A 143,805-nucleotide genomic window follows, 5' to 3' on the forward strand; every position below is an offset into this window, starting at 1 on the left:
GTTCTGCCATGAGTGGTCCTGTTGAGTGAGGGCACACATCTGGGTTTTCCAGAATCCTCATTGCTGGAGGTCTTCATCTTCAGCACTTGCGATGATGATGCCTCCTCCCAGCTAGTTGCTTATTCCTTTTGCAGCCTCCTTGCACGTGGTGGTGCCCCAACTTTGTTTCTGCCAAGTTCCTCTCATCTATTCAGGTCCTCTTAGGTAAGACCTCAGGTGGCCCCATGCAGGCTCTCTCTCACACGACCCCAAGCGTGGGCCGGCTTTCTTTTCCTCTCCAAATCTGAAGAGGTATCCCAAATGTAGCTCTCTGTCATTTGTTCCTCCATGCAAGCAGCTGCCTGGCCATAAAGTCTGCCCCTATAGACTTATTAGACATGGCTACACCACTAAAGTCTCCCGATCCTCCACCCAGAAGATTTATATTAAGGTTTGCTAGTCATGTCTTTGAAGTTCTTCTCTTTTAACTTGAGGTAAAGCTAGAAGTCCCTTCCAGTTCTCTCCCTTCAGGACGCGAGGTTCAAAATGCATAGCTTTCTCTACAAAATCTCCTTCTAAACTCCAACTCAACTAATTTCCGCTTTTGTTGTGGGTGGAAGTTAAGAGTGATACAACCTGGCTTTTACATACCTTTTGAAAATCCTGCTCCGTGGCTTCTCACCTCACTTTGAAGTGTTGTGTATATTGTCTTTAGCTAAATTAAGAAAGAAGAACCAGGGGCACCTGGGTGGCTCAGTCAATAGAGCATGAGACTCTTGATCTCTGGGTCATGAGTTCAAGCCCCACATTGAGGGTAGAGTTTACTTTAAAAAAAAAAAAAGAAGAAGAAGAAAGAAAGGAAGAAGAGCCAATTTTACCATTATTTAAGTTGCACATTCTAGAGGCTGATGACTCATATGGAACAAGTGTTCTCTTGAAGGCTTAGGTTCCTGATTTTTTGTTATCCCTCTTTAAGACAGTAAAGAAGGTATGAAATGGCAACTTCTCTCCACTACAAATCCCAACCTGGAGAATCACATGATAATGTTCCTTCCCTCCCTCCCTGCCAAAGTGATGCTTCAAGATATAACAAGAAATAAGATGATGATGTTGGCAAAACAGCCTGATATAAATGAGTAAAGTAAATGTTAAACAGCACAGAAATGGTCATCAAAGAAAATATATTCCAGGAATAAGAGGATGTTCTTTACTCCATGACTGATTCATCTTTATACCTTCCTAAGCCCCCAACACAGGGTCTGGCACATAAGGGTTTATAAATGTAGCTGATTTTGTTCCAAATACAATGTCAGGCATTGACTTCTGAGTGATGGACAAGGTCAGTTAACTCCACAGTCTACTCATGTGCCTGGTGGCTATTTGTTGAATGAGGCCAAATTATCTAAAAGCATCCACTCTAAGGCTCATGTCCCCCACCTACAGTTGTCACATACTGTCTTCCAGGCCCTTCCCCTCTCCTACTGAAGATTTAGAGAGTTGATCACAATCTTTCCATTCCACAATATCAGGAGATTTTAATATCTACATAAGTCATCTATCAAACAGTATAGCTTCATACTTTCTGAGCCTCCTCGATTCCTTTTCAGGTCCACATCTTATCACATGGGACTGTTCCCTCAGAAAAGTCCCTCTCCTGCTTCCGAATTTGACCATAACTACTAATTCCTTCCAGCAATCTTATCCCCTGCTTCTCACTACACCTGCACAGACTGTCACTTGGTCCTGCCATTCTCTCCCCCACTTCCCGATCCATCAGGGATCCCACGGCTGATCATTGCAATTACTTTCTCAAAGGCATCCTCAGTTCCCTTGCCCTTTTGTTTTTCTGCCATATCTGCCTGAACAAACCTCAGCTCTAATTTCCTTCATATTCTACTTATTCATCTTCTATATGTGTATAGAGCTGATTGATGCTGGAGAAGAAGCAAATAACCATAAACTTTGGTACTCTACAAATTCATGGTCTTAACCTCACCTTTGGTTGATTTCATCTAGCATCTTCTTTAAAAGTCCCAATCTTCCTCAATCTGTAATTCTCCAAGTCAGCTTCTCCCCTACCTCCACTCCCACTCTCAGCCAGTAGCATTTTCTTGTACTTTGTCAAGACTCATCATGTGCTTGGGGCATGGACATTGGTATGTTGTAAAAGCTCCCCTGGTGACTCTGACATGCAGCCACTGTTGAGAACAAGTGATCTAAGGAAACCTGGTGAATATCTGAAATGCTGCCTAGAGAATCTGTTTCAGGCCTCTGGCTCCACATCACCTCCACTTGTTATAATCACCACCCACTCAGTATCCCGTGGTCCCAGCAGCTGGGCCCATCTTGGCTCCTTTTATCTCATTTTGTTCCATTAGTATTTCATGACCTAACTGTTGACCTGGATACTGCAGTGATGGCCCCATATGATACTTGTGATAATCTCAGCTGTGCACACATAATGGCTGGCATGGGACACCATGCTTCTGTGTCCCTGTCTATCTAGGAAGGGGTATCAGACTGGAGGGACTGAACTGTAAATGCCTTTTTTTTTAAGTTTTATTTATTTATTTTTGAGAGAGAGCAAGAGAGTGAGAGCGGGTGGGGCAGAGAGAAAGGGAGACACAGAATCCAAAGCAGGCTCCAGGCTACAAACTGTCAGCTCAGAGCCCAATCTGGGACTTGAACTCATGGACCATGAGATCGTGACCTGAGCCGAAATCAGATGCTCAACCTACTGAGCCACCCAGGTGCCACTATAAATGCCTTTTAAATGCAGAACATGACTGTGTCAGATTGGTGGTTGTCTTCTTCATAGTGCTGCCACCACGCACTTCTGAGGATGAATCTGCTTCCCTGTAGAATTTTGGGTTAGTCTGCCCATGAGAAGATGCATGGGATTTGGAAGGTGAAAATGAAGCAGTTGTTCTTCACAGGAGGTTGTGGTGGTCAGATGGCAGGCGTCCAGACCTCTTCCTAACTCTCCATGTTTGCAGTGGTTGGAGAACTCGTCTGTTTCAGTTCATCAGGCTTCATTCTGGTAAGTGTTTATCTGATCCTTGGATGGTAGCCTTCTCACTTCTCCAAACTCTTCTTACATTTGTGTGGGTCCCGTGTTAATCTTAATCTTTTTATTCTCATAATGTCATAGAAGCTCAATCTTTTTTTTTTTTTTTTTTTTTTTTTTTTTTTTTTTTTTTTTACTGAACATTGGCTGATACCAGGGCTTAATATCCTGGACAAACGATAGTTTCTGACAGTTCTAGGGTAGAAGGTCACACCATAAAAGGAATACTTAAGGCAAATTGTATATTTGGAAGCCAGAAACCTATCCAACAGTGGTGTTGGTAACTACCTCATTTTTTATGTGATCCTGCTTTGAGTGCCACCTGGGGTAGGTTTGACAAGTCTGTTGTCACGCCCTTCTCCCCTTGCTCTGGTTGAGGGCATGTCAACATGTGCCTTTGCGTGGACTGGGGGTGCCTGAGGAGAAGGTGGTATAGCTCTCTTTGTTTATACTGGTTCTGTTCTGTCACAAGCCCAGGGAAGACAGCTGATGTGAGATACAGAACACCTGGCTCCGCTCTTGTCCACCGCGTGCGCCTGAGCCTACCCCTTCCTCTGCCCATTCTGCAGTTTCCTCATCTGTTAGTTGGTCAAGAAAATCAGTTATCACAGAGGTGCCTCTCAGCCCTAACATTCTCCAAGTCCACGAATCCATTGGATGACAGTTGGAGTTCCTCGGCTCAGAATGTCTCACCAAGCTGGGCCTGCGACAAGACCAGCCAGGGCAAGGCCAGGCCTAGAAGCTGTGAGCTTTCTCCTGGGCCTGCGGGGGCTGATTTATGGACGTGACTTTGTTCTGGGACAGGATCTGACGGCAGTCAGGGAGGTGACAATGCACAGGCACTAGGCAAGCAAACAACTCTGCCTGCAGGGTTAGGGCCCAGGGCGGGCTTGGCCACAGCAGCTGCTGACAGACAGACAAATGGACAGACATGCCTCACTCCAACCTCTTGTCCCTACCCTCGCAGGGGCTCCTGCTGCCTCTCACTGTGTGATGAGTAGGTTAAGAATAAGGCTCAGCGTGCAGTTATGTTGTCTTTAGGCCTCCTGGGTTTCCTTAGGGCAGATTCTCTCACCAAGCCTCCCTTTCCCTTGTCCTGAGGCCCCAAGCTTCAATCAGACACAAATCTTGTTTGCATAAGTTCCCTGTTCCTTTAGCGGCTCTGGTTTTCCCTCTTAAGACACACACCCTTTTCTACATTTTATTGTTCCCCCCGCTGCCTCATTTTCTCACAGGTTCCTTTCTGGGGAGCTGGGACTCAGCCAGCCTCCTCTTGTGGCAAATAGACCAAGCACCCACAAGAAAGCCCCCTTTCCTCTTCAGTGTGTCTCTTCTTGTCATTAAAAAGAGAAAAAAAAGAATAAAATTCTCTTCCTCCTGCTTCTCTTTATAGGTTTTCTGCTTAAGAGAATTAAGAGCAATCCAAGCCAACTCCATAGCTACTTCTCTTCACAGAAATCATCTTGAAAGTCTTTGTTCCTCAAGTCAAAAATGAGGATTGCTGGCTGCCAATACTGAGCTCCCAGGGTCAGCTTCTCCTTGTCACCTTCTCCACAGTGCAACCAGGGGAGAGAGAAGTTAGTGGCATTTGAGGCTGCACATTTCTACCCAACAACCATTTTCTCCCAGGGTGAAAGGGAGCTCCATGCTTGGTTTCTGACTAGGCTTCTGTAATGGGTCTATAGGATTGCTCTTTCTGGAAACCATCCAGACCCATAATGGGTTGAGGTAGTGAGCTACCATTTCTGGAAATGTTTGCATGGAAGACATATGATCCTCTGTTGGAGAGGAAGGACACTGGATGGCTGCTGAAGTCTCTTTTTACTTGGTAGTCTCCTAAATCCCAAGCCCATGTGCCACCAGTCGTATCACAATAGCAGGTCCAACAAAGAAGGATCTGATGGGATGTAGGGCCTAGCTGCAGCCTCAGGAAAAGGTCCCCATGGCAGGCAAAGGGAAACTCCAGGTCAGGATATCTATAAAATTCTCTGCAGCCAAACCAGAACTTCTCAGGGCAATGGTGGGCATTGTATCATAAGACCCACACTGTGTAATGGGTACCTTGTAGGTTCCAGTACACAAGGAAAAGTAGGATATGGTGGCATTAGCTTAATGACAGCAAGACATTAAATTACATTGGAGCGTGCAATGATCTGAGAGTCAGAAGAACTTGCTTACTGTTCTCTTTCTCTGTGTGCTTTTAGGAAATTATTGTCCCTTTCTAGGTCTTGGTTTCTTCATTTGTAAAAATCCAGGATTGGTGTCTATCTCCTTTTCCCAAAGAAGTTTCCAGGGAAACTTAATCCTACTAAATAATTCACATAAAATGATTTCATGGCAAAATATGCTTGGAAACCCCATGTGAGGTCCCCCTTAGAGAATGACAATGCTGATGTGCCCATGAATGGCTCCAAAAATCCTGCAACAAAAATACCTGTGTCTCTTTGTGTAAACAGTGTTTGCAGAATGTCTTTGAACATAAAAGTCTTTTTTCCCCAGTATAGGTCTTTATCACCCAAGGTGCTAATACTGCTCAGCACACACTCAGGGAAATAGTGATCTAGATCATCTCTGTGGCTCCTTAGTCTGAGGATATTCTGTGCTTTTCTAATCAGCAGGAGGATCAACAACAAAAAGCTATTTCCTTATGTGCATGAGCAAGACCCATGCTGCCTGCCTCTCTAGGTTAGCACCTCTGATTAGTGTCTGTTACAGGCTTCTGCAGACACTCTTTCTTCTGCCTGAAACACTGTCCGTAATTTGTGATTGGCTAACAGCCTTCTCGTCTCTGCCTCACTTGTACTTCCACTGGGCTGCCTTCTCTGTGCCTTGGGTCTGCCTTAGGTACCCAATTTATATGTCTTTCATTTTCCAGATCATGTCTACACTGTAATAAAAGTTCCATGAAGCCCAGAGCCTTGCATGTTGTGTTCTCTATTATATCTCCAGTGTCTGTTAAAGGGTTTGACATATTGGAGCCCTGATAAATATTTACGGAACAATTAGATACAAATTAATCGGCTTCTGGGATTGCTCCTTTAATTGGGACAAGGAACGAGTGATTACCACCTATGGAAGGGGGAGGAGTCTTATTTTCTTATTACACTGGGAAGGTTACAGAAAGAAAGACATCAGAGTTGTTCTACTTGGGACTGGCTGCCTCTCTTAAGAGAGAGCTTCCCATGACTGAACTTGTTTATATGAACACAAAGGAGACCATCACCAGTTAGAATTTTGAATGAAATGACTCTGACATTCCCTTTGAATGCTACGAGTCTGGGACCGAATTCTTCCTTAATCAGTATTCTGTGTAATTTACACATTCCTACAAATTGTGGGCTTTTATTTATTTATTTATTTATTTATTGGTCATATATCTTTGGTTTTTAAGAACAATGACTAAATTTAAACAATAATTAGTTTACTAGCAATCTATTATATTAATAATAGCAATCTAAAGCATTAATAAAAATGCAGTTTAAATGCTGAAGTCAAGGAACAATTAAGCTATATTATGCAGCTCTCAGTGATAATAGAGACTAATTTTTTAAGTTTATTATCTAATGTTAATTGGAAATATGTAGACTTAAACAAGCATTATATGAACACTGATTGCAACCTGGTTGCAATACAGAAGAGAGAAAAGAAAAAAATGGAAAAGAAACATATAGAAATGCCAGGCATGTAGGTAAAGAAGAGGGAAAGGGTGACTAGAGATGAAGTTTGTTCATTTTATAATTTGCTTCTGCAAAATTTTTCTCCAATTCTTTTCAACGTGCTTGTCTTCTTTGTAAAATTTTTTGAAGGTAAAAATAAGATTGGAAAGAACAGCAAATATGTTTGCTGGCTCTGCAAATATGATTTTGATTTTTTTTTTCCAGCTGAGGTGTTGGGGCCTTGTTCAAAGATGACTGGACTGTAAGGGTAATCCTGGCCTCACTCTCCTTTCCCAGCCATCTTGAAATGCCCTCCAGAGCAAGACGGAATGACAGCAGTCACCCCTGACTCAGACACTTCCTCGAGTCACTGACAACTGCCAAAGACGAGAGGCTGGAAGCTAGGCTAGGATGGAAAGATGAGAGGTTTGGACTTCACCTCCCCTCATTGCCATTTGTGACTTGTGAGTTATGTTGCTTTTTTTGGAGGGGGCGGTGGGCAGTTGTCCCAGGTCAGTAACCTTTTTCCTTTGTCCCAAGATAAATCCCCAAAGCAATTACCAAGAAAAAGAAAAAAACAAAGTTTCTGTTTGGCTTTTTACTGCTCTGGCCCATAAACAGCAGTCTGGGATCAAGGGCGTTGTGGGTGCGCAGGATTTAATCTCCGCCAGGTTTTTGTCCCATAAACATCCTTTCAGCTGTCCTGGCCCCAGACATCATTCCCTTTGTGCTGCTGATGCATGGTCTGCGATGGAGTGGCCTGCTACGTTGCTCTCTGTGGACCCAACTACCACCAATTCTGACCCTTCAAGCCTGGAAAATCCCAGCTCATTCATGCTTGAGATATTTGGACCCAAGACAGTCCCTGACTTGACAGTTAAATATAATTCAATGGAACAGAGAGGCCTGGCATAGTGGAAAGAGCACGGCTTTGGGGAGTCAGGACAATTTAAGTCTGAATCCCAGTGTCATGCCTACAAACAATGTGACTTTGGTCAGACCAGTTACTTAACTTCTGGAAGCCCTCGTCTTTCCTCTGATTCCTACTATCAGGGCTGTTTTGTGGACTGAATAAAGTATCAGATGTAAAGTGATTGGTAAAGTAAAACTGAGTTCTTATCCCCTTTGGTCGCTGGTGTCACAGACTGGAGTGCTGAAACCACATTTTCAGAAGGTTTCTGGTGAAACTAAACCCAGTCCTGAAGAAACGAACGAAGATGATGGGGGGTCCAGATCCCAGGCCCTATGAGGAGCAGGTGAAGGAACTGAGCATTTGGTGTGGAGAAGATGAGGATCTTCACTAACTGCCTTCACATCTGGCAGTCACCCAAATCTGAAAGCAAGAGCAGATTTGGTCTCTCCGCCCCCCCGCCCCGCCTCTGTTACCAAAGTTACTGGATGTCTTCCATGTGCCAGACTCTGTGCTTATCACTGAGGATAGACTGGGGAACAAGAGGCCTCCAGACCTCTTGGAGCTTTTAATCTACTTGGAAAGACAAACATTGGATGAGTAATTTTAGGTGTGATTGGTCATCAAAAGGGGGGAGTAGTCAGTGGCACCTTGGGGTTTTATGAGTGGTCAGAATTAGAACCAGTGCACGGGAACTACAGCGTGATTGGGTTCAGCCTAGAAGTCAGAAGAGAGGCCTGTGACCGCGGTAGTGGGCCGGTTTGTGTACTGCACAAGGTTCTAACCGAGGTGATGAGTGAGGATTGAGACCTGTGCCTTACTTTATTGTCTCTGCCTCGAAGCAGTGCTTTTTCTGATTTGCACAGAGCCATCACATAGTCTGGTTGTGGCCCTGAACTGAGGTCACCAAAAGGTGGCCCATGACAGTATCTGGGCTACAGATACTCTTTATAGGCCAGCAAATTCTTTTTGTTTATTTGTTTGTGTGTGTGTGTGTGTTTAGTTTGAAGGAGCTGTCAGATTTTAAAGTTTGGGAGATTTTACATTAGCATCTAGATTTCCGGGATCTGTGGGAAATTTGGGAAATCTGCTAACACTGGCCCCTATGTTCCAACAAGGAGGAAATTACCTGGTGGTGAGTGATGGCTGCTCCCTTTAGAGAATTAAACTGTTCCCCACCCCAATCCTATCACTCAAATACTTTCCCACCCTGGATCCTGGGCAAAGGAGTTTGCTACCTCTGCTCTTCACACATCCAAAACTGAAAGGAATGGGCTGTCCGCTGATGGAGTGACGAACTCTATCCTTGCTGGTGTCCAAGCAACAACTGTAGACTCTGGGTCAGAGATGATGCAGGAGCCTTTCCTGCCTGGTAAGTTTGGGCCAAGCTTTAGGCTCTGCAGGTGCCTGAACCCCTATGGATGAAAACCAGTCCTTGGTCCCATGACACAGTCATTATGTACGCGGCACCAAAGTATATGGACCATAATGAGAGCTTCCCTTTCTGTGGTTTTTACATGACGAAGCCAAACACCTCAATGTATTTATATGGTGAATTCCTGGCATGGACCCAACATCACACTATGTGATATGGGAAGGATTACACATGAGTTTATTTTAGCTCTATTCAGTCTACTACATGGCAGAAGGACCAGCTAACTAGCTAACTAACGAACGAAACGAAACTAACTAGCTAAGTAACTACCTAACTAACATGGGCTGAATTGTGTCCTCCCCTGCTGAAAAACAATTCAGGTGTGACAGATTCCATCCCTGGTCCTGGACACAGAATATGGATTATTACCCCCCTACCTGGACATCAGAATGTGATTATATTTGAAGGTAAGGCCTTTAAAGAGGTAATTAAGTTACAATGGAGTTGTTAGGATAGGGCCTAATCCAGTATGACTGGTACCCTTAGAAAAGAGAGCTGAGTAAACAGTGAGAGGGTGACCATCCACAAGCCAACAGGAGAAACCTGAGAAGAAATGAAACCTACTGACACCTTGATCTTGAACTTCTAGTCTCCAGTGTTGTGAGAAAATAAATTTCTGTTGTTGAAGCCCCCACACTGTGGGACTTTATTATGGCAGCTGCTATAAACTGAATGTTTATGCTCACCAAAATTCATACGTTGAAACCTAATCCTCACTATGATGGTATTAGGAATCGGGGCCTTTGGGAAACAGGTAGGTTGTAAGGATGGAGCCATCATGAGTGCAATTCGCACCATTACAAAAGAGACCCCAGAGAGTTCCCTCCCCACTTCCACCATGTGAGGACACAGCAAGAAGACAGCCCTATCTATGCACCAGGAAGCAGGCTTTCACCAGTGAATCAGCTGGAGCCTCGATCATGGACCTCTGGCCTCCAGAACTGTGAGAAATAAATTTCCATTTTTTATAAGCCACCCAGTGGGTTATTTTGGTATAGGAGTCCAAAAGGAGTAAGACAGCAGCCTTAGCAAACTAATACACTAGCTAACTAACTAAATAATCACACACCCAATTTCCTTCACCCAAAGGGCTGATATTACAGGAAGAAAGGTTGAATTGTAAACATTTCCACCAATAGCCAGAGTGATGTTCTTATAGTGAGAACTGGATCACATCATTCCTCTGTTCTAAACACCCCCTCCCCCCGCCCCAATGGCTTCTCCCTGTACTTGGATCAAAACCAAGCAGTGGCCTAAAGGTCTTAGTGTGATCTAGTCCTTGAATGTTTATACTGGTAAGTATATACTGACCAGTCAGTTTATACTGGTCAGTTTGTGCCACTCTCCTTCTTGCTTATGACACGCTGCATCCTGCCACAAGCTGCCACCAATCTCTTTCCTATCTAAGGTCTTGGTATGCTTTGCTGTTTCTACCTGTAACCCTCTTCCTCCTTTCTCATTTGACCTCACTCCTGTCACCTCTCCCAGCCAGGGCTGGTGGAGGGGAATTCAAGGAAGAAAAATGGACATTTTTCTGAGCAATAATTGAGCACTGCAGCAAAGCAGTGGACTCAGTGCTCTGCATTCATTATCTGAGTATATACAAAGCTTTATGACATAAGTAAGATTATCCTTATGAGCAAGTGCGAAAACTGAGGTGCAGAGAAGTCTCAAATCCTGAGTAAGAAGAGGCAGTGTCTGTTAAGGGCTTGGTGACATGAAAGGCAACCCAATGCATAATCCGTACATATAGAAATTAAGCTGGGGTCAGTGTCCAAGGAGATCCCAGCTGGTGAACAGACCTGTACTTTCTAAGCAGTAAATTATGGCCAAACTCCAACAGGTATCAGCATTCAGGTCTGAGTGATCATCCCCCTGAGAGCATGACACCAGCCAAGGAGGCTGGACACAACTGATTCTCTCCTATTTCCCAAGGAGAGGGGTCAGGAGGAACTGGGCAGTTTTTAGGCCATAGCCAAGTAAGCTAAGGTTGAAGGTGGGTTTGGGCAGATGATACACTGAAGGGAAAAGTGAAGCTGAAGACCATTTGGGTAGAGAGTATGCTGTGTGGATGCTGTAACATGCCTCCTAAGTCACCCTTCAGAGAAGAACTTGTTGCCTCAGCCCAGAGGCCCCTGTGCCCACAGTAACACCCTTCACCAAGGCCACATTCAGTGACTGATCAGTGTAGGGGTGTAAAGGCCTAGTCTTCTCGGCCCACCCAAGAAAACTCTGCAGGGCCATTCTATATCCACATCTTCCAAGGGGATGGCCAAGCCTGTGGTTGGGCCTGCATCACAGCTAGACCTCTCCCTCCATCCTCTCCTACTTTTTCTCCTTTTCTTCCCTAAGTGTTGAACCCAAGGGCACTCCTTAGTAAACATCCTGTGTGCTTGACTGTCTCAGAGTCGACTCCCATGGGAACTCATTCTACAACATATGCCCCGTAAGATTTAAATAAATGGATAGCGTTGTGGGAAAGTAGATTCCAGGGTTCCTCTTAGGAAAATAGAATACCAGGTCTCTGATGGCATGACTCATTACAAGTACTGTAAGCTGGTCCCTTCTGTCATCGTTAGGGTTGGCTCAGGGATTGGGCAATGCGAGGTATATGGATAGAATTGTCAATAAGTGCATATGAGCAGAGATCAGAAGATTGGCAGAGGGGCAGATGCACACGGGCTCATCATCTCACACGGCTCAGAGTTTCATGCATAGAAGCCCCACACGCAGGCTCAGTGTGTTAGTTAGCAGGCTTTGATGCTGTTAGTTATCAAAGGCTGGGTCTTCCAGGCCCAGACTGTGTGTTGCAAATGTTCCTCCTGGACCGCTAGGATGCAGGTGGACAGGGCCTTGAGTTGATAGAACCAAGATACTTCCAGATGCCATTCTGGCTTCTTCTTTCTGATCAAAACTAACAGCAACAGACCTTATAATGAACCAGACACTGGGCTAAGCACATGCCATAGATGATCTCATTTAATCCTTGCAACAAGTCTATGGGGTAGATACCTCTTGTCTCCATTGTACAGTTAAAACACATGAAGTTTAGGGAAGGAAAAGAACAGATTTGCACTCCAAGTATTCTTTTGTTTGTGTAGGTTTTGTCCCAAGAGACCCTTCAAATTCAATTTCAATTTCACAAGCTGGTAAATTCGTGGGAGGTTTCCCCCTAACCTGTGCCTTGAAAGGAGCTAATGGAATTAGTTATCTGCAGGCATCAGGCCACCCTGGGCTTCCTTGGCTTTTGGACCCAAGAGCTGTCATCTTGCTTGTCCACAAAGAAGCTGCATTTGTTCCTTCCAAGTCATAGCAGCATAAATCAAAGCTCTGATCAGAAGCAATGATGTACAAAAAGAAAACAGAGACAGAATAAGATCAGTCATCAGATTAGAGGGCTTGTCTATGATGGGAAGGAAGTAAACATTTGTTGAATAAACACAAGTATTGAATGAATAGAAGAATTTACTCAAGTCTATATGAGTCTGAAGGGTTTACTATATATGTGTAGGCATGTGAATTATTGGTCAAATGCTGGTTTTTGACAAGCTGCAAGAGAAATCAAGAGAAAAGGCTGACATCAAAGCAGCATTTGGTTTGAACTGTCCCTTTGATTGCACTTATTTATTTATTCATCAATTTTATTGGCTTTTTAAGTACTGTCTAAGTCTGCTCAGGCTGCTGTAACAAGCATTATTTCTCCTAGTTCTAGGGGCAGGAAAGTCCAAGATAAAAGTGCTGGATAATTCAGCTCATGATGAGGACTCTCTTTTTGGTTCTCAGATGGCTACCTTTTTGCTATGTCCACACATGGAAGAAAGGGGGAGAGAGAGAGAGAGAGCACATGAGCCCTCTCTGGTCTTTACTTATAAGGGCACTAATTCTATCATGGGGACTCCACCCTCATGACCTCATCTACAGCTAATTGCCTCTCAAAAGCCCCATCTCCACATACCATCTCATTGGGAGTTAAGGCTTAACATGAATTTGAGGAGGACACAATTCAGTCCATCACAAGTACCCATTCTGTGCCCAACACAGTTCTAGATAATGAAATAGGTCAGTGAATAAAACAGATAGAAATCTCTGCACTCAGGAACTCGTGTGTGTGTGTGTGTGTGTGTGTGTGTGTGTGTGCGTGTGTGTGTGTGCACGCACGCGTGCAGGGGGAAGAGGGGCGATGATACAATTGGCATAATAAGATATTTTAGGAAATGAAACTGTCAAGAGAAAACAGAAATAGAGCCATGAGGGGCACCTGGGTAGCTCAGTTGGTTGAGCGTCAGACTTCGCCTCAGGTCATGAACTTGTGGCTCTGTATCAGGCTCTGTGCTGACAGCTCAGACCTGGGACCTGCTTCAGATTCTGTGTCTCCCTCTCTTCTCTCTCTGCCCCTCCCCTGTTCGCTCTCTCTCTCTCTCTCAAAATTAAATAAATGTAAAGGAAGGAAGGAAGGAAGGAAGGAAGGAAGGAAGGAAGGAAGGAAGGAAGGGAAGGAAGAAAAGAAAAGAAAAAAGAAAAGAAAAGGAAAGGAAAGGAAAGGAAAGGAAAGGAAAGGAAAGGAAAGAAAGAGAAGAAAAGAAAGAGAAAGAAAGAAATAGAGCCATGAGTAAGGGAGTTGGTGTGGGCTGTTCTGTATTTAAAAGCCTCATTGGGGAGGGCTCATTGAGAAGGTGACATTAGAGCAGAGAGTTTAGGGAGTAGAGAGTGTGTACCACACAGATATCTGGAGGAAATGTGTCCCAGGCAGAGGGGCCAGTTGTGATAAAGCAGTACGTATGGTGAGGGTCTGCCTGGTGTGTTTCAGTAAGGATGCCAGCATGGCCGTGGGGTGAGCGGCCAGGATTAAGAGAACAGTCCAAAAGGTAACAAGAGGCAGGATCACATATGCTTCATTGGTGTTTCCACTGAGTGAACCGGAGCTCATGGAGGGTTTTGTAAGAGGAGTGACGTGATCTGATGTTTTAGAAGGATCCTTCTGGCTGATGCATTGAGACAGATGGTAGGGAGTGTACACGACGTGGGCACCACTGTTCACCCTGCAGCTGCTCCCCAGTCAGAGAGGAAGGCCCCACTCATTGATGCTGCAAATGTTTGGACTCTCGTGGGATTCTGGGCTCTCCTCCAGGCTTGGGGGCTCTAGGCCCATACTGCATCTGTGGGGATGGTGTGTCCTGCTCCCCGCCTTCTGGAGGAGATCAGATCCCACCCTGTGGAGGCAAGATTGCATGGTTTGCTCTCATCCTCTATAGACTCAGATGCTGGCCTTGCTTCAGAAGCAAACAGATCCTTCTGCTGGGTCCTCACTGCCTTTATCACAGTTGTCTTTATACTAAAGTATACTTTGTGCTGAAATGACTGGCTTTTTTTGTCTGCTTTTCAAACTGACTCTGCAGAAATGGAAACTTCCTCATTTTTATTTTAATCTCAAGCACCAGCGGAATGTCTAATACAAGTAGGGATTTGTCATATGTTTAAGAACTAAAAGAATGAATGAACAGAGACTGTCTTAGTCTTCTCAAGTTGCTATAAGAAAATACCATAGACTGGGAAGCTTAAACAACAGAAATTTATACCTTGAAGTTCTGGAGGCTCAGAAGTCCAAGATCAAGGTGCCAGGAAGGTGAGTTTCATTCTGATGCCTCTGCTCCTGCCTTGTAGGTGGTGCCATCTGGCTGTGTGCTCGCATGACCTCTCCTTTGTGTGCTGAGGAAAGAGCAAGCTCTCTGGTGTCTTCTTATAAGGGCTCTAATCCCATCACTAAGGCCTCACCCTCATGACCTCATCTAATCCTAATGATCTCCCCAAAGTCCCATCTCAAATATCATCACATTGGAGGTTAAGGCTTCAACAGATGAATTTAGGGAGGACACAACTCAGTCCACAGCAGAGCCAATGGTTGGACATTATAGAAAATTTCAGCCAATTAAAAAAAAAAAAGATTTAACAGAGCTGTCCAACAATGTCCCATCACTGGGAAGTCAAGCAAGGCTAGATTAACAGCTTGGCAGGGCTACTAAAGACAATCCAGTGAGAGTGGAATAAGATCTGGAACACCATTCATTAATGATGATCTTGTGTAAGTTCCATTTGAAGGATGCAGTAAAAACTATAACATTTCATCTGTGTATTCAGAGGAGAGCCTCAGGGATTTGGAATATCCCATTTGATAGTAGAGTTTGGGGGTAATACTAATCCCACCTCTCTTCATCCTGTAGGTCAGACCATTTAAGAGAGTAGCTAGAGTCAGAAAGATGGAGCTTATTGGAGAAAATTGCTTGGATCTTTATCCAAACTGGCTCCCTAATTCCTCCGGCTCTGGACTGAACCTTTCCCTCTAGTTCTGGGTAGAGGTGGATGGACTATCACAGACCTTCCAAGTAGACTTCCACAACAGAACTCAAAAAAGGGAGAGCTACACATGCCGGTATCCTTATTCCCCATCTCATCTACTCCTTGAGGAGCACCTAGGGGCTGGACAAGGGCCCTGCTTTTCCCTCTTTGGAATAAAGTGGGAATTTGTTCCCCTCAATGAAAAGCTGGGGATGAGGAAGGAGAAATCAGTGTACTGCCCCCAAGCTGTGTGAATGCAACTAGATAGCAAATCAGGCCCTATAACGGGGGACCTTTGCTGGCATTCCTTGCCCTGAGGTGTCTGGATCCTGTGAAGGGTTAAAAGCAAGAGCTGTGGTTCTGTCTGATGGGGAGGCAGAACTCTCCTCCAATTGAAGCTTTTACTTGAAGACACAATAAAAGACGCTGACATGCTGCGTAAGCATTGTTCCTGGCTGTAGTTATTCCAATTATTTTTTATGTTTTCTCCGCAAATGAGGAACATATCAGACACTAACTCAAACACGGAGATACCTATTTATGCTTCAGAACAAACAGTTTAAGGGCATTATATACAGATGTCTAAATATTTAGAAAGTGTCTGTTTATGGGAGCAAAATGAAAAGTACCTGTTTTCATTTGAAGGATTTTATGTGACATTTGCATGTAAAAAAAAAAAAGGCAGGCCCCGTGGCAAAAGGGTGTTAGTGAGAAGTGTGTGCACAGGCATGGAGTTGGCAGGGAGGGGGAGGAGGAGGAGATGTGGGCTGGGGCTGCCCTCAGCTGCCACTGACCCTGCACTGACCCACAGTCGGAGAGAACTGGCACCAATGCGGGGGCCATGCTTCTCTTTGGGGGTGTTGTAAATAAATGCCTTGAAGACACCGGCGTGTTTCAATGACCTAACTCACAACATCCTCTGTTTATTACACACTCATTTTAGCCCCAAAGGGACATTTAAAGAAAAATAGGATTCTGATTGCTTTGGAAGAGTGTAGTCAACTGGGGGATTGTTCGATTACTTGGCGGTGCTCTGGGTGCTCCCAAACCTGAGGTATCGTGACAGCTGAGATGCAAAAGCTACGAGTTTGACACTTTATCTCACTTGAAGGCAGGTTGCAGACAAATTTGAAAGGACAATATGATATGTGAAGATACGTATGGTTTTGTTAGGTAGTGAGGTCACTGTTTGCTGAGGTAGTCTAAAACAAGATGACCTCTTGTCAGAGGTATTTTAGGGGGTTAGCCAGATGGCCATGTACCTCCGGCCCTTTTCAGTCCTCGGGACTCTGAGACTGTGTGATTCAGAGGAGTTCAGGAGGAGCTGTCCCTGATTCTATCTCTGTCCCGGGGACGTCCTCAGCACCTGACTGGATCTGGGTGTGGTGGAGAGAGCCGCAGCTGTCTCTTGAGTAAATGAGAAGTGCTCTCTGTGCTGGGTGTGCCTCAGTGCCCCCCCAGAGCCCTTGAGGGTCCCAGATGTAGAGGTTTACACTCCCTGCAAAGGGATCTTTCTCTTGCTCGACTAAGGGAATGGTCTCAGACTTCTCTCCCCTTCTCCAAATGGGGTGGGATCTTGTATCACGTGTTCTTAGCAGAACCAGAATTTGCTGCAGGGTCCTGTGAGGACGGAGACCAGAAGCCCAGGGGCAGGGCAGGATTTCTGGGCATTCTGTTTGTCTGACCCCTCAGCGAGGCAGAGCTGCTCCCGGGGCGTTAGAGAACAATGTCCAAGTGCTGAGTTCCATCAAAGCCTCATTCAGCCCCCTCCCCTCAACCATCACAGCACAGAGGTTTAGGGAAAGGCAAAGGGCATAGCTGAACCAGATGAGGGGCTAAAAAGGCAGAGGTAAAATGCCCAGTGCTACTAGAACCCTTTGTAGTCATGACTGAGAGTTGCTCCCTAAAGACACAATATGAACAACTGGGGTACATTCTTGGGGGTTCTGCCAGTGAGGGCAGGACCAAGGATGAGAGAACCTACACTCACCAGGTGGGGACATCCCTCACCATCTGCCCAAGCCTTGTGCCAGAAGGGACAGGCCAAAACAGGGGAAGCAAGAAAAGAGTTGGAGGTTGGGCATTGGGGGTGGTGTGGTGGAGAAAGAGAGCTTAGGCCGAGATGGAGATTGCAAGGATCAGCAAGAGGAACTAGTCAGAGAGAGTGGAGAGAAAGAAAGAGACAAAAATGAGATTTCCGTCTCAAATCTCAAGTGCTATGTTCCCTCTACTTCCCTTGTCCTAATGGAGGTGAGCTCTGAGGCTGAGCATTCATCTTTTGATGTATGTGTTTGACATTTTTTCAGTTGCATGTACAAGACAGGCGCTGTCTGTATTCTAGAACGAAGTCCCTGTCCTCAAAGAGCCGGGTGTTCAGTGGTGCCTGAACCTGCCAGACCATAGTGGGGATTTTATACTCAACTTGTCAAAGCCAGAGGTGGCTGGCATCTGGGAGCAGGCCCCTGAGACCAGCTGGGGATCAGGAGCAGGACTGCGGTAACTGGAGAGGATACTGGCAAACTCCTTAGAGGAGCTGGTTTCCTCCTTAGACGAAACAGGGGAGTGGAGAGGCCACCAGAACCTGGGAGCAAACAGGCCAGACTGGTACTGATAACATCTAGCAAAAAGGCCTAGCTCAAAACCTGAGTTTTGTGGAGGGGGCCTTGGCTGTGGGAGGCGTGAGGGGGGAGCCCAGAATCTGGGTGGTAACACAGAGCACCTCCCAGGTCAGCCAGTGGAGAGGCAAGTCGGGAAAAACAGTGGAGTCCCGAACTCAGTGCCGGGGAAGTGACTCACAGACGAGGCCAATAAACAGGGTGAATCAACACTAAGCCCCATTGGACTAGGTTCTGAAGATGCTTAAGGACTTCCTGTCTTCCTGGTCAGATTTGGCTTGGGGCTGGGGCTGGGGCAGGGCCAGGCCAGCAGGTGGGAGCAGGCTGAGCCCTAACTGTGAGTCACTTCGGCCTTTTCCTCTCTTAGCCAGGAAACTGGACACATACGTTGTCGGCTGCTGTTCGTAGGGAGATTGACATTTCCTTGTGCTTGTCCTCACACCCAGACAGGGATAAAAGGGACAGCCTCTGCCTTGGAAGAGACACGAGCTCATGGCTTGCACAGGACTCTTAAACAGCCAATTGCTATCCACTGTGGCAAGGGCCCTAGATGGATCTGGCTGGATTTGCTCACACAGAGGGAGAGGCACATAAATCTGCAGTGGAGTAGATACCTGACCAATGCTCATTGAACAAATTAACAATTTATTATTAGTATCACTACTATCATCTTTATTTAGTTATTTGTATTTTGATTTTTTTGGTGGAGGGAAGAATGGATTAAGAAGGGCATCATAAAATAGGAGAAATTTGATCCTTGCCTTAAATGATGAGTTGGTGAAGAAGATGGGTCCAAGCAGAGGTCCTAACACAGGGGGCTTGGGAAGCAGGGAGTCATTCAGTGTGGTTGGAGGGAGATGAGGCTTAAAGAAGGAGAGTGACGGCAGATGGAGCAAAATCCTGAAGACCGTATTAGTCAGCTTTGACCAGGTAACAAACAAGCACATAAAAAATGAGCACTGGTTTCGTGCACATGTATTTTCAGGTCGCTGGGTTGGCCCTGCTTCAGGCTTGGGGGGAAGTTCAGGTGTGCTTCCACATATCTCCCTGTGGGTCCGTGCCAGAGGGTAGCAGCTCTTGAGAGCGCATTCACGGGGAAGGTCAGAAGTTTTCAGAGGAGCAAGTAGAAACACAGGATGCTTCTCAAAACCTAGGCTCGGGAACTGGAAACTGTCACTTTTACCAAGGCAGGTCATGTGGCCATGCCCCAAGAGAATGAGGAAAATAGGTGGGGTGAGGATAATGAGTTAATAGTTGGTGAACAATCCTCTAACCTGCCATATAATATAATGTAATTTTGTTTTGATTTGGGAGAAAATGGGGGGGCTGTTGCTAGTCCTTTTTTCAGATAGGATAATTTTAATAGGAGTGTCCAGGAACATTTGCCATAATGCACAGGGACACTTTGTTTGTGCGTGGATGTAGTTAAGACACTCTACTTTGTTTACATATCAGAGTTTCTGCAGGGCAGGGGCTGCGATTCACTTATCTCTCTAACTTCAGCACCCAGTGTGGCACCCAGCACAGAGTAAGTGCTCATAGTATTTGCTGAATAGACAAATGGTCTCTCCCTGTCATCAATGTGTGGTTAAAATTTAATAGGAAATGCACATTTCTCTGCCCCCATTGACAGTTCAAGGTAAGGGTGGGATGGTGAGTGAAGAGCAGGTATGACCCGCTCAGAGGTGGGAAGAAAATTGCTAAGCAGGGAAATCAACAATGGCAGGAGGTGGGTGGCCCAAACCCCAGCTGCTATAGTCAAAGGACTGTTTGATAATGACAGCCAAGAAGGTCTTCTAAATAATGGACTTCTTCCAAGTAACTGTCAACTTGAAAGATACAGATTTCTAATGATAATGGCTAACATATATTGAATGCCTCTTATGTGCCTGACACAATCTTAATACATTTTCTATTTCATTTGATTCGGTCCTCCCTTGGACCACAGTTATTAATAGGGGGCATCACTGAAGGTAACAATAGTTTGTTCATGTCGTGCTGGAGTTGCATTTTCACATGCTGAGTCCATGGCAAATGAGGACAAAAATGCCATGTAAATACAACTGAGTGGTGTAAGCACAGCTGATAAAGTCAGCAAATAATGAAGGCAAAGTAAGGTTGAACAAGTGCAGATGAAAGACTGAGAACGCACTGCAAATACTTCAGCTCTCAAACAAAAACACGACCAGGTCGGTGGACAGCAGACGGCAAAGATTCTGTCTCAGTCACTTTTTATTCAGAAGTCCATCCATGTTCCAGCAAGGAGACACGTGGGTCCCACGACCCCCCCCCCCACCCCCCGCAGCTGCACTATGTCTGATCTTCAGACCCTGGAGGGCAGTGATGTGGTTGTCTAATTCTGATGCCCCACAGCATACTACTGTAATGGATACATAGTGCATGTCTAGGATCTGAACTCTGGGCCTTCATGGGACCCAGAGGCTTAAGAGAATCCATAAACCTCTGAACTAAGTTTCTGCAGACAATGTAGACAGCCTCTTCCTGGCCCCTGTGGTAGACATCTCAGTGATAGAAGCACCTACCACCATAAGGAGGCTTAGGTTAACTACTTTTCTGTTCTCTCTTTCAATATCAGAACACAGTGTTTCCTCCAGCCCTGTCCCTGCTCCTCACTTCCGGCCCCAGGAAGCAGCCAGATGACAAGAGGCCACTGGGTAAACGTCTCTTGTTCTCTGAAGAATGTTAGACTGTGAGGATGTACCTCTGAGGTTTTGGGAGGACGAAATGAAGAAGTACAATGGCTGGACAGCATAAGCACTCAGTCCATCGCCGGAAAGGGTATGTGTTTCTCCTAATTATCAGGAATACAAAAAATGATACAAAGTATTTTTAAACCGTTCTCCTTAAGTTTTCTTCCAGTTCATCTACCAAGTTCACCTTGAGTGGACCCTTCCCCCTCCCCCTTTGTCTCTCTTCCTCCTTCTTTATCATCCTGTCTCAGAAGGGTCTGGGCTTTATCTACTGTGCTCCAATCTGCAAGTTTTCTGTTCTGAGCTGTTCCCTCTTCAGTCTAAGTTGGAAAAGCCTACTTATTTTTAAATGAGAACACCAAGGGGATCTATTAGACTATACCAGGTAGCTCATACTTTGAATGAGGAAAATGAAGGGCAAGCAGGCTCAAGCAGGAAGCAAGAGAGGACTGGTACAGCCAAAGAACGGTTGGCTTAGAACCATGCTGGAGTCATTGTCTCAAAACAATGAAGTTGACTCTTCCCAACACTTCCGCCAGGTTGCAGCCTGGGGATGCTCCCTGCTGCCACTGGAGGTGATCTCTGAAGGCAAGCCCTTTTTCCTTTTTCATTTCCTACTTTTCGGAGAAGTTTCTATGAGGCTAAAAAACTTTTAAAATAGGGATCATCTGGTTAGCAATATCTTGATGTATTAAAATACGAAAAATACAGACACACCACAGAATCCAACTCTCTCCTAGAGGGAGATGTGGGAGGTGGTAGGAAGCAGGAGAAAAGGGATGAAGAGAGTAGAGTACTTGGTTCTCCTCCTTGCATAGAGCATCTGTCACATAGCAGGGGGCCGATACCTAAATCTCTCTGTCTTTGCAGCCTCTGCTGAATGACTTCCCTGAGGGATATTTGCCCTGTGGGTTTTAAGCTTTGACCACACTGATCCTTCCTTGGCAGATGAGGCTGGTTGCATTAAGCAAGTTGAGGACAGCCTTGCATTTACGATGTCTTTGCTCCTTGGAGCTGAATATTAAGAAATACCACGGGGGGAGGAAATCAGGCTACACCAAAGAGAGCAAGATGGAAATTGCTCCCTGACTGTTGTGATGTTGAAGTTGCTGCAAAAGCCCAGTACCCCAGTCCCAGCATTGCCCCTGATTCCTTTTTCCATTCACTCACTACATGGATTTCAATATCTATGTGCAAGATACCCTGAAAAGTCCAGGAAAGGGAAATAAGACACATGGCCCTCTAGTGGGAGAGCCAAGGGGGTAAGTCATCCATGACTGTGGGAGTTATTACAGCAGAGGCAGCCCCAGAGCATGGTGCACGCACAAAGAAAAGGGTGTGTGATTTGGGACAGTCTTCAGAGAAGAAGTGCCATTGAGCCCAGTGTAAAAACAAATGTCCACATTCAATAGTGTGACAAAAGTATGAACTGTTTTCTGGGTAGAAAGAAGGGCATTTAGAAGGGCATGGAGGAATGAAAATGTCATATTTGGGGAACTCTAAGAATTTCTATTTGGCTTAGGTGCGTGGTTTCCACATTGGAGGCGTAACAGGGGATGAGACTTGAGAGAAAAACAGGCAGAGTCGCTCTCCAATGTGGGGCAAATCATGCACCACTTAGGACTTTGAGTAAGTTCATTTATATCATGAGACTAGAGTTTCTGTTCTCCCTAATTCATAGGGCTTAGCTTTAGAATTACAGAGGAGAACAGGAGGGGGAGTTCAAGGTCATCTAGTGTAGAGATTTTTGAGGTGTCTTCGCAGCACTTCCACTGGGACGGGGGTCAGCTGCCTCAGGAAGGGGTCCTCAAGTTTGGCCACATAGGGAGAGACCCTATGTCCAGCTTTGGTCAGGGCAGCTGTGCTTTGCTTTGAGTATTGGGCTTCCAGCTATGAATCGAAGGGGAAAAGGTGAGGTTCTGCTGCTAGCAGGTGAAGTTCGAAAATCACTGGGCTAGTGCAAGCCTCCTACAAGGAAATTGACTTGTGGGATCCAGTGAGACAATCAGACTGGGTTTCACAGCACCAAAGCCACATTCCCACAAGGATTTTCTTAGGCAGGCTCCAGCCAACAAAATCTTCCACAACACTTAAAAGACAAAACATCAAAGTGGAAAAACAAATGCTAATGCCCCCAGCCTGCTGCCCCCCTGCTGGGCCCAAGAGGTTCAAAGCTTACAGACCAGGGAGGGAAAGCCCAGCCCCTCCTATCACCTGGGCTCCCTGCTGCTTTTCTGACCAGCAGCCCTGCCCCTCCTTCCACGTGGCTTTCCAGACCCACTTGGGTCTCCTGACACCCTTGGACAAGAGAGGGTCCCAGAGGACCCTGTCTCCTGAATGTCCCCCTACCACAGAGAGGTGTGTGCCTGGGGTTAACAGCGGTGGACAGATAACGCTTCCCTCTGTTCAAAACATGTTTACAAGGTGTAGGCAGAGAGAAAGCCTGACAGTACACACACTTGAAACTGCTGAAGAATTTTGTTAAGTGCTCTGTGTGTTTTTGGGCAACCCACTCCAGTTTTCTGGGTCTCGGCTTTCCGCTTTTGGAAATGAGCAGCTGGCGGAGTTATTTCCAAGGTCCTTATCGGCTGACGCATGCAGCTCAGCCCTGTTCTTTTCTCTTCTCTTAAGGCATTCTTTGCAGAGAGTTTTCCCACAAGGAAAGTGCTTCAGAGGCGAAAATATGTCAGGTATGTGTTCCCTGTGGTTATTTTAGGACAGTTTGGAGAAACAGGGATTGTGAAAGATGGAAAGGGGAAGAGGAAGAAGAAATCCCATGCCAAGTGTGGCGGGAATCCCCCGCTCCATTTCAAGAGTGGAAAGGACCCCTGTGTGGGCTCCGAGCCCCTTACAGAAACCATGGGAGCCCAGAGATGGCTTGATCTGTTCAGGGTCTTGATTTACCCAGGCTGGCCCTGGTAATGCCACTGGACCACCGTGAAATTCGAGTTGCGATGCATCTCAAGATTAAGTGGCAATGAGTACAGAGTGAAAATTAGTGAGAGGCCACCATCTATGTGCCTTGGGCTTTTGTAATTCCTGCTTTGACCGTTCTTTTAATGCTCATAAAAATTCAGGCCAGTCACTTTTACGCTCTTATTTTAAAAAGCCTCCTCCAGGCAGGGCTGATGTATACTGGTCCGCACAGATAATGCCAAATGGGTTGTTTACATCTGATTTTTGATCTGATGATCAGTGCAATTCTGTGCAATACCAGATGATTACATATTTTGAATCCCTCCCAAACCTCCTTGAGCAGGAGAGTAGCAGACAGAAACCCTCAGGAAGACTTCTCTTACTACTCTAAAACTTACTTACCGCCTACTACGTGTCGGATCTTTCCAGATGACTGTAGTTCCTAGACATCAGGTCCTCTACAGCATGGTGCTGTCAGGAAGGAACTATGATTCCCCTGTATTATCAAATCCTAGAAAGGGCTCAGTTAGAAAAAAAGGCTATAGAACTAGCCCTGACCAAATCCCAAAGTTCCTTCTGCTGGACTAATTCCCTCTCCCCGCTGACTTCTGGGCGGAGCCCACGTGGGCTGTATTCCACAAATTGTTTGCAAGTCCCTGAAAGGGAAGGGACTGGCAACAGCAGGGAACCAAGTCCTCCTAACCTTGGTTTATCCCTTTTAAAAAAAAATTTCTTAAATGTTTTATTTATTTTTGAGAGACAGAGACAGAGTGCAAGCAGGGGAGAGGCAGAGAACAGGGGAGACAGAATCCAAGGAGGCTCCAGGCTCTGAGCTGTCGGCGCAGAGCCTGACACGGCGGGGCTCGAACCCATGAACCGTCAGATCAAGACCTGAGCTGAAGTCAGATGCTCAACTAACTGAGCCACAAGGGCTCCCCTATCTTTTCTTTACTCATCTTTGGGGGAAGAGGTTACCTTCCCTTTGAAGTTTTGTTTTCAGATCTTTTTTTTTTTTTTTTTTTTAGAATTTCCTCCAATCTCTTTTGTTGCCTCTACCGCTATTTGTACGTCAGCCGTTACAGTCCCCATAACCCTTCTCTATATTACTCTCTTTAAAATGTCTGCTCCAGGGGCGCCTGGGTGGCTCGGTCGGTTAAGCATCTGACTTCGGCTCAGGTCATGATCTCGCGGTCCGTGAGTTCGAGCCCCGCGTCGGGCTCTGTGCTGACAGCTCAGAGCCTGGAGCCTGTTTCTGATTCTGTGTCTCCCTCTCTCTCTGCCCCTCCCCTGTTCACGCTCTGTCTCTCTCTGTCTCAAAAATAAATAAACGTTAAAAAAAATTTTTTTAAAAAATGTCTGCTCCAACCAGACTGGATCTCCTCTAAGAAGGGACCAAGTCTTATTTGTCTCTGCCTTCCCAGTGCCTAAGAGTGCCTAGCACATAACAGGCTTTGTAAATACTTGTAAAATAAAAAACAGAATAACTGAATAATAATTAAAAAAAGAATAAATAAACAAGCCCATCCCCAGTCCCTGCTCCATGAAGGTATTACCAAGTTATGTTGCCTGCCTGGCTTCTGGTAGCATTTGTCTTCCAGATCCCTGTGGTAGGTGATAATTCATTAGAATTAGAATTAGCTGGAGTGTCAGAAAACTCTGAAATATTGCTGGCTTAATCATAATGAAAGTTTATTCCTTTCTCATGTGACAGTTTGGAAGAAAAAGACAGGGTTTGCATAAGTGATCTATGGTGTGTTTCTATCTTACTATGCACTACCTTCATTGCCAAGGTCACTTTATGACCCAGGATGGTTACACTAGCTCCAGCCATCACATCTGTATTCCATCCTGCAGAAAGTAAGGAAGTATAATGAAGAGCCTAACACTTCCCTGTAAGGACACTGCTAAAAGTCATACATTCCATTTCTAGGTGAATCTCATTAGTTGAACGTGAGTCACGTGACCATGCCTTGCTGCCAAAGAGGTTGGGAAATGTGGCGTTTATTCAGCAGCCTCCTAGAACGTGGAGGGTTGTGTTAATAGAGAAGAACAGAGACTGAAAAACAACACACTATTTCTCTTGTAGGAACCACTTAAAGCTTCTTGGCTTTGTTTTTTAGGGTTTGGTTTTGTTTTGTTTTTTGCTTTTTTTTTTTTTGGTAAAGGAGTGACTGGGTCAAATCAGTAACTTAGACTGAAATGGCTCCTGGAAAGGAGAAGGGATTAGAGAAAGACTGGAGGCAGAGAAACTAGGAGGAGGTAGTTGTACAAATCCAAGCAGAGATGAGGGGGACATGAACTTAGTAGTAAGGGGATGGAAAGAAGGAGATGGATTTTGAAGCCATTTGGTGGTAAAGCAGGCGACGCCTGGTGACGTTGGCTGTAGAGTGAGGGGACGGGAGTTGAGAATTAGCTTCGGCTTCTGCCCTGGGGCCCTGGAAATAGGGCAGTCATATGCTGATTTGGAGAAATGCAGGCAAACCTCCGGTGAGCGCTGTTCTGCACACTGATTTTGACTTGAGACTCTTAAAGAGCTGGGCACCTCCCCAAAAGGAAACTTTAGGGGTCCCCAGAGCAATCGGTAGGGGATGGGCAGTTAATCCAGTTGGAATGAGTACAAGGGAGCAGAAAGCCCAGTCGGGGCGGGGGTTCACATCCCTGTCGTCTCCCTGGTACTGGAGTCACCGCCCTGTCAGTGGGCCCCCACTATCTTAGACGCTGCCAACCAATTCTCCCGAGTTCCAAGACAGAAGCGATTTCAAATTCCCTCTAATTAAAAGGAGCGTATCAGTGTGTGCCTGGAGTCCCGCTGCTGCTGGAGAGGGGAAGGGGCTTCCCAAATCCACCGCCAAGCCTCCAGGCCGACTCCAGAGGGAGGGAGGAGCTGGGACGGCTGGGGAGGGGCAGCCACGTGCCAGCTGGCTGTGCCAAGTGTAGGAGCAGCACGCCTGGGGTTCTGCCATGTGTTTGTTTATTTGGTTTGGCTGCTGTAAAACATACACACACAGGCTCACAGCCTCGGGGCCTGTGTACAGAGCCCACGTTCAGTTCTTAACTAAAATCAGGAACAGTGTGGGGGAAAAGGAAGCTCAAATAGGGAGATAACAGATAGCAGAGTTCATTCACTCACTCATTCATTCATTCATTCATTCATTCATTCAGCAAAAGGATGCCAGGTACTATGCAAGGCACTGGGGCAATGATAGAATTCAGTTCCCGAGAAACTCAGACAGTGAAGGGGAACAGAAACCAGGAAAGAGGCCATTTCAGCCCAAAGTGAGAGGCACTTGATTCAGATTACAGCCCGCGTCTGGTCTGGTCATTTCCTGGATTAAGATCTGACCCGTGCTCCCTTGTGTCTAACCAGACTTTCACAGGCCCAGCAATCCCCCCCTCCAGCCCCTCACCCCTGGTTCAAGCTCATGGAAGTCGAAGCAGCTTCCCTCCCTCGGGTCTCCCCTCTGCAAGCTCATTCCCCCTGTTTGCAAGGTTCTTCTTGTTCTCTGCCACTTCTTACTTAGACTTAAAGGTCCAGTTGAATCCTCTGGGGCGGCCATCACAGACCATGCTCTGGGTCCTCACCGCATTTCTTTATGGCTGACTCTTCTCAACTCCTACTGCCAGGGTTCACCTGTCCATTTCCCCCATGGCCTGTGAGCCACTCAAGCAGAGAAGAATCTTGTCCACATCTCTATTCTGGCAGTTAATCGATGCCTGGCACAGAAACACTCTTAATAAATGCCTGACCGAATGAATGGACATAATTTAGTGCCACTGTGGATTGCCTCAAATGTGCCACAATTAAAATGCACTTGGATGCTGGAGTCAAACCCCAACTCCATCACCTCTGACTAGCCATGTCCCTTCTCCCAGCCTCAGTTCGCTATTCTTAAACTGAAGCCAATACTGTTCCATGAGTGTGACTTACGTGAGAAAGCTTTCTTTCATGTGTGGTCACCTTTATTTCTCTAACATTTGTGGAGATTTTATTTATTACATTTATTATAATCAGTCATCTGAGGGATGGATGCCTGGGTAGCTCAGTCGGTTAAGCGTCTGACTTTGGCTCAGGTCATAATCTTGCGGTTGGTGGATTCCAGCCCCATGTCAGGCATTGTGCTGACAGCTCAGTGCCTAGATCCTGCTTCGGATTCTGTGTCTCCCTCTCGCTGTCTTTCCCCTACTCATGCTCTGCCCCTCTCTCTCTCTCTCTCTCTCTGTCTAAAATAAACAAAAATAAAAAATAAAAAAATAATAATCATTAGAAGACAGAGCTCTAATCAGTGAGGGCTTTTAAGATGGGCACTGTGGGACGCCCCTGAGAGGCATGTCTCAAGAATTTTCTCCTGAGTTCAAATTCTTGAGATGTGCCCCTCAGGGGTGTCCTAGAGTGCCCATCTCTAGGGAACACCTCTGTTCGTCCATGCATTTTCTACGGGCGAGGCTGTCCTGACCGCTCCCACTCTGGACATCTCCTCTGACCACTGCTCTTGGCAGGCAACAGTGCACAGTAGTTAAGAACATGGACTCTGGAACCAGACAGCATGGGTTCAAATCCGTCTTCCCCTTGACTGGCTCCTTCTTTCTCTCCTGATCGGAGCACTCTCCCATTTCTGGACTTGGATGGAATGCCACACCACAGGCATGGAACCTGGTTTTCTCAAAGTACTGTTTTCAGACCAGGGCGTCAGAGAATCCAACCCTGAGCCACACTTTAGAGGGTTCTACTGTGGCCCACCCAGGCCAGTCCCCTTAAAGAGAAGGATTTGAGGAACTAAGGGGATGTGTCAGCCTAGAGTCCTCACCCTCTTCTGGTAGACTATGGTATGGGCATCTGGGACTCCATAATTCTAGCTGAAATGCCCCTGAGTCTGCTTTAAGGCCTACAGTGGCCTATACTCCCTGGGGGAACCCCACCTTCAGTGTGAACACCTCTAGGTCTGAAGGGTGGCCAAGAGGTGGCTGTTTGTAGAGGTTGTAAGCAGAGAGGAGTTCCCACACATAATGTAGGAGTGGGGAGAATTGGGGGAGGTCATAGTCTAGGGGGTCAGAGGTGAGCTCTACTATACCTAAGCAGGAGTGACATAGACTTCTGAGAATTCTAAATTCTAATGTGGCCTCTCAGGTCTTTACAGAGGTGTATGTGACAAGATAGAAACACTTTACTCACCCAGTTTGTTTTCTTCATGTCGAATATTCAGATATTTAAGTGTATGGTATATGAGCTTCTCTATTAGTCAACTTGTGCTGCCTTGGCAAAATACCATGACTGGGTGGCTTAAGCAACAGAAATTTATTTTCTTGGGACACCTGGGCGGCTCAGTCGGTTGAGCATCTGACTTGGGCTCTGGTCATGTTCTCATGGTTTGTGAGCTCAAGTCCCATATCAGACTCACTGCTGTCAGCGTAGAGCCCGCTTCAGATCATCTGTCCTCTCTGTGCCCTTCCCCTGCTTGTACTCTCTCAAAAATAAATAAATATTTTTTTAAAAAGAAGTTTATTTTCTCACAGTTCTGGAGACTTAAACCCAAGAGTAAGATGTTGGCAGGACTGGTTTCTTCTGAGCAAGCCTGTCTGCTTGGCTTGCAGATGGCTGCCTTTTCACATGTGTGTGCACGTGTCCCTAGTGTCTTTTTGTGTCCAAATTTTCCCTTCTTCTAAGGACACCAGTCAGATTAGATTAGGACCCACCCTGAGGGCCTCATTTTAACTTGATCATCTCTTTAAAGGACTATCTCCAAGTATAATCACTTTCTGAGATACTGGTAGTTAGGGTTTCAACATATGAATTTTGGAGGGACATCATTTAGCCCACATCAGCCATTCTAGAGTGCTACCTGTTTGTAGAGTGACCAGTCTATCCAGGTTTGCTGGGACTTTCCTTGTTTTGACACTGATATTCCCACATCCCAGGATATCCCTCAGGACCAGGCAAACTGGGAAGACTCGGGATACTTTCTTGTCCAGAACCCTTACCTGAGTCTTTGGCAAAATATAAGGACTAGAAAGACCAGACAAACCCAACAGGTATCCAGAAGTGAACTTTGACATCCATTTACTTCCTCAATCCTCACTTCAGCCTTGTGAGGTAGGCGGGACAGGAAATAATATTACAGTTACACAGAGGGGGAAATAGGATCAGAAAGGTTCATTTTTTCCCTTGGTCCTATTTATCTTTCTCCTGGTTCTTTCATTACTGAGTACTTCCTAGGCCAAAAGCCAGGCAATCACAGTGTATGTTTCATGTCACCTGTGCCCAAGGGTCTGAGCGAGAGTTAAGTACCAGGATGTATCAGTGAGTGAGTACTGACGTATACCTACACTCATTTGAATTAAAGAAATTAAACAATCACACTTGCACTATGTGGGGAGAGGGGGGCCACACTCTGGGCCTTGTAGAGCACATTCCTCCGACTGGAAAGAAGGGTGGGTGGGAGGGAAGCAGGGAGAGATGCAGGCTGTGTTTGATGATCTGCTCTGAAAGGCAAGGAGGAAGCCATTGATTAGTGAGCTTTGTTTGATGTGCTCAAGGATCAAAGGGACAAACACCATGTGCAAAGATGAAAGTTGACCCGGAAACCCTGCGTCCCAGCCACTGGGATGCCAGGCTGCTCTGGGCCCATGGGTCACAAAGGACTCTTGAAGAAATCATGGGCAAGATTGCAAGCCCACCTGTTCCTCAACTTGAACCCTGACCCTCTTCCCACCACTGTCTTTCAGAAGGGCTTCCTCTTGCCCCTTGGGCCCTCTCTGGAGTAACAGAAGCCCAGGGCTATAAGGGGGCCCAAGGTTACCGCTGCAGGGATGGAGGTTTACTTGTGAGCAAGTAAGTAATAGTGTGCAATGGACGCTATCGTGAGGCTGAACTTGGGGAAATGAGGGTCTACCGCCAAGAAATCATTAAACCTATCTGAGGGGGGGTAGGGGATGAGGCACAGAAGATGACCCAGCTGAGGTCTCAAGGAATAAAGTGGTATTTGGGATAGGTTTTGTTTTTCTTTTGGGAGGTGGAGAGGAGAAGCAATGTAAAAAGCCAAGGAGGTGATAGACCCCAGAGTACACTGGGGACCAGCCAGTATTAACAACTAACCTGTGCCAGGACCTAGATCATCTCAGGAATCCTAAAGGCATCCGAGCAGGTAGGCCCTAGGATTATTCCATTTCATAAGGGTGGAAAATGAGGCTCACAAAGGTTGAGTAACACGCCTAAGGACAGTTGGCATCTAGCAGAGTCAAGATTTGAACCCAGGCCTGCCTACTTGAAAACGTGGCTTCTTTCCAGTAGAGGCACGGTCATATCCATGTTTAAGTGTCCCTCTGGTCCTCGTGTAGAGGGAAGAGCGGGAAGTAGGGACAGACAGATCAGATAGGATATTACTGAGTAGTGTTAGGCAGCCAGTAAAATCTCCCAGGCCACAATATGAGATGTGCAAAAAACCAAACTTTATTTTCTATGAACTTGAACCCAAATCCATTCTTGGCAGAAGCTTAATCTTAGTTCAGATATTTTTTCCTCTCTTTCTGCTGTACAAGGCTGTATTAAGTTCTGTGTGGAGAAGAGTTTCTATAGCCTGAAGCTGTGGGGTGAGGACAGGATGGGGATGGGGGGACAGTGGCGGTGGCTCTCATCTGTTCATGCTGGAATCTGCTGGGACACCCAGGCTCTTACCCGGCACAAGCCTCATTCACACAGGTCATTGTGCAGACTTTGCATCTAGACAGCAGGTGCTTTTGGTCCATAGCATTCAGACTATTCTGGAGGTTCATTGGGTCTGGAATAGGCCTTATGTCTAATTTCCTAAGCAGTTTTACCAACCATTCTGTTCCCATCAGGTGCGTCACCGAACTCTGGATGCTGCCATCTTGTCAGGCTAGAGATGGGAAGTGAGGCACAGGCCCTGCTTGCTCTCAGATCCAGCACTGAAGGGGAGAGCAATCACTTCCTCCACACCCTGGGCTCAGCTGGGCAGGTAGGACACGGGGACCCCTCTCAGAGACCAACACAGACATCCACTTGGTTCATTTGCTCTCTGACTCTCTGCCTGTTCTCCCAACTCAGTTAAACCTTATCCTTGCAAAAAGCATTCTAATTTCTTGTTTAGGCTTGGTTTTGGCTGTCCCAATAATTAACTTACTGACTTCTCTGTGCGTTTCTACTATAACTCCCTTACTTTGAGGCAATGGATGTTCAGGCTTGATGTTCTAGTTTTGTTTTGTTTGTAATTTTTTAAATGTTTACTTACTTTTGAGAGAGTGCATGCATGTGCACAGGAGCAGGGAAAGGGCAAAGAGAGAGGAGAACAGAGGATCACAAGCAGGCTCTGTGCTGACAGCAGAGAGCCTGATGTGGGGGCCAAACTCACAAACCTAACGGTAAGATCATGACCTGAGCAGAAGTCGGATGCCCAACTGACTGAGCCACCCAGGTGCCCCGTTGGCGTTCTAGTTTTAATGAGGGGAAGACTGAGGGATGTGTAGGAATGCAAATGGGATCAAAAAATGCTGAGGTTAAAATTTCCGATTATTATTCTGTTAATACGTACAAGATATTTGAGGTTCTGAATTATGACAGTGACATTGTGGAAAGCAGTGAGGGGTTGGCTTAGAGAGAATTTCAAGAGTCAGAAGCCAGATGTTTTGGTGACTGTTAGATGTGGAGGATGAGGGAGAGGGACGACTTCTGTGTCTCACTCAGTTGTTAATTCATCCCTCATGAGTCTTCTCAGAATGTTTGGAATCAGTCACCAGGAGCCAGGCCAGGCTCTGCTGGGCTACAGCATACACAGCCAAATCAAGGGTACTGGGTTACTGAGGTCTTGCCCCATATTTGGTTTCCTTTTGTTATTTACTTAGCCTCCTCACTTTTTCGGAGATGAATAGACACTAAAGCCTGCTGCAAACCAAAGTGGCTCAGCCTAGGGTTCATTGCAAGCCCAGGACCCAGAGAACCCCAGTAATAGGGGCGGGGCACAGATTGGCTCCCACCTAAGCCATTGCATGTTCAATTCTATAGTCAGGAATGGGCCTGATGAAGGCCCAGAAGAAGAAATGACGGCTCTAAGCATGGCGAGAAAGCTTTTATGGAAAAGATCCATTTTTAAAGGGGTGAGGTGGTAGAGACACTGACTTTGCTCAGAGGAATCTAGGTCCCCACATCTAGATCTCCACCAGAGTCCCAGAAGAACAAGTTCTAGGAGTAGGGGGAGGGGGGAGGGGGAGTGGCTTGCCATGGAGGCCAAGGGGGCAAATATGAGGGCACATCACAGATTATAAATACATAAATAATATGTTAAGTGGTGATAAGTGTGATGAAGAAATGTCAGTAAGAGAAGGGTGCAAAATATGGCAGGTGTGGGACAGTGACATTTAAAATGAAAGTTAGAAAAGGCACAGATAGCATTTTGGAGAGAATCAAATGAAGAGAAGGAAAAAGTCCCAGGAGTCCTTATTGAAGAGGGATCATCAAGTGCAAAGATCCTGTGGCAGCCCCAGGTTTGATGTGCTCAAGGTGCAGCAGGAAAGGCAGTGGGACTGGAAAGGAATGGACAAAAGAGGAGGAGGCAAAAGGTGAACTTGTAGAGCGGGAGGTCCAGGCCGTGGAAATCCTGAATGCACGGTAAGGACTTTGTATTTTTTATCTTTATTATTTTTTAGTAAGATGGGAAGCCGCTGGAGATTTTTGAGTAAAGAAACTATATGATTAAACTACATTTTGACAGATTACCCTCATTACTGTGTGGAGTGCAGGAGTATGGTGACCAGTCTGGAAACGGATCCAAATTGCAAATGGGAAAGGAAAGAGAGAAGGTGGCTTTTACCAGAGTGGTAGCCATGGAGGCAATGAGAGATGAAAAGTTTTGGGCTACGTTTTTAATCAATTTGCTGATATCTGGGTATGTGAGGGAAAGAGGAATACACAGGAACATCAGAGTACTGACGAAAGATGCTGCTATAGATCAAGTTCACTGGAAGATTCTGTGTCTCTGAGATTAGGGCACAGGGCGACATTTATTGGGGAGGGCTTTCAGGAGCAATGCCTGTGAGTGAGGGAAGGATGTTGGAGAGGGGAAGATGTTGCACCGTGATGCAGTTGCAACAGAGGCCTCAGCGGATCCCATGGAAAGTTCTGGAACTGAGATAACCCTTTATTGTCTCATTTGGGGCAAAGGAGCTAGACATGTACACCCTATGCCAATCCATTAAGAGCAGGGAGTCCCTTCCAAGATGTAATTGGATGCAGGCTGTCCCCAGGGAGGTGGCTTCCTTCTGCTGAAGGCAATTCCTGGAGACAGATTCTGCTGTGAGCCATCAGCAGCCAATATTCCAGGCAGCTGGGGAAGGGTGCCTGAGGGGAGACATGGGGAGGAACTGCACTGTCCCTATAGGTGCCCACTCCTGGTCTGGTGTGGGGAGGCTCAGGGGGATTTCTGGGAGGAGCTGATACATGGGCTGGTGCTAAAGGACCCCATGCTACTTTTCTTAGTCATGTGATTGTGACCATGAAAGAGAGGGTATTTGAACAAATCCCAGGCTTGGGCACCAAAACTGTTCTATTTACTCATTTATGAAATCTTTAACTAAATTCAAATCTGCTATCAGTTGCCTTTTAAACTAAAGTGTTTTTAGCTTCCAAAATTATAATAAATCTCTCTGATTCACATCTAGGCATATATATGTAGATAATTTATTAATTCAGAACACATATCTATTTGTTGAGGCAAAATTGATATTTCAACTGGTTCAAATTTCTGGCAACCAAGTATTCCTCATTGAACAGAAGTCTAACGTGCTGATATTTTTTTTTTTCAAAATTTTTTTTTCAATGTTTATTTATTTTTGGGACAGAGAGAGACAGAGCATGAACAGGGGAGGGGCAGAGAGAGAGGGAGACACAGAATCGGAAACAGGCTCCAGGCTCCAAGCCATCAGCCCAGAGCCTGACGCGGGGCTCGAACTCACGGACCGCGAGATCGTGACCTGGCTGAAGTCGGACGCTTAACCGACTGCGCCACCCAGGCGCCCCATAACGTGCTGATATTTTTAATAGCTCTTAGGGGCAGGGATGGCTTTCCAACAGCTGACATAAATCCTGTTTGCTACAATTTTGGACATTTCCTCTAGATTTTTCTACAGAGGAGTTGGAGAATGGCTGGCATCAGGATCTGTGTAATAAGCTATTTCTGCACTTAAAGCCTACTTATGAGGATGATTCTCACCTTTCTGGGAGTAAGACATCGGATTCAGGCCCTGGAAGCTGGCAGAATATATTATAAAGAGCGTGTGCTCCTGTATGAGTGAGCGTGCATATATGTGTGCTTATGTGCTTGCATTGTTAGGTATGTGTATGGCTCTGTGTGTGTGTGTGTGTGTGTGTGTGTGTGCACATGTGAGTGTGTTTGCAGGCAAGTATGATGAGTGGAAGGGAGCATGTTGTATGAGTATTTTTGCTTGTTTAGGTGTGTGTGTGAATCTGCATGTGGGGAGGTGTGTTTATAACACACGCACGTCCAGGTGGGTGATTCAGGTGTGTGTATATATTTAGGTGTGTGTATGTGTGTTTGCATGTATGTATATATGAATGAGAGTGGACACGTGTGGGCATGTCAACAGTTCTCTTGGCTGCATGAGGTAATCCGATTCACGGTTCCACGGCAGGAATAGAAATGCCAAGGTCAGATTTCTCGCCTGCAGCAACTTTCCTCTAGTGATCCTGCTCCAGACATTTTCCTTAGGGGCCTCTCCAGTTCTTCCCTCTCTTCCCACCAGGGGTCGATGCCCAAAGGGGCCTCAGGCAGCTTCCTGGCCTTTGGAGCTGCCTCTCTGATGTCTGCCCCAGGAGCCTTGGCTGTGGCAGTCCTGTCATGTTGGACCCTCTGCTGTCACTGCCAAAGTGACAATTGATGATCAGGACTGGAGCTGTCCAGAAACCCAACTTCTGCAGGGCCCTTTGATCTGCCCAGCCTTGGAGTGGAGCAGGGCCTGGCACAGGCGCCTTTGATGGGGCCTGGCCAATGAGGGGGCTGCAGGCTGGCCCAGCCTGTCCCCACAGCCTTTGATGCCCGCCCCACCCTGGAAGGGTCAGGCTGCAGAAGCAGGCAGGTTGGAGTCAGAGCCAGCCAAGCTACTCCCTATACTCTGGCTTCTGTGGAAAGTCACCGTCTGGGCACTTGGCCTGGTGATGCTCGAACCTCAGGATGCAGAAGCCAATTCTTAGAAACATTGCTCTTTCAACCACCCATTTATGGATTCAGCTAGTATTTATGGAGCACTTACAGAGTCGGCAGGGCAAAGTCATTACATGTACAGTTCTTCAAGCCAGAAAGCTTCAATTAAACTTGGCTAATTATTAGTTGTCCCGACTTGGGCGAGTTAAGTGAGTTGCATGTTCCCCTCTGTATCTCCATTTTCTCCTTTCTTATGGGGTTGTTGTAAGGACCACAGTGGGTAGTGCACGTAAGGTGCCTGACACCTATTAAGCCCTGACGTGTTGGCTGTTATCACTGCAAGGAGGCTGCATGGTTGAGTGGTGAAGATGCATCAGCTCTGGAGCTGTGTGATCTGGGTTCAAATCCCATGGCCCCATTCCATTCTAGTTAACTTACCTCGTAGGATTATTATGGAGATTAAATTGGTACAAGGGCCCGCCTGCACAGGGCCATGAAAGTCTTTGCTACCTGTGCAATAAATCTTCCATCTTCAATATTTTTGCCCCATCCCCACCCCTGAGAGATCATGTCCAGTCCTGTAGTTTTAACTGTACTCCCTGACTTCCAGGTCCCAAATTCTATCATCCACCCTCTGTTTAAATTCTTTTGGTGGATTCCATTATCCCGAGACTAGTCTAAACCACTTGACATGGCATTCCAGGCTCCCTCCCACCTGTCCTCTGCTTATCTCCTCAGTATCCTAACTCCTCTTCCCGCCTCCCATGTGCCCACCCTCCAGACATACTGGGCTGATTACAGGCCATGGAAATGTAGGTTCTCCTGCACCTTTATGTGTTTGACGCTGTTGTCCTTTTGCCTGGAATACCATCTTCTGCACTGATGGCCTGTGAAAACCTTCTATTTCTTCAAGACTTAAATCTCAGACCCTTCCTATAAAAAGCTTTTAATCACTCACCACATAGTTCAGTTAGCCATTACTTCTTTCATGCTCCTCTCTAGACCTGGGACACGCGTTTGTTCCTATGATATGGTAGGGTACCTACTGGTCCACTCCCCTCATAGACTGTGCAGTCTTTGAGTGAGATTCTGAGCTATTCGCTCTGGATAACCAGCTCCGAAAACAGCACATGAACACATGAGCACATGAACACTTGCCCAATGGCTTAATTCAATCCCTCTGTCCTACGTGTCAGGTCCACTGGCCTCCTGGGCATCTTCCCCTTAGAGTTGCTTGGTCCTCAAGCCATGATACTCTATGCCACGCTCCCTCAAGTTGCTGTTCCTTTCTTTTAATCTTTATTTATTTATTATTTTAAGAGAGACAGAATGAGTTGGGGGGGGGGCAGAGAAAGAGAGAGTGGTGGGGGAGAGAGAGAATCCCAAGCAGGCTCTGCACTATCAGCACAGAGCCCAACGTGGGGCTCAAACTTATGAACCACAAGATCATGACCTGAGCCAAAATCAAGAGTCAGACACTTAGCCAGCTGAGACACCCAAGCACCCCAAGTTGCTCTTCGTTAATTAAGTAAGTGCCACCATCCATCTGCCCAATCATCCAATATGGAATCTGGAGGGTCATCCTTGAAGCCCTTGCTCATAGTCACTATATATACATCCCAAACCATCATGAGGACTTACTGAGTTGACCCCTTAAATGTTTCTCCTGTTTGTCCCCTCCACTCTTTTTGTATCTCCACTTCCATTCTGTGGATGATGCACAGGTAAATCTTACCACATTCCTCCAGAACTTAAAATTTTTTGCATAATTTCCAAGATCGCATCCAGACTCCTTGGAATCACTCAGAGGGACCTGCGTGATCTGATTCTGACCTCACTCCTCTCTCACCTATCCTCATTTGTACCCAATCCTCTTGCCATGGCTGACCACTCATCCTTCCAGAATGTGCCAGCCTATAGCTACCACTCTCTCACTGGACAGTTGTTCCCTGGACTGCTTGGAACACCTTTCCCCCACTTCCTCCCTAAAACATGCCTCCTATCCTCTGAACTCAGCACAAATGCCACTTTGTGATACCTTTCTAGACCATTCTGCTACCCCTCCCGCCCCCCACCATCTCTTGCTGCCACCATGTAGAGTCAGTTGTTCCTTCCTGGGGGCTCTCATAGCACTTAAGAATGACCTGGCCATGATGGATTGTACCTAGTCATTTCTTTAAATGTATTTATACCCCTATTTAGACTATGAGCCCTTTGAGGACAATTGTGTAAACTTAAGTTAATAATTCTCTCTGAGATTCAGGTTCTTCATCTATAAAATGAGGATAGCCATAGCCTTATCTTCTTCACAGAGTATTGTAAGGGTGAAATGACACAATGTGTAAAAAGGGTCTGGCTCATAAGAGGCATTTGGTAAAGAAGACTATCTTTATGAATCTTGCTGGTAAGAGTGATGCCTGATGGGATAGGCTTCCAGAGATGTGAGCCCAGAGATCTCGCGATCACCCCAGTGGAGTTCTGACCAGCTTTAAGTTGCTTTCAAGGAGACTTAATAAAATGGCTCCATCAGTTTCTCCACCTCCCTGCAACTGAGTAACTTTGCTTTGTTATCTTGCCTCTTTATAGCTTCATTTCCTCATTTGAAATATGAAGATAAAATAGGAATGTACTTATTTCATAAGGTTGTGAGAATTTAATGATACAATGTGTGTAGATATTTGTATTAGCTATTGTTGTTATTTATGAGTAAACACCATGGAGTAGCTGGATCTATGTTTGGGAGACACTTCTTAAATGAGTAATTACGACCTTAATGGAGCTACTTCAAGATAAAGTTCTTTGAGGAGATAGAACTTGGAGATTCAAATCCAGTGACATCAATGACTGCAAATAGCTACAAGGTTAGTTACAGAATCCCAGCCCAGAATGGTGACTCCTACCCTACTTGCAGGCTTGGAAACACAAGGATCAGCTCAAACCTACAGAAGACTAGGGAGACTTTTGTAGTAATGCCAAAAATGGTGCTATGATCCCCCCATGATGAGCAGAAGACTCTGAGGGAATTAGTGCTTTGCTCAGAAGCTCTTGCTGACTGCCAGTCTTGCCTCACCCTCACCCCACCCTGCCAGCACAGTGGTTAAGTGCTGGGCACAGGAGCCAGTCTGCCTCAGGCACTTTAACAGCTTTGCCACTTACTAGCTGTACTTGGGGCAAGTTACTGAGCTTGTTTCTACCTGTCTTCTTGCCTGTAAAGTAGAGATAGTATCGGTACCAATCTCATTAGATTGTTGTGAGGATTACTTTGGATAATGCGAATAAAGATCAGGATTTGGCATATCGTAAGTGTTCAATAAATGTTAATTAGCTCTTTTGATTAGTTGCCTGCAGGCTACCCCACCTGCTTTCTCCTGGAACCAATAAAAATCCAGTTGGTTTGTATATCAAGATACCTCTCCCCTTCTTGCTAAGTGGCAAGAGCGTGTCCTGAATGGTCTGTCAATGCCGGCACATGCCAGGTCACTTCTCACAGAAGAACAAAGCCCAGACTCCCCTTTCTGACACCCAAGTGTCCCCAACACAATCTCTAGTGGCTTTCATCCTACATGCCTAACACCCCATCACATTTGGGCTCTTCCAAGTGACCCACCCAGCCCTGCCTTTCCCTCTTCCTGGGCCTTCGCTCACCCTGTTCCACCAACCTGGCAAGATCTTCCTCACCCCACTCTGCCCTTCTCAAATGCCACCTCTTCTGTGAAGCCCCTTTTGATTTATCCAATGAGATGGAACCGCTCTCTCCTTTGTCTCTTCCCACTTTACTTTTAAATGTTTATCTCAACCCTACTTGCTACTCTAGTCACCCAACACTTACTGAGCTGCAAGCTGCCTCGGGGATAAGGTTTTATCTTATTCATTGCTATATCCCTGGCAGAGATCCTAGCACGTAGGTTTTAACACATGGCATTTCCCCCTTTATCATATAGCCATTAAGGAGAATTTATGAGCTCCCAAACTTCCATGCTTTGAGAAAGATCAAGTTGTAGGAGACGGAAACAACCACCTAGCTGATGGTGGGTGGGACTTAGATGTTTGGTTTCTTCCCAAGCAGAGCAAAGATGGGGACTTAGTTTCAAGAGTTGTAAGGAGATGGTTCTGGTAAACAAGGATTGGGGAAAAAGTCAATAGAATATGTTATTGAGGTTGCCTCTTTGGGCATTAGGGGCCATATTCCACCGGAAGCTCTTTTTTTTTTTTAATGTTTATTTCTTTTTGAAAGGTGGGGGGAGGGGAAGAGAGAGATAGAGGGAGACACAGAATCTGAAGCAGGCTTCAAGCTCCAAGCTCTCAGCACAGAGACTGACACGGAGCTCGAACTCATGGACCATGAGATCATGACCTGAACCGAAGTCAGACACTTAACTGACTGAGCCACCCAGGTGACCCTCCACTGGAAGCTTCTGAATAGCATCCAGAACACCTCTCAGGATGATTCATCTGAAGGACAGGTGGCTGGGGAATTTACCTTCTGGCTCACATGTACCCTCAGTTAGGGTCTGCTCCCGTGAGGTCATGAGCTCCTCTGCACTTCCAGGCTCTGCATATGTAAAGGCCAAGAGGCTTCTCGTGTAGCTGGCAAGGGCCCTGGGGCAGAAAGTGAAAAGATGCACAGCACATGGTTGAGGAGGGACCTGGGTGGTTTGAGGAGAGTCTGAGTTTGCGCTAAGTGTCCACTGAAGCTGTGACTCAAGTCTGAGGTGGTCTCAGAGAGTGTGATGTGGGGCACGGTCTTGGGTGGAGATTTCTGGAAACAGAGTGGAGGCGGCAATGGGAAGTATTCGGGACAACAATAACTCTAGAAGAGTAAGGGAGGTGGGATTAGGCAGAAGCAGAAGTGAATGCTAATCACTAAAGCACCAGGGTCTTCTGCCAGTGCCAGAAGGGTCTCTGAAGCTAGGATGGCCCTTCAGAAATGTTTTGAATCAAGTCAGGGCACCTTGTCCTTGTTAGTGTCACATCAATCAGTTATTGAATGTGTGCTGCTCCAGAGAGAAGGCATAAACTGGGTTTCCCTCCAGTAGATGGCAACTCCAAGGGAGGGTCCCTGCAGAAGCCAATGGCAGGCAATGCTCTTAGCAGTTTGGGAAGGAGAACTTTGACCTTGGAGCAGGCATCCAGGTGGTGCCCCCCGCATCCACTATAAGCACCAAATGCATCTCCAGAGTCTACCCTTGGCACAGCTCAGATCAACTTCTGGCTCCCATTACCTCCTCTGTCAACTGAGCCTTTAAAGTGTTTTTTAGCTTCCCACTCTGAAAACGCTTAATGTAGGAGGCTTGCCTAAATAAACTCCAGTCACCACCGGCATTTTTAATTGACTTTTGCCATCTCCCTCCTCTCCCACCTGTTCTAGATTCCCGTCTCCTGTGATAAGCATTGCAGCTACTCAGGGCTACATGTCCTTTGCAGTGATGTAGACTTTCCTCTTGAGGGCTGTGGAGCTTCGGTAGCCTTGCTCACTGGATGTGCACTTGTTCATTTGCCATTTCCCCTGGGTACAGAAAACTGAAAGACACTCTTTGAATCCTCTGGTTTCTAGCCACATTCCTCCACATTCTTCATCGCTCCCATTTTGTAGCAGCAATACTTGTCCCTCCAAAGAACTCCTTTCTTTTTTTTTTAACACTTTTTTTAAGTCTACTTATTTATTTTGAGAGAGGGAGAGGGAGAGAGAGAGAGAGACAGAGAGAGAGAGAGAGAGCACAAGCAGGGGAAGGGAAGAGAGAAGGAAAGACAGAAGCCCAAGCAGGTTTTACATCATCAGCACAGAGCCTGATGGGAGTCTTGAACTCATGAACTGTGAGATCGTGCCCTGAACTGAGATCAAGAGTCACACTTAACTGACTGAGCCACCCAGGTGCCCCAAGAACTCCTTTCTTTACTGGCTGATCCACAAGCATGAGGAGCCCGAAGTGACAAGGTACAGGCATATCTTCAGTGGCACCCTTATTGTGCTCCCTGTTGGAAATGCTCTTTCCCTTGGAACCAGATCCTCTGACCCAGAAGAACCTAAAGTGTGGAGACAGGAAGCACAAATTCTGCAGGTTGGTCACTGGAAGTAAGAGGATTCAATTCTACTTTTGCCTCCTGGACCCTTACTTTGTGGCCCTTGGAGACCACAGCAGGCTCAATAATGGCCTGCAATGATATCAAGTCCCAATTTCTGGAACCTATAAATGCTACCTGATAAGGAAAAAGAATATTGACAGATGTAATTAAGTTAAGGATCTTAGCCAGCTGGGCCCTAAGTGCCATCACATGTGTTCTTATAAGAGAAAGGTAGAGGGGAAGAGTTACAGACAGAAGAGAGAGGCAGAGACTGGAAGATGGGGACACAAGCCAAGGACTGCTGGAGGCCACAAGAAGTTTGGAGAGGCAAGAAATAATGTACCCTAGAGTTTCTGTAGGAAGCACAACTCTGCCAACACGTTGATTTGGGCCCATTGATATTGATATCAGACTTCTGGCCTCTAGATCTGTGAGAGAATTAAAATCTGTTATTTTAAGTCATCAACTTTATTGGCAATTTGTTACAGCAGCCACAGGAAATAAATACAGGGACATGGTGCTATACGATGTTCTGGTTTATTCTTTTTTTCATGTTTATTTATTTATTTTGAGGGAAAGAGAGAAAGAGAGCACGTGCATGAGCAGGGGAGGGGTGGAAAGAGGAGAGTGAGAATCCTGAGCAGGTTCCACCCTTAGCATGCAGCCAGAGGTGAGGCTCGATCCCACGATCATGAGATCATGACCTGAGCCAAAATCAAGAGTTGGAAGCTTAACCAACTGAACCACCCAGGCGCCCCTGGTTTATTCTTATACCACATACTGGAAACAAATAGCTTAACCTCTCAGGGTTTCTCCCCAAAGTGGTACCTAGCTCGGTTTTGATGTACCATTCTATTGTTCCAATAGACATGCATTCTCTGATTCATCAACATTACTTGTCAGGAAATAGATCTTTATAGTAGTTTTGACGATAGCACTTCTGAGCTCAGCAGATCGCAAGTTATGAGAGTCAGTGTGAGTTTACATGAGAGCCTCTTCCCCTGGGTGCAGAAGGCCCTCACTAGGCTACCGGTAGACAAAGGGCAAATGAGACATTAAGTCAGAATCGATCTCCTACTTCCTTCCCTTTCTCTGCAGAATGCTCAGATCAAGCAGATTTCTGATTTTTAGCTATAAAAACATGCCTGATAGTAGCAGCTTTAGTTATAGAAGTTTATGCTTTGCATATGTTCTATTTTCTACCCAGGTGTCTTGCTGAATTTAGGAAGTATAAACATCTGAACCTCAGCAGGACCTTTTGTTTTCCCCTCTTCTTTCCTTCTTTTTCCCCCTTCAATGTGGAAGGATCATTATAGCTTAAATCTTCCTCTGCAAAGCAAAATAAGTCCATTTATTCTCCTAGCCGACAAGAGCCTGGGTCTGCCTTCCTTTCTGTAGCTCTGAGTGCATGTTCTCCTTGGCAAGGAGAGAAAGAAAGGCTATTGAGTACTTTTTTCCCCGTCTGTTTGATAAAAAAGCATGTTTGTTTTTGTTCATAGATTTAAAGCCCAAAATGGGCCAGTACTGTAAATAAAACATGCGCTCTCATTTGAAAAATTTATTACAAGGAATTTTGTTTATGATTTCATCTTCTCCAGTAATAATTAATTGGAGGTCTTCTGTGGTCCCCACAGACCAACAATCATTCAGACTGTATGAAAGGATCATCCAACACAGCCTCTCTCCTGTCTCTCATCCATAGCCAGAGGAGCAGTGTCTGGGTGTGCTACAACGTTAGCCTGCTTTGGAGAAGTTCAGTTTATGATGTGACTGGCCTGTTCCAGTGTTTGGGGCCTATTTACAAGTCTGTCTGTGACACTGAAGTCAGAGCACCTTTTCAAGGATGCCTCAGATAAGGAAACTCTTCCTTTACACTATCCCCGTAGTTTAGAACCACACCCCATTTTACTTCTCGAGTGCTCAGAATGAAATTACTCAACTGTTTGGTTTAACAAAGGAAACACACACGTATACCCCTATCCACACAATCATATAAATGATAATACCTGAAAATTGGTGAGTATATTCTCTGTACTGGACACTCTGCTAAGAGCTTTTTACATGAATGATCTCAGTTTCATAAAACAACTGTTTCAGTCAGGACAGGCTAGGTTATGACATGGTAACAAACAACCCCAAGATTTCCGTGGTTTACGATGACAAAGCTTGTTTCTCTCTCTTGCTACATGTCCATTTATGTTTGTGGGAACCCTGTTCCACGTCACCCTCACTCTGGGTCCCAGAAGCTAAGCAGCCCATGTCTGGAACATTGGCAGAGGACAGAAAAGTTCCAGAAGATCTTACATCAGCAATTAAGTGACACTTATCACTTCTGCTCACGACTTGTTGGCTAGGACTAATCTCATGACCCTTCCCATTAGGGAGTGAGGAGGTACAATCTGACTCTATGTCCCACAAGTCGCGATGTGGCAACTGGAAATGTTTACTGAAAATGGTAACCACACAACAACTTTGTAAGGTAGGTACTCAAAGTTTTTTTTTTTTCCATTTGATAGATTTGCTGATTACAGATTAGGAAACTGAGGAATAGGGAGGATTTGTAATTTATTCTAGCTCTTGCATCTAATAACTGGGGGAGCCAAGATTCAGACTCAGGCAATTTGAAAGCATACTTCCCCCACCCCAACACATGCACTCATACGTGAGCATGCACATGCTTAAATACACACACACACACACACACACACACACACACACATCCCTAGGTGCTAGTAGTTAAGTGATCCAGGAGCTGTTAGGTCACTGTATCCTGAAAATGCATCCAGGAGTGGAAATACAGTGGTGAGTGTGAGCCAAAGTCCTTAGAAAGAATCGAAGGTCAAAGCAGGGAAACTATGCTTAGTCACTATGTCCAAGAGGCAGGATCAAGGCCAAGAAGGAAAAATAAAGAAACTAAAAGCCAAGGGTCAAGAACAGGACACACTGAAATGGGAATATGGTTGGCAGCAGACAGGGGATGGTCTAGTGCTAGATGTTAACCACACAGAGGCCTTTGTATTTCTGTAGCGTGGGTGGGCTTGGCTGGGTTCAGGTCTAGGGAGGAAGCAGAGCATGACAAATACTGCCTCAAGGCTGATCCTCTCATCTAATTCCTACTGTCACTGGGGGAGTGTGTCCTCTCCAAATTGGGTGGGAAAGAACTCAAATATGGTGGATAGAATCTTCTTTGGAAGCCAGACTTGGCCATGTTACTGCTTTAGGAGTTTGTCTTAGGGATTAGCCTTTTACCTGGGACTGGTCTGATCCCTTGTCATAGGGATTTATGGCAGAGACTCGGCTCTTCCATGATTCCCTTTCTCTCTGACTTTACATCCTTGCCTGCTTGCGTCTCATTCTTGTTGCCAGCCAAGGGTTTTTTGATATGTGTTTGGCAAGGTCCTTCCTGAAAAGGATGATTGAGAGTTTAATGAAGGGACTATTGACAAAGGACCAGACAAGGTTAAGGCAACTAACAAGGATGACGAGGTGCCCTGAGTCTAGCAACTGTGGGAGGTGTTACCTAGTAGAGGGAGCAGTTTATCAGACCCAGGGAGAGCTATGGCTGTAAGAGAGACCTCCTGATAGGGGTCAGATCTTAAGTAGAAAAACATGGTAAGAAGGGAGCTGGGGAAGTAAGTGCCCCAATTTCTCCCTTATTCTACATTCTGATCTACTGATGAACCTGAATTCAACCAAAAACCAAAGGGCAAGGGAATCTAGGTAATGAGTCTGTCAACCTCATATTCCCAGGGTACAGAGGGTAAAAAGGACAGAGAGAGCAAAAAATATCCAGCACATATGCTGGATATGGTTTCTGCTCTTGATGCTTCTGATGAGTCTCATCTCCTCAGCTCCACGACCACCATCACCCACTGTGGTCACTCCAAGTGACAGCAGCTGTGTGTGGTCCTTTGGCTGCTACTCTTGGGTCTGCTGTTTGTTCATCCATTAAGTCAGCCATTTGAAAAAAAAATTTTGAACAAGCTGTTATGAGCCACGTCCTGTTTAAGATTCTCAGAATCCAGTAGTGAGCAGAACCGAGTGCCTGCCCTCGTGGAACTTACATTCTAGCAAGGAAAGCTGATGATAAAGAAACTTACACAAGGCTATGTTACAGATACACTAGCTGTGAAAATGAGGCAGGGCAAGAGAGAAAGAGTGATGTGAACCACTCTTTTAGGTAGGGTTATCAGGAAAGTACCCTCAGAAGAAACTGTCATCACACGCCATACGCATAGAAATGCAATGGTGTGTGGTTCGTACACCATCTTTATCGTTTAGGAAATTTCAGTGCCTTTAGGAACAATGCATTACATTAAAAAATTGAAAGGACAAAGCTAACTAACGATTCAAAAGGGCTATTTCACAAAGTAAGAGAACGAGGCACTCTTTGAGAGCTTAGAGCTCATAGGAAGAAGTCCCTGCCCCAGAGAAATCAAGGGAGGCTTTGTGAAGGAGGCAATGCATTCAAGTTCCATTACGGATAGAGACATTGACTAGGCAGAAAGGAGCAGGGAGGACATTGTGGGTGGGGGAAGGGAAGCCAGTGTGAGCAAAGTTGCAGAGGTGACAATGAGTTATTGACAATGGGGGAGGATGGATGCAAGCTAATGAGTTTTGCAGGCTGCAGGCAAGGTTTCTACATATGCTTTGAATTACCCTGCAGCCAACTGGCATCAAAATGTGTTAGGGTAGTAGCTGGCGTAGTGGCAGAGTCAGGGCTAGGTTGAAATTTTCTCTCTGCCCATAATGAGCTGTGTAACTCTATGCAAGTTTCTGAGCTTCCTTGAACGTCAGTTTGCTCATCACTAAAGTGGAGAGGAAGTCCTAATTGGGATGTCCATTGCTATGCTTGGATGTGAAATATTTGGCACAGTGGCACATAGTAGGCACTAAAGGACTATTCTTCTTCTTGGCCTAAGAAATGAACAATAAAATGTTCTACTTGTCTGGACAAAAAAGAGCAATTAAGGTTGAGATAGGAAGCCAGCTTTTATGGTCGTGGAAAGCACAGGCTCTGGAGTCAGATTGACTGGATTCTAAACTGGGCTTCTCCATTTTCCAACGAGTGAACTGGGGTAAAATGGTAAGTAACCTCTTTGGACCTCATTTTTTAATCTGTAAAATAGGATGCTTACAGTGACTATCATGCCTTGTTGTGAGGAGTCCATAGAATGCTAAAGAGCTTAGTGTGGTCCCTGGCACAGGGCAAGTACAGCTATCGTGTGTTTATTGTGATAACTGTCATTATTGACTCAAAACAATCCCTGCAGTGCTGGAATTCCCATCTGCACTGGATGAGAGCTTCCACCCGAGGCTGGGAGATGGTGGCTGTGGTGGGGATGGCAGATGTACCGCTCTCATTGGTGAGATGTGGAAGGATCCATTTCAATGCAGGAGAGAAGAGAGTGTGTGTGCAAGAGTGGGGAAAGCCTGTGTCCCAGCCAGTGCACCAGCAGCCCCACTCCTGCCTTAGCTCTTACCAAGCCCATGAATTACAGAGTTGGATACACTCTGGGAAACCACTTATTCACACGATTTTACCACCCTATTTAGAGAGGGACAGCTAAAGTCCAAAGATGGGTAAAGACAGATGATCTCTGATTCCATCCAATGCTTTCTCTTTGCTGGCACTGCAAGTGCATGACAAAGTCAGGATCAAAACCAGACCCACTGAGACTCGGGGCTGTTATTTTTTCCATCAGCATCTTCCCTTTGCTCCTTCAAAAACACCATGCCCTTTCAGAAGCATCCTTCCTGAAAGCAGCCACCTTAAATGTTATACTGCCTTCTCTCGCTCTCCATTCCAGTGGAGGGGACTTGACATATCAGGAGGGGTGGGGAGGAAATGGATCAAGGAGAAAGGAGGGACTGGAGTGTCCCCCAGTGGGAACCCCATTCCAAGGTCAGGCTCCAGAAAGGGCCTTGTACACTGTCACTTTGCCAACTCATTCGTTCATTCTAGAGTACTAGGAGATCTTTTCTGGTGTATTCTCATGGATTTTTAACATAGATGATAATGTCAGCTGTGAATAAAGACAGCTTTATCTTTTTCTTTTCCAAAGTCTATGCCTCTTATTTACTTTTATTGCCTTATTTCACTGGCTAGGACTTCCAACGTGTTGGACAAGGGTTATGAGAGCAGACATCCTTCCTTTGCTCCTGATCTTAGGGGGAAAATATTCAGTCTTTCACCATTAAGCATGATGGTAACTGCAGGGTTTTTTTGTTTTTGTTTTGTTTTGTTTTGTTTCTGTAAATTCCTTTTATTAGGTTGAGAGAGTTTCCATCTATTTTCAGTTTGCTGAGAGATTGTTTCTTTTTTTTTCCCCCTCTGGAGTTATTTTTTTAATCATGATTGAAAAATTTTGTCAGATTGATAAAACCATATAATCTTTCTTCTTTAGAATATTAATAAGGTGCTTATGTTGATTGATTTTTGAATATCAAACTGGTCCTACACTACCAGGATGAGCTCCATTGATCATGGCTTTACTATTTAATTGAGATTTGATTTGCTAATTATATGTTGAAGATCTGTGTGTCTATGTTCATGAGGGCTATTGGTTTCAAATTTCTCTTCTTGTAATGTCTTTGTCTGGTTTTGGTGCCAGGGTAATGTGGGCCTCATAAATGAATTGAATACTTTCTGGAAGACAGCATGTAGAATTGGTGCTATTTCTTCTTTAAATATTTGCTGGATTTGCCAGTAAAATCATGTGTAACTGAAGATTTCTTTTTCCAACTCAAGCTTTCTAATAGTTATAATAAAACTATTTATATGATGGATTTCATTTGTAGTGAATTTATGGTTTTCAAAGAATTGGTCCATTTCACCTAATGTGTCAAATTTATATGTGTAGGGTTGTTTTACAAATACTTACTAGCCTTGCCATGTCTGTGGGGTTTGTCATGATATCCTCCCATTCACTGCTGATATCAGAAATTTGTAGGGTTTTTTTTTATCTTCCTGCCTTTGTTAGTATTGCTAGAGGTGTATTAACTTTATTGATACTTTCAATGTTTATTTATTTTTGGGACAGAGAGAGACAGAGCATGAACGGGGGAGGGGCAGAGAGAGAGGCAGACACAGAATCAGAAACAGGCTCCAGGCTCTGAGCCATCAGCCCAGAGCCCGACGCGGGGCTCGAACTCACGGACCGCGAGATCGTGACCTGGCTGAAAGTCGGACGCTTAACCGACTGCGCCACCCAGGCGTCCCAACTTTATTGATACTTTCAAAGAGCAAGGTTTTTGTTTCACTGAAATTCTCTCTTTTTTTTCTGGTTTCAATTTTATATATTTCTGCTCTTTATTTTTTGTTCTTCTGCTTGTTTGGGGTTTATTTTACTCTTTTTCTAGCTGCTTCATGTGGAAGTTTAGCTTATTGATTTGAGATATTTCTTCCTTGCTTCTATAAGCATCTAGAGCTATAAATATTCCTCTAAGCAATGCCTTAGCTGCATCTCACAAATTTTCATTTGTTGTATTTTTTAATTTTTCAGTCAGCTCAAAATATTTTCTCATTTTTCTTGAGAATTCCAATTTGATCCATAGGTGATTTAGAAGTATGTGGTTTAATTTCCAAGTATTTAGAGACTTTCTTATTATCTTTTCAGTACTGATTTCAAGTGTAATTCCATTTTATTTATTTTTTAAAATTTTTTTTTTAAAGTTTATTTATTTTTGAGACACAGAGAGACAGAGCATAAACGGGGGAGGGGCAGAGAGAGAGGGAGACACAGAATCGGAAGCTGGCTCCAGGCTCTGAGCCATCAGCCCAGAGACTGACGCGGGGCTCGAACTCACGGACCGTGAGATCGTGACCGGAGCTGAAGTCGGACGCTTAACCGACTGAGCCACCCAGGCGCCCCTAATTCCATTTTAATAGAAAGGCACACTTTATACGATTCAATGCTTTCAAACTTGTGAAGGTTTGCTGTATGACCCAAGATATGGTCTATCTTGGTAACTGATCGTTGTAGATTTTGAAAATGTGGCCTCTGCTGCTGGGTGGAGCATTCTCTAAATGCCCATTAGATCCGGGCACCCAGTGGTGCTATTTACTTAGTTCTTATACACCCCTGCTGGTTTTCTCTCTACATGTCCTGTCAATTACTGAAAGAGAAGTTTTGAAATTTCTAGCTATAATTGTGGCTTTGCCTATATTTTCAGTTTGGACCATTTTTGTTTCATATGTCTTGAGGCTCTGTTGGTAGATGTATCCACATTTAAAATCATTCAATCTTCCTGGTAAATTGACTCTTATCATAATATCCTTCTATATTGCCTATCGTTTTCTTTGCACTGAAATCAACTTTATCTGATATTTTACAGCTACTGCAGCTTTTCTTTTTGATGAGTATTTGCATGGTATGTCTTTTCCCATCATTTCACTTCTAACCTTCCCATACGGCTGTATATAAAGTGAGTTCTTTGTAGACAGTTTTAGTGAGTCTTTTATAAAAACAAAAAATCCATTCTGAGAATCTCTGACTTTTAATTGGTGTGTTAAGACCTTTGGCGTTTAAATGTATTTATTGATATGTGTGGATTTAGGTCTCCCATATTATTATTTGTTTTCTCTTTGTTCCCTGTGATTTATTGCCTTTGTTTCTCCTTTTCTTTTTTTGGATTGTTTGAAAATTTTTAAAAAATTATTCCAAATTAGTTTAATTGTTGTGGTTTTGACTATATATTTTTTGTATATTTATATTTAGTGGTTATTAAGATATTAAAATATACATACTTGTATCCTCACAGTCTATTTGGAATCAACGTTTTCCACTATAAGTGTACCGTAGAAACCTTATCTCCACATAGGTTCCTTTCTCTGTGTATTTTATAGTTTTCTACATGTTATGTCTACATGTATTGGAAACCCCATCAAACAGTGTTATGATCTTTGCTTTCAGCCATCATATATTTAAATAATTCAAGAGAAGATCAATAGTTTATCGTATTTAACTACATATTTACTATTACCATTGCTCTTCCCTTATTTGTGATATTCCAAATGTCTCTGTAGTATCATTTCCCTTTGCTTAAAGATTTTCTATGTCAGTTATTTTAAGGCAAGTCTACTTGGCAACAGATTTCTTTATTTCACCTTTGTTCCTAAAGGATATTTGCATTTCTTTTTTTTTTTTTAGTTTTTAAAATGTTATTTATTTATTTATTTATTTATTTATTTATTTATTTATGAGAGAGAGAACACAAGCAGGGTAGGGGCAGAGAGAGAGGTAAACACAGAATCTGAAGCAGGCTCCAGGCTCCAAGCTGTCAGCACAGAGCCTGACCCAGGTCTTGAACTCACCAACCACGAGATCATGACTTTAGCTGAAGTCGGACACCCAACCAACTGAGGATATTTGTATTTCTAAGTTGACAGCTCCTTTCTTTCAACAATTTAGAAATGTTGTTCTACTTCCTTCTCCAATGACCCAAATGTTGACACTTTTGTTATTATATGTTATTATATTGGATCATATGGTAGTTCTATTTTTAATTTTTCGAGGAACCTCCATTCTGTTTTCCATAGCAACTGCACCAACTTACATTCTCACTAACAGTGCACACGCGTTCCTTTTTTTCTACATCTTTGCCAACACTTGATATCTGTTGTATTTCTTATTTTAGCCATTATGACAGGTATAAGATTCTATCTCATTGTGGTTTTGATTTGCATTTCCCTGATGATGAGTGATGGTGAGCATCTCATTTACTCTTGAGAACCCATTTAACCTCGTGGAGGAGGGCTGGCATATCAGCAGGTAGAATTTAAGTCCTAGGTTAGCCTGAACTGGATTTTTGATCGTTGTTGCCCTTTTCTGTTGGTATTGTTAGAAAAACAAGGGGTCTCAGTCTTTCTACTGCCCCTTCTCATCTCAGTCTGAATCATAACCAGAGCCTGGAGGCTTCTAATGTTTTTCAGGGACCAGATTTGTCATCAGATCCAAGAGGCAAACACTGCTTCGCAGACGTACAGTGGGAACTATACTGTGCACTTGCACGTGAGATGGCCCTCTACCTGTTTTGGCAACCACAAGACGGACCCTTTATATACAACCCTGGGGAGTCCTCCCTTCAGGACATCTTTCCATTGAAATACAGAGATGATGACTTCAGCCACTGTGGTGAAGTCTCAATGGAGGCCATTCAGGTAACAAAACTAAAAAATGTATGAATGACTCAGAGGTTTTCTAAGGTGAAGAACAGCAGGAGGGATAGAAGAGGGAGAAGAAAGAGATGCATGTGTGGTCCCTGTCTTGACTAATAAGTTGGCAGTGACGTAGAGAAGTAACTCGATGTGGGCTGAATTTTGTTCCTCTAGTTCCTGAGTCCTGATAACTGAACTATAGACTTAAAGAGTGTTAAAACAGGAGGGTTACTGCCCCAGAGATGGTCTGGGGAGAACCTGCCAATCAGACCAGTGTCTGCCTTCCACCACAGGACAGGAGAAAGGCCACACAGCGCCCAGCTTCTGCCCCTCTGAAGAACACCTGGATGGCTACGCCCACACTCAGGACTGGAGGGACTGTCTGGCCCCTCATCAGACTAGCTGAAGGCCAAGATGGGAATCAGCACAAGTGGGACACCTGGCCTCAAATCCCAGCTTGGCCCCCACTTACTCATCTCTAAATGAGTACTAATATGGGGGCATCTGGGTGGCTCCGTCGGTTAAGCATCCAACTCTTGCTTTTGGCTCAGGTCATGATCTCACATTTCATGAGTTCGAGCCCCATGTCAGCCCTTTGTGCTGGCAGTAGGGAGTCTGCTTGGGATTTTCTCTCTCCCTCTCTTTCTGTCTCTTCCCTGCTTGCTTTCCCTCTCTCTCAAAATAAATAAACAAAACTGAAAAAAATTAAAAAAAAAAAAGAAGGGTAAGAAACAACCTTATTCTATTACTAATCACACATGATACTCCTCCTTGTCAAGCCTGTCATAACCTCTGAATATTCAACACAGTTGCCAGAGAAGAAATGTGTCATCCTTGATCCAAACCAATATTCCAGCAAGAGAGAAGCAAAACTGGGACTAGAATCTAAATCTTCTGCTCTCCCGTCCACCGCTATTTCACTGGTAGCACCTCGTCTTTCTGCTCCAAAACTCAGAAATAGAAATGGTAACCCTACATGTTAGCAGGACTTTATATCTCCTAAAGGAATTGAGAAATTTCCAACTGTTTTTCTCAAAGACCTGTAGGGAAGACAAGAACCCTAACCCAAATGGTAAAAGAAAAAAACTGTGCTAGTTTTTGGTCTCAGGAGGGCTTTCTGGAGCATCGAAGAGGATATACACCCTGCTGAGAGATGAATCTCACATGCTGTAGTAACCCTTATTTGACTTTCACAGCCGGGACATTAGCCTGACTTAATTTTTTGTTTAATTTTTAAAATATTTTTGAGAGAGAAAGAAAAAGAGAGAGGGAGAGAGAGAGAACCAGCAGGGGAGGGGCAGAGAGAGAGGGAGACACAGAATCTGAAGCAGGCTCCAGGCTCCACACTGTCAGCACAGAGCCCAATGTGGGACTCACACTCCCGAACTCCTGAACCGTGCGATCATGACCTGAGCCGAAGTCAGATGCCAAACGACTGAGCCACCCCAGTGCCCCAGCCTGAGTTAAGTTTTAATATGTCAGTGAATGCTTTGAAATATAAGGCGTGTGAGTGCCCACGAGCATGTGCAGCCCTGTGTGCATGTTGTGCTCATGACTCCTGACAGCGTGCTATGCGCAGGGACCATGTCAACATGCATGTTTTACATGCTGACCCATGTGCATGCTTCGAGAAGTGTCTGAGGGCACATGGGTTGGTGTGTAATGCATGTATGTGTGTGGACGTATGTGGAGGTGACCTATCGTGTTTGTCTCAAAAGCCGCAGGTGTTGCGAGTAGTGGTATGGCAGGTGCCACCTCTTTGCTTCTTGGCTGACTCCCCAGCCCTCATTAACACCCACGATTGCTCCACAGCCTTCCCATCACTAAGCTGTCCCAGCATCTGGATGCCTGCCAGTTAGAAGCAGGGACTCCTGACATTATCCAAGGGATGCACCATTCTGTCCCATCAACCCTGGCTTCACCCCAGGACCGAGAATACTCCCAAGAGCCAGCAAGGAGGAATTCGCAAAGTTCAGTTACTCCCACCTGAAATGTCTCTCCTGCCAGGCCCATTATTGGTGCCCCTGCCAGCCCCAGGCTCCTGTGCCTGCTACCTCAGCCCTCCACTGAGCCCGTACTAAGGCCAGGCTGGGCCACGGACTTCAGCCCAGACTGTGCCAGACATGGGCCCTCTGGCAGACAGAGATATGACCCCGCTGAGAGGCATTCTTCGCTTTGGGGAGCAGCAAAGAAGGAATTTCATCCTCCAGGAGGAACTTTCCTCCTACTATAATTCCCAGGGCCTAACACATAATTAGTTCTCAATATATGTTGAGTAAATGACTGACTGACTTACTGACCGAGTGTGGATAATGCATGCTGAGGTAAAAGACTAGGCGCTGTTTGGGGACAGGGTTGTGTACTCTTTGGTTTGCATGTTCTACTTGAGGCTGGTATAGTTGGAGTTAAAATTATGAATGGGCTGTCCCATTGAGGTTAGCATTTAATGAGCACCTACTGTGTGTCAAGCACTAGGCCAGACCCTCAGGAAGAATGTCACAATGTTCTGGAGTGACAGCTGTATTTGTTTGCTAGGGCTGCCATAGCAAAGTACCTCAGACTGGGTGGCCTACACAACCTGTCAGCAGGTTCCCTTCTGAGGGCCACGAGGGAACGATCTCTGCTGGGCCTCGTTCCTTGGTTGGTAGATGGCCATCTTCTTGTTGTGTCTTCCCATCATCTTCTCTCTGTATGTGTCTGGGTCTAAATTTCCTCTCGTTGGGAAGTCACCAGTCATACTGGATAAGAACTCATCCTAAGGACCTCATTTTAATTTAATTACTTCCTTAAAGACCCTGTCTCCAAATCCAGTTATATTTTGAAATGCTGGAGATTAGGACCTCATGATATAAATTTTGCAGGGTACACAGTTTAGCCCACAATACACATAGATGCAGGTCGTTGAAGTGTCACGTTGTCCATGAAGATTGCTTTGGCTTTCTTCAAGAGAATTTGGTACTCCCATAATAACCGCTGTGCGAATTTTGTCATGGTCGTTATGTGTTTAAGCCGCTATCTTCCTTCTAGTCTGAGGACTCGTGAGCTGGGCTTCAAGAGTTCATACTCTGTGTCTAGTATCTGGCATAACACGTGGTGCCAAGGAGTGCAGTAAATCCTTGTTATATGGAAGCACGGATGGAACTGATGAAAATGGAATGGAAGAAAATCACTAGAAAACGCTTGTGGCAGATCCCATGGTCCTGGTAATAAGTCTAAGGGAGCAGAGAGGTGTTGGACAGGCCTCTCAGAGGGGAAGCCCTGCTCCAGGCTCCGTCCACTGGCAGTTAATCTTGCTTTGCAAAGAGGGCAACAGGAAGAAAGTGTGCCCAAACCAGGAATCTCTCCACCAGGGGAGATCGCATCGTTCCTGGCTTTTCGAGCTGATAGGGCCCATGACTCCTGAGGTCACGCTGGAAGAACAAAGAGACTCTGCACCAGGTCTTGTCCTGTTTCAGTCCTAGCCCACATCCCACTTACCCACCCCTGCCCTGGTTGCCACATTCCTTTCCTGGAATCAGTATGAGGGCAGCCAGGCAGGAGTTTTCAAATAAAAAACCCAGAATGGAGGTTGAAAATAGTGAGGGATGCTCTTCCTCCGAGGACTGAAGCCCTGAATGTACTAGGGTCTTCATCGGGTGGTAGCCCCTGTTTCCATACTGCTGGTCTAGAACACTTCACTGGTACAGCCAGGCTGCCTCCTGCCCCCACCACCAGCCCCCTGTGTTTCTGGGGTTGCTGTCTTCACCTGTCCCCTCCTCCAAGAAGGCCTGAGTCTAGGGCAGGAAAAGTCATCTTCCCGCCTTTGCCCCCCATCCTGGACCTATTTCCCTTGACTCTCCCCAGCCTTACTACCAGAAGCATAGCCCTCTTTGTGCCTGTTGCCCTACCTCTGTCTGGGATTCCCAGAAAGGCCAGGCTTGGTACACAGTGCCCTTCCATGTCCCCTGCCCTACCCTTCTGAAGCCTCACCTTCATCCCTCCCTCCTTCTCCTGGGCGGTGGGCACGCTCCTCTCTGTGCTACCTGGCCCAGAATGGAATTGGAGCTGCCTCTTTCTGGATGCGAGGTCTCATTTGATTGCTTACGCCCTGCAAAGGTCCCGTTCCTGCTCTTCCTGTTCTGGCTTCCCCTTGACCGGGGACTCTCCGGGCCTGCTGGAGCCTGGGCTCAGGAGAAGGAGAGGACTGGCCTTAGTGGAGTGTGACTTCAGATGGCCCTTAAGTGTAGGCAGCAGGCGCACCCCGGCGCCTCTCTCAGCCCTGCTGGGGGGGCCTCACTCTAGTAAACAGAACCGTGGCCCAGACAAAAGCCATTAGACATCACGACGACATCCGTGCCATGCCATGTTCCTGGCACCAAGGGCCCGGCTAAATACCTTTGCAAAGCTCTCATTGTGTTGCATCCTGCCCGCCCTCCCGGCCTTCCCCGCACTATCAAATCTTCCTGCGGCCCTTTGTTGTCAAACCAAATATAGCGCTACATTGTCTGGCCTTCCACCCATTCTGGCTGGATAAAGGGGCTCGGTCCCCAGACTGGGGGCGCGCGGCTCCGGCAGCCTCCTCAATGCTATCTCACCGCCCCAGCCCACGCCGGGGGCCCGCAGCCGCCCCGCCCGCCCACTCCGCTCCGGGGCCGGCCGCCGTGCCGCTGATACGCTGGGTATTCTTCTCCGGAGGTTCCCACGAGCATGTCACTAACCGTTTCCTGGGCCTTATCACCGGGAGGAAAAAAAGGAGCGCCTTTGAAGAGTGGAAACAAAACATCAGGCCCCATTGTTGTGTGACTTCCCCGGGCACAATCTAGGCTCTCCATCGCTCCGCACGCAGAGACTACAAACGCGGCCTAACACAGATACTCCAATCGGCAATTTGACCAGGACAGTTATTGTTCTGTATCTGCCATCTCTGCTCTGCGTTGTTTGTGGCTTTTAAATCAGCCTTTTCATTCCTCTCTCTTGGCTCGGAGCAAGTCAAAAGCCGCTGCCGGTGGTCGGCACTGTTAGAAGCAAGGGCCCAATCTGCACCCTCACGGGCGCCTTGCCGGTGGCCGCCCTCCTCGGCCTTGCCCTCCTGGCTTCTCTCTGCCCTCACTCTCATTCCTCTCCTCTGCCTCCGCCTCCTTCCTTTCCCTCCCATTTTCTTTCCCCCCTTCCTCTTTCTTCCAGCCCACACCCCCCTCTGCCTCTCCCATTCACAAGTCAGCTCAGCCCTGTACCTAAGTGATGAGCGGGAAGCCGTGCTTCTGGTCGACTTCTTGGGAATGAATGAAGGGGAGTTGGGACTTGATTAGGATCGATTGCTCGGGCATGATTCTGGAGTACTAAATCTTAGGGAGCTCCCAAGACGAGTCCATCCCCTTGCTCTTACATGGGAAGAAGCACCAGAGGCTCTGAGACTAGAATGACCTGCCCGATACCACACAGTGAGTTGGTGACCGCCAGGACCGGAAGCCAGGTCTACCCAGCTTCTGGACCCTGGGCGGCAAATGCGGTGTCCTTCCTGGCTGCGACTCAAGATTCCCTCTGAGAAGCCCAGGGACATGTCCCTGTGTTAGGTGGCTGACTGAGATGCGGGCGGGCCTAAAACTCATCTTCCATTTTAGAGAAAACCAGGAAACATTTCCTAGCCTAGCACAAGGCGGCTAAGCACAGACCATGCGTACTGAAAACCCTAGCCAGAATATTGGCTTTGCTATTTATTAGCTGTGTGACCGTGGGCAAGTCACTACACCTCTCTGTCCGATTCCTCATTTTAAATGGGCGCAAAAGCAGAACCTACCTCCTAGGTTTTTTGTGGAGATTTATAGAGAGTCCCAGATGCATAAGAAACGTTGTGTAAATATTAGCTATTTATGATTACTGAGAAGAAGCCCGTACTAACCTCCACTTTTACATCAATCACTGGCTCATTTTGCTATCTTGTAAATATGGACATCTCAGAGCTTGTCTTACAGTAGGGTGCTTGCACATGTACACTTTAGTTGGTCCCTCCCTCCACCCCGCCCCGCCTTCCAGTCAGTAAACACCTTTCCCCACCCAGCAGCAGGTACTGAGAACATACTAGGTTGCCAGACACCGTGGGTAGCTTGCCCCATGGAGCTTCTGAGGAAAACGAAAGGATTAAGAACATAAACACACAAATATCCAACTACAAACTATAAAGTGAAGGAGGAGTATACGGTGTGATGAAAAGTTGTACTGGTGGACCAAATCTAGATTGGGAGTTTAGGGAAAGCATCTCCGAGACAGAGACCTTCCGGTTGAGTTTTAAAAGAATGATGGAAGGTGGCCGGGCCAGGAGCAAGTGAACACTCCTGGCAGAAGCATGATGGGGCCCCTCTGAGGACCTGACCAGAGACTGAAAGCCCGGCATGCCTGGCACAGACAGCTGGACGGAAGGGCATGGAGTCAGCAGAGGGTACACAGGTCACTCAAGGTCACGTGTGAATTTGGAATTTTACCCCCTAAGGCATTACAAAACCTCCAGTAGGTTCTAGTAGTTCATTTGGCTGCTGGATAGAGAATGGATAGAACAGGGCAATTAAGTGCAGAGCAAAGAGGCTATTTATCTATTCCAGGTGGGAGAAGAGAGGAGCTTGGACCAGCATGGTGGATGTGGAAATGCAGACAGGAACTCGCGGGGTATTTGGAATAGAATCTGTAGAACTCGGTGATGGTTGAACTACAGGGTAAGAAGGGAGAACAATGACTGAAAGAAACGTCTGAGCTGAGCATCCAGGCTTCGTACTGAGAAGGGGAGCCTGGAGGAAGCTCCGGACATCAAGAGCTCTAGTTGTGTCTGGGATGCCCAGCAGACAGCAGGGTACTTGGATCTGGAGTTTAGAGTAGCAGTCCAAGCTAGAGATGCACATGTGGGCATTCACAGCCCTGTATTGTGGTGAATGCATGCCTGAATGAGTAAAGCGTTACTAAGATTGGAACTCAGATTTGTCTAACTGAACAGTTAATATTTTATATACTATTCAGTCACCCTCCAATGAACTAAATTCAGTAAAAGGGTGACTCTTCCAGTATCCAGAGACTAAGTCCAAGGCAAAAGGTGGTACCTCCCGGATCAAGACAATAGCCTGGATTCTCAGAAGTCTTGAGAACAGGCAGAACCCAAGAGTCTCCAGAGTCAGGGACTCTGGCATAAGATCTGGAGGTACATAGGAAGAAGAAGAATCCTGGGGAGTGTAGGATCCCATAACATCCCCACACTGCACTAGACCAAAACTCTCCAGAGTAGACTTTCATAAGTATGTACAGTACTCAGTATATTAGTAAGGCTGGGCTAAACTAGATGGCAAGAACAAACAACGCCTCCATCTCAATGACATAACTCCACCAAGTGCCATAGGGGTCAGGCACCATTGGAGACAGTTTTCCAAGAGCACTTCCTGGATCAGGACTATCTGCCCGCTCCCAACAGTGATATCCTGATGGTCTTGAAAGTGTGGAGAATTCACAGCTGCCCCTGACAACTTTGAACTGGAAGCCACACAAATGTCTGCCACTCCCAGCCTAAGGACCTGGCGTGTGGCCCCAGCCCAGCTGCAGAGGAGACCCGGTGATGGAGAGGAGCCTGTGGAGGCTTCATGAAGAGTGACTGTCCCTGCCTCGTGAGCAGGTGCACATGGTCTTTCCTTCTTCCAACGGGAGAAGTGATGAGACAGGATTGGGAGATCCAAGTGGGAGACGATTGGAGAGGGTCAAGGCTGGGGAGGATGGCATTCAACCAACCCTTGACTGAGAGCTAGGATCAGAAATCTGTGACTGGAACCATGTCTGTTTCTAGTCACAGGGATTCCATTTTCTCCCATTCTCTACATGTGCTACTCTTTGGAAAATGCTGCTACTTCTGTGACCTGGAGGAGAGGTTAAAGTGATTTACTCTGTCACAGCATGAGGTCTGTGCCCTCTCGTGCCTGCTACCACCCAGGATCCATGTGGAGGAGAGAGCTGGGAGGGTGGGACAAGACTGCCCTGACTGAGCCGAATCCTGAGAGGCCACATTCAGGGAACTCCCCACAGGCCCAAACCTTCCTAAGCCAGGATCATGGTCTCTGCCAGTGAGTTTCTGTATCCTTCCAGCATAGTGATCTTATCGGGGCAGATTAAAAATGAGACTGGGCCCATAAAACATGCATTATGGTCTCTCAAAGCCTCATAAAGCCAGATGAATGCCTTGCTCCAAAGGTCCTTACACGGAGTTTACACCTCTCTCCCTCTCCATAATGGAATTGTCAACAACAGATTATTGAAGTTAAAAAAAAAATTAGTTAACTTGTCAAGTTCAACCCACTTTGAGTCATTTGGCCTCATGGATTCCCTGGAGTAAAGTGGATCGTGCCAGAAGATACCTGTTTTTCCTTGGCCCTAAATAGCTCCTCCACATTTTCCGTGAGGCTTGGAGCAAAGGCACAGAAAGAAATCTTAGGGACAGCTCTTCCTTTCTGGGCGGTTCCATCTCCTCATCCCACCTTCCCACTGGTACCTAAGTCTGCAGCCCCAAAACAAAGTGTTTCAATTCAGGCAGATACCAGGCTTCTTATGAGTCTATTCCCAGGATTTCAGATCCTCTCCTGAGAATCAGCCTTGACAGGAAGAAGAGAGAGCTGCTAGACATTGGGCAGATTTTCTGTTCCTCTATCTCTGACCACCCCCGGCCAAGGGTAAGTTACCCACACATTGCAGCCTTGCCTTTCTGTTCTCAGGCAGGAAGGATTGAAGGTGCTGGAGTGGAGCGACGAACCCGGCTCGTGGCATGCTCTGACTCTGGTCAAGCTGCCACCTCGTGCAAGTGACTCTGTTCCCAGATCCCCTGCACCCAAGTCCTTGTCTTGCTACTGTGTCCTCTGAGAGTGGAGATTATCGAGGGGATGGGAATACTGACTGGGCTGAATCCAAGCCAGCCACGGGGACTTCCTTCCTATCCAACCTCCCCCGGAAGCTCAATTTCTTCCTCCTGTTTAAATAAATCCTTCCCTCGACTCCTTTCTCCTGGGTCCCAACCTGATCCACCCCTCAGCCTCCAGAGCTCTGAGGCCCCACTGTGGTGGGAATAGTGAGAGGATGAAGCCATGGTCTGGGAGGGGTTTGGGTCCAGGTTTATGGCTTTCCTTTGGACTGGGTGTGATAGTTCAGCCAACATAGATATCAGCCCAAATTTTCCCAACAGGCTAGACTAAAGAAGGCATGTTCTTTTGAATAAAGTATTTGGGCCTTCTTTACTACATCTCTGATGGCCTGACTCTAGAGATGGGCTGGCATCTTTTCTCACTAGAGCCTCTGTTCTCTCCTGGATCTAAAGCTCAGACCACATCTGTGCAGAAGATCCTTCATACCCAGCCATACGACCTCAACCACAATCTCCAGATTGGTCCTCAGTCCTATAACACTTCATGCTGACCATTGATTCAACCCCAATTACTCTGTATTATAATTGTTTTTTTGCATATCTGCACCCTGACTAAACTATGGGAATGTGGCAGGCAAGGGCCAACCAGCTTTGACTTACGGTTGTATCTCCAGAGCCTTACACAATGCCTGGCACATAGTACATGTTCAATAAATGTTTGCAGAATGAGTAGACCTATTTAATTGTGTCTTCTTAGTCCGATTCTAAGCAGGCAAGAACTTTTGCAGTGTGTTGAGACTGTTTGCCCGTAAACTGTGTAGGGAAGCTCACTGATTCCGTGACCTCCTGGGATGGGCTCTAAAACACAAGTGAGACAGAATAAATGTCTGGCTGTTCTGTTTTGACTGGTGACAAGAGTTGCAAGCTGATTAATACATTTAAAGTGGTGATCAATTTGTCTTATTCACATCCTCTTATCTTGATTGTAATGAGTAGATCTTTTAACATAATGAAAACTGCATATTTCACTCAAATTCACAGTTTTGCATTCCAGAGGAGATGAAATGCTGTTTTTATTTCACGTTAAAATGAGGTGTAAGCTCTTGTCTTGGGAGGCCAGGGAAGGTGACAGGCAGCATCTCTCCTTGAATGCCAGAGGTGTGGCATCTCCTAAGACCTTGAGTTTGACTATAAAGATTGTTTCCCAAACTGTGGGATGGGACTGCACCTCTTCGGTCACCTTGTCCATCTTTTCCCCATCAAATGAGTGACCTATAAATCAGCTCTGACTGGAGACGATCTAGTTTTGACTTGAATGCTCTCTAGTAATGGAAAACTCGCCACTGTCCATTATATTTTTCAAAGCCTCCAAGCATAAGATTAATTCTTATATTGGTCCAAAATAGACCTCCCTATCATTTTAGAAAAATGATATTTTTTCTATTTCTGTGGTTTTTCCTTTTTCCCTTGATCCCTCTCTCCTTTCCTCCTTTTCTTCCTTTTCTAGCTTCTTATCAGTTGTCCCTAAAAATGTCTATTACCATCATAACCTCTTAAAATTACACAAAGGCTTGGAGCTTTCATTGTGCTCTTCAAACAGCCTTGCAGAGTTGGATGAGTGAGTAGTTTCCTTTTGATTCTTTGCCAGTGCTGTTTCTCCTGGAATGGCCTATCCTCCAAGACAAGGGTGGCCTCTCTGACCCACACCCCTTTCTGCCTCTTTCACTGCCATATCTCCAGCACCCAAAAAGTGCCCGGTACACATTGGGTTCCAGTCAACAGTTCTTGAATGAATGAATGCATGCGTGAGTGACTAAATGGTGCCTGGAAGGTGTGACCTTCTGTGTGATCCTGTGCCCCTGTCCATGCTCGGTTGTATGACAGGCACCTCTCCACTAAGCAGTGAGGACCACACAGGTGCCAAGTGGAAATGGGGACAAAAAGGGACGTTCACATGCCCTTCTGTGGCTGCACTCATGTTGGGGATGCTCAGGAGCTGTGAGAAGGCTGGGCTTTTGCTGTGGAGACCAATCAAGGGACAAGAACATAAGGTGCACAGACAAGAGCAGAGGTGAGAAGCAGAGAGTGAGTTGAGAGCTTACCCAGCCTGGCTCCCATCGGTGCCTGTGGCTCAGCCATATCCTCATGCAGGGCTTCGGGAGATGACCCATGTCCTTATCCAAATCCCTCTTTATTGCTGAAGTCAACTCAAAATAATTTCCTTTACTTGCAACCAAGCATATCCATCTAAATAAAGGTAGACATAAAGATGTCTGTTTCTTGGTCTCGAAAGGGAGGCTGGGGAGGGTAGGAAATTCTCCCAAGGCCATGCGAAAAGGAATGATGGAGTCGGGACTGAGTGTTCACCCAGTGTCCCCTGATTGAGCTGTTCCTGTGCAGTCACTGAAGCTCGTCCCTGTCCCCTGCTGGAGCTCATCCCCAGCACTGCCTCTCGCTTTTAACAAAGGAAAGAGTCACTCCTGGAGCAGCCAGATGTAACTGAGCAGTGGGAACCCAAACCAAGAGGAATTCACTCTCCATAAATTATGCTTTAATAGATGTCAATTATTAATTCCTAAATAAATATTTGTTAATATTCAAAAGAGTTTGCCTACTAAGAAAAACTCAGGCTACACAGAATAATTAGTGCTTCTCACTGTGCAATGGTTGTGGCCCATAATGATTTTTTTTTCCCTTTCTTCATCTTTATTTTTCCTGAAGTGTGAATGCCTGGCTGTGTCAGGTTTCCTGGGGAGGGTTCGACTGGCCATGTGTGCTTGGGAGAACGCAAAGGGCTGGTGCTTCCAGGGAAGCTTGCACACAGGCCAGTGGATCTTTCTCTGTAGAACGGGATTCTGTGAAAAACTGGAGTTGCCCATGTCTAAGGAGAGGAATTGGAGATCCAGCCAAGACTGGGAAAATTTAACAATGAGTTTGCCAATAGCCTCATAACATGACCAGTATTGAGCACCATGCTACAGCTGGGTTAGCAGGCAAGGGTGGGGGTGGATAAGGAACAGAATAGATGAGTCTCCAGGGTTCAAGGTGTGTGCAGACTAGTAGGGCAGAGCTTCATGGTAAATTCTTAGCACAAGGGAGAGGGATAGCAGTCCACAAGAATGGGGTCCAAAAAATGCCAGGGGAGCTTGGAGAAGCCAGAAATGTATCCTATTGAGGGCAAGGGAAGGAGTCGATTTATGAAGGAAGGAGAACTTGAGACAGTCCACCCAAAACGGATAGGCTTTTGATGGGCAAAGACTGGCTTAGCATTTGAGTTTGAAAGGGCATTCAGGCATTTTCTCTCCTATTTAAGATACATTTACGTATTTGGAGCAACTGATAGGTGCCAAGTCCTGGTCTAGGTACTAGAAATATAAAGAAACATCAAACTACATCTGTGACACATATAATGACAACTCATGATATCAGATGTAATATAAAAATAGTTGCAATACAGGGAATTATGAATCCAAGAGAATGACTACCTATACTAAGGGGGAGAGAGAAGGCTTCAAGAGGTGGGAACTCTTGATCTAGATCCCCAAGGATACATTCACTCAATTCTTCATTTACAGAAAATATTTACTAAATGCCTACACATGTCAGGCACTCACTGCATGTTAAGATAGTGCAGTGAATGAAACAAACTAAGCCTTTTTATATCCTAAGAGTTCAACAAATTAAAGAAGAAGGGCATTCCTACCAGATGCTCAAGGAAGGGGATTGTCAGGAGGTGAGACTGGAGAAGTCAAAGCCACATTTGGAAGGACCTTGCAAGCTAGGCTAAACACAGAACTGTCTCTGGAGGCGATCAATGCAAAACCAAGGAAGGTTGTTAAAGCAGAATTTGAAGACGGTGACCTTGAAGGCTCTGTGGAAGCAGACTGGAGGAAGATGAAGCTGGAGGCAAAGAGGCTCCTCAGGAGGTAATTGCAATAGCCCAAGATACCCCTGACGAGGGCTTGAAGCCGGCACAGGTGGTAGGGATGGAGAAAGGATGCGTTTGAATTGGAAGAGTGGTTCTGTGTATATGTAAGTGCATGTGCCCAAGCTCTTTGAGAATCTAATCAAGGCTTCTTGCCCCAGAAAAATTCTCATACTCCCCTACATGTATTATTTTGCAAACAACTTCAAGGGGCATGAATTCCAGATTAAGAAGTGCTGAGTTATGGAAACAGTGAGGGTGCATGGGGGCCAGGAGGTGAACACATAAAATAGGAGGTTGCCATAATGATTTGGGTGTGGAACTGTCAGGACCTGCCTTCTTGAGCCCTTCCTCTGACTGCCTAGTACCCCATGCCTTTGGTGGGCCTGGGCCCACAGGACCCCGCAGCTACCCTGCAGATGTCCGTGTCCCTTATTCCCACCTGCCATTCAGACATCCACCTGAGCCACGGGCCAAGGGGGAAAGTTCCTTCCTGCCTTTTCTATTCTGAGGGAGAGTTCAAGGATTTCCCCAGTGACACTAACACCTCAGGGTCCAGACCCAAGAACACCTCCTCACAGATTCCAGAGGGCTGGACTGGGAAGGCTGGAAGACATCAACAAACCTCATTCCCTCACTGCACAGTGGGGAAAGTTAAGGATCAGAGAGGGGGAGGAGTTTTTCCAAGGCCACATGGAACAGGTGGCCAAGCTGGAACTAGAACCCCCGCCTGCTAATATCTCTCATCCTCTGCCCCTCATAGGAGGCACTGGTCCCCTTCTTCGTGCTTCAGGAGTGCAGCACGTGTCTTGCTAATGGCACCGATCATGCCCGGTCCCTGTACCAAAATCACCGGACACAAGCTCTGTGAGTATGTCCACACCCAATGCAGGGACTCCAGGAGGGCAGGATGTAGACCTGAGGGAGGAGGCGCTTCGGTTGTCCCTGAACACTCACTAGTTTGTTCTGATGTCTCACCGTCCCACACCAGGGAAACAGCAGCCCTTACGGTTAACCCACAGAGCCCTGAGATTCCCCAGCAGTAGAATAATGGTAATGATACCCAATTCCCAAGGGTGTCCTGTGTATTGAAGGGAAAGAGTATGTAAATGGACTCCCACTGCATACACTCAGGAAGTGCTCCTTCCTGCCTTTCTTCTTGGGACTTCTTCCCACACTCAAACTGAACGGGGCTGTGGGAAGAGCTGGGGATGCGGAAGGCTGAGTTTCTGGTCAGAGAAGAAGGCAGAAGCTGAGTTTTGCCTTTGTTGTGGCCTAGAGCTACATAATTTTTCCGTATATTGTATTTCCTCATAAACTGGCACAGATACCTTTGACTCAGAACCAAAGTCAAAAAAGGGCAATAAGCAGGAGAAGACGGTGCTGGGATGCCCTTGGCATAAACCATATCTCTGCTGGCTTGGGTGGGCGATCTCCAGGTGCCTGACCCCGGCCCCTTCTGAGGGATCTTTCAGGTTCATGGGTGGCCATGCATGCTGGTGGGAAGGAACAAGAATAGGGGCCAGTGAGAGAAGGTAGGGGCCAGAGAGGCAGGATCTGGACCCAAATCAAAGGGAGTTAGTTGTACCATCCTGTTGTCCCGGGTGATCCCGATTCCTTTGATTCTGGAGCATGGACAGGAAGAAAGAGGGCTTGGAGAGACAGTCCTGGGGGCAGATTCTGGCTCATCCCTTAATAGCTGTGTGAATTTGGGAGGGTTATTTAGAGTCCTTAAGCATCCGTTTCCCCAGTGTCTCCATCCATTGGGTAGGGATAATAATAGGAGCCACCTCAGTGCTGAGTCGTAGATTGAGTGAGATAAAGCATGGGAAGCAGCTGGCACAGAGCCCGTATTACCTAATGGCCAAAAAATCTACCAAGACACAAACAAGAGCAAGAGGGCAGTGCTGGCCCTCCTGGAACCAGCTGCTGTTGTCTCTGCCCCAACAGCTGCCTGAGTCCTTCTGCGGCCCTCTTTTTTTTTTTTTTCTTTTCTTTTTCTTTTTCTTTTTCCTTTTTCTTTTTCTTTTCTTTTTCTTTTTTGCTAAACTTTTTAAGAAAGGAAAACACACATACAGAAAAATATGCAACTCATAAGTTGTAACTGGATGAATTTTCTCAAAATGTACACTCACCCATGAAACCGGTGCCCAGATCAAGAAAGAGCCCCTCATGTGCCTTTTGAGTCAATACGTAGTCCCCTTTGACTAGGGTAACTCCTTTCTGACTTCTCACACTGTGGATGAATAGGGTTTGTGCTTGAATTTTATAAAAATGGAATCATACAATACGTACCTTTTTGTGTTTGGCTTCTTTCAATCAGCAATGTGTTGGGTATAGTTGTATTTTCCTTGCATGCCCTTTTCTATTATATGAACAAACCAGAGCTTACTTGTCCATTCTATGGTCGGTGGGCTTTTGCACAGTGTCCAGTATCTGATTATTATGAGCAGACCATCCTTATACATGACCTTTGATGAGCAAGTGTATGCATTTCTGTTACACATTAGGTTGAATCAAATCAAGTTGCCATTTTTGTAGGTCAAAAACAATAAAAAGTTGGCAACTTCATGTGGTTCAATCTGCTACTTTTGAGTAGAAATGTTGGGTCATAAGACGTTATGTTCAACTTTAGTAGATACTGCCAAACAGTTTTCTAAAGTGGTTGTGCCACAGCTTATATTCCCACCACTACTGTGTAAGTTTCCAATTTCCACAGCCTTTTAAACAAAGGCTACCCAGGTCCTTCGCCTGAGTCTTAGCTACTGACATCTTCTGTTCCTGTGGGCCCTTTCATATCACCAATTTACAGTATGCTATGTGTTTACTTTCCCCTTGGGAAGGTCTTTCTGACAGTTCGAACCCTAACTGAGCCATGTTTTAGTATGTGAAGAATGTGGCTCGGTAAGATGGGGGGCAGAATGAATCAAACCAAGAGGACAAGGAGCAAAGGCCATCCCCCCTTTCAATGATAAACTTGGAGAGCCTGAGTTTGATTGGTATTAAGGGCATTTTCTTACACCCCAACAATTTTTAATCTGTCCCCGGACAGGAAATGGGAAATAAGAGGACAGGAAGTAAAACTCTTCCTTCTTGTCCAGATCCAAAGAAGCTAGATATTTTCAGAGCGTTTGGGTTGATAGTTGGGGCCCATTCACCAAACGGAGGCAGAATGGGTGGCTCTCTTCTCCCTGAGCTGACGTCCCTCGGCCTGGCAGGCAGGGCCAATATATCTATTAGCCATAGTAGGCTCAGTTCCCAGGACCCACAATACCTTTAGGGACTCATGAAAACATTTTAAATTCTTTTAAAATCAGAAAAGAAAAATGAACTTTTGGGTAGAAGAAAATGTTTTATTCTATTATATTAATATATTATTATTATATTAATATTCTTTATGTCAGTAAACTCATAAATTTAATTTTGTTTTTAATTTTTTAAAAAAATTTTTAATGGAGGAAGGAACCCTTGAAGGCAAAAGTGCCCAGGGCTTATGGAAGTTATAATAAGGCCCAGCAGCCTGAATCAGAGAACCAGCTAAAAGGTGCACGATGGATATCCAGATTCATGGTGCTGTGTTTAGTTCCCCTTGGGAATGACTGATAGTTCTAGCCCGGTTTCAGTCATGCCCCAGGTTTAAGGAAGAGAGAAGCACGTCCACATTTGAGCCAAACACTAAAAGGGGTGCCCTGGGAAATTTTTTCATTGCACTTTATGGCCAAGAGTAAGGTAGAGTCTAATGGTCCTTTAGACCTGCCTTCTGGGTTGAGGTGAAATCTGAATCTTTAGACACCATGGACACAATGCCCAAGAGGCACATGGGCTGGGAGCTCTGGCAAGGACAGAATCATGTCCTCTGGCTCCCAAAAGGATCCCAACATGGGCATCCAGCCGGTCTTGATGGCTGCTTTAGTTCCTATTTGTTCCTTCTTTTTTCTTCCTCTCCACAGCATACACATACCCAGAGACTAATTTAAGGGCTGGAGTCTGAGACATCCAGATATAATTCCTTCCAAACATGTCTTTGTTGAGCTGGCCTTCAAGGAAATATCGAATGATGAATAGCTGTTTGCTGACTGGACGAATTTGGAAAGGACAAGTTATTTAAAGCTCCAGGAAGGGGCGCCTGGGTGGCGCAGTCGGTTAAGCGTCCGACTTCAGCCAGGTCACGATCTCACGGTCCATGAGTTCGAGCCCCGCGTCAGGCTCTGGGTTGATGGCTCAGAACCTGGAGCCTGTTTCTGATTCTGTGTCTCCCTCTCTCTCTGCCCCTCCCCCATTCATGCTCTGTCTCTCTCCCAAAAAATAAATAAACGTTGAAAAAAAAAAAAATTTAAAAAAAAAAAAAAAAAAGCCCCAGGAAGAACAACCAGGTTGGGAATATGTCTTGTATTATATGGGGAGGTTTAAAAAAGTCATTTTGCAAAATACTAATTATTAAAATAGGTCCAGCATGGACCTGATCTACTTTCTTTTTTTTTTTTAAGTTTATTTATTTATTTTGAGAGATGGGGGAGGGGGGTGGGCAGGGGCAGAGGAAGAGCAAGTGACAGAATCCCAATAATGCTCTGCACTGTCAGCGAGGAGCCTGATGAGGGGCTGGATTCCACAGACCTTGAGAACATGACCTGAGCTGAAATCAAGAGTCAGACGCTCAACTGACTGAGCCACCCAAGCACCCCCTGATCTATTTTACTTCTATATTTTTATCCGAGTCAAAGAAGAAAGGAGACCGAGAAACCAATTCAGGAGAGTGAAAAGAAGAGAGCAGAAGGGTGGATGCAGTCAGGAACTCAGCGTTCTCCTTGCATCTCTGCCACAAATTTGCCGTGTGTGATCCAGGAAGAATCACCCAGCCTCTCAGAACTTTGGCTCCTACATCTGCGAAAAGAGGTGACTAGATAACCCTGAAGGTCTTCTCCAGCTTTCAAATATTAGCCCATAGTAGGTGTTCCCTCAGTAATTATGAAGCAGCGAGAGAGTGAGCGGTTGTGGACCAATGTCACACATTTGGATGAAAGCCGGAAATGGAGAGGGTAAGTGCATTAACCATAAGAACGATGCCGAGAAGCTGAGCCCATCTGTAGACAGCATTTGTATTGCCATAAAAATAGCGTAACAAGATTATATTGAAATACCCCACTATTTAACTTAATAATTTAAATGTTTGCCTAATGAGGTGGACTTGATTGGATTAGGGCATTCACAATTAATTTTGATAGATCATTTTACACATTGGAGGTGCATTCTTCTGAACCAGGAGGTGGAACGGAAGTGCAAAATGTTTACGTTCAAACGAGCATGTGATTTTGCGGGAAACATTAATCCCAGATCATGCACACTAAGTCAATTTCAGAAATGGCTTCTCGATGTATTATTAGAAATTGCTCTTCAAATATAAAAAGCTTGTAATAGAGTTCTGTCCATTTTTCCTTTGGCTGATGGAAGTTGTTTTATAAATATGCCTATGATATGATGTTTTCTTCATCCAAGCCTTTTGGTACTAATTGCAACTTTTTAAACAGTGTAAGTAGTGGCTGTCATGAACGCTTTGAATCCTATTACAAATACTTTCTGAACAATTTCACATTTCGGGGTGCGTTCTTTCTTCAAATATTTTTAACTGTGTTTTTCCCCATTTTTTTTTCCTGAAAAGCACTCTAATTGGAAATGGTGGACCCCTCCCCACCTTTTTGGTTAAGGGAATGATTTTATTATGTCATAGGAAGAGGTGTCCATTCCCTGTCTCTACCCCTTCAAACATCAAAGAGCCAGGAGTGGCCACATATGCCCTTGAAGGCAGGAATGAGCAAAGGCAAATGGCTTCTGGAAAGGCGGATTGGACTCAGGCCATCAATTCTGTCCCAGAGTTCCAGGAAAACACGTTCCTCAGCACCATAGCTATCAGTTAAGAGCTGCAGCTCTGTTTTTTATCAGAAAGTTATCTGACAGAAGGTGTCCATGGGCAAAATGCTTCTTGGAGAATTCTCTGTGTCTCAGGATCCTCCTCTGAAAAATAGAGATAAATTGCCCATACCTCAAATCAGTGAAGGTTGGAGGTCCGAGATGTGACAACTTTTTGTGAGAGAGCGTGCAGTGGTGGTGGCACTGCCTTGGGACCAGCTGACTAAGCATCGAATGTGAATGCTCGTATTAGCTGTCCGTTTCTGGGACTTAAATGCATTGTTTGGTAAATGGGGACAGTGACCCCTCATTGAGAGTGCAAGCAGAATTAAATGCCACATCCCGGAAGCATGAGAGCAGCTCAGTGAACTCAGTGAGTACAGTTTCCCTCTCCTTCTCTGGGAGAACAGCAGTTTCAAGTTCAAGTCACCATCACAGTTTTTGTTTCCTGATGTGCTCCCCGGACGACCATGGCATTTAGCACACAGGGGCTCTGGGCTTCCTGGTCTCGGTGGACAGATGAGGTTCACGCTGTATAGTCTCCAGGCCCCAAGCCACCTTTGTTGGCAGAAGCACTTGAATCTGCTTTTCCCCTCTGAGGTCCATGTTCTATAATGGTATTTTATCAGACTCATCTTTTGTGAGATTTCAGTGACCTTCGTAATAAAATCCAAATGCTTTGCATGGCATTCAGGGACCTTAAAACCTGCTCTCTGCTTGCCCTTCTGGCTTTCTTTCCCTTTCTGATTATGCCATGCCCTTTATTCACCCACAAACTACTTCCCTCTGCTCACTGTATTCTGAACACACCAACTTTCTCCAACCCCAGTCCCTTTGCTTATGCTGCCTGCTCCTTTATCCCAGGATGCTCTTTCCTTTATTCTTCAACTGAAGATGATCTCCTATTTCCAGTCTAGCTAAAATATCACCTCCTCCCTTGTGTCTTCTAGGATTGCATGGCTGAATCAAGTCCACTTCAGATTTGTCATTTGTCCTTGGTGTATTATTCTGTGGACACTAAGATATGACAGGATCCCTCAGAAAACAGCTGTGCCTCCTCATCTCTGTGGCCCCAGGATATTGAGAAACCAAGCTGAATATAAAAGCCTTAAAGTCCTCCCAGCAACCTGTTGAAGTAGGTACTATTACTGATTCATTTTGCCACACAAAGACATCAGGTCTCAGAGATGCTATGTAACTTGTCTAGAGTCACACAGCTAGTGAGTCATAGAACAGAGATTTGGACCTACAGACTTCCACTCTACGTCTGTGCTCTTTCCACTCCTCTGTTCTGTAAGCCTCTCCACAACCTCCTTTAATCTTCTGAACAACTCAGTGAAATGGGCAGGGAAGGCATCATCATGGCTTCTCTACAGATGAGGAAACCGAGGCTTGAACGAGGACAGTCCCTTCCCCAGCCTATGTGACTAGACATTGGTGGAGCTGATGAGAGAGTTCCCAGCTTTGGATTCTGGATGTGAGCCTCTGCACAGCCACAGGCTGCCTGCCCCCAGTTGGTGACCGGCCGGTGTCTCACCTGCTGCAGGGGACAACCTTAATAAAGGAGAGGGTCCCCGGGCTGTTGCAACACTTGAGGAATTCGTGTGCCTCTCAGGCCCCATCTGAGCCCCTCACCACAGAGGTGAGGAGTGACAAGGGACATCTCGGCTCCCAAGGGATTCCAGTCACGCTAACTCCTCCAATTAAGGCTGGAACGATGTCATCTCCTGAAATAGCATTTTAATGAGTGATGGCTCTGGGATAAATTGTCATCTCGTGATCTCTCGTTAGAGAGCTTAATTAGACCCATCATAAAACATATTGATCGATGGCACGGAGCAGGTCCACAGGACATCCACCACCCGCTGGAACATTCCTGCCCACTGCTTGGTGGAGCCAGTGTGGGACCTGTCCCAGGCCCTGACAGCTGCTGGGGCACAGTTTCTTTTTGAGCACTTGGGCACCATTTGCCAGGTTCTTTCTTCCCTCCCTTCTTTCCTTTTACAAATATTTATTTAGCACCAACTGTATACCAGGCACTGTCATGCCCTCTTATGCTTTAACCCATTTTGTCTTCACAAAAAGCTGTTCTTTCCTTATTTTGCAAATGGTAAAACCAAGGCTTGGAACCCCGAGCTATACTAGGCGCAGCCCCAGCCTACTGAGTTCTCTTTCTAGCAATTTCTGGTGGAGTGGCTCACATAAGAAGAACAAAAGGGGAAATTGAAGGAAAAAATGGTCTTTATTAAACTCCTAATGCGTGCCTGCCACTCTACGAGGCACATTATTTTATAATCATGTCCCCTTTAACCTTTATATCAATCCCACAAGGTGAGAGAATTTTCATCATTTTATAGTTGAGGAAACTGAGTCTCAGATATGTTACTTGCTCAAAGTCACTCAGCCAGTGACTCTCAGTGCTGGGACTGGAACACAGCTTTGAGGGATTACCAGTCCAGACAGACGATCGTTCAAATCCAAGCCCTGTCGTATATTAGCTGTATAATTTGGGGCACATTACCCAAGCCTTCTGAATATCATACTGGATGTAATAACTGGACCCCTCTCAGAGTTATTGTGAGGATTAAATGAAATACTGCCTGTAAAGCATTTAGATAGTCTCTGACCCATGGAAAGTTTTCAGTAAAAATTAGTTTTCAATGAATACCCCAACTGTTTTCTCTTGGAAAGAAACTACCTGTTTCTTCATCCATAAAATGGGGGTAGAACCCCTGTCCTAAAACAATTCATAGGGAATGCTTTATACAAGATAAAGTAGCCCAACTGCCCTTATGTTTTATAATGCTTATTTATTCATTTTGAGAGAGAAAGAGAGAGAGATTGAGGGAGGGAGAGAGAGAAAATGGAAAGGACAAAGAGAGAGGGAGACAGAGTATTCCAAGCAGATTCCTCACTGTCAGCACAAAGTCCTATGTGGGGCTCACACCCATGAACCGTGAGATCATGACCTGAACCGAAGTCAGCCGCTGAGCCACCCAGGCGCCCCCAACTGCCCTTGTTGATCACTTTTCTTTATATTTGTGTGTTGGCAAAAAGCTTGAAGTGACCACCTACTTGATGGGCTTCCGGAGAGAGTAGGAAATGCTCTTGGGAAAATTTTATCTTAAGTATTATTATTATTATTATTAAAATAAGACATTAGCACAAAATGGTGGCAGGAGTGGGAGGTGGATGGATCAGATGAGACGACCTGGGGAGGTTTAATAAGATCAGAGTATTGAAACTTCAAGGGAATATGGTAGCTACCGTGGCAGCTCAGAAAGTCTCAGCAATGTGGCATGCGTGCCTGGATGCAATGGCCCGGGCTCAGCAGGGCGTGTGTGCCTTTGTGGTATGTCTGTCGTTGCATAGCTGCAGTGTGTGTGTGTGTGTGTGTGTGTGTGTGTGTGCCCACATGATGGGCCTGGTGCACATGGGGTCATAGAACTTTTCATCAGAAAGAAGTCGGTGTGTGTATGCGTGTGTATGTTTAGGTGTGGACATCTCTGTGTGTGTTTTGAGTCCTGTTTCCATGAGAGGGTGACTTCCTTCACCTGTGTGCACTTGGAGATTTTTTTTTCCTTTTTTTTTTATTCCAGTAAATGTAGCTTGAAAGCTGAGGATAGCACAGCTTTTCCCCAAACACAGATCACATCACAATTTTTCTTTCAGAGAAAAATGCTACAAAATAACCTGCAGATGGTGAGTCTCCCTCTTTTTTTTCTCTCTTTCTGTCTTGCTCTTTCTCTGTGGCTTTCTGTCTGTGTCTCTGTCTCTGTGTTGATATCTCTGCCTCTATCTCTGAGGCCCTATTTATAGCTTAAAATGCTCTCATATTTTCACACTTAGCATATGAAATGTCCCCATGTTACATAAAATAACACACATTTGAGTTTGTAATTAGATCAGTGTCTCATCCCACGTTTCACCTAGGAAAACCCTGGACATTGTTCCTTGCCCCTGCCCCTACCCACAAGCATCGCCGGGCCTGAGGATCCTGCCCTAACCCTTTTCTGGGGTCTGTTTTCCCAACTCCTGATGACAACCCTTCCATCTGCCTCCTCCCTGCTCCCTTGCTGACCCTCTCTGCCGCCTCTGACAGGGGTTCAGTGTTCCAGGGGCAGCTTGAATCATCAGAGACCTCCTCTCCCCGGAGCCAGAAAAATTGCCCCGTTCCTTGTCCTCGGAGTCTCTGAGCACAGTCACAAAATTCAGTTCCCCAAACTGCCCCAATGCAAACACTGCCCAGAGGAAAGGAAAGCTCCGACCGACTCTTTTTCGTGAAGTAAGGAGCAGCTTTTTTTTTTTTTTTTTTTTTAAAGGAGGAAAAAGCTGAGATTCATCTCTAACCAATCTGGACATGTGTTCGGGAATATTGTTGAGAACAATTAGGGATGTATGAGTGAGGGGTTTATTTCTCACTTGCTTGTCAGGTCAGAAGACAATCTGTTTATTTTCCTGCTACAATTTTATTCAATAAATTGAAAGGATGTGCGCCGGGGAAGAGGGTATGAACAGGATGTGTGCTATCAATTTGTCAAATAAATAATCGAGCTTGGAAACAACAGATTTTATTAATTAGACGGGATGGTGTATTATTACCATTAAAGTGTTATATTGCATTGATTTTTATATTTTACTCGGCTACTAATTACTGTAAAAGATTTCGGGAATGAAGGAAAATAAAATCATGCAGCATTATACATAATGTAAAGATAGCGTGAATTAATTTGTCCGCTGCTCCCCGCCTGCCTGCCGTGGGAGTGGAAGAGGCCAGAAGTGGCCTCCCCTGCGGGAGACCCGCACCCCCTGCCCTGCCTTGACTGGGGGTAGGCGGGTGGGGGGACAACTGGGAGGACTGGGGTTCCAGACCAGGCTCAGCCATGCCCTAGCTTTGCACCCTTTGGCGGATCACCTCTTCCGGAAGCCCGAGTTTTCTCTTTTGTAAATGCAAGCCCCTCTTTGCCTGCCTCCCGGAGGGGTAGTAAAGATGTAACGAATTCCCAAGAGTAAAAGCGCTTGGGAGAGCCAGTCTGCCTTAGAAGAGGAGGCAGACAGGAGGGGGCGGCCCGGGCCAGGCCCCCTCGCGGGAGACGGGCCCCTGCCGCTTGGCAGGAGAGGCCATCGCAGCCACTCCCCTCCGGGGACAGTGCCCCAGAACCGAGGCACACCAGCCCGGGGCCACAGCACCGCTGAACAGAGCCAGTCACCGGAAAGGCCACGGAGGCCAGCGGGCGCTCCTCGCGCCGGAGGCCCCGCGGGTGCTGCTCAGCAGGTGGAAGCGCGGGCTCCGGGCACGCGGAGCAGGGTTCGAATCCTGCCCGGCCACGGTCGCGCGCTGTGGCCACAGCCAGACCCCTTAACCTCTCTGAACGGCTGTTTCTCCTTCACTTAAAAAACAAAACAACAAAGCTATTCGCTCAGGAAGTAAATTCCCACGCCAGGCACTCGTTCTGGGTAAGGAGCCAGTGGGCAGGGCCCTCCCCAGGGGGCCAGGGTCCCCAGGGCGCCCCAGGACCGCGCAGCCTACGGGGGCCAGGAGTACCGGGGAGCCCTTTCAGGTCCCAGTCCCGCGCTACCTCCCAGGTCCTCGCAGACTCGGTTCGGCCGAAGCCGACGGCCCGGGGCGGCCCCCACGCCCCACCCCGGGGCGCGTTTCTCTCGGCGCCGCGGCCCAAGCCCAGCCGCGTTTTTCTCCGGGTTGGGTCTCCGCGCCCTGCCCGGCGACGACCGAGATTTCTCACGACCCACTGCCACCTACTGTCCGCATCGGGGAACTGCACGGCCGGGCCCGGCCGGCCTCGGAAGCGGCCATGGGGCGGGCCGACCGACCCCCAGACCAGCTCAGGTCCCAAAGCCTGGAACCCCGTTCCCGGGGAGTATTGCGTGGCGGTTGTGTGGGAGCAACTCAGCCAGACCACCCGAAGCCCTGGTCCTCTGGCGTGCGCCTTTATGGGGGTGACTGGGGCCCTGCCCTTACAGAGACTGGAGTAACAGGCAAGCCCCTTGCTCCCCATCCCAGACTTGAGTAGGGCTCCCGTTAGAGCTCTGAAAATCCTGCTTCTGGGCCTAAAGGGCCTCTCTGGCCGCCCAAACTGGAATGGACGTGGGTCTTCCAAGAATGGCTGCTGTCTCCGTTCTAGCTTCCTAAGGGTTAGAACTTCACTGTCCTGGAGGTCTGACCTCCTTCTGAGTCAGGCATGCTCTCAGCCTTTTCTATACGCTCTGGATCCCTTTATGTCACCCTCTCTTAGAGCATGAATCCTGAGCTCTAGTGTGGCCTTACTGGCCGTGTCATCTTAGACAAGTCTTTGTACTGTCGTGAACATTGTTTGTAGTTGTAAAGTAGGACTAATAATATGCTGGAAGCCCATCAAAGAGGGCTGCGGTCAAGTCGGACTGTGAAAGCAGCCGAACCCTTGGAGATACGTGTACAGGTTTTTCTTGGGCATTCAAAAGATTGTTCATTGTCCCTGGGCTGATGTTTGTGTCCACCCCCCCCACCCCTAACAGGCTCTCCTGTTGAAATTCTAACCCCCGAGGTGACCGTATTCAGTGGTGAGACCTTTGGGAGGTCATGGGGGTGGAACCCTCATGAATGGGATTAGTGTCCTCATAAAAGACAGACTTGCCCCTTCTGCCACTCAAGGTTACAGTGCAGAGAGACTGCCATCAGCGAGGAATCGGGTCCCCTCATGAATCTGCCAGCCCTGTGATCTTGGACTTGCCAGCCTCTAGAGATGTGAAAACTAAAGGTTTGTTGTTTATAAGTCACCTCGCTTTGGGGATTTTGTTATAATAGCAGCCTGAGCGAACTAAGATACGCACTGAATCAAGAGAATATAAACCTGTATAGGCAGAGGCCTATGATCCTTTGAAAAGCAGTTGGTGGGTGTCAGGAGATGGGGTGGTCTGGGAGGCACGGGCGGTACTAGAGGGGGGAGAATGGGGAAGATAGGGTATTGAGTCCTCCAGTGCTGTCTTTCCTCTCCTATAGAAAACATGTCACAGTTTAAAATAATGCATTTAGATGCTGTATGCATTTGTTCTGGGTCCGACTTTCAGTAGACCGTAAGCTTCATGAGGATCTGGGTTATGTCTGTTCTGTAAACCACTCCACCCCATTGTCTAGCATTGTGGCCGGCACACGGGAGATACTCAATAAATATTTATTTGAACGAATAAATGACTACAACCATCCATTTAACCAGAGACCATTTACTATCCCCTGGGCTCTTCCAAAATGATCCATCCTCTTACCCTTACCCACAGAGAGATCATCTCCAGAGCCTGCCTTCCTTTTTGGGTTCTTGGTCATCCTTATCTTAAGCTCAGGCACCCCGCAGAGTTCCCTTCTTCCTTTCTTAACAAACATCTATACAAAAAAAGCAGAGGAAGGTTGATGGCTATTTGACTTCTCTTTGGTTCTGCCTTTTGGTACGATAAACTACTTTTACCTCAGTTTACTCCTCTGATGCACACACAATCGGGTAGAATTGACTATTGTTGCCCATCTATTTTTTAGATGAGGCAAATTGGGATGAACTGACTCATCCTATGTGATAGCTAGTGAGTGGCAGAGACATAGCTAAGTTCCAGCTCTCAGGGCTCTAAACCACATGACCCACAGCCCCAAGTGCAGTGCAGTCCCCCCCCTTCATGCCCTGGGGCAAACCACGTGAGGATTATTCTCCAAAAAACAACCAAGGAGAAATATGATAAAAGACTCATGGGAACACCTGTCCCTCCTGTCCCTCCTGGAGGCATTCACCTCCAGTGGCCACCAGGCACTTGGAGGACATATCAACACAGACATCTCCGTAGGTCCTCACCGCCTTCCAACTCTCTGACCTTGGGCAATTTGTCTAAGGTTTCTGAGCCACACGTGCCTCATCTGTAAAATGGGAAGAATGATAGTGACCGCATCACAAGGTTTCTGCGTGGTTTAAATAACCTAGTACGCGTAAAATGCTTAGAGCAGTGCCTCATTAAATATTTGCTGAACCAATAAAGAGCTGAATGAAGTAAAAGAGAAGAGGAAAGCTAATAAAGGGAGAAAGATGTGAAGAAGGCAGAGTGAGAAAGATAACCTTTTTTCTTAATGTTTGTTTTTATCTTAATGTAAGAACCGTATGATGAGAGCCGAAAATCTAACATGGGGCCCAGCCCTCCCACTCTCAATGCTGTGTTACCTCGAGCAAGTCAGGCAACCTCTCTGGGCCTCCATTTTAGCATCTGTAAGACAGCAGCATTGAACTAAATCATCCGGGATGTTTTCTCTGTGTTTTCTCTGACACTGAGTGTACAAAGTCCACCAGTATGAAGCGTGATGTTGACTCTCCCTAACATCTGAGAAAGGCGAGGTGGGGGAGGGGACAAACCAAATGTGCATTTCCCTATGGGACCCCGTTTACCGGTGACACCGGAAAGAAGCTTTGCACTTGAATGCTGCCCTCATCTCCCACTGATGTTCAGTCTGTCTCCAGCTCTGCCTTTTCATGGCAGCGGGACTTTGAGCCAGATGCTCAGCATCTCTCAGGCCCCCTTTCCTCATCAGTAGGATGGGACTAAATGAAATGATAGAGGCAAAATGCTTAGCACAGTGATGGGCACAGTAAATGCCCACTACATTGTGACTGGTGTGCGTTATTAAAGTGTGTGTAATATCACAGCCCTTAACAAAACCTTCTCCGAGGCCAAATGGCAATGAGTTTCCCATTAGCTGGTATTTTGGCCACTTTCTCCAGGAGTCATTCATTGAAAATCCACTATGTATTAGAATTTGAACCGGGTATAGGGTAGAAAAATGTATGGGCCATGAGCTCTGATGCCAAGTTTCAAAGGATTTCATGCACTTTTTCAGGTCCTAATAGATTCCTGGTACTGAGCTATATTCTCCTCTTTAACTTTCCTAACAACCTACAGGAGGCTAGTTTGTTTTATGTGTATTTATTTATTTACTTATTTTTGAGAAAGAGAGACAGAGAGCACAAGCAGGGGAGGGGCAGAGAGAAAGAAGGAGACACAGAATCTGAAGCAGGTTCCAGGCTCTGAGCTGTCAGCACAGAGGCCAACACGGGGCTCGAACTCACCAACCGTGAGGTTATGACCTGAGCTGAATTCAGAAGCCTAGCCCACGGAGCCACCCAGGCGGCCCAACCCTGCAGGAGGTTTAGTTGGGGCCATGGGAATGAGTGAACTAGAAGAAGCTGCAGGTGCTGGCCGGAAGGAATGGGGAATGATGGGGAATTCACAGGGCTCAGCCTGGACCACACCAGCTCCTTCCCCTCTTCACACCTCCATCAGCCAGTGGTCATGGAGTTTCCGGTATGCAAGCAAGGTGGAGACTCTCAGCAGCCCTCCAGGGTGGAAATAAATATGAGGGCCTCCAGTAATTTCTTTCAGCCCTCTCTTCTGGCCTCCCGTCCCTTCCTTTCCAGTACTTTCTTCAGGAAAGGCTGGGGCATAAGTGATCTGTACCTGAGCATGCATGAATATGCGTGGCCCCTTCCGTCTTCCAGGGCAAGTCTTGCTTTTGCAGCTCAGTCTCTCATATCTTTTGGAACCAAACACCAAACCCCCACATTCCTACCTGTTAGAATCCAGGGGCCTTAATCCAGCACACGAGTGCCTTCACGGCCTGCCTGCCACTCCCATTTCCACTCCAGGCAGCTTCCCTGCAATTGCCCTTGCCTAATTCCAGCCCGAAGTCCCTGGACCACCTGTACACACCCATACTCCCCACCTCAGTGAGTCTACTAACACTGCTCTCTCTGCTGGAATATACTTCACACACCCAAATACTGCTTCTACTTTAGGGCCACGTTCGGAGATCACCTCCTCCAAGAAGGCCTCCTTAATCTCACGGCTGAAAATAATATTTCTCTCGGAGAAAAAATGAGAGCCACACTTCACAAACTTTATTTTGAATGCAATGTCTTCATGTGAACCAGCCCAGAGATTTTGTCATTTATTTATTTTTCTAATTTTTAAAAATTTTAAATCCAAGTTAGTTAACATATAGTGTAGTTCTAATTTCAGAAATAGAATCTAGTGATTTGTCGCTTACCTCCCAACAAGTGCTCCTCCCAACAAGTGTCCTCCTTAATGCCCCTCACCCATCTAGCCCATCCCCCTACCCAATACCCTTGCAACAACCCTCAGTTTGTTCTCTGTATTTAAGAGTCTTTTATGGTTTGTCTCCCTCTCTGTTTTTATCTTCTTTTTGTTTCCCTTCCCCTATGTGCATCTGTTTTGTTTCTTAAATTCGACATATGAGTGAAATCATACGGCATTTGTCTTTCTCTGACATTTCGCTTAGGATAATACCCTCTAGTTCCATCCACGTTGTTGCACATGGCAAGATTTCATTATTTTTCATTGCTGAGTAATATTCCATCACACACACACACACACACACACACACACACACCCCACATCTTCTTTATCCATTCATCTGTCAATGGACATTTGTCAGCCCAGAGATTTTGTAAAAATGTGAACTCAGATATAATAGGTCTTAAGTGAATCCTGAGACTCTAAATTCCTAAGACACTCACCCGTGAAGCTGATGCTTCTGGTCTGTAAATTGATTGAGTAGCAAGTGATCTCCAACCCTGGCTGTGTACCAGAATCACTTAGCAAGTTATTAAAACTCCAGATCCCGGGGCCAGATGTGGTCCAGGTTTTATGGGGCCTGAGCTCATTCTGTATGGATGGACCTTTTTAAAGAAACAAAACATTATAGAGGCATCGGGGTGGCTCAATTGGTTGAGCATCCAACTCTTGATTTCGGTCCAAGTCATGATCTCACGGTTTGTGAGATTGAGCCCTGCATCTGGCTCTGTGCTGACAGCATGGAGCCTGCTTGGGATTCTCTCTCTCCCTCTGTCTCTGCCCTTCTCCTGCCTGGGCTCTCTCTCCCTAAATAAATAAACTTTTAGAAAAATAAAAAAACAAAAAGATTATAAACAAGAAATACACCTCGCCAGGTGCTGGAATGGTGTGCAAGTGAAGGTTCCTAAAGTATAAGCTTCATTAGCTTCTAGGTAAATCCATTTTTACCTGGGTCCACACATCAGCAATCCTAGGAGGACGTAATATATGTGTGCTTTGTTTTGTTTTGTTTTCAGAATTTTTCCAGGTGAGCCTCAGTAGCCCATCCCTGGACTCACCCCCCATCTCTGGGAACCACTGTCAAAAATTTCTTGATCTTTTCCTGCCTCTCTGCTTACCTCTCTCTACCTCTTCCATCACTAAACGCCCCCATGTCAGGCACTGGGCCAGACCCCTCCATGATGGAGAGGCTGCTAAGTCAGTAAGCCCGTGGTCTACTGGAAAACCGGTCACAAAAAGAACATTGTGTCAACTGTCCAAATGCTGTGGGGACAGGAGGAGGGAACAAAATTCTGCCTGGACAGGAGGACAAGACCGGGGGTCTTCTAGAGGGGCTGCTCTTCAGCTGGGTCTTGTAAATGACTGGGGCTTTTCCAAGTAGAGGGAACAGCCTGGACAAAGGTGGAGATGCCCGAAAGAACACTGTCTCTTCAAGAGCCAGCCAAGAGAACCCACACATGGCGAAAGAGTGGGGGCTAAGGTTGGGGTTGTGAGAGATGGGTCTGGAGGGTGGCCAGGGCCTCAGGAGTTTGGGCTCCTGCGGAATGGTGTGGTAGACACGGAGGGTGTTTGAGAAGGGGCTAGCAGAATCCAGTCTGTGTTTTGCACATGCATGCAAAACATGCATGTGTTTCTTCCAACTGCTAACTATAATTAGTTCTTTCTATGGCTTATCCCACTATTATATCCAGAGATCTTTCTTTCTTTCTTTCTTTCTTTCTTTCTTTCTTTCTTTCTTTCTTTCCTTTTAATCTTCAATTCTTTACTATTTCTTTTAAAGTAATCGCTATAGGTCAGATAGTGTGCTAAGCATTTTAACCTAATTCAATCATTCTACTAACTTTGGAAGGCATGTAAAAAAGGATGTCAGTTCTCCAAATAAACTGGGGATCAGAACCTTTGAGGGACTTGCCCAAGGTCACAGAGATACAAAATAAGAAAAGCCTGGAGACCCAAGGATTAGCACAGTGCCAGGCACACAGCAGAAATTGAAAATATTCCATGAATCAATAGCTGAATGTTGAGATAAAAACCTTCACTTTTTAAGCCAATCTTGGAAAGCATGTTTCAAGGAGTTGAAGGGAGATGGGGACTTCCTGTTTCCCGGAAGTCCCAGGTTCCTTCCCCCTGGGTGTCCAAGGACGCATTCCTACGACCTTTCTAGCAGCCAGGCTCTTTCCTCTTGTTCTCTGCTTCAGTTAAGGAAAAGGTAGAGAGGTGGGGAAGACCGCAGAACTTCATGAAGACAGTTGATTTGGTGATTTTATTTTATTTGTGTGTTTGGGGGTGGGTGGGTTGTAATTAAGTTTCAACCCTATTTCCTTTAATTCAATCCAACTCTTTTATCACAATTAAGACAAATGAGCTACATTTGAAAAACATTTAGGGAGTGTCTAATATTGCCACTGGGAGGCAAGTGATTGAGTGAGAACCCCCAGGATGATATAGGCTTCTGGAAACATAGGATTTGAATCTGATATAGATCCTTGATTTTAGTTCTTCTCCTGGAAATCCATTATAATCCACAGTGAAATGTGGCTCCCCCTTCATGTTTCAAACCTCTAACCATTTCCTCCAGTGAGTTCAACCTCATCTGCCTGTTCTCACTGTCAAACAGTGATGATGGTCATGACATTTCATACAGCACGTGACAGTGCTTACTGTATTTTGGGAGATCCTCACAACCATGCAAAGAGAAAAGCAGAGTGAGACCATTATGACTCTTCCCTGACAGAAGCTCAGAGAGGCTCAAACACTTGCCTGGGGGCACCTGGGTGGCTCACTCAGTTGAGCACCTGACACTGACTCTTGATTTCAGCTCAGGTCATGATCTCATGGTTCGTGAGATGGGGCCCTGTGTTGGACTCTGTGCTGACAGTGCAGAGCCTGCTTGGGATTCTCTCTCTCCCTCTCTCTCCCTACCTCCCTCTCTCTGTAGAGAATCTAAAGCAGGCTCCAGGTTCCAAGCTGTCAGCACAGAGCCCGACACGGGGCTCGAACTCACAAACTGCGAGATCATGACCTGAGCCGAAGTCGGACGCTTAACCGACTGAGCCACCCAGGCGCCCCACCAGAACCCAATTTCTAATACATGGCAAGGTACGCTTCCAATATGACATTATTGATGAGCCTAGTCAATATTCTCATAACAGAATGTTCACTGGAGTGGGTCTCTCCTCTGCTTACGTGGAGTAGTCTTCTTTTCCCAAATATGCCACAAACAATTTATAGGAAGGACACTTCTCTTATTTTTTTTTTACTTCCCATGCATTAATGACTAGTATATGGCCAACACTCTAAGAGCTACTATGTGGAAGGTCTGAGGGATGCAACTATGAATAAAATAGATACCTTCCTGCTCTCCGAGAGTGTATAGTCTAATGGAATAATAATCTTTCATGACTTTTTGAGTTATTCCTATGTCCTAAGGCTTGCATTCTCCATTTTTCAGGTGAACATACTGAGATGCAGAGAAGGACAAGTTGCTGTTTGGGTTGGGAAAGCTAGGTTCCCACGGATTCCCCAAAGAAGCCAGCCCCGGACCAAGCTAACATAGCGTGATAGAGCAGAGGTGAACATGGCTTTGGAAGGCAGGCAGAGTCCATCTCAGCTCAACCAATTGTCTGAGTGATCTTAGGAAGGGTATTTACCTATGAACCTCAGTTTCTGCACCTTTAAAATAGGGTAACCACACCACCTCCCAGTCTTGCCCTATGAATCAGTTGACAAAATGAATGTAAGGCCCTCGAGTAAATACCTGACTCACAGCAAGGGCGCACTACGTGGTAGCCGTTGCCACTATGATTGTGACTCAGCGGCCGACAAGGCCCGGCTGTGCGTTATTTACGTGCGCGATAGTCTAGTTGTGTCTTCTGCCCGAGGCGGTTCCTGAGAGCAAAATTCTCGAAGTTCTCCACACCCAGCTGTGCACATGGCCGGGAACCGAGACCACTCACAACAGGGCCTATTTCCGTGACCAGTGGATGCCAATGGCCCCTCGCTGGAAATGTTGACGAGCGCAGCTCAGGACACAGAAGCCGCCAACAGGCTTCCAAACTCTGCCAAGCCCTCCTGCCCACTTGAGCACCAAGGGGAGGGGGTGACTGTGGCATAAACACACGTTTGCTTTCATTTGGCTTAGCTGACTGTGTGTTTTGTTAAACACATTTAGGTTTGGAAAAGATTATTTTTGGTACACTGCTGCGTAATTAGATGAATTTTCATGAGTTTATTCTTGAAATAAACTTTGAAATTGTCCATGTTTTACTGTTTTTTAATCATCTGCAGATACTGTTTTTTGAGACTTCGCATGAAAAAAAAAAAACCTTGTTACATATCAGTTTAATTTAGATTCAAATAAAATAATTTTTTGAATTTGCAGCAACAACAAGTCTGCGAAAGTGGTTGTAACTGGCGCTGAGTTGTTTGAGGATCAAGATAATTACAGTATAAAGGATAAGAGAGAATATAATATCCTGGCATCCACTGCCTATTCAACTAATCCCCAGCCCTTGACAGATGTTCAAACACAGTATTTTTAAAAGCTGACTTTTAAAAAAACAGGGCGAGTCACTTATTAGATATAAACAACATGATAAGAAATTCAAAGTCTGACATCCATTAGAACCGTCCATGCCTTGCAAGAAGCGTAAGAGACAAGGTAAAGAGTCAAAGGCGCGCCGCGTTCATTGCTTTCATGGGTATCCGAGGCAGGGCTGGGGCTGCGGCCACACCGAGCCCCCGCTTTGCCAGGGGCCCAGGTTCTACCTGCACCAGCCCCCACGAGGCAGATTGCCAAAGGTGGCTTCCGCGATGCTGTCACCTGCACGACAGTAACGGCACCTCTTTGGTGGCTGTTTGGAGGCAAGGAGGCCGGCAGCCAGCACCAGGACGGGTTGGCTGGCTTTGAGCGATAGTGACAGTAGCCCAGAAAGATGGCCAGGCAGATGGAGGGGTGATGAGCAGTGTGTTTGTTGGCTCACGGATCGCTCTCGCCTTTGGCCCCTGCCACTCGTGTACGCACACATCTCACAGCTATTCTACAGAGCCTGAAGAGCTGTTGGGTATCGAGGCCATCTACTGACCTCTAGGGTTCAGAGACGGATAAGCCCTCGTCCCTGCCCCGTCTCCACAATCTCACAGTACAACAAAGGAGAGAAGTCACATCCGCCAGTAACAGCAACGACAACGATTATTATTACCGAGCTTCGTCGATACGCTAAGCTTCATTTTAAGCGTTCTTACTGATCGCCACAACAATTGCATGGAGCAGGCACTATTGTGATGCCCATTTCACGGATGAGGAAACTACGGCACGGAATGAATTAGTATGGGATGGAATCGTTCTGACTGGGTAGTGGTGGTGGCGGCAGAGAGGGGGACCCCAGAAGTCTTCATGGATGGAGAGGGTGGGACCTGAGCTGGGGCTGTAAGGACTGATGGAGTTTGCAGATGTGGACATGCTGGAGAAGAGCATTCAGGGCAGAGAGAACCATGCTGGGAGAACAGAAAAAATGAAATTAATACCCCAAGCTGCCCCAAGGATGGCACAGAATTACCTTTTCTTTTCTTTTCTTTTTTCTTTCTTTCTTTTTTTTTTTTTTTTTTTTTGGCTTTTCTATTTAAATGGAATTACATACGAAAAGCCCTTAGCACACTGGAAAGCACAAACCAGACTGAATGCTGAAGTTGTCTTCCCCTGAGACTTTTATCTGGGGTCCTTGAAACTGCTTCTGTAACAGCAATGGCTCCAAGGTGGCAAAGCGTTCTGGAAGGAAAGGCTTCCTTCAGGGGACCCTCTGGGCCTGAGCTTGGAGCTGTAGGTCTGGGCTACAGAGTCAGGCTTCAACATCAGGAGGCGCTAGTGGACCTGGAGGCAGGGCTGGGCCAGTGGGAGCATATTCGAAGGTGAACCACCTGTGCTGTTTCCATCTCATGTTCCAGTTACGTAAGTCTTCCGGCTACCTCTAATCCCTTTTCAACACTGCCAAGAATTGCCTTATCGGCATGTTCCTTTAAAACGATTGCAGAAAAGGATCTTCTTCTAGAGAATATTCAGTCCTTCCCCCCCACCCCCACCTGCCCTCACCCCTGTTCAGAGAGCATATTCTTGCATGCATATCTGCATCCGGGGCAAGGGAGAGGACTTCCAGGAGACCCTGCAAAAAGCCTGATGTGAGTCTCCTGCTGTGTGGTGGCCAGGCTATGGCATGCTTTTGCCCTATGATGGACCCACGCGGGACCTGGCTGTCACGTCCTCAGAGTGAAGGAGAAGGTGGCCGGCTGCTGGGTGTGACCAGCACTCCAGGAGTTTGCCAGGGCAAGACTTTCTGGAGCGTTTTCTGGAGACCAGATGTTGGCCCCTTGTGAGTTGTGTGGTCTTAGGTCTTGTCCAAGAGGGCTATCGGGAGGGGCTGTGGGAGCACAGAGCAGGGAGACAACGAACTCCTTCAATCTCATGTTTACCCTGGGCATCACCTCAAGAGAGCAGACGTCTCCAGTGTGGTCTCGGTGGTATGCTCTCTGGCAATCTCCAGAAAGGCACCATGCTTCCAAAGAACAGCCCTTTCAAGGAACTTCTCGGTCCTGGCTTGCGCTGTGGGAGGAGGAGAGCACACAGGGCTGCGCTCCTGCCCCGCCAGCTCCCCCTGGAGGTGTCCACTGCTCAGGGTGTCCTTCATTCTCCTCAGGGTTCCTGCAGCAACCACAGGATTCAAGGGCCCAGGGCTCTGGGCATCATCCTCTAACCCTTTGTAAATGTTTCCTTCTGAACACACATCTCAGATTCTCTGAGCTCAGGCTCAGTGTTAAAACTTCCTATCATTTCCCCTAAAATACTACTAGCCAGCCTTCAGGGAGTGTTTTCTAGTCACCAGGTACTGCTTGAGTTTACATGTATTATCTAATGTCATTCACACCCAAATCTTAAGGTGTGGAACGTGAGGTTCACACACGCTCTAGGAATAAAGAATGGCTGTCTTTCCTAACTCACAGAAATTTCACAAAGTGTGAACTCCAGATGAGTGACAGACTGAACGAATGAATGAATGATGGAAGGGAAGGAGGGAAGAAAACAGATCACCAAGAACGTAGGGAAAGAACTACTCAGACACTTCCTAGTTGGGAATGACTTTTAGCAAATGTGCTCACCTCTCTGAGTTTTTGTTCCCTTTGTGAAAAAAAAGTTACGGGTACTGAAAGAGTCGAAAGGTAAGGTGTAAAAGCATCTCGATTTACTTACAGTAAGTGCTCATTTGTCCTTCTTATTGCTGAGTGAATCTAATCTAACATTTTACCTGATGCAAGGACTAATCCCACTTCTCCGTGTGGTCTGCTTTGGGGTGAGCATCAGAATCGCTAGGAGCAACAGGAAAATTCTGATGTCCCTTCATACACCTACCATAAAAACCACAACTTCACATGATTAAAACAAAACAAAACAAAACAAAACAAACAAATAAACAGCTATCCAGTCTGTGCTTGATCACCTTCAATAAACAGAATTCACTATTTCCTGAGGCATTTTAATCTATGGTCACTCAATCCTAACAGTTGACCAGTTGCTTCTGGTTGAAATTTCCTGTCTACTTCATCAGATGAGAAAACAAAGCTTTCCTGGGCTAGGTTTTAGCTATTCCTTAATTGGGATAGAAAAGTATTGATCCACAGAATGTCAGAGTTTAAAGAGAATTTAGAAACCTCCTATTCTGGGGCCCTAATTCACAGATTAAGGAAATCTATGCGCAAAAGTCAACCTTTCAATTGGTTGGGAAGAGAATTTTATCATTCAAACTGCCCAGACTACTGGACTGAATGATTTCTCCTTGGGATTCATTAAGAGGAAAGTCACTTTGGCCTCATGTGTACAAAGTGCCTGTTTCAGAACGACCTCTCCCAGAGCGGGTTCCGTAGTGCTTGTGGTAGATTGTTGCAGTAATGGCTCCTGATAGGTTCACACCACCCTGCATCCATGCCTTTGGGGAGCTCCCCCACATACTTACTCTGGGTTTGGTTGTGTGATTTGCTTTGGATTTTGTGGCACAAATGGAGATTTGAAAAGTGCTTTGCAATGGGACCTAACTCTCTCTTGATTCCCTTGCAACCCCACGACTACCCCCATGTAATCGAGCCAGAGCTAGCCTGCTGAATGATGAGACATGTAGCCCATATTGCCTCCGTCATCCCACCCAACAGCCAGCTAACTCCCAGAAACAGAGTCACCTAGCTGGCTGGCAGTCAACTGTAAGGCAGGTGAGTGAACCCATTTGCAATCAACAGAAGAACTGTCTAACTGAGCCTAAACCAAATTGGCAAGCCTCGGAATAATCAGCTAAGCGAATGGTTGCTGTTCTAAGCTGCTAAGGTTTGGGATGGTTTATTAGGCTGAGGTCCTCCAAATTAAAGTGCACGGGCCATTCCTCTAACTAACCTGTCCATCAGTTCAGAACAGTCTTAATAGTGAGCAGGGCACTAGATACAAGGCTTAAAACTCACAAGAGGAAGAGTTATTAACTACACTTTTTAATTAGCAAAAGTTCACAGGCACCCATAGATAAACATGTGTATTCCTAGCTCCTGAGATCTTGCTTAAGGTCACAGAGACAACAGGTCGTCAGAAAATTAAGGAGCAAAACCCATATTTTAAGCCCTATTTTAAAACCCATATTTTAAACCCAAATTTTAAGCCCTAATATTTCAACAGAAGCCAACCAGGGGCCTGCCCTGGTCTACCTCTGTGCTGGGCTCCTGATTTTCTTAGGAAGCCTGATTAGCCACCACCACATGAGAGTGAGGACAACCATTATGGGGCTGTCATGGAAGGAAGGGGAGGAAGAAAATCATGGCAGACCATGCACTGATAACTCTAATCACTGACACTGACCATGAGTTATTGACCCTTAAATGTGTGCTAGATATTCTAACACTACGTGTATTATCCGATTGAACCCTCACTGCAGCCAGCTATGGGTGTTATTACTCTCTCCATTTTGCAAACATCTAACTTGGCCAAGTAGGTGAAGAGCAAGGATTCAAACCCAAGACAATACATGCTGTGCTGCCTCTTGATATTTGATCAGGTGGGCTTCTAAAAGGTAGCCAGGTAGCCAGAAAGCCTGCAAAATTACTTGCAGCTACTGGGGCTAATGCTTTCTGCTCTCTGCCTGGGTTGTTAAGGGCATCAGTCCTGGAGGGAGAACTTATTGCTTTTTATCCACTCACTATTTTTTTTTTTTTAATTTTTTTTTTTCAACGTTTATTTATTTTTGGGACAGAGAGAGACAGAGCATGAATGGGAGAGGGGCAGAGAGAGAGGGAGACACAGAATCGGAAACAGGCTCCAGGCTCCGAGCCATCAGCCCAGAGCCCGACGCGGGGCTCAAACTCACGGACCGCGAGATCGTGACCTGGCTGAAGTCGGACGCTTAACCGACTGCGCCACCCAGGCGCCCCTCCACTCACTATTTTTAAAATTGTTTCTGTATCACCTATAGATTGCTTCCCAAAAGCTGGGAGAGGGAACATGGTGGCCAGCTCTAGGTCCTAGAGCTCCATAAAAGATGTATTTTCTCCTCTGTGGTAGTTACTGTGCTAAGTCACCTCTGCATGGCATACTCGAGTATTCCTTACCTCCACCCTGGCACATCTGTGTGATTATTCCCTTATTACAGATACCAATTAATAGCAAGTCCCAATCAACAGAACCCTGGATAAACCATATTTTACTGTAATTGGGTACTTTCCTGGTGCCACAAAACGATTTGTTCTCTTTCGCTCGCTAAACAGTTCTCCTCCAATTTTATTTGCTTCCTTCGTTTGCTTGGCAAACTCTTTTCCACAAAGGTAAAATCCTGTTAAGAGAAAACTCCAGGAACATCCAAGTTGTTTCACTGGAAGAAATTCTAGTATAATGAATATGTGATTGCCATTCTCATCCCCAAGCTATGGGATCTGGGAATGCAAACAGGTTAAATGTCCCGGACAGAGTCCCAACTCCGGTCGGGTGAGTGGGCCCTCTGACATTCGTGATTTACTGTACAGATTCTCTAACCCCATGCACACAGCGTCTTCTTCATTTTCTTGTTGCCCTTCAAGTTCTGTTGGTTTTGTTCAGATGTTTTTAATGAGTTTGTCCTGCGGCAGCCAGGGAATGGCTAACAAGTCTTCTGGGCCCTTAAAAACCCATTAGAATGTTATTTCTTACAAAGTGAAAAACTAACCTCATGCCAGATGCAAATAGGGCTCAAGCCATCAGAAATAAAGTTTGATTCTCAAGGAAAATTCCACTGAGACATGAAAGTTCTTCAGCTTAGAAAAATAGTCTTTGATGTTAAGTCCAACTCGGCTGTCTGATATAATTATTAGGAGTATAAGTCGGCTTGAGTTCAAATCCACACTCTTGTTACTTACTAGCTCAGTGATCCAGGGCCAGTCACTTAACCTCTCTGAGTTTCTGTTACATCACCTGAAAAACAAGAATGTTGCCTACCTCATAGAACTGTTGGAGGATTGACCAATGTATTATAGGTGTATAAGTTAGGATTCTGTTTAGCTGGGATAACAAAAAATAAAGGGACTTCAATGAGTAGCGGTGTATTTCTTTTCATTTAAAAGAAATTCAAAACTTGCTCATCTAGTATTGGCATGGCAGCTCCATAGTTGTCAGGGGCCCAGGCTTCCTCTAGCTTTCTGCTCTCCCGTCTTTGGCACTATCTTCCATTCTCAAGGTCGCCTGATGAACCTCATGGTTCAAAATGACTGCCAGCCACCAACTCTCAGCCTATATTCTAGACGGGAAGCAGAAGGAAAGGTAGAGGGAACAGAGGACATAGAACTGTGTGTGTCAAGGATGTTGGTAATCTGTTTAGGAAATTTCCCGGTAGTTACAACCAACAACTTCTTGGGTCTTTTGGGCTTCCTTAGCTGCAAAGGAAACTGGGAAATGATCCGCAGATGGCCATATTGGTATTTAGAATAAAAACTTGGGATTTCATGAGTAAAGAAGGGGAGAATACAATTGGATAGCTAACTAGCAGTGTGGTTGTAACATTTAAAGTACTTAAAAATGGTGCCTGTTACTCAGTTGGCTGTCAATTTGGTGGAGACAGCCTGCATGGTGAATTGAACATAGCCTTTGGAGTCTAGTGGACTTGAGTCGAACCCAGCTCCATCCCTTACTGGGAATGACGTCTTGATCATTACTGAATTTCTTTGAGCCTCAGCATTCTTGGTTGTTCAATGCAGTTACAAGTTTTGACCTTTTGGGATTTCCGGGTAAATAAATTAAGAATAAGTGTTTAAAGGGTCTGATACATAGTAGATGTTCAGTAAATGTGAAGTCCCCTCTCTACTCTGTCCCACTAAGTTTCTAGCTCTTCAGTGCAAAACAAGAATCCAAGGAATCATCACCTCCCAGCAGGGCCCTGAGAAGTGGTCAGAAACCTCCCAGAAAACAAAGCTGCTTTGCCCCCAGGCTGCCTGCTCTCTGCCCACAAAGTGCTGAAGTGAGTGAAGCCAACCCTGTAATCAAACAATACCAGATACTTTAATTATAGTTTTTTGCCACGATCTGAATCACTGTTTTCATGTGCATTGCCGTGAATTAATCTCATAACAGTGGTGTTAATTCCTTGATGGATAAAGGAGTATTTCAGCTACCAAGGTATTCCACAGAGAAAGGGAATGGAGTTCACATTTAATTAGCTCCTACTCTGCCAGGCACTGTGCTACGTGCATTATAAACCTTGTCTTGTTTTTCTCTCACAATAACTCTGTTGGCGATTATTACCACCTCATTTTACAAGTGAGGGCACAGAGACTCAGAGATGTTGAGTAATGTGCCCAATGTTATAGTTTGTACAAATCCCAGAACTGGAATATGAGTCCACATTTGTCGGATTCCAACATATCTGGCTATCTCCCTGCTTTCCCAGCCCCTAGAACAACTGGTTTTCAGAAGAGGACTGTTGAGGCATCTGGCAGAAGGACAGGGAGACTGTGCTGGAAGTTGGCTCACTGCCTCTGAGTCCTGGATCTGATTTCCCAGCTCTGGGACCTCGGTAAGACATTGTCCCTCTAGGGCCTCATTTTCCTTTCTGTAAGGGAAGTAATGGGGTGAGGGGCGGAGATTAACAGGATGATCTGAGATCTCCCTTGCAGTTCCCAGAATCTATAACTGGAGAGTGAAATTGCACACCCTCACTTCTGTATGTTCCAATATTAGGTGCACCTGCTATGAACTAAACTTCACTCTGGGAAAAATAAAGCACAAACAAGATGTAGTGATGGTCTGAAGAAAGTTAAAGTGAAATCTGGAGAAAGGGAAGCAGATTTTATCTAAATATGTGGAGATACATGGAAGAACTTTCTAGAAATTGCATTTATCCAAAAAGGCAATGTCAAAGGGTAGTAGGCTTCCTGTCCCTGGAGGAGGTCTTCCACACAGGGCTGGACCATTGTACGATAATGGTGCTGTTATAATATTGAGTGCTTGGACAAAAGGGTATCTGAGACCAAATGCAGACTTAATGCATCATCATTAGAAGAGGACTAAAGATACAATCATGGTCAAATTGAAAGTCCCCATCCTCACTTCCCCTCTCCCAATTCCAATCTCTAGGAAAAACAAAAAAGAGTGGTTTTCCTTCTAAATCCCCTTTCAAGATATTATCTTACCAATCATGCGTTCTGAAATTTCTATTCATCGTGAACATCCTTACATGGCTCACAAATAATTGCCCTCGTTCCTTTTATCAGAGGCATGATGTGCCGCAGATGACAGGGATGAGAATCATCACTGCGCATGTATTTTACACATTCTGTCCTTCTTTGCATATTCCTACCTCTCGACACCAACTCTGCTAAAGACAGTTTGTTCGTTATTGGTTCAGATGAATTTTGCAAGCTTATTTATGGTATTGTCGCCTTAAAACTCCATACATAGCTTTAGGAATGTACATGGTTGAATCTGTCGTATCATCTCTTTCAACATCTGCATTTCCTATCTTGCTTTAGAAAAGCTTTATTATCGCCTTAGCTATGGTCGCAATAAAGCTGTATAACAAACCACCCCAAAATATAGTGGCTTAAAAGTGTAATCATTCATGCATCTATGGATTAAGTATTAGCTGATCTAAATAGGGTGTGTGGGGTGCCTGGGGGGCTCAGTTAGTTGAGCGTATGACTCTTGATTTTGGCTCAGGTCATGACCTCACGGTTCATGGATTTGACCCTGAGTAGGGCTCTGCATTGACAGTGTGGAGTCTGCTTGGGATTCTCTCTCCCCCCCCCTCTCTGCCCCTCCCCTGCTCATGCTGTCTCTCTCTCTCTCTCTCAAAATAAATACATAAACATTAAAATAATAATAACAATAATGGTGCTTGGCTTTAAGCTGTACCTTGGTTCAGTTCTGCTCCATGTGTCCTTCACCCTCCTTGGATCAGTGGGCTGGCTAAGACATGTAATTTTCATGGTCATGGTAGACACACAAGCTGGTTCATGCCTTTGCTCATGCCACATCCACTCACATCTTATTGGAAAGCAAGTAGGGTGGCCAAGACCAATCCTGACCGGGGAGAAGAAGAATATTTAGAAGTATATATCACACTGGGAGATTCCACTAGATTACACCTCTAAAATTTAAAAGAAAGATAATCTCTTTCTTTTTTACAGCTTTTTAAAGCTTTCTGTTTTACAGCTCTGGGGTTTTTTGTTCCGTTCTTTCTCTATTTGTATTGAATTATGGGTGTATGTGTGTGTGGATGTGCATGTTAGAGATGTGGCATTAAACAAGGGAGTGATCCTAGAATGTAGTGTCAGGAGGTCAGTGACTGCATTAGCAAGGGTATGTAAATTATGAAGGATAATGGAATCGCCAGACCTCTACTTTCCAATCTGGAAGGCTGGTGCTCCATGTGGAGGGGTTTATGTAGAAATTCATCTCAGTTGGAGAGTTGGTCACAGAATATGTAAAATGTGGGTCTCGGTCCCAGAGAGCTTGTCAAATGGAGGGATTTATATGACATTGGTTTTAGGGCTTTGGTTGATGGTGGGGAATTCTGCTCAGGTTTTAGCCCCATCAAAATACAATCATTTTCACAGAAAGCCCCCAAGAGGCACTGCTAATGGACCAGGGGCAATTTGAGTTCAAAAACTGGAAATATAAAAGCAATAAAGAGACAGCCTATAGGCTGGAATCTGGAGCAGTTTTCTTCATCGTGTTTGTCCTGGGAAGGGTGACTCTCCACCCCACCCTCCCTGCCATGCCAACCTCAGGAAGCAGGGGGGCTGCCCAATGTCCTTGAGCAGGACAGAACCATAATACACACTTCCTTAGGCAGGTAAGAATGTGGCTCTTGTTTGTTCAATACCTATTTGCCAGAGAAGCTGAGCACAAGGATGAGGGGTGTGGGAGTGAAGACCACGGGGGCTGGGCTGGCTTCTCCTCTACCATAAGGCACTACAGTAAAAACCTTGGTTTGTGAGCATAATTCGTTCCCCAAATAGGCTTGTAATCCAAAGCACTTGTATATCAAAGCGAATTTCAAGAACCATTGACTCAGTTATGGTCATGTGACATTCGGCATCCCATCCGCTCGTTTATCAAGTTAACATTTATTAAAAATGTTTGCTCGTCTTGCAAAACACTCGCAGAACAAGTTGCTCACAGTCCGAGGTTTTACTATATTCTGCTTGGCCCCAAACATGCGTACTTCCCTTAACAAAACAAAAGCCCCTCAGTTAAGCAGATTCATCATCTGCAGGACACTGCTTAGCACAGGTTTGGGGGATCTTATGCTGTAGTAAGAGGCTGATGAAATATCTCTTTGTTTTGAACGGTGTCCTAAGGTCGATGGCTCTGTTTTGCTGGTGCCACTGCGGGTTGCCATCCAATTTAATAGCTCCCTATAGCTCACTGCAATCCCTGACCCATCACCAGAGAGAAAGAGCAGCCTCAGGAGTACAAGAAATCAACTACAATAGCCTTGTAACTTGGGCTAATGCTAGGACTTGCTCTATTTATCCAACACAGGGGCTGTTTGTGACAGGAGCCTAACCGAATGTTAGCAATATATCCTGGCTCTTACCTCCAGCTTGGAGACCTGGTTTACATACTTTCCCTGTGCAATTCTAGGTGTCCTATTCCTGATCAGTGCCTCCGGGTGGGAGTCAGGCCCGGCAGAAAATCTTTTGGGGGTGCTATTTCTCTTTTTCTCAGAGCTTATCTTTGGGGCAATGCAAAAAGGGGGCAGGAATAAGGCGCACCTGGGATTTCATGCCTTAGCAGCCCAAGGCTTAAGGAGTTTAGGCATTTACTTCCCAAAGTGCATGCCAGACCTCACATTTGCTCTGGACAGCCTAGTACCTTTCAATCACATACAGTATTCTCTTTGAGAGGAGCACCCTTAAATAAAATCTTTTCCATCTTCTTCCATTTCTCTAAACCTTTTGGCGCCCGTTGGACATTGGCATCTCACCGAACTACCCCTCCCCTGCTTGAGGTGGGACCGTGCAGGCTCATCAGAGCCTGTAGGAACCACAGCTTCAACCCTTTCAGCATCCTTCTGTAGACGCGATTCGGATCACGGAGGACAGGGAAATAAGAGAGGGCTCAGCATTCGACCACGTGTGCTGAGTTCTGTCTGTGTATCACGCTGGGAGAGGAGCCCCCGAGGACAGAGAGCTGGGCGATGCAGGGCCGTGTGATGAATATACAGAGCAGCCCCACCGCCGATCTGTTCCCTTTATTAAGAACAGCGAGTGATCTAATACTTTTCATTCGGCTGTGGAAGTGCTTAACGCTGACACTTTGTAAACACACTAACATCGGCTGAAATGAGAGAAGTGAAGGATTATTTCTAGTTTCGCAAGAGACTGTCTTTGGCATTGTGGATTTATTGATAAAGGCACTGCCGTAATATTCTGTCTTCTGGATTCCATTTAAATCTTCTTTCTCTGGCCCACAATTATTTGCTTGGATGGAGTGTTGGTCAGGATTCTTTTAGTTGCAAGGGACGGAAACCCGGCCCCCACCAGCCTGAGCAGAAAAAAAACAAAAAACAAAAAACATTTCAGTGGGGACTTCCACGACATCGCCAGTGTTTTTCTGACTTCTCCCTGCCATGCCCGCCCTCCCTCTTGAAATGGCTCAACTTCTCTGTGAGTTGAACCTTGTCTTTCCTCCCACAACTGGGTTTCCTCCTTGTAGCCAGGGATGATGGCAGAGTCCTGGCTGATGTGGCTGCAGACAGTTCCAGGCTTATGGCACCTCCACTTAACGCCAGAAATCAAGAGAAAGGTTATCTATCACTCTCCTGAGTTTAGATACAACATCCCGGGGAAAGTTCCTAAATTGCCTTGCTTGAGATGGGCACTTACCTTTCAAATGGGCACTTACCTCACAACTCCAGATGCACATTTGTCTGGGATGCTTTTCAAAGTGTCAGCCCTACGCCCAGAGATTCTGATTCATTTGGTCTGGTGGGACCTGGATGCCAGTATTTTTAACAGCTTTCTGCAGGTGACAATAGCCAAGCCTGACTACTGCTTGAGACTCCTTCATTTATTCTTCAAAAGTCAAGTTGGAGTGCCCGCGCTGTGCCACGCGGTATATTACATGGTGATAGAGACGCGAACCAGCAGATAAAATCGGTTCTCGTGAAGCTCACACTCCATGGAGGAAGGCAGGCAATAAAACCATTAATAAATGAATAAATAAATAGTGCGAATAAATAAATAAGCACTATCCAGAGAATAAAAACAAGACCAGAGTATGGGTAATGAGAAGAAGCAAGCCATCAGCAGCTGGGGAGGAAGAACATTTGAGGCAGAGGGGACAGCCAATGCAAAGGCTAAGCGGCAGGAACAGATTGACCTATTCCAGAAAGAGAAAGAAGGCCAATGTGGCTGAGATTTGGTGAATGAAGAAGAGAGCAACATGGAGGAGGTCAGAGAGACAGGCAGCAGGGAGCCGTCATGGAACTTTGCCGTCAAATGTTCTACCACTTGTCACGGAGCTTTGTAAACAAGGCCACGGAATATGGATTTTATTGTATAAGCAATAGGATGTCAACAGACATGGAGGAATGATGGGCTCTGATTTACATTTTCAAGTGCTAACTCTGGCTGCTGGTTGGAGAAAGAACTAGATGGGGCAAAGAGTAGGAATGGATAGACCAAGTAGGAGACAAAAGCAATTGTCCAGGTGACCAGTGATGTTGGCTTGGTCTAAGCTGGTTTTGGGGAGAAGTAAATGGATGTAAGCTGAGTTTTGCAGGTTGACAGGACACCACACATAGCCCTTTAATTGTTCCTTCCACATCCTCAGTGTCCAGCGTGGGGAGTGGGGGTAACATACTCCAGCCAATAGGTGCTCAAGAAATATTTGTTGAATTGCCAGAGTCCAGAGGCATGAAGATGTAGGAGAAGGGATAGAAATAAAACTGAACTTGCAGAGGCACAGAACAAACCTCTCTAATGAAGCCCGGGGTTGGTCACAGTGCTTCACACATGAAGAAGGAGAGCAGACGGAGACTCCAAACGTTACCAGAGGACAGACAATTTAGTGACTCTGAAACCTGTGCAGGACACAAAAATCCACATCAGAGACATGCAAAGTGGGCATTCTGCTCCCGGGCAAGAGGCTTGATGTGGGAAGACACTGCACCACCATCATGGTAAAGAGGAGTTGAGCCTATACTGGTCCCTGTCTAGCCAGCACAGCACCAAAAGAATCAAATATTCACTGGTGACATTAAGTAGGGATATATACCCTGGGACCCAGCAATCCTAGCCTCAGTGTGTTTTGCAGAGAAATGCTTACGTAGGTCCACAGTGACCCAAGCAAGGATGTCTGTCATGACATTGTGTGGAGTGGGTAATGGCGGGCTAGGAGTCACTCATGGAAGAGTGGATGAGTAAACCAAGGCCAACGCAAACTATGAACCGGCATGCAGTCATTAGCAGCCTCAAACTCAGTGTGTCCAGAATGACGCGGGAGACCTTAAAAATGTGGTGTCCATGGGGCGCTTGGGTGGCTCAGTTGGTTTACCTCCTGACTCTTGATTTCAGCTTAGATCATTATCTCATAGTCAGATGTGGAGCCTGCTTGAGAGTCTCTCTCTCTCTACGTCTCTGTCTGCCCCTCCCCCACTTGTGCACGCACACTCTTGTGCTCTCTCTCTGTCTCTCTCTAAAAATAAATTGTGTTCAGTGACAAATGGAAGAACAATACCACACACAGAACATAGAACAATACCATATATGCCAATTAAAAACATGTACATAGGGACGCCTGGGTGGCTCAGTTGGTTGAATTTCTGACTTTTGATTTCGGCTCAGGTCGTGAGATTGAGTCTCATGATTAGCTCTAAGTTGAGCATGGATCCTACTTGGGATTCTCTCTCTCTCTCTCTCTCTCTCTCAAAAAACTACACTGATGGTATGCTTACAAGGAAACGTGTGTTTCAGGGCACGTATTAAATACATGTGCACATTAGAGTAGATGCCAACAAGGACGAGGAACGGGAGTAAGATTGGGGATTGTGGAAGGCAGAATAATGCCCCCACCCCCAGAAATGTCCACAACTTAATCCCCAGAACTGTGGATCTGTTTTGTTATGTGACCAGGGGGAATTAAGGTTGCAGATGGAATTTACATTGCTAATCAGCATGTAGGGAGATTAGCCTAGATTATCCAGGTGAGTCCAGTGTAACCTCCAGGGTCCCTAAGAGTGGAAGAGGGAGGCAGGAATGTGGGTCGGAGAAAGATGTGACTATTTATGAGTGATGGCAGCATAAGTAAGGATTAGGCCCAAAGTTGCCAGCGTTGAAGATGGAGAGAGGGGACCAGGAGCTGATGGAGGTGGAAGGCCTCTAGAAGCTAGAAAAGGGGAGGAAACAGATTCTCTTCTAGAGAGTTCCAGAAGGGAAGGCACCCTGTCAACACCTTCATCTTATCTGGGGAGATCCAAGTCAGACTTCTAGTGTGCAGAACTATAAAACAGTATATGTGTGTTGCTTTAAGCCTGAGTTTGTAGCAATTTGTTATGGCAGCCTTAGGAAATGAACCCAAGGGTAAAGGGGCTTGCATGGGCTTATGATGATACGCAACATGCATTGAACTGTGGAGTCTGAAAAAGTCTGCCCTCCTCGTCCAAGGTCTAAGACAACGCTGTTAAAATTGAAGGGAAAGAAGAATAAAAGAAATCCCCTCAATACATAACACCAGATGTGATGGGAACAGCAGATCTGGGAATGAGCTCTCATCATGTCCCAAAGACTGAACTAGAACTTCATAGGCCTGAACCCATGTTTGATTCCTGGAGGGTACCTGCTATAGGTACTGGGAATGGCCAATCAGGCTCACTGGTCTGCACTATTCCATGAAGCCTGTCTGTCCCTCCTTCTCCAGGGAACATCATTGTCCACCTCTTTAAACCTTCCCAATCTCTTCTCTTCCACCCCCAGCCCCATCCTGCAGCACCTGTCTCCGGGACCACAGTCAGCCTCAAGGACAGTGTCTAGGGCACAGCAAATCCTGTGCATGGGGAGCTGATCTTGTTGACACTTAAGGAATGTCCTGACTACCCCGTTGCCCACACCATCCCAGAGCTTTTGCATCAGCGGGACCATTCATAAAAGAGCCCTGGGACTTCCACGAGCTATTTATTCTCAACAACTCAGAGCAACCCTTGGGGACCCAGTGTGATGTTTGCGCGTCTAATTTCCGTGAGCTATTGATAAGAGCCCACTCCAACCAACTAGTTGTCAGCCTTGACTCCAAGGGCCTGGAAAATGTACTATTTGCAATTACTTGAAAAGAAACTAATTAGCTTTAAGGAGGAAACCATAGGTAGAAATGACTGAAATCAGCTGTTCAACTGTGCTTGGCAAAAAATTAAAAGGAGTAGGCGAGCGTACCTCGCATTGGTCTCACTTGAACGAAGAGTGGGAAGAAGGGCTAGCCTTGCAGAGGGAGTTTTCTGCGGCATTTTCTCTGCAAGGAGAGGCCTCTGAGCAGAAACAGTGTCAGCGAAGCTTTTGGGTGGCTGAGAGGTTACTAAGTGACCTTGAAAGCTACATGCGGACTTTGTTCAGTGGCAGTGATGAAAGGTATTTCAGAGAGTGATGATAAACTCGGGACTTTAGAAATGTGTACTGATGTTCATGGAAGTGTTAGATTTCTGCATTCGGTATGTAAGTTTTGTGTTCTCCTCAGAAGTGGTCATCCTGAGTCATTTCTCAAAACGGATTTAAAAACACTACATTACGGGGCGCCTGGGTGGCGCAGTCGGTTGAGTGTCCGACTTCAACCAGGTCACGATCTCGCGGTCCGTGAGTTCGAGCCCCGCGTCGGGCTCTGGGCTGATGGCTCAGAGCCTGGAGCCTGTTTCCGATTCTGTGTCTCCCTCTCTCTCTGCCTCTCCCCCCTTCACGCTCTGTCTCTCTCTGTCCCAAAAATAAATAAACGTTGAAAAAAAAAATTTTTTTTTAAAAACACTACATTACACTTTCTCAGAGCCTAGCACTCTGCCTGGAATACATCAGGTAGTGATGTAAAGGGGAACAGCACCCTGGCGTGGCCTCGAGGCCACCTTGAATGCGAGAGGAGCAGGTGTCCTCACGGGGGAGTGTTGCAACAATCCAGAGGAGGGACAAGAGGCAATAGCAGCATCGGAAGTAAAGATGCTTCCAGATGCGAACCAGAGCAGTGACCTGTATTCTCACCGTTTACAGTCACAAGGGAACTGTGCGTTTTCCTCTGTTGAGTGCTTGCCATGTCCTATGATTTACATGTGTCACCAATTGTTATTTCCAGTTTATTCTTAAAAAAAAATTTTTTTTATTATTTACTTTTGAGAGAGAGATACAGGTAGAGCACAAGTGGGGGAAGGGGCAGAGAGAGAGACACACAGAATCTGAAGCAGGCTCCAGGCTCTGAGCTGTCAGCGCAGAACCCGACGCGGGGGATTAACTCACAAACCACGAGATCATGACCTGAGCCGAAGTTGGACGCTTAACCGACTGAGCAACCCAGGCGCCCCGATTTCCAGTTTATTCTTGAGGAAACAGAAACAGTGACTGTTTCTGAGCTCAGAAGGAGACTCTGGGGGAGGGATATGGGGGATACGTAACTCATTCGGGAGCTGATTCCAGGAAATAACCGGCAAAGACGTGAAACATAAAATAGCGAAGGGAAGGAAGACAACAACATTTGAGTTCTAACTGATTTATGATGGTGGACAGCCGGAGTTCAGCCCTGCGGGGGAACTCTGGAAACGGAGCAGAACATTTTCAGAGTGATTATTCCAGTCAAGAAGGCCAGGATGCTGGGGCATTTATCCACAGCCTCCCTATCTGTCATTGGTTGATGCTGCTTTGGGGACATCAACTCTACTGTTCCTGCTTGTCCAGTGCTCAAGGCTGGTCCTGCTCCATGGGTGCTCGCTGTCACAGAACCTCAGCACTGGAGGCGAGAACCAAGGGAGCGGGGCAGGGCACAGCAGTGCCCCATGGCCAGTCTGCCTGGGAATCCCACCTTGTGCTTGTTGTCTGGAAGTAATTATAAACATTCCCCCTTTTACTCTTAAAGGTGTCCTGCTCTGGAGGATTTATATGGCCAGTCTTGTAAGGAAAGGAACAGCTGCAAACCCGAGAGCCTATGCTTTCTGCCTCTGTCTAGTCCTCTATAAGCGCAGTGTGGCTTTTCTCATCAGGCTAGGAGATGCAGATACATCGCTCCTCACCAGAACCTTCTCCAGGGAGGTCCTGGGCCACTGCACCAGCATGGCGGATGGAGATTAGTAACACCCAGGCTCCTCTTTCTGGTCCTTAACATACTGAATCAGAATCTCTGGGGCTTGGGACTGAGGATCAGCATTTTTAACACCTTCTCTGGCTAATCCACACAGTAAAGTTTCAAAACTGAAGGCCCAGCAAAAGGAGACAATGAGTGTTAACGTTTTCTGAGAAGCAGCAAAGTGGGGTAGTTAATAGCAGGGCCTCTGCCCTGGCCTGAGTCAAATCCCAGCTCTGTCACTCAGTGATTTCCAGCACATTACCGAACTTCTGTGTTCCTCACTGGGGAAAAAAAAAAATGGGGATAATAATAGCATCTACTTTATCAGGGCTGTTATGAGGATTAGACAAGTTAATCCATATAAAGCCCTTAGAACAGTGCTGGGCACGTAGCAAACACTCGAAATGCTAGTTAGTGTTATTACTGACTTTTAGCATTATGCCAGGGATCTTACCTAGGCTGTGATATTAATCCTTAGAACAACCACACAAGGAAGGTATTATTGAGGATTTGGGGCAAATAACTTATCTGAGGCTCAGAGGTTAAACAACAAACAACAGAGTGTGTGTACGGGGGTGGGGGGGGGGGGGGCGTTGGCTGGAATTCTATCTCATATCTGTTACATCTGCCTCCCTGTCCTTGTCAGGCCCATTCCCTGCCTCCACGGTGGCATCCTGGTTTTCACCTGGCCCTTGGGCCCACCGGAGACTTCTGGGAATGGAGAGGAGGGAAGCCAGCATATCAGTAGCACTTACCTGCAGCATCCCGTCTGCCTTGGCCGGCTGGGCTGGAGCTGCTCTCTGGGATCTGGTTAGCAGCTAATGATCAGTGGGCTCTAGCTATAATGATCGGATTAGCTGCGCTTTAATCACTGTCTATTGTTTCAGCAGGGAGAGAATTTCACAGCTCATTGACTGCTCTGACTCCTAATCTACACGGAGGAAACAATGTTGCAGCTCATCAAATGCAATCAGCTGCTAATTGAAAGGAAATGGAATTTTACAATTACAGGCCACCTTGCAGTGCTCAGGATTTCTAAGCACTTCTCCCCACCCTCCTTTGCCAGCTCAGCACTGGCAGGAGCACTTGACAACCTGCTAGAGACTTCCCTGAGAGCTGCATTTAGGCCCTGGCCCATTTCTCCCTAGCCCCAGAGCAGCAGAAAAGGGAAGCAGCGTCCTCGCCAATTCCTAGGCTGTCCTTCAAGGCTCAGTGCAAAGGAAAAAGGCCTGGGCTGGGTGTCCGCAGAACTGAGTCTGCGTCCTGGCTCACCTTCCCCCTACACCTTGTGACTGTGTGACCTTGGACGTGTCCTCATTTCTCTCTGAGCCCCACTTTCTTCCTTTCCAAAATCAAGATTTGAGGATCTCCAAGGTTCTCATCAGTTCTGATGATTCTGTTTGCCCCATTCTTGTTATTATCCCCGTCCAGTGGCGAACATCTAAGTCGACGCCCTCTTTCTTGCCCAGATATCTGCTTTTCCAAATGCTTCCGGGGGGGACTGTCTTAGGTCTCCCAAAGGGTTTGTCCTGATGAGATTTTAATGGGACAGAAAGCAAAGTTGGGAAATATCCTACGCAGGCTTGTGGTCAGACATCTCTCTCCCTGTCCTGGATCCAGTCACTAGCTTGGATGAGCATCAATCACGATTAATTCTAAAGATAGTCACATAGATTTTTCTGGGGTCTGTCTTTTTCCCAGTGAAATTCTGTGGAGACAAGGCTTGGATGAGAGGGCTACCAGCCAGAAAGAGCATTGCTGCTTTTGACCCTGTCTCAAAGATCCATTTCTAGCCGGCATTTTCTCTGAGAACAGGACAAACCAGCATCTGCTTTGAGCTCTGGTCTGTGTCATCCCACAATAACACTTGCTGTGTCCGGGAATGCATCCGAGGCTCACGTAACCCCGCAGTGCCATTTTCTCTTGGTTCCCATGATCCGTGGGCTTGTCTGATGTGCTTATCAAACAGATGCTGGAATATCACCACTTTCCTTCAGGCAGACGAGTTATGGTGTGCCTCAAAAAAAAAAAAAAAAAGGCACAATCAAAAATAGTTTTTGTTTGGCCTGAGTTCATTCTCAGTCCCATTTCCTTCTCCGTATCGGAGCGATGCTGTAGCAGGGTCTTAGGGTCTTAGGCTGACCTGTTGCCTAAGGATGTGGGCTGCAAACGAAGAGAAGGAAGGCAGAACAGGGCCGGCTGCACCTTCCTTCTAACAACACCGCAGTGGGCTGGGAAGGGCCTGCTGCAGGTAACGCCTGATGTCCTTCCAGAACTCTGGCTCTGGGGAAGGCTGAGGAGAAAGAGAACAAAGGCTGGGGGAGCCGATTTAGGATTTGGGGGAGGGCGTGTGAAGGAAACTCCAGAGCTCCCGGGTCTGCTCTGCAATATGAATAGGAAAGAAGCCGGAAGCCAGTTTAAGTTGGGGACAGAAACAAGATCACTCAGAAAGATTCCAGCTATGGGTCTACTGGCCAAAGGGGTCAGAGTTCAGAAAACCAATGTGGAGAGGAGAGAGAATGTCCAAGACGAGAGTAAAATGGCCTAAAAGGGAGATGAAGAACATAAGAGATGCCAGAGGGTTGAGCAATCCGGCCATGTTGACACTGGCCAGCCCTCAGATGCCTGTCCCTGCTGACAGAAAGGCGCTGGCTGGTAGGAGGCCTGGCCCTGGCTACCCGCGGGCAGTCATGTGGGCACTAGGAAAAATTTCACGTGGTGGGCAGCATGTGGCATCCAGAGACTATGAAAATAGGCACCCTACGGTATTTTAGAGATGTCATTGGCATTGGAGTCCTAACCTAGATCTATCTCCATGATGTTTTGACCTGTAGGTGGGACAAAATGATGGAGGTTCAGAAGGAAAACTTGACCGGAAAGGCAACTCTGGGACGTCTAAAGACGCCTTCGTAAAATCTTTTAGTTTTTCCAGAGTAACCAAAGCATCCTTTTATAGGGCTTTTAATTTTTTCATGTCTTGATCAAAATTCTGTTAAAAGTGAAACTTAGCATTAATGCTGATGAAGTTTTGGGGTGGTAGAGGGTTCAGGGGGTTCGGAGACGACAGCCAAGAAAGAATTCTTGAAGATGTCTTTGGTGCAAAATTGTGTTTTTATTAAAGCACAGGACCCACCCGGGGGGCAGGAAGAGCTGTCCTGGAGTTGTGTAGAATGGCTGGTTATATACCTTGGACTTGGGGGAGGTAAAGTCAATAGGGTATTTCCAAAGAGACTTTCACATGCTAAACACTTACTGGAGGCCTAGCCATTGTGAGGCTAAGGTTGTTTTTCCCTTTAGCGAGGCATTAACATTAACACGGTAGGGAGTTCCTGGACTTTAGGCTGTTGATGGGATTGCCTTTTTCTGGTAAACTGGTGGAGACTCTTATCAGTTTAACCATTTGGGTTTTTTTTGTCCTTTCCTGTTTTGGGGTAGCCAGGAGTGTCCAAGGAATATCACACACGTCCTGCCAGGGCTGGGGAGGCGGGGGAGGGGGGGGCGGTGCTAGTTTGTGCTTTGTCCCTCAGCCTGCCTCACGCTTCCTCATCCAAAATCTTGGTATGTCAAGTGATTTGGAGATGCATTGAATTTTGAAGAATTTTTGTTTCATCATTTTTTAAAACTATAACTGAAATACTTTGCAGGGCTACCACATTTTTTGAGATGTACTAGACAAGGCCCATGGATAAAGTTTCATGTCTGCCTTCAGATTTATGCGCCTTCATTCATTCAACAAACATCAAATACCTACCATGTATTGGATGCACATCAGTGAAAAAAAAAAAAAAAAAAACAACAGGCAAAATATGTCCCCGCCCTCTGGAACTTGTATGCTAGATCTAATAAAAGTATTTATTTAAATTAGTTAATCATTTTATTTAGTAAGCTGTTTACTATTTTAAATCCCCTATTAAGAAATAAATGAATTAAATAGGTGATGTATAAAAAAGAATAAATACATGATGTAAAATTTTAGATGTCTAAAAATAGTCAACTAGGTACATAGTTATCAAAATCAACAAACGACTTTGCAATTGACTGTGGTGGTCCACTGTCTGTCATGCGTGTCTGCCATATTGTTGCCTAACTTCTACTCAGTCTCTTTCGACACCGAAGCACCACATTCCATTCCACAGGGCTCTGAGCAGGTAGAGGATTCCTTAGCTAGAGCTTTTATCTTTTAACTTCCTCCACTGGGTTCTGGCTCTTCCCTCTGGGATCACGTAGAGCCTTGCTACTCAAAATGTGGTCCTCAGACCAGCAGCAGCTGGGTCCCCTGGAGGCTTGTTAGAAGGGAGGAATCTTAGGCCCCACCCCATTCCAGCAGAATTAGAATCTGAATTTCAACAGGTTTTCCAGGTGATTTGAATGTCCATTAAAGCTTGGGAAGTACTCATATAATGATTGTCTGCTCTTTACCTGATAAAGAGTAGCTTTTCATCTATTCAAATAGTTCCACAGCTCTTTGAAGTCAATCTTTTTTCCTCCAGGCATGTGATGATGAGGTGAACCTCCAGGTAGAAATCAATGTCTACACATCTAAGTAGTTCTGCATGAGTGAGGCTCAAACCAGGACTGGGCACCAGGTTTCCCTACACACCATGGGTTTCATCCCTGACCATCCCTGTTTAGCTCTGAGGTCAACTATTGACCATACAGGGCTCTGATCTTTGAATTCCACCTGCACTATTTATGAAACCATGTACTTTGCATTTTAAATTAGACCATCCCGAATAGACCCTCTCAATTTAGCAGAAACACATTCAGGGTTTGTTTTGCTTTTGTTTTTTGTTTTCTTGTTTTGTGTGTGTGTGTGTGTGTGTGTGTGTGTGTGTGTGTGTGTATGTGTGTTGGTATGATTAACAGTGTAGCTAGAATATAATGTGGATACCAACACATTGCTCAGGATCCAAGATAGTTCTAGAGATAATCTCTCAGAGACCAGAGTGGATTGCTTCTCCCTACTTCCTTATCAACCAATTACCCTATTCTCTACTCCATGTAAATGTCATCCTTGTCTTGCTTATAATTCCTGTTTACTCGTAGCTTCTGATATCTCGTGGTAACCAAGTTGACATTCTCCTTGTATTTTCTACCTTCTGCTTCTGCTAATTGACTATCTGTATCTCAAGTTCAGATAGTTGAGAGGCAAGGCATGGTTGATTGGTTTGTGACCATTTCCCCTGCTTATCAGAGTTCTCCTGATAGGGCAGTTCATAAGGTACTACCCAGCTTACAGGATGGATACCTTATTAGGTCTCTACCCTGCCTAGATCCAGTTGGATCCTAGGATGATGACTTACGAAAAAGGGGCCCCATAGAAAGGGCTGTATATAAATCTGGCCAATTTAGTACATTCTCCATCTCAATTATTTGTTCTTCAAATATTTACCGAGCACGTATCTTATCCCAAATGTGGTGCAGGATAAATACAAAGGTATATATGTGAAACATGGTCTCCAGTTTTACAAAGTTCATGGTCTAGTGATGGAGATACATAAGCAAGATAATGTAGCATTTTTACCCAGGAAAAATGCTATAATAGATATCTATATAGGGTGACGTGGAGATAAAAAAGATGGGATCAATTCTACTTGAAGAAGGTGAGGGAAGACTTCACAGAGGCGGCAATAAGTGCACTGGGTACTAAAGACGAGTATAGTTTAAGGCAGGATGTGTTTGGGGAGGAAGCTGGCTGTGTTCTCTTGGTGTGTCTTCGCAAGATTGAGGGTATTGACCCAGAGCGACTTAACCAGGTGAGAACCAGGTTACTGAGGGCTTTGTAGGCCTTGCTGAGGAGTTTGGTTACATTCTGTGGAACAAGAAGAAGATTCTCAAATGACTTTCACGGGGGAATGTCACAGTTCAACGTATGTGTTGGGAAGAGACTACTTTGGTCGCAGAGGGAAAGATGGACTGGGGTTGAATGACAACAGGAGATGAAGACCAATTAGGAAGCTATTGCACTGAATGAGGAAATAAGGGTCTGGGCAAAAGGGGCCAAATATATGCCACGCATGCTGTTATTCTCCAACCCAGGTCTGTGGCCCACATTACTAAGTGATCAGGACATTCCTCTGCTGAGTCCCAGGGAAATTTCATCGTCTTACTCAACTGAGTATACAGGGCAGACATTACCAAGGGACCAGCAGTTGAAAGTCTTTGCAAATCGGGCTCAGGCCACATCACTGATAGTGGGGGAGGAGGCAAAAGAGGCTGTAAGAGTTGATGAACCTCCCAAACCCTCAAGAGTCTTTTCTTGGAGTCGTCCCCCTTACTGCTGGCTAGATGTGTGATCATCAGGTTCATTGCAATCACTGACAACCGGGTAGTGCTTTACAGCTTATAATGTAATTTTCAATTTTTAGTTTCTCACTCTAAACATGCAAGAAAGACAGGGAAAGGAAGTCCCACTTTCCTTTCTTTATAGCCCAGAAACCTGAGGCTCGGAGAACCTAGACTCCTTTGGCTCTCTGAGCTCTAAGGGCACTTCATCCCTTCGACGGTCAGTGACCGAGTAACTATTATCCCCAACTTTTTGCCACACACTGAGCATACAGTTAAGCATGACTTGGTCCTTGTATTTCTTTTTATTGCCCCATATCGGATTTATCTGAGCGTATTTCTTTTATACCTTCTTCCAGATTATCAGTTCCCTGAGGGCAAAGCCTCTGGAAAATATTACTGTTCCTCATCACAGCCTGGATGCCACACACAAGAACACCCCAAAGAGACCGGCGTGTGGCCTGGATTTGCCTAACCTTGGCTGCGACATCAGAGCTCAGGGATCCAGTTACAGATCAGCCCAGAGGTCTGTTTCTGATCAGCTCGGCAGCCATCTGTAATGCCTGCTAGTCATTTAACCTGGCAGAGAGTAAGGGCCTCTCCCCCAAATAGAGTGTAAAACCACAACCACAGCCCGCAAGACCTTGAGACGTGCAAATCCAGCGATTACCCAATGGCAAGTATGGGTGTGCTGGAAGGCAGCCTTTTCCAAGTCTTCTAAGTCCAGAATCACTTGGATCACATCACACTTGCCCAAGATGGACACAATGGGGTGCGTGACCTTCCGACTTCAACAACCCCCACCATTTCAGAGTCCTGAGGATGACTTTGAATCTGGATGCTTCTGAGGCCTCAAATGCTCACATCACCTGGAGACTCTGCAAGACCAAGAAGCTGTGGGATTGGCTGGCGGTGATGTCACAGCCATGCCAGCACTGCCTTCTGAGTGGCTGTCTGCCCCCTTGACTATCTCCTACCCCATCTTGATTTATACATGATATCTTATAATATCCAAAGCAGCGCTCAAGGAATCTTCCTTAGCCTCAGCCTCCTACCGCCACCCCAGGCATATAATAATGTCCCAGAAATACACAGGCTGCCATATCTTATTACATAAATATAGGCCTGAGAAGCTTCTCCATGTGACAGTAGGAAGCAAGTGCCACCCAGGAATGGCCCCGGGGAAGAGGGAGACAGAGCACTATCATCTCAGAGTTCTTAAGTGGAAATATTATCTCCCAGCATCGTTCCAATTAAAATTGGAAAATTTGGAGCCCCCCCTCCCCTTTCCGATATGTTGGGGCAGGAACACAGGGAAGGATATGCACCCAGAAGTCCTGCTTTGTTCCCTGGCTCTGCTGGGCATTTCAGTGTGTTGAGAAGGTCACTGTCTTCTGAGTTGGGGTTTCCTCCTCTCTAGAATGAGGGGAAACGGTACAACCTGCCAGGTGAATTTTTGACGGAATGAAAGGACACCACAGGTGTGAAAATGTGAAAATACAAACTACAGCTACACAAATTTTATTTCATAATCATCATAACAACAGTGATAATAATGATAAATTTCCATGCCTCTTGACCTCAGTGAAACATCTGTTTTGTATGGGATGGTAATATCAACAGGAAGTACATAATATTTGACAGTTTTACAGAGGATGTTGATCCCCACTCTCCCATGTTTTATTACTTACTCCCCATTCATGGAAGAGACAAGTGTCCCTCATACAGTTGTATGAGCTGCCCAAGTCACACAGGCAGCTTAGGGCAGGTCCCTGAGGACCCCAGCTCATCTCTGGTCCCCCCAGCCCAAACCCCATGCTCTCCCTCATATGTTCTCCACAGATAAGGGTGGGAGCAGCAGGGGGGGGGGGGTCGTGTGTATGTGTGTGTGTGTGTGTGTGTGTGTGTGTGTGTGTGTGTATGTGTGTGGTGGTGCAGGGGGAGAGAGCCGGAAACCTTGGCTCTGGTTCTTCCATGCAAAGGAAACTCTAGGCTTTGGCTCATTTATATGGAGGCAGCTTCTTTACATGAAGCTTCTTCTGTCAAAAGTAATTGTATTTCTTGGTCTCCCTCTGCTCAAGCCCTTCATCCCCTGTGCCATTTATGGTAACTGTGCCATCTGAACTAATCTCACCGCTGGTTCTTTGGTGCTAAAAACAACATTGTGTCAGGCAGACCCTTTGTGCTGAGGTAGCTCTGCTCCCTGGTCACTCTGTGCTCAGGCAACTGGGTCACCTTGTCCCTCTGCGCTAAAGTGTCTCTGGCTCTGTTCGTTCCCTTTGTTCTCAGGAATCCATATGCTCTAGTTTCGTCCATGTCCATTTGGGAGGGGTGAGGGCAGGCTGGGAATTTTCTGAGCTTAATCCTCTAGGCTGTGGGTAATTCCTGAGTTCACCTGGAAACAGCATCTAAGGCAGAGGCTGTTCTGTGCAGGTAGTTTATTTGGGCAGGGAGGGCTCTGGAGAGAGGCCCGCTGGAGGGAGACAGCGCAGGAGGGGAAGGCAATATGAGGATGTGCTACAGGTGACCGATGCTTCTCCCATGCCTTGGAGGAGACTCAGAAAATGAGAAGTCAGAGCACGAAGGAAAAACATATTTACCCATCAGCCTCTCTCCTCCATTGGTTCAGGTGGTCCTCTGGCCATTTACTTGCCCGTGTTCCCAGTTACACGCGCACAGGGCTAGCAGGTTGCGTGGTTGCTCTCACTTTCATGTCAGAGATGTCCCAGGACAGGAAGGGAGGCGGATATGTGATGTGCACCTGGGCAAAGAGAGCAGGCAACCCCCACCCCCACCCCCACCACGAGAATCTGTCACCATCCAAGCAGATCCAAGAAGATGGGCGTCACTGCTGGAAGATAAGAAGTGGAGCCCAGAAGCTGAGGAATAATCCCCATAAGGTGTCCTGGACCACAATAGCATCATGTGGACCTTCTGGGGACCAGGATTTCAAGGCAGATGCTCGGCCAGATCCTCTGTGTGCGCCTCTGAACCGACAGATGGGTTCCCTTGGCGGCACACCCCCAGAGCTGTAGCTTGGGAAGAGTCCCCCTGAATCGATGCAGACATAGAATGAGCTTTTGATTCCAGGGTGACCAGTTGTCTCCGCGACCTGAGTCTCTGATACTAGGAACAGCACAAACCATTAAGCATTTAATAACATGATTATGACAACGAGACACAGTGTGGGGAACGGAGAGGCACTTGGCAGCCTCAACAGCATGCTCCAGGCCTCGGCGAGGACCACTCCTTCCAATGAAGGGGGGTGTTGAAAATGCAGAGCAGAAAGATTGATAATTATTTGAAACAAGCTTAAACATTTGGATTGCTCCAACCGCCTTAAATCACTCTGCCATATTTATACTTGACTAGTGTTCTACATAACAACTTCCAAATCAAAGACTTTTGAAAAATTTCAATCACTGTGTTTTGAAGTGATTGAGAGCTCAGGGCGTGAGCGGTGTAGAAATAAGGCATATTAACATTATTAGCGCGACAAATTTCCTGAAGTAGTTACATTAAGAAATGATCAAGGCCTTAGCCTCTGTAAAAGGAGAGGGAGCGGCTTGTGGCTCAGGCATTTGGTTTTGAAAGGATCTTAACTCTTTTGATGCTGAGAAGAGATCAGTGGTCTGAAAACTGAGAACTGCAAATGGACTGTGGTGTCAGAAGGAGATCTTTGGTCATATCGGGACTGTGGGGAAAGGGAAGACGGAAGGGAGGAAAGGTAGAAGGAAAGCAACCATAAAAGTAGTTAACATGTATATAGAGCTTAGAATACGTCAGGGGTTGTCTTAAATGCCTTACATATATGAATGTACTTACACTTATTCATCCCATGGTTACTCGATTGCATAAGGTAAATCCTGCTGTTGTCCCATTTCACAAGTTAGAGGGGAACTAAAGTCCTATATATAGTGAAGAAGCCACAACAGAAGCCAGACTCACTCCAGAGTGCCTGCTTTTGAAAGAGGGAAGGAAAAAACATATCTCTAACCCCAGAGTGTGCCAGAGACATTGACTCCTGAGATTTTCCTTTCATTGGATAGAGAAGGAAGCCAAGGCCCAGACGGATTGACCAAAGCCACATGGCTTGTGAGTGGCCAGCACAGGATTTTAATGCAGATCTCTTTCTGGTCCTTTCCTTCCCATTTGGGATGCTTTTTTTTTTTTTTTTTTAAAGACTTTTTATTTATTGTTGGGACAGAGAGAGACAGTGCATGAACGGGGGAGGGGCAGAGAGAGAGGGAGACACAGAATCGGAAACAGGCTCCAGGCTCCGAGCCACCAGCCCAGAGCCCGACGCGGGGCTCGAACTCACGGACCGCGAGATCGTGACCTGGCTGAAGTCGGACGCTTAACCGACTGCGCCACCCAGGCGCCCCTCATTTGGGATGCTTATTAACAAGCAGCTTGCCTTGTGTATAGTGAGTGTTCAGTAAATATCAGATGCTAGACTGCCATGCAAATGGACACCCTGGCCAACAATAATTGTCCTGATTTCAGGCTATTATACAAAGAACATCTCACCAGTAGTCATGGCTCCATAGCTCTAGAGAAAGTTCAAGTGGGATGTAAACTGTTGACAGATGGAATCTCAGGAGATTCTTGCCTTGGGGTCACTCAGAAAAAGGCCTGGTTCAAACTCGAGTCATGGGTAAACTTCCCCAATGTTTCAGGAAGTGAACATTTGGGCCCCCTCCTATCAGTTCTGTGTCCTTCTGAATGCACCCCCAGAGTCCCTCTCTCTCTGTTGGGGCAAGCAGGGACAGACAGGATAGAAACCTTGTAGCCTCCACCTTAGTTCGGAGACAGCCATCAAGTATAAAAGAGAGGTTTCTTCTCTCTGACCTCTTGCTATTCCAAAGGGTTATGGTGAGACTTCTTAACACTTTAGACCACCCACTTGTAAATAACCAAGATTTAAAAAAATATTCTAGCTAGAAAAAATACAAATTCCTTGTTTCCCACACCTCCCTGTTCCTGAAGGCAGGCTGTAACCTTAAGCAAGCCTTAAACCTTAACAGAACTATTGATACTTTCCTGTATTTTCTCATTCAAACCTTACAATAGTCCTATGGAGTCAGAATTATTATCCTTATTTTACAGACGGTAAAACTGTCAACACAACTGAGCCTCACCCACATAAAGCAGATGATAATCATTGCTTCATATTATTTTTGGAGTGTTTCAATGACTGATAATCAGATTAATTCCAAATTGTGTTTCAGCTTACAAATCTAGAAAATGAAAACATTTTAGGTGATCTCTTGTTTTCTTCCCAACTCCTGCATTCTAGAATCTCTTCCAAGTTTAGGAAAAGGAAAAGAAAGAAAAGAAGAAACAGTTTTAAAGCTTCAACTGTGTGCCAGGCACTTGGTACTTCATTTTCACAAGAAATTTCATGAAAATGATATCAGTGTGCCCTTTGGAAGGGGGAGGAGTAAAGATCACCAGGTTGAGTTGCCCAAGACCATGAAGCTTGAAGTCACAGATCTGGAGCTCCAATCCTCTGAACAGAGAGCCTGGAGACTTTTCTCTACTTTATAGCCAGATGGGCTCTCTCCAATAATGCCTGTCCTGTGAAGACACTTCAGAGGTGGTATCTACCCCACTTTTCTGAACCACCTACAGCTCTATTGGATTTTGGATACTTGAGAGCTCTTTGGGCAAGGCAGCCTCATTATTTAAGGCTAAGATCTTGACTTTTGCCATAGACAATCATGTGTTACGAAAGTCAGCATTATGTGGTCGGCTTCTACAGAATTGGTGCCAAGGACCTCCCCGACCAGTAGATGATGTGAGCTGCCTCTAATCTGAATAGTGCCCCCTGAAGCTGTTCAGTGTGGTCTTGCTACCTGCGAGGTCCTCCAAAAGACTTGGGAAATCTCCATCACAACAAACGTGTAACTACATGTTTAATGTCTGTCTTCCTTGTTGGACTCTAAGCCTCTTGAAGAAAAGGGCTGTGTTTTATTAGCCATAAGCATTAGTATCAACTCACCTAAAGATGGCTGAGCTGGCCAGGCCACCACTTAATAGCTCCAGAGCTCACTAGGTGAAGTTAGTGTCTGTCTTTATACTGGGTGACTCTACAGCGGATCATGCCAAGGTGTGGATTTATGGAGCTTTTCTCAGAATTTTGTGTTTTTCCCCCTCAAAGATTGATATGTTCGTCCTTTGATGCACAATGTCCTTTAGGCTAGGCTGAATTAGATGAGAATGATACTAAAGTAAGCGTTGGGCAAGGGAGCTAGGTTGTGCTTGACATTGACAAGAAGTCAGGGTTGTAAAGCAAATCTTGGTGGAGGTTAGGGGGATATTTGAGAGGGAGGAAAGAAAGGGAGACCCAGTATCTTAGTGGGTGGCCAGGACATTTGAGAGCTAGGGGAACTGAAGAACATAGTTCAGGACCAAGCCCATGAGTAGAGATTATGTGCCAAGGTACAACTTTTACTTAGTATCCACTCCATGCAGTTGGTCTGGGAGTACCAAGGTAAGGTGGTAACCTTCTGGGCGCTCCGACGGTTATGAGAAGCACTATTCTGCCTATCTGTCCTGTCTTTCTGCCAAATATCAGTGTGGTTGGCTGTATGTCAGTGACCGTAATGAGATTTTGTATTTGTGGCAGCTTTAAGTGACCACACTTGCAGGATTTGCCGGACTTTGATCATGTTGTCCTATGTATCACTTATGACCAGGATTCTTGGGGTGAAAATGTGATGAAGAGGCAGCGGCAATCAATTCTGAGCCCCTGGAACACATAGACACTCCCCACACCCTCCCCACCACAGGACAAATGAGATAAAGAGTGTGAAAATGCTTTGTGAACTACGAGGTGCTTCACAGATGTGAGGGGCTTTATGATGAATATGCCATGTGATCTACACAGAAGTGCTGGTTGTGACCATGTATACGGTGCTGCTTGGACAGTCAGTCGGCTCCCGAGGCTGAGATCGTGTGAAGTCGTAGCATGGAAAAACCAAGACCAGGCCCTCGAATTTTTACCTGAGTCTAGAAACGCAGATGATATTCGACTTCATCTTTGTTTCCTTTTGAGTTTTATGAGAAAGGCTGGCTGGATAAGGGAAGAAATGCACCGGAGGAGTACTCCAATGAAGACAGCCCAAGGTTGTTTGCAAACCTCTCCTCCTCTCCCTCACTAGTCACGGCTTCAGTCCTCTCCTTCCTCAAGCCTTTTCCTTGGTGAGCTTCCTGGGTTGACTTCTGTCGAAGCTGGATGGTTATTGGAGTATTGGATTCCTATAGCTCTGGACAGAGCCCAGCGCCCGCACTGCTGTTCATGTTTGATCTCCCATTCAAGTTTCCGGAAGAAGTTGGCTGAACCGAGGATCAAAGATTTCTCCATTTGCTGCTGCTTCTCCCCTCTGACAGCCTCACTGCAAGCCGTTTAGCACAGAAGCAAATTAACTCCTCAACTGATCGTCAGCTCAGAATTTCTCCCGTCCTTGCAGAAAAAGACAGTTTAGATGGACCCAAGGCTTCAGAGAAGGGGATTTTTATTTCAGTTTGAATGTGCCTTGCCTGCAGGTAAAGACATAGTTCAGTTTTCTCCCATCCCAGGGGACCCCTCGGGGGGAGCCTGTTTGCTCTTGCCAAATGATTTTGTTTGCCGGATAGAACTCCCTGGAGAGAGTTTTCCCACAAACACAGAGAACTTGGATGCTTCCCTTGGAACATCTTGGTTTCTGAAATAAATGCTCAGACCGGAGACTTCACTGTTTTCAGCAATAACTTGGGCTCTCCAGGGAGGAGTCGTATTCCTGCACAAAGCACACAAAATCGGAGAATCTTGTTTTCTGGTACCAACACTCTACTAATTAACAGTGTCAACCTTCCCTCCTCTAGACCTCAGTTTCCTAAGGGAGGCCATCATTTAAAAGAAAAGTAATTCTAATGGGGCGCCTGGGTGGCACAGTCGGTTAAGCGTCCGACTTCAGCCAGGTCACGATCTCGCGGTCCGGGAGTTCGAGCCCCGCGTCAGGCTCTGGGCTGATGGCTCAGAGCCTGGAGCCTGTTTCCGATTCTGTGTCTCCCTCTCTCTCTGCCCCTCCCCCGTTCATGCTCTGTCTCTCTCTGTCCCAAAAATAAATAAACGTTGAAAAAAAAATAAAAAAAAAATAAAAGAAAAGTAATTCTCAACTGCCTACTAGGCATCTGGCTCCGTGCTGGTCTCTGTCCTCAAAAAGCTTGACCTGTAGAGCTTTCTTCCTCAGTCTTCAAGGTGCTTTGAAGTCACCCAGGGATCATGTTAAAATGCAGATTCTGATCCAGTAGTTCTGGAGCGGGCCCCGACCTTCTGCATTTCTGATAAGCTCTTGTGTGGTGCTGATGATGCTTGTCCTTCAAACACACTTGCAGCAAGGAGGGTCTGGAGGAGGTGGAGGACTAGTGTAGACTAAGATTTTGAATACATTTTAGCACTGGTTTAAATGGAAGTCTAATATGTAACAGACAAAAGTGGAATTGTTCTTGTTGAGGGAGGGCAGCATGGTGGAATCCTTGAATATACCCAGTTCAGGCTTCCTCCTTGGCCACTGTCTCTAGCCTCCTCCACTGATGACATCCATGAGGCACCTCCGTGGTACTGCTGACTCCACACTGGGCCTAGTTTGGAGGCCAGAGCAAGGGTTGATCTCTGGGTACATGCTGTGTTGATGAGGATAATGTGGAAAGATGTCATCTACATTTTAACGGCCGGAAAGAACATGGCCTCTATTTTGTGTCTCAACTTGGCTGGGTCACAGTACCCAGATATTTGCTCAAACACCAATATAGATGCCCCTGTGAAAGCTTTTTGTTTGTTTGTTTGTTTTCTTATTTTCTTTTATTTTTTTAAGATGAGATTAACATTTAAATCAGCAGATTTGGAGTAAAGCAGATTACCTTTCTTGCTTTGGGTGGGCCTCATCCAATCAGTTGAAGGCCTTAAGAGAAAGCAGACTGAGGTCACAGAGGAAAAGGGAATTCTGTCTTTTAGACTCAAGCTCCAATATCACCTCATCTCTGTATCTCCAGCCCGTGGGCCTGCCCTAAAGATTTTGGACTTGCCAGACCCTACAATCACATGTGCCAATGACTTAAAATCTCTCCAAGTGGTTCTGTTTCTGTTTCTCTAGTGAATTCTAACTAATAAAGCCCCTTCAAGAACCAACGAGTTTATGTAAATAAAATCTTCTCTTCTGTCTTAATATCTGTGACCATTTGAGCCTGTAAATGTGCGATTTGTGATCTATGATTATCTGTGGGGCCCTTCTGGCTTGAAACTGCGGGGGTCCCACAATTAGAATGGAATGTGGGGCTTAGGCCTGGACTCAGGACATCTGGGTTGCTATCTTACTTACTTACTGTTAACACACTGTGACCTGGGGCAAATTATTTCCCCTGACTGAACCTTTGTTTCTTCCTCTATAAAATGATACGATGATCTATACCAACATTTTCTAAATGATTTTCTGAAGAATATTAGAATTCCAAATTAGTTTGGAAAATGATGCATGTATCTTCCCCTTTATTCATTTCAAAGTCCCTGAGAAGTCCCGCAGCAAAGGATTCTACTTAATTTTTTTCTCAAGCTTATTAAATCTAGTGCAGACATATTTGGATACACGTAATACTGGATGGCTGTTCTCTTCAGCCCTCAGATTAGTTATTCTTTCATAGGATTCAAAGATTCAAAGACAGAAGCCAAGAAAAAATTGGTCAAAATCTTTTCCATAATACTTAAGGGTGTGCTACTTTTACATCCTTAAAATAAGAATGTTAATAGAACTTACCACATGGGTTGTTGTAAGGATCATGTTAAATAATGCATGCAGAGCACTTAGCATAGAGCCTAGCACCTAGTAAGCAGTCAATATCTATGTTTTTTTACCATGAGCCAAAAAGAGTTGTATTTTAAGAGTTCGGTTCTAAGAGGAACTCAGGCATTCAGTCCCTCAAACCAAACCCAAACCGTTTTATGCTTAGATTATTTCACCATGGGTGAAGGGCGACTTCCAGGCATTTGAAATCACTGACGTCCCTCTGGCAATCCGAGAGCATTCTGGAGCCAAGATACTAATGATTTAAGCATTAATAAATCCAGAGATAGGTTATTCAATTTTCTTTTCAATGCAGATCATAAAAGAGGGAAGAATATTCGGGTCAAAACGTACTGAAGGCTTTACTGAATCCGAAGGCTTTGGAACGTTTTCGTGGCAACTCACCAGGTCTAGGACCACGCTGCACTTCCTCAGTCCGAGGGCTTGGAGGGGGCCATAACTTTTCTTTCTGAGCCTGAAAACACTCAAAAAGCTATGTTCTACTTGCGTAACGCTTTGGGCCTATCCCAGGACACTCACATCTATCTTCCATCTTCAACATCTCAAAACCCGCTCACTGATTTACGAAGGGCAGGTAGAACTTGACTCTTCAACAAATGGGGAAACTGAGGCCCAGAAAGTTGTGTGATTTATTCCAAGTCCTAACGTGCGTTGGCCAAGGAGCCTGGATTGGAAATGCCACCTCGTGATCCTCAGTAGCAGTCTCTGCCTAGTGGACCTCACACCTGCACAGGTGACCCACACAGCAGGGACACAGCCCTGGGAGCCTAGCAGCTCCCTGTGGGATGCAGCCCATTGGTATGCAAGCTTGATGGGCTCTGGCTAATCTTGCTGAGGGAACCCTTCAATCTGAATAACAATCAACAAGATTTTAAAGAAATTTGGGCCAATTTCCTGGAAGTCTATGATTAATCTAATTGCTGGGTTTTCCTCTGTTTTTGTCTCCCACTGTTAATTTCATTTATTTTTCTCTTTCTTCCCCGACACAGACTGCCTTGTCTCTGTGCGTGGTTTTGTCACTGTTGTTATTTGTCCATACATAGTTTATCATTGGCAACACATTCAATGGGATTGTTGTACGCTGTGTTTGGGGAAGGAGAATTTTTCAACAGAGACAACATCATGCGGCAGGAAGAAAAGCACTGGGCTGAATTTCAGAGCCCCCTTTTCAAAGCCTAGCTCTGCGGATACCTCCTCTGCCTCCCTGGCTCCTCACGGCTAAAGAGACCCTCTGCTCCTCCTGGCCCCTCTCCCCATTAAAGAATACCTGGGATTGCATAAGAAACTTGAGGGGCGGTGCCATGCTGCCAGCTGTTGGCAATAAAGAAAAGTTGTAAAAAAAACAAACAGATTTTGGTCGAATAGAATAGAAAATGTCTCCTTTCAGTAAGGAGATTTGGGTTCCTAGGTACATCAGAGAGACAGAGGACTGGTGAACCAAACGGACAAAGGCAGTCTAGCATTCAGATCCGACAGAAGTTCTGGAATGAGTTGGAGAGAGGTTAAAAGAGTAAAGGAGAGACTTACTACTGGCTGTGACTACATATGTTAGAAGAGCCAGAGGTGGTCAGAGAGGACTGGGGAGAGACGCAGACGTGCTAATCTATCAACCAGGTGAAACAAGAGTGAAGCCAACATTCCTTGCACCTGTTTCTGTTCCTTGGGATGTGCCCAGCCGGGAAGCGCACCCAGTCACAAACTCCTAGACTCGGGAGAGCAGAGATGAATGATTGGTCTGGCAAAATAGCATCCGAACGGTTCAACTTGCTGGGGGTAGTGAGTGACTTTGCTACTGAGGGTGGGGCACTAAGAGAGGAGAGTGTGAACTTGGTTCTTGGGCAGCCTGTCACCCAGGTGACCCCGGGGCCAGCCCTTCCCGACCTGCCACCTATAGGCCCTACTTTATACCTCAAGCGGTTGTTCGGGAAATGTGTCAGGAGGCCAGCCAAGGTCTCTGGTTTCTATTCAGTCGAATTCTATTAGAAGATTAAAGACTGTCCTTGACTGTCTTTGAGGCCTAGAAATGTCCTTTCTCACCAACCTCCTGCCAGAAAGCTGGAGAGGTATGAAGTACTCGGTAGACAGGAGGCAGTCGTAATAACGGCCCTTAATATCGGACCCTTAATGTATGCTAGGTACAAAGCTGCTTTATCTCATCGTTCCTCACCCTCACTCTTATAATAAATATATATTTTATAATATTTACTTATTTGCAAAACCCAGCTCGATTCAAAGTGAAAATATGGGCCTTTTGTTTAAAAAAATTATTGAGAATTGCAAGATGGTCAGAGCAGAGCGTTAAACCAAATATAGCACCCTTCCGAGCATGGGGCTCTGTGCGGACACAGACCTTAATGCTCATGAAGCCGTCCCTGCTTATGATTATACCTGAGACACAGAGACACAAATTACTTTCCCCAAGATGATGAAGCTAAGAAGCTGAGATTCTGACAGTGGAACCTGAACTCTTAGCCACTCTGCGAACTTGTCTCAAGCTAGAGAGATGGTGAGCAGCAGACCCTCCAGCTTTGCCAACACTCCTCTGCTATAGGCAGCTGCAGGAGAAACTGGCTGATCCCATTCAAGAGCCACAGCCTGGTCACACGGCGAGCATGCGCACTCAGGAGGCTCCCGCCACTGGTTCTCAAGCTCCGGGCCTGAGAAGCTCACGCTCAGTCTCCAGAAGCCACACCCTCCACTAGACCCCATTGCCTCATCCGCAAGCGACAATAGCAGCAAAATCGCCAGCAACAGCAATGAACAAAGCTGTGTGCCTGGAAGTGGCTTGCTCCGTGAAACCACAGTCCTCCCCTAGACCCAATGAAGAGGCATCTCCTAGGAGGAAAACATCCACACTCACACTCCAGGCTTTGCTTCTGGGGTCCACCTACTCTCTTTGCCCAGAGAGACAGTGACAGAGGTCTCAGAAGGTCTTCTATCACTTCTCTGGGGCTTTTTGTCCCGGGATCCCAAGTTCTCGTCTACTCTCTCTCCCAGGAGCCTAAAGCTCTCTGCGATCCACATTTCAGAGTGGCTGAGACATGGAGGGAGGCTGGGCCATGGGCTATCTTCCAGTACCTCCCACCATCTGGGCATTTATACCTTCTCCTTCAGATGTGCATCGGTGAAGCCTGTCACCAGAGTAGCCCCTGCCTGGACTCTGTGACACTATTTAGGGACACAGGGCACAGTCACAAATTGGGCAAGCTATAAAGGCAAGAGGCCATCAGGGAGGGCATCTTTTGTCTTGAAGAGGAGGACTATTCGGCGGCAGTATGAGGTCTTGGAGAGGGCTCCTCAGACAACAGGTTGGGTATGGAAAATGCATAAGCAATGGGTGAGACCGAAGTGGCTCTTCCCCTGGAGTTCACAGTCTAGTGGGCAACACAGACCGCAAGTAAGTGATTTTATAAATGCATCATTGTAATTGCGAGAGGTGCCGGGAAAACACAAGATGATATGAAAGCGCACACAGATGGCCTGATCCAGTCGGAGGGGTCAGGAAGGGTCTGAAGAAATGAGAAGGAAGCAGAAACTTCCACGAGGATTAGAAGTTAGCCAGTAAGTCAGGTGGCAGAGGCGGCCGGAGGGGGCTCCAGCAAAGGAAACCCCGTCCCTAAGCCAGGAATATGCCGGGTCCTTGCCCCGGGGGTGCCAGAGAGGGTCACCAGGAGAAAAGCTGCTAGGCGAGCCCCACTTTGGTTGGGAAGGGAGCAAGATAATGCGGGAGAGCCAGAAGAACCAGGAAGGGGAGGACAGAGTGAGGGAGCCGGGCCACAGGCCCATGGGGAGCCTGGGGGTACTGACGCCTCAGTTCCCGAGCCAAACGTCAGGAGCCCACCTTCAACTTGGGGAGCGGTGGGTGGTAGAGCTTCTGGATTCCCACCGAAGACGGGCTTCTCAACGGGGAATTATAACTCTAAGGGGCGAAGCCCGCACACTTTGAACTGGGCACCCCTTCGGGGCCTCTCTGCGGGAGGATAACTGATTCGCAGGACCAGCATGAGGATTAAGGGCGAGACTGCTTACCGAGTGCCTAGCAGGGCGCTTAGCAGGGAGGAACCACTGGACGACATTCCCCACTACTAATGGTGCCGAGTGGAAGAAGATAAGCTTCAGACCTTGAATGGCCAAAGTCTGAAACCTGCTTGTGTCACTTTTCTGCGACCTGGGCCGACAGCGTGGCCTTTCGTGGTCCCACTTTCATCATCTGTAAAATGGGGACAATAGGACTTCCTAATGCAAAGACGTGGGCACACAGTTAATAATCATCCCTTCCTCTTTATTTCCTCCGAGCTTTTTATTTAGTCTTTGTAAATGCAGCCTGTCTCAACATCTGAGGGATGAGGGTCTTTGTGCATTTTGCCAGCCTCTCACCAGGCCTTCTAACGGGCGATGGATCCAGCCTGGAGAAAAAGAGTTGCCAGGCTCACCTCCTGCAGTTTACAAAGCCCATCCATATGCTTTGCAAACCGCGAGTCTCAGAACACTCTGGTAAAGGGGCCTGGAGGTCAGAGTTATCATCTGCCTTTCATGGACAAGAACCCAGAAACTCTGAGAGGTCACTTCACTTCTCCAAATCATGGAATTCTGAGGCAAACGGCATACCCAAGCCCACACAGGAGAGCATGCCCATTTACCAGCTACAAACAAACAAGAAAAGAAAAGAAAAGAAAAGAAAAGAAAAGAAAAGAAAAGAAAAACCAGAAAAGGCTCTTCCAGGACTCTCGGGGGGCATATCATTGGGAAAAAGTTAAATGAGGTTCCTTCAAACGATCGTTCAAAAAGAAGTTTGGGGTAGATGTGGAATGCTGGAGGCGGCAAGGTTGGGGGGAAAGAGGGGGGAAGGAATGTGCCAGTTTGTAACAAATTCATTGTTACGGTCATTCCTTGACCTTCAGAGAAAAACCAGGTTCCCGGGAAGGCTGGAAAGGCTGGGCGTGCCTATGGGGGCAGGCAGATCCTGGAATTTTCTGCCCCAAGAAGCAACAGCCAGCGGGCCCCGGACACTCCTCCTGGCACCTCCCTCCCCAACAAGAGCTGTCTTTCCAGCTAATCCCTGGGGGCCTCCGCTCACTCTCCCACCTGGGCTCCATCCAGTCCTTCTCTGCTCTTGCCAGGGGCTGGAGTGCTGGTGGCCGGCTCGGCTCGCCTCCCTTGGCCTGAGTGCGTCCTCGCCCACTCTGGATATTAGAGCATTCTCGCGTTTGAAAGGCCCCTTTATTTTTAGTGCTAAATCAACAAAGCTGTTACTGTCATTTTCCATCAGATCGTCATCTTCCACGGATTCAAAATTACACTCAGCTGCAAACTATTGACACTCCTCTTAACAAAAAAATGGTTTTAATAAATCTTTACATTAGCCTATGAGATAAAAAAAAAATCTTTACCATGAAATATACAAGTGTATAAGTGTTTTATGAAAGTTTTATTAACTTTACAAAAGAAAAATTGGCAATGGACCATGCACATCCTGTACTCCTAACACGTGGTTATAAATTACATGTTCTTTCCAATAACATCTGAAAAAGAGACTGTAATTTAAATTTCAAAACCACTTGGCATACCTACTATATAGTGCTGACATGAAGTAAAAGGAGGAACTGGAGAGGCCCAGACAAAGAAGGGAAATATAAAGACGTCCTTAGCTAAAAAGCTGCTGATGGGTACAATCCCCCTCCAGCTGGACAGGGATCAAGTACTTGCTTGTCATATCATTCAATGCACTGTTCAATCTGGGATTCTTCCTTTCAACAAAAAGAGAACTTAAGTGCTAGTAATCATCGCTTGCAGAACTTTATCTCCCAGATACCTTCTTTATGTCAGGATTTCTCAATGACCGTTGCCGCTGGCAGAGGGATCAAAGTTGTTATTAAACACAAATGCAATCCCCAGCCCGTGCAGGAGGTGTGAGCAGTGACGGTCCCTCCCTGGGATGAAAGCCTGCCGCTGCCTTAATGATTTCTCATTTACTCTCCCCGCTTCTTAGACTTTTAAATAAAGTTCCTATGGGGTCTGTCCAATGTCGGGACTGGGGTCCAGCTTTTCTCTGCAAGTGAGTGCTTGAGTGTCAGGAACATTCTGGGACGTGAACCCAGTGGGATGCCTGGCATTTGGAGAAGCCCTCCGGAAGTGAGCAGACGGCAAGAGATCTGGCTGTAATCTGCAAAGTTTACAGGTTTGGGGAAAGCAGACGTCCGCCAGGGTCTCAGAAGCACTGAGCCTGCCTTCTAAGTAGTAACAGAGCAGAAAGGCATAATCTAAAGGCAAATAAACTTGGATTCAAAATCCAGTTTCAATGGTCACATGCTGTGTGACCCTGAGCAAGTTACTTACCCTCTCTCTTCTCGTTGAGTCATATTGAGAATGTCCGAGGCAGCTTCCTTTGGTGTACAAGCTTACCTTTTCCATCGCGGGAAGACAGGTCCTAGAGGACATCCCTTCCACATCCAAGAACTGAACATGGGTTGAAAATGGTTCATGAGAGGTGGAAGGGGTTGGGAGCACTCCACCGTGCTCCCTGCAGGCATAGTCATCCAGAGCCTGAGCGTCTGCAGCTTCTTTCAAGGTCTTGAACCTTCTAGTTTGTCACTGACAAAATCTTAGCCTCTAAGAGGTGTCCCCAAGTGGGGGGCTCCAGGCCAGAAGGCCCAGCCCTTGTAGCTAGAAAAATGCAGACAAGCCCTTTTAGTTGGGTGACCGGTGACACCAGAAACTGCAGCAGGGTTTCTGAGCCGAGAGGCAGGGCCCAGGTGTTGGAAGGAGCCCTCCCAATCATTTCTTTCCACAGTAGAAAGAATTTGAGCTGATTTCCAGGCAGACGAGGGACAGTCTTCCAGCTGTTTTGGAAACACCAAAAAGGCAAGAAGCCTGCTAACACACCTACCTCTCTGCCTGTCACCTCCGTTCATGTGGTTGTTTTGTGAACTCATTCTTAGTTGTAGGATTAGTTCGTTGAAATAAACCGAGGAAGAAAGCCCCACGCTGGAATGGCTTTGGAGAGTAGACTCTGGGGGGATCCAGGAGGACCCGTTTCCCATCACAAAAGGGAAGTGCGTGCGCCTGGCAGAAAAACACAACTTTGAGCAAATAAATTATTTTCTTCCAGTTCAAAATAAGTGACGGTCCTTACAAAGTAGAACTTGCCCTCCTTCCAAATGTGTTGAAGGAAAATGACATGTCTTGGATGCGGAATTGCAAGGCCATCATGTTAATCTTGTAGGGTCCTGTGGTTCCCCGATGAGAAGGCAGACAGACGATGGGGGGTGGGGGGGGGGGGGTGGGTGCGGCTTCACAGCACAGGGCCTGGGAGCAGCTGCGACTGTGTGGAGGTCACACTCGGGGACCAGCCGGCAGTGGCAGCCAGGGCCGCCCAAACTTCATTATGTGGGGAAAAGACACCCAGTGGCAAGATGCAGAAGATCTGAGAATCAGTGAGAAAAGTTCATTTGGATTGACGGGGACTTGATTAGTTTTAAGCCTGGTGTGAGGCTACTGCCTCCCTGACTTAGTCTTCAGAATATTAATGAATAGTTTGAGGAAAAGACAGGGGACGTACCTGGGTAGGCTGTGCACCCTTCGTAAAGACAGCAGCGACAACGAGAACAACAAGAGACAGTGATGTGGAAAGAGGCTCAGGTCCATTAAGATCTCCCTGCGCACCAGGCCCTGAGGTTAATACGCATTACGTAATGTGTTCTTGGAAACACTTCTCAGAAGTAATTGTTAGGCATTCTTATCTCCAGTTTGCAGATGAGAAATCCTTTGACCCGCGGAGAGAAAATGAGTTGCCCAAAGGCACACGCCTGAGGTTCGCACCACATGTAACCTTCATGTTTTCCGTGGCCTGGTCAAGCTTCAACACCTGTCGTGCGTGCCCACAACCAGAGCCTCACTGGAAGTGATCCCCAGCCCTGACTGCCATCCCGTCTCCAGATTGAACTAGGACTGGCCAGATTATCGCTGGCAGATAGGAAGAGGTTGGCACTGGTCCAGGGATGCCCCATGGGGTAAAGCCCGGCACATAAGGATGTAGCCATCTCCCAGCCATAACGAGAATGAAGGGAGGCTGACCTAGCAGGTAGGGAGACACAGAGATGGGAAAACTGGGCGGATCATCATTATCTGAGACACCTGTCCATGGACAGCCAGCAGGCCCTGTCACCATCCAGCCAGCCAGGGTGGCAAGCTGGAGGGAGACGTCAGGAGGTGAGGAGATGAATAGAAGAACTCTTTGGTCTGAAAAAGGCCAGGCCAGGGCAAGATAGGACCGTGTCCTCGTCGAGCACTGGTAGCAGGACAGACACTTGTCACAGCGACTTGGGGCCCAGCTCCACAGCTGGTTCCCAGGGTCAGACTTAGATTACGTGGTACAGGGATGCGATGCTGTGAGCCTGGGTTCCCGATCGCCTCGGAGACACGAAGTCAGCAGCGGAAGAATTGCAAGAGTAACCTGTTCCTAAGTCATGCAACCCAACAAAACCCTGAACTCGTTCCCTGATGCTCTCCCTCCTCCCTCGCTCTCTGTCTGCTTTTATTCATTAATGTGTTCATCCTGTAAGCTTCGTCTGAGCAAGTATCCTGTGGTGAACTCTGGTATAAAGATAACGAGACACGCGAGGGCTCCCAGTCTGCGAAGAGACAGCCCCAGCCTCACACTACGCACCAGGAAAAGGATCGTAGCTGCGGTGCAGATGTAGGACTATGAGAATGTGGGGGAGGACACACTTGACTCCACCTGGAGTCCTCTAGGACGGCTTTCCGGAGGAGGCGAGAGAGGACCGTGCGGAATCCTAGAGCTTAATTCGCCACGTGGACACGGGGCGATGAGGGAGGTGGCCAAAGTGCAGGGAACAGCTTGGGCAAAGGGAGGACAGGGAGCTCACGGCCCATTCAGATTGGCCCTGGAACCTGGATGCAGGCATGCAGCTTGAGGACAGAAGGGACCCTTGTCGTTTTCAGAGGAAGAAACAGGCTCTAGAGCAGCAAGCTGATGGTGAGCCCGCGCTGGGATCCAGAGCGTCTCCACCCAGTGCCCAGTCTAACCCACTTCGGGGAGCAGAGTGATGTTGCAGAAGATTCTTTGGTGACAGACAGCCCTGATGGGACCCCAACCCTCAGCTTTGCCCCACCAGGCGGACGGGTCCTTAGGAAACTGCCTATTTCTCTGAGCCACAAGGTCACCATTACAAGGGGAAAGCAAGGCTGTTGACACCAATTTCGCAGATTGTATGAAACGGAAGTGGAGAATTAAATCGGACAACACTTTGGTGACTAAGATCTCGGGAACTTGCCAGTGGAGTTTTCCATCCGTCCTGTGTGGCTCATGTGTTTGGGGAAGATTAGAGTGACTCCATATGCAAGAAATGGGAGCAGGGATCTGGGGCAGGTGCATCTTGGAGACTGTTGGTTGTAGCCCAACCGGGAGGCGGTCAGGATGACAGTGCTGTGGGCATGCCATGCAGAAGGAGGGGGGGGGGTGTGCAGAGAACGCCCATTCTGTGCCAGAAGTTGTACAAGGACATTGATTTACATCACTGCGTTGCATCCTTTCACACGCCGATGTCCCAGTGTACGATCCAGAATCTATAGATACGGTAGCTGGATGGGAAAAAGGGCCTCTGTTTACTCAGGGGCAGCTAGTCTGCACCTACTGTTTTTCCTCAAACTATATTTCTTCAAACTATATTTTGAAAAAACTATGTTTTTCTTCAAACTATATTTTGATACATGCTTAATATATTTTTTAAATTTATTACATGTTTATTTGTTTTGAGAGAGAGAGTGAGCAAACCAGGGAGGGGCAGAGAGAGAGGGAGAGAGAATCCCAAGCAGGCTCCGTGCTGTTGGCACAGAGCAGATGCGGGGCTCAAACTCACAACCACGAGATCACGACCTGACTTGAAATCAAGAGCAGGACGTTTAACCCACCGGGCCACCCGGGCGCCTCTAATGTATTTAATATAATGCATGCACTCACACTTGATTCTGTAGCAGCGTTACTATTTTCATTTTGTAGATGAGGAAGTAAAGACTAGAAGGAGCTGAGTTGCTCAGGGTCATGCAGCTAATCAGGACAGACTCAGGATTTGAACTCAGCTCCTCCTGGCTCCGGCGTCAGCGTGTCTTCCACCTCGCTGGGTGTCAGGCAGGAAGAAGGCCTGTGTTCCTGCCACACTCATTGGCTCATTTCAACACGCCTCTCTGCCCTTACCTTGCTGTCCTAGGCCCTGCGTCCTCCCATCTCAAAACTGCTTCAGCCAACAAGACCCCGCAGCCTGGGTTAGGGCAGAAAACATCGCTTTGGACGGAAAGCCCAGGGTTCACTTCTCCGCGTGTGCCAAGGGCTCAGGGCTTCAGTGCTGCCGGCCTTTGCCGGCACAGACCTTGGCTCCTCTTTCTTCTGTGACTGGTCTCCGAGGGGGGATGGGATGCAGGGAGGAGGCAGCATGGGGCATTTCCTATTAAGGAGGGCAGGAGACAGGAAACATGAGAAGGAAAGCAACCCATTGGGAGATGCTCTGGTCATGTTGAACTGTTTCTCTCCACTTTCCACTTTCTGTGTTCAACACTTGCTCTCAAGAGCATGAAATTCTGCTGGAAGCCCAATATACAAAGCGCGTGAAAGAGCCGTTGCTTTTGTTTGCCTGGGGGCTGGGGGGGGTGGCCCGAAGTCCTGACCACTGAGCCCCCCACCCTTGAACCACCTCCCGGGACCTCTGGGCCTCTTGGAACCCGGTTTGAAAACCATGGGTCTGCTCCATGATGTGATTCAGACTATCCAACCGCTACAGAATTACTGTGCAAGACAATAAAAACCCTAATTCTGTGGGGACACCTAGGTCCCTATAGGTGTGAGGTTAGCCCTATCTACCCTGGACACAGGTCACGCCTCTTGGAAGGCTAAGGAAAAAAAAACCAAAAAGTGAACTCACATTTACTGAGCACCTAGTAAGTACCAAGTAGGACAACACTTTGGAGACTTGAAGCTTCCGCGAACAGATTAGGAGATTTGTGTAGGGTTAATTCTGAACAAGACCATTTGCTACATCAGTGTCTAATTATTTAGCACCATTCTATCTCAATAAGTGTAGAGTTTGCCACAAAAGATGCCATTAAGGCACACACCTCCTGTCGGCTACAGAAGCCAGCACCTGGGAAAGAGCCAGGGAGTCAGAGCTAAAAGCACTGAGATGGGTTTCTGGCCCCAGCACCTGCTGGCTTTGTGACCTTGGGTAAGTGATTCAACTTACCTTCTTGATCCTAACTTTCCTTCTGGTGAAACTCCTGTCTCATGTAGCTATTGTGAGAATTAAATAATGCATAAGTGTGTGTAAAATCCCAAATGCAGCCTGGCAGATAGCATGTGCACCGTCCATAGAAGCCACCTTCTCGTTTCCTTCTCTCCGCTCTCCAGACCGCAAAATGAACCATGAACATTAAATAATAAGTTCCTAGGAAACTCCTATTCATCCTTCAAAACCTGAGGGAGCTGGTAGTTTCTTCAGCAAATCTTCCTTGAGTCTCCACAACAGGGCTAGCGCCCCTGCCAAGTTATTCGGGGACTGTGTACTTGCCTCTACTACTCCGCGTTGTTATTAACCTGTTGTAATTTCCTGTTTTAATGTTTGTTTCCCCCAGCAGACCGTCAGTTCCCTAGCGGGGGCTGGCACAGGGGACTCAGCCACCCACATTGACGGAGCTGCATGTGTCATCCACAGCCCCTACTGTCAGCCCAGCCAGCATTCCAGGGACTGGGAAAACTCTCCAAATTTGACAAACCATTTGATCTGCTGTCTGGAAAAGCCCAGCACCATGAGCTCTCTTTGGTGAAAAACAATTCTTCGGGGCCCTCCGAAAAAAATTCTGAGTCGTGTGTGTGTGCGTGTGTGCGTGTGTGTGTGTGTGTGTGGGTGTTCAAATGGAAAAACTCTGGAGCCATTGTTTTTGGCACTGAAGTTCTTGGGCTTTTAACAAGGAAGATCTTGCCCTTCCCCATGACTGCAACCAATATGACGGAAACATAATAAAACACCAAGGAAAGCTTACAGACCAGAATTATTTTTATTCCAGCTCTACTAGAGTAAAAGGATCTGCCCTGTGTCAGGAATAATCTGGAGTAATGATACGGCCTGGTGTCAGGAGTAATCAACAGAAGACTCTGAAGGAGTGAGGACTTTGAAGTCACACAGTCCAGGGGCGCCTGGGTGGCTCAGTTGGTGGAGGGTCCGACTTCGGTTCAGGTCATGATCTCGCGGTCCGTGAGTTCGAGCCCTGCATCGGGCTCTGTGCTGACAGCTCAGAGCCTGGAGCCTGTTTCAGATTCTGTGTCTCCCTCTCTCTCTGGCCCTCCCCCGTTCATGCTCTGTCTCTCTCTGTCTCAAAAATAAAATAAACGTTAAAAAAAAAAAATTTTGAAGTCACACAGTCTGTGTGAGTTCGGGCTTGGGCCCCAGAGCAAGTTTGCTCATCTGTAAAATGGGATGGTGCCGCCATGCCAGCTCGTGCTGGTGCCCACTACTCCTTCTCCTCTCCCCGGGGTTGGTTCACGCGTTGCCACGTCGAATTCTCTTGAACAGGTGACTTGAAGTGTGCAAGGCCCTCCGGGAGGTAGGCAACACAGCTGGGATTGGAAGTCAGGGTTCCTGGACTCAGAAGCTTGTATTTTGTGTCTCTTGTCATTTGGAACGTCTGAAATTTCTTTCTTTTTTTTTTTTAAGTTTATTTATTTATTTTGAGAGACCGTGGGGGAGGGGCAAAGAGAGAGGGAGAGAGAATCCCAGGCATGCTCTGTGCTGTCAGTCCAGAGCCTTACGTGGGGCTCAAACTCATGAACCCAGAGATCATGACCTGAGCCGAAATCAAGAGCCAGAAGATTAACTGACTGAGCCACCCAGGCGCCCCGGGAAGTCTGAAATTTCTCATCTTGATTTTTGCCTTCAGCTTTATAATAGATTTGCAGAATTCCTCCCGGCCAGTGCTCTGAGGGCGCCCTCTGGGCTCTACTTGGGCCGCCCTGCTCCCCTGACGGGGTTTCGTGGGAAAAGCCTTTGGACAGAACAGGCCCAAGACACGACTTTGTCATGAGAATCTGATTTGCTTGCCACACAGAAATGGTCTCCCACACTCACCTGCTTCCTCATCGTGCAGCGTGGGGTGCAGGGGGGAAGGTTGGGGGGAAATTGGAAGACACATCAGACTCTGCTCTGCTGAGTGAAAAATGCAGCAGCGGGGACGGTAGCCCCCTCCCCAGGGATTTCATTCCAGCAGCCTCTGCGGAGCCAGGAAATGAGGTCTGGATCCCAGCTGCTGCTCAGGGACACCGGGCCGCAGGGTGTGGTGGTCGCTGTGGTGTTGCCCACTTCCCCCCGCAGGAAGGAGACTCTCACTCCCTCGGAGGACACAGCTGCTGGGCTCACAGCTGCGTCCCCGTCTGGGACTGTGCTCCCCTTCAGGGCACCTCCTCACCTAAGGTTGCCTCTCCCTAGAGGCACAAAACCTCAGCCTCCTTGTCCTAATTTGGGACACCTTTGAAGGGCCCCCTCAGCTCCAGAGCCCCCCAAGGGACCACAGTGGCAGAGGCCACCGTCCCACACTGGCTTTTTCCCCTCAGTGAGTCCTTGCCCACTAATCTGATGGTCTGGACCTGCTCACCAGGAACCGGACCTAGGACCAGGCAGAATTCTGGTCCGGGGAACTGAAAAACTGACTTCTACACTCGTCGCGTTGTGTGACCTTCAGCCAGTCCCGGATTCTCTCTGAGGCCTCAAACTGTCAAATGAGCAGATTCGGTCTTCAAGTTCCCTTCAACTTGGACTGGCCTTGAGTTGTGCGAAAACATGAGCTCCGAGTAATCATGGGAGATCCGGTCTCTCCCAGTAGGGGGATCGTATATCTGCCTCCTGTGACCGTTTCAGGTGATTCTGTTGTTCGGGGTAACCGTTCACCCTCAGCTCTGTCCTGGTTTGGATGGTATGATTTTTTTTTTTTCAACGTTTATTTATTTTTGGGACAGAGAGAGACAGAGCATGAATGGGGGAGGGGCAGAGAGAGAGGGAGACACAGAATCAGAAACAGGCTCCAGGCTCTGAGCCATCAGCCCAGAGCCCGACGCGGGGCTCGAACTCACGGACCGCGAGATCGTGACCTGGCTGAAGTCGGACACTTAACCGACTGCGCCACCCAGGCGCCCCATGATTTTTGGTTGTCCTACTTACGAGATGCATTGGACATGAGGAGTGGGGCTGGGGTTGAGGAAGGAAGCAGGGGGCAAAGGCACAGGGTCCCAAGTGCCGGTGCCTCTGTCTCCGGCTCTCCCTCCCGGGCCCTGCATCCCAGGCAACTTCTGGGCTTGCAGAGAAAGCAGTTCTGACTATCTCCTCTGTGGCCCCTTGGTTCCCTGGGGCCTGCATGTGGAGGAAACTGATTATGCACTGTGAGCACAGAGGTGCAGGATGGGTGTGTGCGTGCGCGTGGGGGGGGGGGAGGGGAAGGCACGTGGGGGGAGGTATATTTGTAAAGAAACAGGTCTGAGAACATATGCATCTGTGTGTGAGTCATGCACGCAAGCATGTGGTCATCTGTGTGCATTTGCACACATGCATGGTACATCCACGTGAGAGTATGTCCTTGAATACTAATTAATATATGTATGTGTGGGCCTGTATGCACAAGGGTGTGTATCGGCAGATGAGTAAATGGCCGCGAGTGTACAGAAGCATTGTGGAAATTACAAAGCGCTTAAAAATAATAGTCATGGTTCACATGTGCAGTGTGGACCCGGTGGATGGTTGTGCATATGCGTGCACACGTCCATGTGGAGGAGAAGAGCTGGGAGGGGCAGTGGTGCATGTGGGCATCCGTGGAACCCCTGCTTCAGCTCTCCCGTTCTCTGGATGAGGAAACAGGTTCGTAGAGGTGACCCGTCCCAAGTCACAAGATTACCTGTAAGGTAGATTGGATTATTCTCCATTCCTCACTCCCCTCTTTCTCTGTGACTCCCAGAACAGAAGAGAGGGCGCGCTCTATTTCCCTACTCCGTTGACGTTGGCCTTGACCACGTCACCTGCTTTGACCAATGGGGATGTGAGTGGAAGTGAAAGGGTGCCAGAAAAAAGCCAAAATCTCAAGGGGCACTTGCACTCTGACCTTGTCTTGAAAATTTGTCCCAGGGAAGCTGCTTCCAGAAAGATGAGACACCGGGAAGCATCTGAATGCAACATGCAGCCAGGGACCCCGCTGACCTGAGGCCTGAAGCAGGGCCGCCACCAGAGTTTATCAGCCAAATCCCACTCAATCTGCGACCGGATCTCAGGGCAGAGGCCCTGTTTCTAACTTCCCAGGATTGTCTGGGGCTGTCTGAGAGATGGTGATTCAGGTGATCCTGGGTATGGTCTGAGCTTTGGAAGTTCTAAAAAGTGCCCAGGGGATTTGTGTGTGCAGATAAGTTCAGAAACATTGCCTCACACGCCTAGGGAAAGGCAACCGTGGGATGCGATGAGAGAAGTAAGTTCAGGCTTCACAAAGCTGTAACTGCCAAGCCAAAGATCTTGGCTTTATTCTGCAAGTGACATGGGGCCAATGAAGGGTTTTAAGGAGCACGAGGACATGTTTATATTCGTGTTTTAGAAGGATCACCCGGACAGTTCCAGGGCATTTTGGAAACCTGGCCCTTACCTAGCTGGGTTCCTGCCTTTCCTGGTAACCTCTGCTTGGTCAGATACGGGATTCAGACTTACACCTGGGCACTCTTTCTGCCTCAAACCCATTTCCAGAGTGGACTCAAGTGGCCCCGTAGCTGCTAATGACTGTCAGAAGCGGGAAAAGAAAGTCAACTTTTCCCAGCAACGGGGGGACACAGGCCTCACCATCTCCCACTTGGATAGCCCAACCCCATCACCTCTCTGCCCCCTTCCCGTGCCTTCTTCCGCCATGTAGAGCCCAGCTAATCTTGCTACTGCTCAGCTTGTGGGCCGGTCCCAGCTGCGGCGGCCTCTAGGGTAGGGTCCAACCTCTTTCCTGGGGGTCAAGGCCCCTCCTATTTCAACCCAGGTCTGCCTTTCCAGCTTCTTTTCTTCAACAGCTCTTCAGGGGCCTTAACAGGAACTTGCACACATCTGCAATCACCTTCCTCCATGCCTTCGAAAACACACTGGTCTGTCTGCCCGGCAACGTTCCCCCTGCCTTCTCCTCCTGTCGGAATCACACCATACCTTCACAGCTCCGCTTAGGGGTTCTGTCCTCTTAGAAATATTCCTGGACTCCCACAACCCCAGACGGAATGGCTGCCTACTTCCTCGGAGCCCTAAAGTCTGTCCCTTGTTCCCCTCTTGTTTTCCATGCAGGTTATTGACCCCCATGTCTCATTCAGCTTTTGTGAGAATCTGGAGATCAGGAATCTCAGCCTTTACGTCTCCAGCACGTTTGCCCCTAGCACCGCCGGACAGGCAGGGGCTGGGGGTCTAGGTTAGCGTTTGCTGCATTTGACCGAATTCCTTGCCCCGCGTCTGGGCTGCAAGGACAACAAACACAGTAGAGCTGGCTCTGTGCCCTGGAGAAAACTTCCAGAAGAGGCATCCTCTTATGCCTCTCCCACCCCCAGCTTCTCAAGGATGCTCAGCCTTTGCCCTCCCTCGGGCTCAGAGACAAATACATGTCCTGGAATGTTTTTGCCCTCCATTATCAGGACAAGAGCTAGGCCATTGACAGCTCTCTGGTCCACAAGCCCAAGTGCCCTGGAAGGTCACGGGCTTTATCTTGTTTATGTCTGTGACTTTCCTGAGGCTCCTCGCTTCTTGACAGTGTCACAGAGCAGGCCTGTTGCCTGGGATGTGTCTGGAAAATGGCCCAGCTCACTCCTTCAGGAGCAGGGGAGAGAAGCCAGTCATTGGTGCTGGTGGGAATGGCAGGCCAGCCCATGGTCAATCTGTTTTCTAACTTGAAGGCTGGATCTGAATCTGAGTGTGGGCACAAGGCGCGGAATTGAAGTTAAATGGAGCAGGAATAGAACTAAGCCATCACCCACCCTGTTTCTTCTTTGATCACCTATAAGGACTAGCTCTGAAAAATTTAGGTACTTGGTGGAGGTAGAAAGGGAAGGGAAGAAAAGGAAAAGGAAGGGAAGCAAGGGTTAAGAATCCCTGTTGTGGGCCTCACACCAGAGAAAGTAGCAAGTGCAAAGGCCCTGAGGTAGAAACATGCTAAATGTGTTCTAGGAATGCAAAGGAACCTATGATGCTATAGCGGATTGGGCAAGAGGAAATGTGTTAGACATTGAAGTGAGGAAAATAGCAGAAAATAAGCTTATTTAAGCCGTTATAAAGGTTGTGGCTTTTACTGGGAGTGGGCAAATGCATGATCTGATTGACTTTCCTAAAGGATCATTCTGGCTGCTTTGGGGAACACAGATATCCCTTTCCTTTAAAGTGGGCCCCTTGTTGTCTTGTGTTCACTCATCTCTAGCAACTAGCGTGAGGCCTCTCACAGAGCAAGCAGTCAATAAATAGTTCTTGAATGTTTTGGCCAGAATTCAGTTCCCAGCCTTTACTTCTGCTCCTGGGGAGTTTTGAGGACATTGCAACTGTCACCCAGAGAGATATTTTGTCTTAGTGGTGTGTCAGGAGCTTCTTCTCTTGTGGGCCCTCTTCTCCAGATGTCTTATGGGTAGGAGCTGGCATATGGTACCTTCTACAGCTGGAAAAAGCACAGCTGGATGCGACGCTGTGCACATCTGGTACCCACATGTCTAACTGTGGACTCGAGAGTCAGCCAGATATCTGGGAATGTGGTGTAGACAAGCAGGAAAAACGGGAGGTCCTAAGTGCTAGCAGTAGGTGGCAAGGGCAAATGGCTTTCGGGACAGTCTGTGGCCATTTTCCACGAGTAATCTGGTTCCCTCTGTCATGACCAATAGGGCTTCAAGTCCAGGAACTCCTTAGGTCCCCGAAACACCAGCTCAAGTATTACAGGTGATAGGATCCTGGGTGGCTACTTTCTTCAGCCTCAGTGTCCTTATCTGTAAAATGGGATCTACTGAGCTGGAAGACCTTTAAAATCTTTCGGCCAAAGGGCTACATGGCACAATTGGACGTACGTATTGGATGGGTCTTTCCTTTCTCTGGGGCTCCGTTCACTGCAACATAGGGGTGCTTGCAAGAGGATTTCTTCATGCGAACCCCTATGCAGGTGGGGGTGTGTGTCTCCCTCTGAAACTCCAGCCAGCCCCATTCTCTGCCTGGGAATAGACTATGTGTGCTTTGCCCTTCAGTTGGTTTGGAAAAAAAGTGTGACTTCTTTTTTTGTGTTTTCTTCTGCGTCTTTCCACTTTACTGATGAGGAGGCCACTTTCTTGAATGAAAGTGGAGACTCTTCAGCACAATTAATACTATAATTTTAAAATGAAACATTATCAAAGCTATTTTTCCCCCTAACTACTATTCAATTATAGGCATTGGAGAATTTGCAGGGGCCTATTTTAAGCACTGGAATCTCCAGTGCATTTTAGAGCCGTGCTTTAAAAGACACGGGCAACTGTGAAAACCCCAGATGTTTTCTCAATGCTTCCAGCATCTCTGAGCAGAGTGGGGAGAGAAAGTGTCAGTCAGCCCCCTCTGGGAAAGTGAAATTTGGATTGAAATTCCTCAAGCTGCTTTGTTATGAACATTCTCAGGAAAAAAAAAAAAAAAGAAGGTGTTTCCCTCCTGCGAAAGGAGTCTGGAAAATCCTGATCCTAAGGAGGAAACCTTCTGGGGAGTAGGAGAGAGGGATGGAAGGCTGGAAGGAAGCTTGCCTTTGACCTCACACCGACCCGGACTAGAGTTTCCGTTAGTCGTGTCATTTAACCCTCATCGGTGGAGTCAGGTGGTGTCCTCCCTGCTTTGCAGATGCAGAAAGCGGGGCCACCTAGGAAGGAACGAAGCCCGGACTTGGACCCAGGCTGGTGGCCTCTTCCCTTCCCTGGCCTGCCCAGGCGGCATGCAGAGTGGTTATACCACCAACTCTGGAGCTGGACTGCCACACATTCAGTTTCTAGACCTTGGGCAAGTGCCTTAACCTCTCTGTGCCAGTTTCCTCATCTGAAGTGGGGCTCATAACTGTAGCTGCCTCAAAGGATTGTGGTAAGGATTAACAGTTAATGGGTAGAAAACCTCAGGAATGGTAGGTGATGCATGCTTGGCACAGGGTAGGAGCTATAAAAATGAGCTCTTGTCCTGATCACCCTGACACAAACTGGAGTTCTTAGCCTGGGAATAGGCAGAAGTAGCAGAACTGTCCTCACCTCCTCTCCTGTGCTCCGCTGCCCGAGCTCCCCCGAGATCTGAGGTCGGATTGCTCCGAGGTCTCCTGTGCTGCTGCATCTACCTCGATATTCCACTCCCCTCCTCCACGACCTGTGGCCTGGCCTCCCTGCTCTGCACTTGTTCCCTGTATCTTTCAACCCTGAGCATGAGCTTGGGAAACCACGGTGGATTCGATCACCCAACTTGCCACTGAACATCTATGTTGACTGTGACCAAGTCTCCTGAGATTTCAAAGTCTTGAGTTTTCCATCTGCACAATGGAAGTAATGGCATTGCCTCTCTCATAGGACTGCTACGATCATTAAGTGCCATTAACGTTTGCAAAGGTCTTGGGTGATTAATGATGATTGTTCTGTTTCAGCAATTGTTATTATTAATCAGTGCTTAAAATGCCCAATTTTCTTTTCCTTTTTGAAACTCTAGTCACCATTCCGTTTTTATTTTGTTTTAATGTTTAATTATTTATTTTGAGAGAGAGAGACAGAGTATGTGAGTGCAAGCAGGGAAGGGGCAGAGAGAGAGGGAGAGAGAGAATCCCAAGCAGGCTCCACGCTCAGCATGAAGCCTAGCATGGGACTCGATCTCATGACCAAGAGATCACGACTGAGCCAAAATGAAGAGTCAGACTCTTAACCACCTAACCCACTGAGCCACCCAGGCACCTCATCTAATCATCCTTTTAAGATCCGGCTAAAATTCTACATCCCATCCCATCCACCATGCAGCTTTCCCAGAATTAATCTTCTCTTTCCCTTAAATTCCCTGGGGCAACATGCATCAGAGACCACAGGCCTACAGACTAGATTCTACCCTTCTTTCTGCTTCCAGGGGAGGACCTGCTCGTGTCCATCTGTGAGCAGGCTTCAGCTTTCCCTGTGGTGCTTGAATCAACCAAGAGGTGGTTGTCTTATTTCTTGTGGGTATAGTTGTCTTGGATTCTCAGCCCTAAAGAAATATAACTTTGGGGGTGCCTGGGTGGCTCAGTTGGTTGGGCGTCTGATTCTTGATTTTGGCTCGGGTCATGATCCCAGGGTCATGGGGTCTCACGCTGAGCATAAAGCCTGCTTGGTATTCTCTCTCTCCCTCTGTCTCCCTCTATCCCTCTCCCCGGTTTGCAGTCTGTCTAAAATAAGAAAAAAGAAACAAAAATAAAAAAGAAATAGGGGTACCTGGGTGGCTCAGTTGGTTAAGCATCCAACTTAGTCTCAGGTCATGATCTCACAGCTCGTGGGCTCAAGCCCTGGGTCTGCTTCAGATTCTGTGTCTCCCTTTCTCTCTCTCTCTCTGTCCCTCCTGCGCTTCTGTGCTCTCTCTCTCTCTCTCTCTCTCTCTCAAAAATAAATAAAACATTAAAAAAGTTTTAAATAGGGGCACCTGGGTGGCGCAGTCGGTTAAGCGTCCGACTTCAGCCAGGTCACGATCTCGCGGTCCGTGAGTTCGAGCCCCGCGTCAGGCTCTGGGCTGATGGCTCAGAGCCTGGAGCCTGTTTCGGATTCTGTGTCTCCCTCTCTCTCTGCCCCTCCCCTGTTCATGCTCTGTCTCTCTCTGTCCCAAAAATAAATAAACGTTGAAAAAAAAATTTTTTTTTAAAGTTTTAAATAATAAAAAAAAGAAAAAATATAACTTTAGAGGGGAGGGAATCAAGGATGATTGAACCAAAATCTCTGTTGTACTGGGAAAGCGCAGAAGTCCAGAAACAAAAATGAATTTCAAACCATAGGAGATCAGCACAGCAGAGGAGAAAGAGCAGAAGAGGTGGAATCAGAGAGCAATCCTCAAGTTTGAGCTCCTCTCTGAACCACTATGACTTTTATCAACGTTTATTTATTTTTGGGACAGAGAGAGACAGAGCATGAACGGGGGAGGGGCAGAGAGAGAGGGAGACACAGAATCGGAAACAGGCTCCAGGCTCCGAGCCATCAGCCCAGAGCCTGACGCGGGGCTCGAACTCACGGACCGCGAGATCGTGACCTGGCTGAAGTCGGACGCTTAACCGACTGCGCCACCCAGGCGCCCCTGAACCACTATGACTTTTAACCTCTCTGGACCTTGGCTTTGACCACTGTTGAATGGGGACAAGAACACTTATCTCACAGACCGTTAGATTTAAAGGAGCTGACATCGAGTTTCTAGCCCATAGTGCCATAACTATTCTCACCCCACAGGGCTATGGTGTAATAAATGAGCTCATTTTCTCTCCACTGCGCCTTCCTGACTCGTTTTTCCCTGAACAACTGCCTCCCAGTGATGCTCTTTGGGGGCACGGAGAGCCAGTCCCCACCCACAGCCCCGGTGGTTGTCTGGCGCCTGAACCCTGACCCCAGCCCCAGCCCCGTGAGGTTGACATGTTCGGTGGCAAAGCCCGTGCTGGGCTCTGTGGCAACGCCATATCTACGCCCCTTGGGTTTGGTTCTTAACTTTGTCACAGAGAGGATAGGATACTCCAGGTCGACACAGTGTCATTACAAACAAACCAAAAATGTCTTACCCTGGGTGTTCTCTTAACTTTAACAGTCACCAACCACTCCACACCCAGGGTGGAGGCCAGGCGGAATGCTCTCTTGGAAGCTTTGTTTTCCAAAGCCCTGTATTGTCAGAGCTTGGCTGGAAAATCCAGTGGCTGTGGCTAAAGGAAAATCTCCAAGTTCACTTTCCCTTTCTTTTCCTGGGTGTGCATAAATGTGGCGCCTTCTCACTCACCGCCTTCCTTGTCCTCAAGACCCACACTTGGGGGAGGTGTCGACCACAGGTGGGTAGAGTCAACCAGCCTGGCACTCCTCCCCTTGGCAGGGATTTGAGGCCCTCTAGGCTGGCAGGGTTTCAGCATCCCAGAGTCTAAATGTCCACCCAAATGCAGTTGGCAGGTTCCAGAACCTATATTTGACTCCTCCAAGTCTGGCACGTGCCAAGAGAGAAATCTGGACTTGCTTGCAAATGCTTGAGCTTTGATGATATCTGCGAAAAAAGTAAGCCTCTTCAGGAACATTTCTGAGTGGCAGCTATAAATGAGGGGCCACTGGACACAATTTATTTATTCCACAGACAGTCCAGGTCCCCTGTTGGGCACCCACTCAGGCTCAGAAGCGAATCTGTGACGACATCAGTCAGAAGACTTTGATTGTCAGCAATAAAACCGAGTCTTGCTGGTGTGAGTGCAAGGGGATTTCTTGAAAGGATAAATCCTTAATGAATCCGTGGGAAATTTGGAGAACCAATCTCAGAAGAAAAAAAAAAATGCAGAATTAGGAACTGCCAGGAATTCCTCTAGGCAGGAGCAATCAGATGGAGTTGCTGTGAGAATAAGTGAGCCCTGACCGCCTGTTTCGTCTTTCTATCATTTGTTCAAAAACCAGACACTCCGATCGTCAACTGTGGCCACTTACTTACCCCTGGGTTTGGCTGGGGAGATCTCAGGGACCCCTTTGGATTCCAAGGTGGAGGATAAGGCATCTGAATTTACCTTTCCATCCATATTGCAAATAACAGGGATAAAGTAATTTCTCCAAAATATCAGGATCCTGGTTGGCATGAGGAATGAAGGAAACTTTATAGCCAAGGACAAACAAACAAACACAAAATCCCAAAACACCTCTACCTTTGTTTTCACAGTTTAGAATGAGGGGTGTGTGTGTGTGGGGGGGGGGGTGCTTTGCACACCCAGTCCTTCCACAAACAGTTTCTGACCATCCACACTATGTTCATTCCTGGGGATGTCAGGGCGGAGAAACTGACCACGTAGTGGGCGAGAGAGACACCTCAACAGATACGTACGGGGCAATATGGCAGGACACACACATACACGGGGCTACGGAGACACATCCCTGTTCTTCCTGATAAGATCAAGCAAGACTTCCCAGAGGAAGTGACACAGGCCAGATCCTTTAGCTTTAGAACAATGGAAATAGAGACGGCTCTTTTGTGATGCTAAACAGTTCTATATCCTCCGGTTCATTCATAAATTCATTCAACAAACACTCATTAGGCACCTAGAGTACACGAGGCTGAGTCTGGTTGAAAAAATAGCTACCACGCACCTACAAGAGCCAGTAGGCAAGAGGCGGTAGACTTTTCCTGAGTGATTTTCTCCCGATACGTGTGCATCCCACTGACGGAGGTCTGGTCCACTCCAACCCCAGGTCTGGCCACCCAGTCTGGAAGAGATGAACCAGCCTGGGAGCCACAGGAACTCCCACTGTCTCCCCTCCCCAGCTGGATTTGGGGATACCTTGTCCTTCTTTCCACAAAACTGTTCCCTCCTCTCACCTTGCCCCACGGCCAGGATGAGGCCTGCAGGGGCACGGGGCGGGGTGAGGCGGGGAAGGCAGACCCTGTGTCCCTCCCCTTTCCTGAGCCCCCAGCCTCAACACAGACCTGTTGGCCGTATTCTGAGATTTGGGCCTGTCCAGGTGGGCTCAGAGGACCTGAACCCTTACCCCAGCTCTGGACATCTGGACATCTGGAGGACCTGGACAAATTCCTCCTCTCTGGCTCCCTCTCTCCCATCCGAGGACCGAGAGAGGAGACCCACGACTGCTCAGAAACTTCCCATCTCTTGGATCCCTTTGAACCTGCCTTCTCCTCCTCTCTCATGCCATCCCGGACTGAGTCTTCCTCTCTGACACCCCTGCTCTCTCCCGCTGCCCTGGGGGTCCGAGCCAGGTCTCCCTTGACAGCCACCGAGCTTACTTCTCAAGCCCGGAGACCCCGTGTCAGCGTCCCCACACGAGGCCTGGGCTTCCATCTGGGATTCAGGGAAGGAGCAAAGGCAGGGACTGGCACCCCCACCCTCTTCTCACCCCACACAAACGTGTCTTGTCTCCACTGCAGCAAAAACCTTTAGAAAACTTCAGAAGAGGTAGGTTCAAGGATGGGTCAGAAACGAAGCAAGTCAGAGGGGGGGCCTGCAGAGGCTGAACCGCATCCTCTGCTCCCTGGCCCCGCGGAGACCCCTCTGAGCATTTGGCCCTGCTGGGGATGTTTGAAAGAACTCGCCTCGGCCCCACCTTGGCAGAAACCCTCCCCTCTCCGTGCTCTCTTCCTCTGTTGTGACAGATTCTGCTCTCATACCTCTGGTACCCAGCTCCCAAAGAAGAAAACAGATCACCCATCACTGGGTAATTATAGAGCAACTGAAAGGCCATTTAGCTACTGTGTGATAAGCAATAGACTATTTTAATAATAACCAATTACCATACATTATACTATATCATTTGGCATTTGATGAACTACTGGGGTCTCACCTGTTCCTTCCCGCACTGAGTGTTTCACGGCTGTTCACACCTTCCCCAACGGAAGTTGTGTCAGTTTCTAATCGAAGCACTATTTTTAGGAAACAGTTAGGGAAAGTTTGTAGAGGTGGCGCAAATTACATCATGCCAAGTGGAGGGACGCGTTCTGCCAAGTGTCTCTCCTGACGGCTCTGCCATTTCGTCGCACTTGGCAGGATGGAGAGAGATTTGTTTCGTGTTAGCCTTTCGGCATTAAAGGAGTGTAAATGGAGGCCCACCGTCCCTGCAGACATGGGGGCGATCTGACCAGATGCCCACTCTCTGCGGCTGGCCACTCCTTCCCGAGCTGAGATGCATCCTGCCAGTTGAGCAGGATGTCGTGGGGCTGAACGTCCTGCTACGAGGTTTGCCGTGGATGCTAGAGGAGACCCTGCCCAGGGCACGGTGGCTCTACCAGGGGCGGGGCGGGGGGGGGGTGATCCTTAACCCTTAAGATCTGCCCAGCCCATTCTGAGCCCATCTGGCCTTTACACCAACTCATTA

At 46.7% G+C, this 143,805-nt stretch overlaps 5 long non-coding RNA genes across 8 annotated transcripts; all 5 read left to right on the forward strand.

Annotated features, from left to right (window-relative positions):
* Window positions 1-14,376: 14,376 nt before the first annotated feature.
* On the forward strand, window positions 14,377-60,932 carry LOC147576626 (uncharacterized). 4 transcript variants are annotated; one of them, XR_015240979.1, is made up of 4 exons: window positions 14,377-14,670; window positions 20,592-20,794; window positions 51,784-52,011; window positions 58,584-60,932. It is a non-coding gene; the product is annotated as an uncharacterized LOC147576626 (long non-coding RNA). The 4 variants fall into 4 exon arrangements; XR_015240980.1 differs by lacking the exon at window positions 14,377-14,670 and adding an exon at window positions 18,458-19,523; XR_015240978.1 differs by lacking the exons at window positions 14,377-14,670; window positions 20,592-20,794 and adding exons at window positions 43,490-44,328; window positions 46,772-46,935.
* Window positions 60,933-63,568: 2,636 nt separating this feature from the next.
* LOC147576627 (uncharacterized) lies at window positions 63,569-69,082 on the forward strand. Its single transcript, XR_015241436.1, has 3 exons — window positions 63,569-64,791; window positions 65,554-65,657; window positions 68,741-69,082. It is a non-coding gene; the product is annotated as an uncharacterized LOC147576627 (long non-coding RNA).
* A 264-nt stretch (window positions 69,083-69,346) lies between these two features.
* On the forward strand, window positions 69,347-73,840 carry LOC147576628 (uncharacterized). The gene is made up of 2 exons (XR_015240982.1): window positions 69,347-69,826; window positions 71,645-73,840. It is a non-coding gene; the product is annotated as an uncharacterized LOC147576628 (long non-coding RNA).
* Window positions 73,841-75,994: 2,154 nt separating this feature from the next.
* LOC147576629 (uncharacterized) lies at window positions 75,995-85,067 on the forward strand. The gene is made up of 3 exons (XR_015241434.1): window positions 75,995-76,151; window positions 77,344-77,449; window positions 84,262-85,067. It is a non-coding gene; the product is annotated as an uncharacterized LOC147576629 (long non-coding RNA).
* Window positions 85,068-97,875: 12,808 nt separating this feature from the next.
* Window positions 97,876-110,470, forward strand: LOC147576630 (uncharacterized). Its single transcript, XR_015241435.1, has 2 exons — window positions 97,876-98,010; window positions 109,251-110,470. It is a non-coding gene; the product is annotated as an uncharacterized LOC147576630 (long non-coding RNA).
* Window positions 110,471-143,805: the final 33,335 nt, after the last annotated feature.

The sequence above is a fragment of the Puma concolor genome, chromosome D1 (genome assembly GCF_028749965.1).
Source record: "Puma concolor isolate L17-30 chromosome D1, mPumCon1.1.hap2, whole genome shotgun sequence".
Lineage (NCBI taxonomy): Eukaryota > Metazoa > Chordata > Mammalia > Carnivora > Felidae > Puma > Puma concolor.